Consider the following 132,997-nt stretch of genomic DNA (forward strand, 5'->3'; position numbering starts at 1 on the left):
TGGTTTCTAAAGCAATTCTACTGATAATGAAAATTCATACAAGTGAAGATTAAACATTTGAGATTAGATATACTCTATCTATACTAATTGACATCCGATTTTATTCTGAGATCCAACATTTTAATATGAAAGTAACGACATTTTTCTTTCAATTCATTTTCAGAATAATAGAGCCCTTCTGACTCATCCGTTCTTCACGGGTTTCCCATCCATTCATTCTTGGAATTCTTCTTGTGATAGCAGTATTTTCCATGGATTGATATATTTTATTATCTTCAGACCATTAGACTTTATATCTTCACTGTTTACAGAAATTTCGAATGTCAAATTTGTATAAAAAATTTTATTGATGCAAAATATTAGTATAGTGTATTATAATACTAAACTAGAACCAGTATACTATACTACTAAATATGCTTTTAAACTGTTGTACATTGAAACAAAATTTCATGTTATTAGTGGTTCCAGTTATCAAAATTTTGTACATTTTGCTGGGTGTGGTTTTAGCTTACGATATTTTTATATAACGCTGGTGATATCTTATGTCTCTATTGCATTCCACTCTTACGTGGGAATTTGATTTCTAAAGGACTTCAATTCAACTGGCTATAAAAAGATTAAAATTTTGAAATTATATACGTTCAATCAATACAAATTAACAATCGATTTTGCTCCGAGATCCGACATTTTGGTATGACAGTGACGACATTTTTCTTTTCATTCATTTTCAGAATAATAGAGATCTTCTGACTCATCCTTTGGCTCGATGCTTACTTACTCCACGGATTTTCCGTCTCGTCATTTTAGGAATTCGTCTTATGATATCGGTATTTGCCCTGGATCTCGCTGGTCTTAAATGCTTTTCAAACTCAAAATACCATTAGATCTCATATCTGGGATCTCTATTGCATTCCAGTCTGACTTGGGAATTTAATCATCATTTTTCCAGGAAAATTCATGCAATAGAATGTTAAAGCTTTCCACCTTCCAAAAATCACCTTCAAAGTAAAATTTTATGCCATAGTTTGTGAATATTTATTCATTTCCTTAAAAATAATAGACATGTTGGCTCCGTCTTTGACTTGCTGTTTACATTTTCATAGATTTGTTATCGCTTCATTGTTCTGTTTCATTTTATGACATCGCTGTAAACAACAAGTTTGTTTTTAAGTTTGAGGTGTCCATATTTTAATGCATTTTCATCTGTCAAACATCATTTTCAACCGAGAATCATATTCATTGAATTTTATTTTATTGTAGCTTCATATGTGTATTAAAATTTTCATATTATTAGATGTTTTATGTTGTGTTATTCAAAGCAAATATGCCAATTACAAATGAGCTCTAATTTTTTTGTAAAAAAAATCGGTATAAAAAAGGAGAGCTTAAAGTTTTATTTGTGTACTTAATAATTGCCCTATGTGACTTCTCTTGGTCACATCGACAATATCTAGGTGGTAGTCCAGTTCGGTTTCACATCAGACATTTTGATGCATGTTCTCGACCATTGATGACTGTTTTGCATGAGGCTATTTAAATCTTTTGAAATCACTTTTTGCATCTTCTTTTCAATGAAAAAAGTCGCAGATTCTGGCTGTACACTTTCGAACAATGAACGAAATGAAGGTACGTACAAAGAATGCCTCACATGAGAGTGAAATGGATTGCTACACGAAAGCAATAAGATAGAAACAAAAACATATCTCAATGGGGAAAAAAAAATACAAACAGCAATTTCAAAAAATTTATGAAGCTTCCTGATACTTAAGTCGCGTCAAAATGTTTGGTGTGAAGCCGAACAGGACTATCGTCCAAATTTTGCCAATGTAACCAAGAGAAGTCACATAGAGCAATCATTATGTACATAAACAAAACTTCCTTCTACGTTGTATTGAAACTATTTCTCCCTATCGTATTTATAAAATAATTTTTATTTGCAATCGGTGAAATCGGTGAAAAAAAATACAAACAGCAATTTCAAAAAATTTATGAAGCTTCCTGATACTTAAGTCGCGTCAAAATGTTTGGTGTGAAGCCGAACAGGACTATCGTCCAAATTTTGCCAATGTAACCAAGAGAAGTCACATAGAGCAATCATTATGTACATAAACAAAACTTCCTTCTACGTTGTATTGAAACTATTTCTCCCTATCGTATTTATAAAATAATTTTTATTTGCAATCGGTGAAAAAAAATACAAACAGCAATTTCAAAAAATTTATGAAGCTTCCTCATACGGAAGTCGCGTCAAAATGTTTGGTGTGAAGCCGAACAGGACTATCGTCCAAATTTTGCCAATGTAACCAAGAGAAGTCACATAGAGCAATTATTATGTACATAAACAAAACTTCCTTCTAAGTTGTATTGAAACTATTTCTCCCTATCGTATTTATAAAATAATTTTTATTTGCAATCGGTGAAATCATTTTGAAAAACCCTGAATATTACAGCGTTTTCAATTTCAAAACTTTTCGTTAAAATATATTTTACTAGACGACATGAATGAAAATAAAATAATGTATCCTTTATTCTCGGATTCAAAAGTCTCCGCTCTTTTGTGCTCGCATCAGGATGTGTTAATTTAGTTAAAATAGGGGTGCGAAAAAAGATGAAAGAAAGAAATATTTACATTTAAGAATAAGAGAAATTCTGATTCTTTACTGACTCAGGGAATAAGAACAGTGGTTAGTCCATATATTGTTGGTAAAAGAAACTCAATCACAATAAAATACTTTAGAGCAATTTTTATTTATTGTAAGAGGGCTAAACATTAAATTATGATGAAAGAATTGAAAATTTCTATTTTTAAAATTTGATAATTCCCTTTTTTGTATATAAAATTATAATATTTTTTTTATGCCAACACTTTTTTTTCTATTTGTTTTTGAATTTTTTTTATATCATTTTGAGATTAACAATGGTAGATAATTTCGTTCATAATTAATGATATTACATAAAATATTCTTCATACCACCCCTGAAACCTTTTTTGTCTCTTGAATTAGCCATTTAAGGAATCAATACGCAATTTCGAATTAAAATAAAATAGTACAGTGAGAAACGGCAGGACACTCACATACACGTGAAAAAAATTAAACGTAAAAGTATTTAATGAGGTGGAAAATTATCTAATGAGGTGGAATGAAGTTAACGAGATAGAATCGTCGAAAAGTGGCAATCTCGAGATGTTGAAACGAATAGCAGGTCTGAAAAAAGGAATTTAATCTGATTAAATAAATTTCAATAGTTTGACGTTCTTCTCATAGAAGGAGATACACATTATGCATTTGATTAGGTTAATGAATTCTGTAGAGAATAAACCTTTTTGGAAATAGCTTGTTTTCTTTTACCTAAGTAAAATTTAATTCTACAAGTCTTATTTTTCTCTTTAATTATCAATACCAAAGACCTGCAAAATTTTTTTAGCAGTGTGCAAATTTGATTACATTTTTTTTTCTTTTTATGTATCAGCATTATCTATAGATGAAAACTCAAAATCACATTTCAGAATAGAGGGTATAAAGCTCTCAAATCAAAATTATTTAGGAATTTAATAGAAGACTGGCTACTTAATGTAGATGTTCTGTCTACATCGTAATCAATTTTTTCTTCAAGAGTATTCCTTTTTATGTGTCTGGGAGTTAACGGATCGATATAATATAGGCTACACTTATAAATTACTGGTGTGAATTCGAAAAGGAACCATGTGGATAAATTTTGGTGCAATAAAAATACTAGCACAAAGTATGGGTGTGCCCAATTCCATAATACGAGGATTTCATTTTTTAAGTAGGGCCATCTTAAAAATAAATTGAAATAAGTAAAAAAACAATGACATTTCTTTTCTGATGATACATACGATTCTCAGTTTTTCAAATAATTTTCATGTCGATTTAAAAATTTACCAAAACGAACAACAACTTTTTCGATGTTGCCTGTGAGATAGCTAATGATTCCGCGGCATTTTTACTTCTTCGCCAGTGTCTAAATGCTTGCTACTCAGAAATATCTGCAAATAATGAAGAAATGGTAATCCGTAGGCTCAAGGTCTGGACTGAATGGTGGATGATGGAACACCTTCCAGACAAAAGATCTTACCAGATTTTCAATTTGAGATTAATCAACTTTATATAGTGCAATTACATGGACCTTTTCCTTCTGTATGAACAAGTGTTAAACCTTTACTATTCGCCCCTTTTCTCATTTTTACTGACACTCATTACTCATATTCATCATAACTTTCGCATACCTGGACATGAATATTTACACTTTTCATGTTTCTTGCAGTTAAGAAACGGATGGCTGACCTATGTCACAGTCGGGGGGGGGGGGAGCTTGATTTATTCAAACCATTTAACCTCACACTATGAAGAAGATAGACAGGCATCGTGGAAACAAATGGCGTCGAATTCTACCCAAAGAAGGCTAGGAGACTACGTCGACACTCATTCTCATTTACGTACGAAACTTGAAACAGTATATGAAATGAAACTTACTTAAAAAATAACTCAAGTATATTTAAAATAATAATAAAAATGTTAAAAATTATTGTTAGAGTACAAAAAAGTTGGAAATATTTTTTTATCAAAAATCTAAATTCAAAACAAAATTGTAAAAACATGATGAGATAATAGAAATAGTTTTCCAATGATAATTTACTGTAAGTAAATTGAAATTTAAATCGTAGTTATATAGTTTAAATTTTAATGGTTGTTTAAGAGTTTTGTTTCTTAAATATTTATAGTGATTAAAATTCCTTATAGCATAGTTTTTAGCTTATCATATTGTTAAGAATTTTTTCTGGCTTCCAGATATGTGATAAAAATTTTCTACTTTTTAGCTCGCTAATAAAAGTTCGTATTAAGAACTTCATTTTTTTTTTATTATTATTATTATTTTCTGATTTTTAATCTCTAATATATTTCACAATTTTTTTTATTCTAATCATTACGGAACCTCGTAATCGTTTTTTTTTTCTTAAGCAGAATATCAGATAGCACTTGTCATATTGTATAATTTTTTTTTTTCAGAAAAGGCAGAACTGATATTCAACATATCAGCTGTGCCTTTTCTGAAATAAATGATTCAGTTATCTCTAAATTTATTCAATTGATTAGATTTAAAATTTGGCATGTCAGTTTTGTCCTTTCTAAAATAAACGATCCAATTAGCACTAATTAATGTCTTATATGTTTGACTTATCATTTTTTAAATAAGTGCATTCACGATCGCAAAAGGATTCTTCGTATACTGTTGAAGTGGATAAATTTTTGGCTATCTGTAAAAGTATATCGAGAATAAAAGAATACGTCTGATATAAAGGATAATTAGCACTAATTAATGTTTTAAACGTTTGACTTATCCTTCTTTAAATAGGTGCATTCAGAATCGCAAAAGGATTCTTCGTATATCGATGGGATGGCGAAATTTTTGTCCCACCTGTAAAAATATAGGATTTAGGATAATTAGCACTAATATGTGTTTTATATGTTTGACTTATCCTTCTTTAAACAGGTGCGTTCAAGGTCACAAAAGGATTCTTCCTATATCCACGGGGTAGCGAAATTTTTGGCCCATTTGTAAGATATAAAAGATATTTGATATAAAGGAAAGGATAATTAGCGCTAATTAATGCCTTATATATTTTACATATCCTTCTTTAAATAGGTGCATTCAAGATCGCAAAAGTATTCTTCGTATATCGATGGAGTGGTACAAATTTTGGCCTAGCTTAGAAAAGGTACTACGAACAAACAAAGAAGCCTATCTAATATAAATCAAATATACTTCAATGAGAGAAAATATATCCTTTAATAATAAAAGATATCCATAATAAGATGTTTCTTAGCGTCTTTTCAGTAAATAATAAACACAAATAAAATTCACATCTTTATGATTCATGCATATTATCATGTTGAAACTACATGAATTTAAAAAAAAAAAAAAGGGAATCAAGTAATTAAAATGTCGCATGCTTCTTGAATCTAGGTCTCATCAATTTTTTTTTAATTTTCATTGCGACAATATGAATTAACGCAATTAACAGATAATAATGTAACTATACCAGAAAATGATTTTATAATTTAAAACGCACGTTTACATAAGATCCCGGACCAAAGAATTTTCTACTGCTGAATAGCTTCAATGAATCAGAACTAAGTTTCATTACAGAAGCTGATAAACTGACCCATCAAGATCAATTGGTTCCAAAGACGTTTGCAAATAGACCTAAGTTGACATTAATCACCAAATGCAAATATTAAATCATTAAGTGGCAGTGCACTATAAATGGATCAGTCACCTCGCATTGTCGTCGCATTGAATCTATGATCCTTTTCAATCTTCCTAACTATTGAAATCAAGTGTCTGCAAATCTGTCTAGAATTGCAACTGGCAAAACTCTTAATGCTTTCACTTCAGTGAACAGCGTTGCAATCTATTTGGGAAAACGTCGCTTCTACGGAAAGAATCACTTGTTAATACAGAAATATTTCTGTAATTGGAATTCGTCCCAATGATACATATATTAATATTTGCTCTAGCGTAAAAGTTTCCATCGAGCTGAAATCTAGAACTTATAATTTTAAAAAATTTCTGGATCCATACTGATATAGTTTTCTTTTTGAAATTAAAACATTTTGAAATTTATTCAAAAAGTAATATATTTTCAATTTTTAAATAGAAACTGGCATGTCATTTTAACGTCGGTCTTTAAAATTACGGTGAGAATCCAATAATCTTTTGGTGATCAAATTTAATATACCGGAATTTTCTAATTACCTTTCTTGCTGAAGCAAACCAAACGAATTTCAAATGGAATGAAAGATTCCTTTTTTTAGTTACAATAGTTTTTAAATTACAAATTTGCTTATAATTTTAACACCTTTCTTTGAAATTGTGATAATAATCCAATAATCTTTTGGTGATCAAATTTGATATATCGGAATTTTCTAATTACTCTTCATGTTGAAGCAAACCAAACAAATTTCAAATGGAATGAAAGATTCCTTTTTTTAGTTGCAATAGTTTTTTAATTACAAATTGGCTTGTAATTTTAACTCCGTTCTTTGAAATTATGATAATAATCCAATAATCTTTTGGTGATCAAATTGATATTTTGGAATTTTTTAATTATTTCTCATGTTGGAGCAAACCGAATGAATTTCAAACGGAATGAAAGATTCTTTTTTTAGTGACAATAGTTTTTTAATTACAAACTGGCTTGTAATTTTAATGTCGTTCTTTAAAATTGTGATAAAAATCCAATAATCTTTTGGTGATTAAATTTAATATACCGGTATTTTCTAATTACTTTTCCTGTTGGGAACAAACCGAATGAATTTCAAACGGAATGAAAGATTCCGTTTTTAGTTACGATGTTACGATAGTTTTTTAGTTACAAACTGGCTTGTAATTTTAACGCCGTTCTTTAAAATTGTGATAAGAATCCAATAATCTTGTGGTGATCAAATTGATATTTTGGAATTTATTTAATTACTTTTTGTGTTGGAGCCAACCAAATGAATTTGAAACGGAGAGAAAGATTCCTTTTTTAGTTACGATATTATCTATCACGTTAAATTAATCGTAGACACAACCGGAAAGGTTTAATGTAGGAAGAACAATGCGGTTTTCTAAATATTTTAAACATGCCTCAAATAGAGAAGAGAATTCAGCTTACTTTACACATAAGGAATTTCTGGAAGTCTTTGTTGGAATAGCTAGAAATAATCTAGAAACTTCTAGAATTTAACCTAAGCAGATGCAGAAGCCGAATAGAGAAAATTAATTTGCTATTAACTCGACATCAGAAGAATTTGAACCTGACTCTTCCGCTTTGTAAAATAAAAATTCTACCTCTTTGCTAGAACAGCTTCCTGACTATATGACACTATTTATAGTTTTAAAAAATGAGTTCTCCTGATCCTATCATGAATAAATGAGCATCATTTCTTAATGATTATAAACTACAAAAATCGGGAATCCTTTGTCTTATATTTTGTGTCCACAATCGTTATCTTCCACTGTGTCTAATATTACCACAATATAGTGTGTAAGCGTTTTATTGTTGTATATGATCTTTATAGTATATTTATTGTTGTGTTTTATTTTCTATATGTAAACAGAACGACAGACAGGCTTAATTCCGAAAATATATTTTTAGAACTCATATAGGTCTGAGACGTGGTGAGTATTAAAAATCTCGGGATCGAATTTTTGACAATTACTATATTTTTTATACTTCACATTAGAATTAAATCAGTTGGAATGTTCTACCCTCAACCTTTTCGTATACTTAGACAATAATGAAACATCTTTTCAATTCGTTTTATAATAATCTGCATTCCCTGAATGTATCGCTAGGGCTGAGGAGAGAAGCGACAAACCCTCGAAGTGCGCTTCAAAGTTCGCAAGCGGGGATGTTCCTCTTTCCTTCCCCGACTCATGCATGTACTGGATATTTCCCAAGTATAATTAAAAATCGAGTAAGAATTTTTGACGCCTTCCTTTTTGACCAGTTGGGTCGAAATTTTAATATAGATTTACAATTTTGGCTATAAGACAGCATACCATATTTTATTTGTCTAAGTCGTTGCGTATTTGATTATTATCATCACTTTCATTTGAATGTACAGAGTGAAAAATATCCATTCCGTTGATGAATTTGGTCCAAAATTTAGTATATTTCTAGAATTTTGAAAATAAAATTATCTCTTATTATCGTTTTTTGAATAATCGAGTTCACATGCATTCGGACAGATAGACTTCCTTCAGATGGGTTTCATCCAAAAATTTATAGAAACATCCATTCCGTTGATGAATTCGGTCCAACATTTAGTATATTTCTACAATTTTGAAAATAAGATTATCTCTTATTATCGTTTTTTAAATAATCGAGTTCACATTCACTCGGACAGATAGACTTCCTTCAGATGGGTTTCATCCAAAATTTTATAGAAATATCCATTCCGTTGATGAATTCAGTCCAACATTTAGTATATTTCTTCAATTTTGAACATAAGATTATCTCTTATTATCGTTTTTTAAATAATCGAGTTCACATTCATTCGGACAGATAGACTTCTTTCAGATGGGTTTCATCCAAAAATTTATAGAAATATCTATTCCGTTGATGAATTCAGTCCAAAATTTAGTATATTTCTACAATTTTGATTAGCTTTTATTATCGTTTTTTGAATAATCCAGTTCATATGCACTCGGACAGACAAACTTCCTTCAGATGGGTTTCATCCAAAATTTTACAGAAATCCTCAAATTAGGTATTAAGACCACCTACCAAATTACATCTATCTACCTCAGTCGTTTTTGAATTACCGCACTCACCGATGGATATTCACACTTTTTGGATTTAAGACGATATAAAATGTGGAGATTAATCAAAAACAAGATGTCGAATTTTTTGAAGATTACAATACTTTTTTTTTCGATATTCCCTATGTAAGAAAGTAAAAATTATCCGTTTCATTTTTTGCATGTTAAAAAAATTGTCTCTTTAAAGTAAAATAATTGAAGTTCTAAAATAAAAAGGATACCAGATTTATTTAATCTAAATAAATTTGTGTTTTGGATTTATTTATTAAGTCAGATAGCGTTTAAATGAAGTGCTTCGTTATCTTTTTCCTTATCTCGGGAAGAAAATGTTCTTGTTTATTCTGAACGTTGATTCCGCAATACTTTTTCCCTTCCAGTAAATAGTTTCCGGTCGTCCACAACATATAGCTTTGATAAGTTTTCGAAATAAATCACTGCTTTCTAGTAGATTGCAGTACAGAATTGATTTCTGAATTTTGGGCAGAAAATTCTATCATTGTTTTCATATTGGAATCATTTCATTCTTATATTATCTTCTTGTGCGCCCAAAAATAATTTGTTTGGCGAAACGAAACTCGCCAAACTAAATCAAACTTTGCCAAAATAATAAAATCAATTAAATTAAACAATAAAAAATATTTAAAAAATACATTATTTTTTATTAAAAAATTAATGAAATATTCTAAAATCCCCCAAGCAATCGATAAACAGGTTTTATAATTTTATTTATACTAAAAAAAAAAGAAATTCAGTTTAATAATCTGTAAAGAAATATGAAACCTCAACCCTGCAGGACATAAAATGCTCAAATCTGTCACTGCTCAGGATGTTTTAATCCTGAAGTACTTGTCATAATCTCTGAGCAGCTAAAGCCTTATGGCTGTCAATTATCTCGCCAAATTGGCAACAGGCTCTCACAATAAGCAGATACTGTTGATCATTTGAGTGCTTGTCTAAAGCAATTGACAGTCGATATCAGAAATGAAGTCCAGGAGACAGGAATTTTGGAATCAGGATTAACTTTATAGGAGGTAAGATTATTTTCGATAATTTTCCAAATATTGTGAAACAATAGCTTGATGCATTAACGGAAAAGGAGGTAAATAGGTAATATTCTATAATAGAATCGTTTAAATTGGATAACGTTAAATGATTAACGCATGTCGTTCATGTTATAAAAACTCCGGATTAATAAAAAATAATGGTTAATTACCATTGTTTTGGTTATGTATGTTATAAATTTCTTGTAACTCGATCTACTTCCGAATTTATATGCACTTAAATTAACATAGAAAGTTTATTGACAATGTATTTATTTGTATGCCATGAAAAATGTTAACTCAAACAATCTGATAGATTTGCGCGATTTTCCAGCTTTAAATTTTCATTATCTATATGAAATATTAACAATTATTAAAATTGAAAGGTAAAGAATTGGTTACTTGAATTGAATTTTTGAATTATTATATTATTAATTTTTATTAATTTATTAATTTTTTAATTATTAATTTATTAATTATTTTTGAATTCTCCGCATTTAGTTATTAGTATTATTATTTCTCCGCATTTAGCTGTTAGTAACCACATTGTCTTCTAATAATAAATATATGACAGCACTGCATCTAATATTTTGTAATTGCTCTTTATATAATCGCTTTTGAGACCCACTTTCATTTTCTAGATTAAAGAACAAGTATATTACTTTTGAAATTCCTTACTCAAAAAATGGCACAACAAAAATTATAAAACATTTCTTACGATGCACAAGAACATAATTGCCATTGTTGGTAAGTAAGTACAATAGACTTAAAAAATTAATCAATTGATTGCTAAAACTCGAGTTTTTGAATATTTTTAATGAATCTAAGATATTTTAAATACTCATTGCATTTTCTTTCAGCTCCATGTTTAGAAGGTGTAACTCAAATTCGCAATACAATGAAAACAAATATTATATTTCGCCACCAGAACAATTTGTTTACATATTAATAAATTTTGTTTCTTTCCCAGTTACTGTTGCTATAATATTAGTAAAATATCGGGTTTTCAATATTCTTGTCTCGCCGAAACATGTGTTAAAAATGTGCCCTTTTTTCCTCTGTTCATTTAAATAAAATAAACCAACTTTGAACTTCTTTGAAAGCTCTACATATTGTTTTTATAGCATGTATTTTTTATAATTTATAGTATTATGCGTTCACGTAAAGAATTAAATTATCAGTTTGCATCTATTAATACTTATATTATCATAACATTCGAATTCATAGTTGTATTATTTTGTACATTCACCAAATATTTTGCTGGATATTTCATTTTCTTTCAACTATTTCAAAGTATATTTTCTTTATAAAGATATTCCATTGAAAAGATTAGCTTCTTATGGCTTCTTTTGTTTCTTACTAAAGCAGGAAATTTGAGCAAAATGCTGCTGTCTTTCATCTTCCATGTCAACAAGCTTCTCGAATTTTCAAGAATCTTTCTTTCTTGAAAAATATATTTGTAAACAAGACGGCCCGATTTGTTGAACAGTTTTTTTCTTAGTTTTCAGAAATTCTTTCGGCGAAGTCCAGATTCTTTCTGTTTGAAATTGGCTTTCGTAAAATATTTTCATAAATGGTTTCAGAAGTGAACTTTTGGAGTGTCAAAAAACATTTTCTTTCATAATTTTAACTCGAATCTCTTTCTACTGAGTATACAAATAGTAAAACTGAAGTCAAAAAAGTTGCGTAAACCGCGAGCGTTTCGCGTTAAAGAAAGATAAATATAGACGTAAAGTAAAACTAAATTATTTTCGAAATAGCAAACTGAGCAAAACGAATACTTTGCTCTCTTTTCGAACCGCGTTATTCGTAGAACACAGATTCGTATTTTAAAACTGAAGTGCTCATTTCTTCGTGTTTGCATTTGCCTTTTCATAATAAACGTTACAGTCTGTTCTCAGATAAATTTTTACTATATCGTGTCTCTCTTATTAAATCGACGTGGTTCTAAAATGACAGTAACATTAATTTCGTCTGAAAACAGAATGTTATGAACTACTTGGCCAGGGGCTGAGCGGTGAGACCGTAGCTTGTTTTATTATGAATGAAACACATTTGAAATATTAAGCAATTTTTGCGTATTTGTCGAGTTGAGTGTTTTGACTCTACGCTTGCAGATAGCTACATCTTCAAATCAAATCAAAGCATAATTCTTGTAATAATCGAAAGTGCTAGATTTTTTTTGTTCAGAAAAGATTCGAATTTATCACGGCTAGGGATTGCAATACCGGAACAAAATTTCAATACCGGTATTCGGTATTTTTTGGATCTTAATACCGGGATACCGGTTTTAATACCGGTATTAGAAATTTTAGGAAAAAAAAGAAAACACAGGTGTGTTTTTTTTGTTTTTTTGCCAGTTTTTATTAGAGTATTAATATCACAAAAAAATTTATAAATTATAACAGTATATAAAGAATCACAAAAAAAGTAAAGGAACATCTTATTTATTTAATTCACAAAAAAAAGTGTAAATATCACTATTCAGTCTGTGGTACTATTACAAATTTTTGAAATGTGATCTTAAAAAACATAATGCATCAATTGTACTGTCATTAAGCCTGAAAAGTAATCTTGTACAAAAATTACCAGCTGTCGAAAACGCTCTTTCGGCATCTACGCTAGTCGGTGGTACTGTTAGTAATGCGCGATATATTTTTTTCCAAGTATTTACCTCTAAATTCAAAAATTACATTGTCTTATCTTCATTGTCAATATCACTCGCACTCTTACTCTCTTCAAAGTTTGAATCCGAAGTTTCTATATCCACAGTATTTGGATTCTTCTGTTCTTTATTTTTTTGGTATAATACATCCATTACTCCTAACTGAATTCCATGAGCATAGCACAATTGCTGACTTGCACCAATCAACTTTCCAACTTTGTTCATAACTGTTGCTCCATCAGTCATTATGGATACAATTTCTTCTTTCAGTGATAATCCATGTTTCGCTAATTTAGATTTCAGCAATTAAGCTATTAATTAGCTAATTAATTTCGTCCGTTAGGGAGACATAAAAACAAAAACGTATACTATTTTGCTATGTTGGCGATCCCTGAACATATAGGGGAGGCAATTTTAAAAATTTCTAGTAAATACCGAAAAACCGGTATTTAAACTTGTGAATACCGGTATTACAAAATTGTACAAATGGCTCAAAATACCGGTATTCGGTATACCGGTATTGCAATCCCTAATCACGACTGATTCCCTTTTTTATATAAATTGGATAATATTCACAGGCTTACTGCAAACGATTTTTTGAAATGTGCGATTAAATGCGATTTTGTACAATGATAGCATTGATTCAATTAATGAAATCAAAATTCGTTGAGTTTCGCTCCCCAAGGTCATACTACAATATTCATTTAAAAAGTAATTTGAATTCATCTAAATTTTATCACCATTCCGAAAATTATATTATAATTGCTTACTAATTACAGAAAAGGGCAACAGATAATTAGAATTTAAATAAAAATTACTTGATCTAGAATGAATAAAACATGACTTATCTCATTGGAAGAATGTCTATTAGGTCCGAAAGTAGCCAAAAAAAAAAGTTTATAAACGAATTTCCTTTAAAACATGCAAGAAAAATAAATATCACATTCTAATATTCTACAGTAAACTCTCGAGTATACGTCCTAATGTGGAGGAAGGGCATTGCCAGATGACAAGAAAGCCGGATAGGCCGTAATTCTATTAATCCATCTCTTTGCCCATCAATATCAGAAGACAGTTTTTATACCAAACCTCACTGTTATAATACATATTTTCTCATTTCTTATTGAGTACTAAGCCTTCCATTTATTCCATTCCAAGCCAAGTAGAATGTGAATAAGCAGTTGCCGGTAACGTGTCGAGTTAAAATAGAAGTCTCTGTACTTGTAGTTTATATATGTTAATATACTGCACTGCACGTTTCAAGAATTTATTAGAGACAAAGAGAATTATAAGATATTAATTGTTCACATTTTGACATAAATTCTGTAATGCCTTAATTGCAGGAAACATACAAAACATTAACTTAAATCGTAGGTTTAATTCTTAAGAAAATTAACTCAAACTGATTTAATTTTTCACTGATAAATGATTACACAGATATGAAAAGCTAACCCTAAGATAAGAGTCAAAACTTAGTTTTTGCAAAAGTCATTGACAGATGACAGTGAACAATGAGCAGAACGCTGCTCTTTTCCTGTCAACTTGTATTTTGCACACGACACGTAGGAGTATCGTAGCTGACGCAAGCTTCCAATGCGTTGGCAATGTTGCCAATGCAACGCCTTATCTTCAATTAATTACGATAAAAGAAAACTAAGCCGGATAGTCGAGAACCAGATACTCGGGAGTGTGCTGTATTATGAAGCAATTTTTGCTCATTTTTCAAGATAAGTTGGATGCTTTGACTCTAAGCTTGCAGATAGTTGCATCTTCAAATCAAACCAGTCAAAGCATAGTTGTTTCTTATGGCACTTGCCACGAACAAGCCCGCTGTTCGAAGACAGCCGATTTAAGCCTGAGGGGGAGAGCCTCTTGTTTTTATCGTAGAGCCAACTAGGGCCAAGAGTACGACTTGATTACACACACGTCACAACATTTTTACGGGGCGGACTTCATTCACGCATTTTATTCAAGTCAAAGCATAGCTCTTGTAATTGAAAGCGATAGATTTTTTTTTCCTTCAAAAAAGATTTGAATTTATCACAACTAAGATTCTTTTATATATATAAATTGGATAATATTCACACACTTAACGAAAAATATCTTCTCAAATGTGGATTAAAGCCATTTTTTAGAATAAAATGAATGAATTGATTCATTTAATGAACTCAAAATTTGTTGTTGCTCTTCGCTCTCCAAGATTATATTACAATAGTCATTTAAAAAATAATTTGAATTGCTTCTAAATATTAATACCATTGCGAAAATTTTATTATCCTTACTAATTACAGAAAGCAGCAGCAGACCTTAAGATTGAAAATAAAAGTCAAATTAACTCGGAAATCTAAAATGAGTAAAGAATGGTTTATCTATTGGATCCTAAGTAGCCAAAAACAAAACAAAAAAACGATAATATAAACAAATTTTCTAAAAAACATGCAAGAAAAATAAATATCGTATATTGTAACCTTATTCTAATAATTCGCGTACCAAATTGTATTTTATAAGTTCGTGAAACGATTGTTTTTGACATTTTAACGACTATTTGTGTGGTTGAAATGTTAATTTCATAAAAATAATTAGCTGTTGTTTTTATGCATTCCTTTACTACAATATTTTGTGCGATATTATAAATAGTAAAAAGCTACAAAAATATAAGATGTTTTGCAAGGCTTTTTAAGTTAAGTTCGCACCATGACCACTTTTGTTTCGTTACCCAGGATGAAAATATGCCATTTATTAATAAAAAAATATTACCGTGAAACCTTCACTAAACTTTTCTTTATTTTTCAGAATCTGTGAGAAGAAGTAATAGCAAATACTTATAACAAAAATTAGTTATTTTAAATCAGCTGTTTTCGGCTATGTGTATTAAACGACATATGCGAGGAAGCAAAAAAAAAAAAAAAAAACTTACGAGTATACAAATAAACGCATTTTTCAAACTATATTTAATATAAAAATTTTTAAAAATATTATAATGGAAAAAACTATCTTATCATTCTTTTTTTTGTTGTTGTTGTTGCTGTAATTAAACCTAGAATATCAGTTTTTCTAAATGTTGTTTAAATCTCGCAGTTTTTTAAATAACTTCAAAAGATGCAGTAAAAATGTTTTAAATCTGCCGAAATCTGATTTTCCCACCCAATAAATTATTAAAATTCTTAAGAATGACGAAAAATTTAATTACATTGCGAATGGAACTAGGGAGGTAAATAAAATGATTTAAAATATGCTTTCCTTTAATAGGAATGGAAGCATTGAAGATAAAATAATTTTTTTTTCTAAGTATTTGGTTAGAAATATGGATGTTTAATGTAAAAATTTTACTTTATTTGTCACGTAACTACACTAAACGCTTCTTTCTATCTTATAGTATTTGTGAACGAAATTTGAAAAAAAAATTACCATGCATTTCAATAATATATCCACTATTTTTGAATTTCACTTTTATTTATATAGAATACGCATTATTTATTTCCAATATTTCCTCCAAATTTCAAAGTGGTTTGAATTAATTACTTATTTCAAATTAAGATGCAGTAGAATTTTTCAAAATGAAATTTGGAAAAAAAATTTAATAATAAATTATAATTTAAAAAAATTAATTTAAATTATAATTTGGATATAATTTATTATTTGGAAATTTTTAATTATACCTAAAATTTGGAAATTCGGCATTGACTTTGTCAAAATATTTAAAGCATTTTAAATTATTATTTAAGAATTCAATCGAGGTTTTCAATACAAACTTTGAACTTGAAGTCAGACCTATTTTTAAATCAAATTTTTAGAAATGTGCAAAATTCTCGAATTAAATATCCGTATATGGATATAAGTGCTCCTAATTGCAATTTAAATGCATCATTTTATCTTACTTTCAGTTGACTAAAAATTTCAAATTTATTGCGATTCGCAAATCGTCTTACACAAATATTTTCCCAACAATTTGACGGATTCTCCTGTTTATTAGAAATTCCATCTTATTAATAATTTCTAATTCAATTATCTTTCACATTTGAAGCCGTCCTGTTTGCAGACGGAAAACAAAATCGCATTAACATATTAAAAGCTACTCGTTTAAGAGGAAATCTAACGAAAATTCTGTCTAGCGCATTAAATTTGATTTCAGATATGAATTCTCTCGAAAAGTTTCTGCCGTAAATGTTTTCTTTATCTTTCAAAAGGTTGCCGGTAAATATCGATTATAACATTTTAGATGACATCTGAAACACCGCTTCAGTCTGGAGTCGGTCTACCTTCGTAAATTCTTCTGTCCCAGTGCCAGTCGCGGTAGAAGAGCGTATTGACCCTTTAAAAGGCCATTTTTTTTCTAGTTGTGGTATATTAAATTATTTTTAGAATTGAGATTGGCTTAAGAGAAGAGATTCATTTAACTTATTAGATAAATTTAATTTGATTAGTAATTAGCAAATCAAAACACGGCATTTTGTGTGTGATAAGGAACTGAAGCATTTAAGTTTCTGTCTTATTGAAAAATGCGTCAGAACTTATCCCAATCTATATAATTTCATTCGAAGATTGATAAATTTGGTGGGGAGCATACTTCCCATGGCCCTTGAAATTGTTAATTAGTCACAGTTATGCCATTGAGAACCAAAATTATTTCAAGGATTTCTATTTCACTGGGGCAAATTGCAAATAAGTGTGTCCTTAAGCAAAATTGAATTATTTCCAGCTTGTTGCATATTAGACTATTTCGAATGCAACAGTTGATTGAGATACCCACCATTAGAATTGTTTCGAAAACAACTATATCTGAAAATAGTGATAGTGAATATTTATTAGTGATTTGACACATATCAAATAGTGATTTATTATTAAATTGTCTTTTAGTTTCGCCACTTGTCGTGAAGTTTATGAATTTTTCTTCCTCATCAATTGAGAATCCTTCGGGAGTCTTATGAATCCTTTAATCGGGACGATTAAAGGACGCAGGAAATTAATCAAAATTAAGGTCCGTCTCAAAATAGTTGTCGAGTTGCTTCAAAACGGGATATTGACGACTTTTAGCTGGATATCGATATGAAAATCCTGAATAACCAATGCAACGCCTTTATTTCCTTTCCTACTCGTTTAGAAGGAAAACGGGTTAAACTGATTCTTGCTTCTGTTCTATGCAATTTAATCTAACATTTTAAAATTAATTTTAAAGAATAGAAAATTTTTCTTTCCTTTAAGAATACAGTGGAAATATTAATTCCAAATCCAAACAAGTATTTTGTAAAAATGTTTTGATTGCCCTTTTGATCACCTTGAGAGCAACCACAGTTTCCGTTGGAGAAAACAGAAGATTCTCGAGAGCTTGCGAAACTTTTAGTTCTTTGTATGAATCTTTATCGATTAAACGTTTTATAATTTTTCAAATCAAAGATTCATTTCCATAGACTAAAATTCATCTTCATAAATGAAGGTGGGCACATTTTGAAGTTCAGTGTATTGGATTTTGTCTAATTCTTTACTTTATCACCAAAGACTTTCTTTTCCGAGTAGTAAAAAAAAAAATGTTCGGTATTATATCAGTAAACCGTGCTTATTTGTATTCTAATGTTACACTGTTTTCAAAAAATATTTCAAAATAAGCAAGTTGTTCGATGATGCTGACTCAGTTATCGTGATTCAGTTGCAAGTGGCATATTGGTGACAAAAACGTGTCAAACTGGACGACAGATTCAGATATTGATTACCCAGTACAGTGTTTCCAAACTACTAAAACTCACTGACAACGATGAGGCATGGGATGGATTAGATTGCCAACTAAACGGTTCTTGTGGGATCTTTTGTCCTTATTGCTACAGGTAATTTCCAGTTCAATTAATGTTGAAGGCTGACAAAATGTCCTATGGTTCCTACATGCCAATGCTCAATCGCACAACTTTATCTTTATTTGTTGTTGTTGTTTAATCAGGGGAAAAATCAAATGCCTTTCGAGGACGCGCTTTGATTCACTTGGATTAATTGTTGTCTCGGTACATATGACTACAAAATTCTATATAAAAATAGAAAGAAAATAGTCAAATTTTCCATCTGCAATGTACGCAAATAACCAAAATTAGAATTTTCTTGAAATGTGATTTCTACCTTTATTTCTCCTTGGTTAATTTCTTATGTTTCGCTGTATTTTTATTTAAGATTTTAGAGTTTAATGTTGAATAGCACCTGAAAATGTAATGATTAAAACTTCGATGAAAATAAATTCTTTCCACCCTCGGTATATTGACATTTGATTGCCAAATGTTTGATCAATGTGAAAGATTGTTTATATTACATTCATCGTTCATTCTAACTCATATTTTTGTCTATTGAAATAAGCATATTTCCAACTCTGTTTGAAACCAGAATATCGTTTTTCCATACCAAGTTCTATATTTTGAAATATTTATACAAACTTTTGTATTCAGAAAATTTTAAGTCTTTCTATAAATAGGATTTTTAAAAAATACGCAGAAATATCTGTAATGAATATTACAGATTTTCTGTATACATACAGGTATTGTTATCCTTCCGAGGCTTGTAAGACAGTTCAAGCATGTGATGGTTAATAAATGTTTACCCATTACTGCAAACTGAGTCGACTTAGCCACGTGGGGCAACTTGACTAATCTTTGAAAAAAATATTTGCTTCCCCTACTAAGCTTCTGAACAAGCAATAAAGGTGCCAATGATTTCATCGCACAGAGAAAAGACATTCAACGTATCCTTTTTGCACCTTACAAACTGTTTACAAATTTTAATCGAAGCTTTAGTTTTCATTTTATTGAACAAGCGTTTTTGATAGTCATATTAAATTCTTCGTTCAAACCATCCGAGATAAATAAAAACTATTTGTTTTGCTTAAATCAGCACATAACTCCATTTCAGAATCACATTTATATTTAAACCTTATTTCCGTTTAATAATATAACTAGGCAAAGTTGATCAGACATCAAGGCAAAAATAGGACAACTTTGTTAATCAAAAATTTTATCTATTCCTAAAATTCTTGAATATCGTTTTCAAATCGTGTATTTCCCGCATTTAAATATTTCAGATGCCCATGTCAAGTTGAGAAGCAAGGTCATGGTGGCCTGGTGGTAAGTCTCGTCTTTGGGATCGGAGGGTTCTAGGTTCGAGACCAAATTCCATCGCATAACCGTCGTGTAAGCAGGTCTAATGCACGTTATAAATCCGTCGGGGCGAAATGTCCTTAAGCTGGTGCGGTGCGGAAGTTTGATGAGGGAGGTGCCAGCTCAGATGCCTTCGTCACCTGACCACGATTCAAAATTGCAAGGTCCGTCCAAAAATTGCCCCAGTGTTGCTTTTTGAAACGTTAATATAACTAAACCAAGTTGGGAAGCCGCATATATCGAAATTATGATTATACAATGTAGCAATTTTCTATATCTGCTGTGATTAATAAGGAAACGATCAATGGAAAAGCATTTGAAATTTATAATATCCTTCGAAGAATCATTGAGAATAAGTGAAGTGTTTCCATTCGAAGAAACCAAAATGCTAGACTTTATTGAGCAGTGATGAGGAAGGTGACATCTTGGAACTTGTACAGATTGGAAAATGCCTCTTGACGTTCTTTGTGAAAGAGTTTTTAGATTCATCCGTTAGGCAAACTCCCCAATATTATATTTGGTGGGAAAAGATCAATTCTCCTGAGTATTTCTACAGCAAATTAAATTGGAGTGGGAGTGGCTCATAAATGGAAGAACAATCAGAAAAATGATCATAAAAGCAGAAATGAATATAGATGGGATTTTCTTTCATGGTGAAATGTTGAAGGTCAATACGACTCAGGAGATTTGTTTAGTTCTTCAAAACTAAAGCTTCGAATATTTGTTGAAATAAAGTTCTTGGGATAAGATGATAAACTTCCTCAATTGTATTGAATCGGAGAATTTGAGGTCTTTTCGAACGAATGACAGATGGAAAATCTTTCACTTCTCAAGCTTGTATAATGAAGCTTTACTTTTTGTACAAAATATCGTGTACATAATTTATCCTCTTTACAATGAAAATTTATCTTTACAGAGAAAATTGTAAACTTTGTTAAAATTTGTTTGTTTAAAATTACATTCTAATTTTAAACAAAGTTTTGAATATTTTTTAAAATCTTTCTCTACAATGAAGAACTAATACTAATGTGTACTTTCATAGTTTAACAATTTTTGTTTTAAAGGATTTCGCCTGGTGTTAACACAATTGGCAAAGTTACCCCTTTTCCAAGGTAACTTTGCCAACGTTGTTTATTTTTTTTTTAAATATATAAATGTTTACTTAAACTGTCATGTTTCTATAAAATAAACTAGCGATTAAGGTCAAAGTTTTATAATGGTTTTGAAGTATTTTTATATGTCGCTGGCTTAGAAAACAGTTCAGACGAAAGAAAAAATGTGGCAAAGTTGTCTCAATTTACGGTACATTAAAAAAATGAGTTGCATACTTTCTGCAAGCTTTTAACCTAAAACCTTGCATCAATTTTGAAACGATAAAAATATAATAAGCTTCTATTTTTAATTCAATTATTTTATATTGTCTTTTAAATGGAATGAGTTTAATTTATTGTAGAATGATAATAATCTATGAGGCAAAAAATAAAAATTACGAAGACGTCGCCCGCTATTAAAAGTTTTGTAACAAAATTAAACAATGTATCTTATTTAATATTCTCTTATCAAGTAATAAGAATAAAATGAGAAACGTTCTTTGTTTTCCACAACGAAGATCTAAAAGATTTTAATCCGCCGAAGGAATAAATTTTGTAACAAACTCAGTATTAAGGGGAAATGATTAGTTCCGTGTATTCAAAAACAAAAATTAAAATATGTAACTTCGGTAACACTCCTTTTTAAATATCTCACACTTTTAATTTTTGTTTTATTATTGATTTCTGAAATTGCTTTTATCGTCTTATTAATAAATTTCTCTTTATTAATACTCTTCGTCGAATGTTTTGAAACATTTCATTTTTTGAAATACGTCGTTAAATGAAAAATTAGATCGGTTTTATTTTGCCTTTGGTTAAATTCAATCTATAATTGGCCTCGGATTACCTTAATAGAATATATTTCTCATCTGAATTTTTCAGATTAAATCTTAGTTTAATCCTATAAATTAAGGTTTATTAAACTATAATTCCCTCGCATTAGAACACTATGAATGAAAGTGAATATTCATAAATAGTTAGCACACAATAGAAGGCGAAACTATTCAATAGATTTTCTTCAAACTTTGTTCACACTTAAAGGCTTAAGAAGGATTTTAATGAAGATTTCATGGCGGTTAATTAAGTTTCTTTTTTTTTTTATTTATAGAAAAACTGTTTGCATAGAAGAGGTAATGAGATGTTCATAAGATGACCTCGATGCATTTTTAAATTTTAATTAAATTATTGAAATTTATTGAATACACAGATTTACCCTTTGCAGTCGAGATATGACTCATTGTTACCAATTGAAACTCTAACAAAAGAGTTTACAAGAACTAATATATATAATATTCAATCTTGTAAAGGAAAAGGTAAGATGAGCTTTTCAAACACTTTGTATTTTATACCTCTCAACAATGAAATGAGCTTTTATATTCTGTAAAAAATCATGAATTTAATTACTTTTCCGAGTGTAAAGGATTAAAGAATATTTTCCTTCCCAGCAACGTCCCGTATATTAGTTAAGCGGATGTTCAGCTTTTGGATCAAAAATGTTAAACACGTTTATAATTCTGGGATATTTCCAATTTAAAATAAGTACTAATTATACATAATTGTAAATATGTTCCAATGACAGGAGGTAAAAATAAATCCTAAGTTCAAAGCAAAATACTTACAGAAAAAAACAAAGTCTGAACACATAATTTATTTACTAAAACTTTTCATTATTCCAGACGGTTTTCTTTTAACGAATTAAACTTATATTTTGTCTGAAGCTAGTACAAGTACATTTAAAAGAATGAAGTTTAAAAGAATCTTGCTGAAAAAAGGCTTATCACTATAAATAAATTTATACAACGGTGTGAGAGGGTTCAATAGCCTTTGAAATAAACGGACAAATTATGATGCAAAGCAGACAATGATCAATAAATTCGAGAAAGCACGCAAATATAATACAAATAACAATATACTTAAAAAAATGGAAAAGATTTAGAGAAATGCGAAACGTCTATTTTCTAAGTGTTAATGTCTCTTTTCATAGAAATGCTAACACTAAGGAAAATTTTTGTAATTATTTATCCACTAATTTATTATTTTAACAAGTTTTATTACTAACGGATTGAATTAAAATCTTGCAAAGAGAATATGTATTTAATATTTATAATGCTTTACGAGATGTGTTAATCAAATTCACTGCTAAAAAAAAACGTGAACGATGCCGTTTACAATGTAAAGCTTAAAATAGCAAACGAAATTTATGCTAACTGTATGTATCAATGCTAATCTGACGGTCAGGTTAATCAGACAGTCGGGTTAATAAACGTATAAACCATAATGTGCTAATTTTACTCTAGTTAAATTATAGTGATGGATTTAAATATTCAAATTTAAACCAGAGATATGGTGTTCATTGATTTTAAAGTATGCGCATTTCGTATTAGCAAATATTAGCAGTGAAGATTTTATCGACGGTCGTCTTATTTTTATTCGCAAAGAAATATAATAATTTTATAGTTTAAATAAATATATTTAAATATGAAGATATTTTATAATTTATGATAAATAATTATAAAAAATGGTATAAAGAAATAAAATACTAGATATAATTAATTTCTTAGTACGTATTTGCATAAAGCTGTTACGAAAACTTTAAAATATTTCCAGAATAGAAGTCCTAAGAATATATTTTCACAGGTGTGAATTCCCATATGCAAGTAAAAAAATATCCGAATAGTGATTTTATTAAAATCAATGTTACTAAAAAAATGTTTATTTCTCCCTAAACATTGGGTAAAGATAATTATAACTAATTGACTAATTATAAAGATTTTAACTAATTGAGGATAATTTATCGATTAAAGCTAATTGATTAATTATCGGCTTATTTATAATTTGATTTTTCATAATACTGTTTTCGTTTACAGGATTTTTGAGCATCAAAACACTAGTTTATGATCAAAATATAATTTCGTGAACGCTAAACAACCCAAATGCCACAGTTGTTTTCAAAAAATGCACTTAATTTTGACATCATTTTCATACGGCATCTTTTGTAAATATTTCTGATTTCAATGGCGTAGTTTCAGACTAAAGCTTTTAAATATTTTGATATCGATAAGCAAGTTAATACCGTTGTATTCATTAATAATCGTTTTTCAGTATTTATTCATTTTATTTCACAAATTTTTTTACAAGTAATCATCTTACGTATTTGTTGCAATGAATTAAATCCAATACATACCTTTTTATAATAAGCCTAAAATAATTTTTTTTTCGAAATAGTTCAATATATTTTTTTCCTTTTAAAATTTAATCTTGTTTCATACTGCTTTTTTAAATTTTTTTTTTATATATATATATTAAAGCATTCGAACAAACTCCAGTGATAATGGTCTCCACGAAACTTTCTCGCATACTATCCAATAAAGGTCTTGTCCCTCCCTCATCCCTCCCGCATAAAACTGTGAACCTTGAGTAAGGCCACGAATGCTTTGTATAGCATTGGAGAACATTGGTTCCGAAATATAAATCTTTGGCGTGAATCTAACATTTTTAGTGAATCTATCGAGTGAATTGTATTTTGGGCGTCTGTTTTCCGACCGATTGTAACCAAAATTTGACACTAAACTACAATTGTAGTCACAAGATCACACACCGAATTTATTTAAGTCATTGAGTTATTCCGTTTACATGCATATGAAAGTACAGACCAACAGATGGTCAATTTTTTGACAGATTCGATTCTACTTTTGACAAGAATGTACATTTTTGTGACTAAACATATATATAAGATTTTATCTAGTTCTTTACGTTTCAAAATTACCGAATTCGCGTATATTTGAGCAGAAAGAATTTGTAGCGATTTGTTATAAGCGAGGATCGAACTCGCAATGTTTGGGTTCGTAGCCGAGTAACAAGACCACAAGACAAAAGTAATTACCTGTGTCCCGTAGCTGTTATCTGGCTTTTAAAGCTTCACCACAAATTCCTTCAATTAGATTTCGTTCAAATTTTGGATAGAAATCTACAAAATTGATCTTAAGTCCATATACCAAATTTCATCCGTCTAGTTCAAAGCGTTTTCGAGCTATATTCATAGACAGACATAATGGCAAAAATGTATTTTTCTATTTGAGGGAAGTCTGAAACGTGGAGATTTGTTAAGATATTAAATTCCAGTTTTTTGAAATTGCAATTCCTATTTTATGTTTCGTATACGGAAATGTAAAAAAAAAAAAAAAAATGAAGAAAAAAAAATCACTTAAGACAAGAATAATTTTTCTTTGATTTAAAAGAATTCAGATTTCATACAATAAACACTCGAAGCTATGGACTTAAAAAAGGAAAGATTGTTTACAGAATAGGATAATCGTACATATACCGATTTTTTCTACTTTAATCGGCAATCTCTTACCGCGTTTTGTTTTCTCTGTTAGATATGATCTTAAGCCTTTTATTATGCACATGAAGTTCTCAAACATTTGAAAAATGCACGCATTAGTAATATTGGGTTTATGGAGAAAAGCAGTCTTTCTTAACTTGGCCAATTTTCTAATTATGTGGTCCGAGGTATTATTTTCTTAGTATCGTCTGAACGAAAGGGCTCTAGACAACAATAGACAATTTTTATTTGCTAATTTCAAAGCTGTTAAATCTGGAACCATGGAATTCTTATTGTTTTTAATACAGTGGAGAGTCTTCTTAACTAAGCAAATTCAAGAAACGATAAATATTAGATATGTACAGTCATTAATATTTTTTCAAGTGCTTTAATATATTTCACGCTATATTCTGAGTGTGAAATAATATTAACCCGTTAACTGTTTCGACTTCTTCGGAAAATGCGTATCTAAATTGTGTCGCAAAAATTTGATGTATGCTAGTATATTCGTTTGGAGTATACTCGTCAAACACAGAGTATATGTAATTATGAAATTATCTTGTAATGAAATTACCTTTATTTATTTCATTAATCACATTTATTTACTTAAACTAACATTTTTTGCATATAAACGAAGAGAAACATAAAAAAAATTAATTTATTATTTTAATTTGCTGTTAGAGAATGGTATTGAGCAAAGCATGGTATAACTCATAATAATCTTTTATTTGTTCCTTTGATTTCGACTGGCCTCAATATTTTAAATATCTTGAAATTTACGAATAAGTTTGAGTTTTTACTAAAATTGTAATTCAAACTGCAAATTGTCACTACTTATCACTCCTGACGAATAAACTCGTCATAACGCAAAATGTTGTACTTTTTCCATGGCGATCATACCCGTCAACAACAGTTAATTGGTTAAGACTTAATATATTGAAATCTTTTAAGTACCGGATGGTCCTAAAATAACTTTCCTTTTTTGCGGGTATCTATGCCTAAAATTTATAAACGGAATAAAACCAAGTTTGGTATACAGGATGAGAAGATGAATTCCGAAAAAGAACTAAGTCAATGACTAGAAAGATTTCGGCGCTTTCGGTACGGAAATAATGAAATCAATAATTCCAACGAAGGCACGGAAAACAGATTACGAGAAATTTCATTAATATTGGAGTAGAAAAAAAAGATGCACATACAGAAATTAATGATACATGTCATGTAACTCACAAAAAATATTCTTTTATTAATCATATGCTTTAAATTACATTTCCAGTGCATTGATAGTACTTTTGAGCATAAGATAATCCACGCCGGCGCCCTGGCCTAGGGGTAGCGCGTCTTTCCCGTGATCTGGGCGTCCCGGGTTCGAGTCCTGGTTCGGGCATGGTTGTTCTTTAAACTGTGTTCTATCTGCGAGGTGTGTGAAAGCACCCCCCTGTAAAAAGAGAGATCATGCAGGCGAGTGTGTGTCATCTTCATATGAGCTAAAAGTCAGACTTCTGCCCTCGGGTGCTCTGGGGTCTTTATCCTCAGAAGCTACTGCACCCCTCTTTCCCTTATCTCTTGGATTTGATTTGGATTGGTGTTCATTCCAAGGGGTATTCCAAGACAACAACAACAGATATTTCACGGGCAGCTCAGTTTTAGTTGTAGATGACTCAAAGCAGGAAATATTATTTTGTGATAACCATATATATTAAAACCAGTTTATATACATAAAATGTTAACGTACGTGGCACAGAAATCGCTTATTCCGAATTGACGAATGACAACAGTGAAATGTAAACAAAACACAATACGAACGCTTTAAGATTGCTTCATTAAACATTTTTACAACTGCATTTAATTGAATGCTTCTCTGACTGATAGAGCTGCAAAAGATGATTAAAAATACTCAGGATAAAGTTCACTGAAAAACTCGATTCACTTAGAAGAAAGATGATGTAAAAGAAATCAAGTAATAAGTGTTAAACAAAGCTTAATTTAACTCGAAAAAATGCTTAATCGTTGTTTGATGGGTAACTGCTATGATTACCCATCTCATTGATGGCCATATTTTCGAAAATTATTATCCGACATTTTTTTTTTTTTTTTTTTTGCATTATCTTAACTCAAAATATTACCTTTTTTATGATAATTTTAATGATTTTTATCTATGTACAATTTTTATTTTTAATATTTTTTTAAAATGTAATATAAATTTTTAACAATTAATTTCTATTGTTAAGATGAAATTCAAACTCTTCCTTCAAAATATTCAATCACGTGCTTTTGTCAGTGTTAAAATCCAGCTTAAATAAATGCTTTAAATATTATTTCCATAACATTTTCCCTTTCGCTTTTATTTCGTAGATGCGTACTTTTTAATTTACAAGCGATATAATTTGTTTCGATTTATTTAGTTAAATTCGTGTTTTTTAGTATCAAATAACAAGGTGAATTTTTAAAAAATATATATATTCCATATTAATGTTTAACAATATAAAAAGTCAATCTGGGCGAACAAGCTAGTCTCAAAGGCGGCTAGTATCTTTTTAAAGTTATTGATGCTCCTATCGAATGAAAAAAAAAAAAAAAATAGTTCATTCTTACTTGCTTATAATATTTAAGTAATCGAATATTATTTCAGATAAATTGGCATTTCATAAGAAAGAAAAATCAGAATCGCAGTGTTTGTCGCTAAAATATAATAAGAAACTTCTAATTTCCTGATAATATTCATGTACACAAAGCAAAGACAGCTGCCAGAAAATATTGATCTGCGACAGTTGTTTCAAGATTGAGAGGTGGGGTGACAAGGGGATTATGGATACATACCTCAGGCTCCCCTTTTAAAGGCGCCATGTAGACAAAATATAAGAGTTTTTATATCTTTTTAAAGTCTATTACGACGGCGGGGTGAAAAAAGATTCCCCGGTCGCCATTAACCCTTTTGTTAAGCCAATGATAATATCCGAGAGCAAAAATTCACTCTATGCCTCAGGTTTTGCTTATTTTCTTCGCTCCAATGGCATGTGATAAGCTTTTTACTTTCTCATAGACGAAGTATAGAGAAAGTATTGTAATCGTCAAAAAATGTGAACGAGATTTTGACGCATCTCCTCGTTTTAGACTCCCATGAGATCGAAAAGCACAATTTTGGCATCATGTCTGTCTGTGACAAATTCAGATGTTTTGGACTTAAAGGATGAAATTTGATTTAACGGTCTTTACAACAAATCTGTAGATTTCTAATACATCTTTTGAGCAAAATCCCAAAAGGGGTGGATACTGTCGGCCTGTTCTTTCAGAAGCAAGTCAACTCAAAAACGCAATGACTTAAATGTATCAAATTTGGTATGTGATTTTGTGACTACTCTTGCAATTTTATGCCAAATTTTGGTTTTAATCGGTTGGGAAAAGCATGTCTAAAACACAGATTCGATTTTTGGATTACAGACTGTCAGGAATAAATCGCTCAAAAAGCTGTAAGTATCATGCCATAGATTAAATAAATTTTAAATTCACGCCAAAAGTTAATATTTAATATTTCGTAGTAAATATTAATATAATATTTATTACGAATATTAAGTTAATATTTAATATTCGTAATAAATATAATATTAATTTCGTTAATATTTCGTAACAAGGCATTCTTTGGGATAAACTAATTAGAGAGTATCCATTTTGGAAAGAGCAACCCAGCTGTTTATTTAATAAGATGTTATTTTGATGCTATTTAATTAAAACTTAATGATGATTTCGTAAAACTCAATTTTGTGTTTTACGAACACAAAATTGAGGAAATTGTTGGAATTAGAAAAATCCATAAAAATTACTTAGAATATATTTACCGAAATGGTGACAGGCGTCTTTGATTTATGAGTAAATCAGTTTAATTCTGCGCATGTTAGAAACTGATTCGCATGAACTATTCAATTCTGCGCATTAGTTCTAGACAGCTCTGAAATACCATTATTTTCGCTTATCCATGTTTTTGCTGTTTTATAAAGCATGATATAAAAAAATTTCTTAGAATTCGAAAGTTATTCAGAGGTTATGAATTGATGTCTTCACCAAAACGGTTTAACCCTTTCTAGGGCCATGGGAAGTATGCTTCCCACCAAATTTATCAATCTTTGTATGAAATTATGTAGGTTGGCATAAGTTCTGACAAATGTTTTAGTAAGTCAGAAACTTAGATGCTTCAGTTCTTTATCTCAGACAAAATGATGCGTCTTGATTTGTTACTTAATTATTAATTAACCAAATTAATTAATCAAATAAAATTTATCTAATAAGCTAAATGAATCTCTTTTCTTATTCTAAATTCAAGCCTAAAAATATTTTAACATAATATGACTAGAAAAAAAATGGTCCTTTAAAGGGTTAAGAGACCGTTGGATTGACTTTGTTGTGTCTATTCGACTTTGTCAGAATTCTAGTGCAATCTTTTAATACTTATACCACTTATCACCTAAGAAATGTTCTCGTGAATTTGTACGCAAAATGGTGCAAACAAAACAAATCAAATTCGATGTATTTGGTGTTCTGCCAACTACTATCATTTATCATTTTAAAAATATTCGAAGTAAGGATTTTGGCTATTTTTACATTTTTGTGAAGTTTATCAAGGCATTGTAGGATGCAAACTATACCTGATAAATAAGAAATTTTTTATCAAGTTTCTTGAAGCAGAACATACTAAGGAGAGATTTGTTAATATGCACTTTTTAATATTTGTTTATATAACCATAATGGGATTGCTGTTTAAAACTACTGATTTCAGTTTTTAAAAAATCTCTAAATCCATTTTTGTTGAATTAGACGATCAAGTTTATATTCAAGTGAGATCCTGAGGAAATGGCACAAAGAACTATCAGTTACTTCCTCTACAAAACTGTTAAGTCTGTTAAATTTAAAGGAAATTTTTGATTTAATGATTTTAACGCAAAAGGCAAACGTGCGTGTTTCATGCATTTCTGAAATGGTTCTTCTGTTTCATAGAACAGAATGTAAGCTTATTAAAATTTCGTACAGATGAAATAAATTTTAATATTGCATATAGGGATTGCAATACCGGGATACCGAATGCCGGTATTTTGAGCCATTTGTACAATTTTGTAATACCGGTATTCACAAGTTTACATACCGTTTTTTCGATATTTACTAGAAATTTTTAAAATTGTCTCCACTATATGTTCAGGGATCGCCAACATAGCAAAATAGTATACGTTTTTGTTTTTATGTCTCCCTAATGGGCGAAATTAATGGCTTAATTAATTGCTTAAATCTAAATTAGCGAAACATGGATTATCCCTGAAAGAAGAAATTGTATCCATAATGACTGATGGAGCAACAGTTATGAACAAAGTTGGAAAGTTGATTGGTGCAAGTCAGCAATTGTGCTATGCTCATGGAATTCAGTTAGGAGTAATGGATGTATTATACCAAAAAAATAAAGAACAGAAGAATCCAAATACTGTGGATATAGAAACTTGGGATTCCAACTTTGAAGAGAGTAAGAGTGTGAGTGATATTGACAATGAAGATAATAACAATGTAATTGTTGAAGATATTGCTAATGAGAATGAAATATTAACCCATCACGAATTGCTTCCTTTAATTTATAAAGTTTGAAAAATTGTTACGATATTTAAACGTTCCCCAATAAAAAAAAAATGACATATTACTAAATTATATACTAACTGAAAATAAAACAGAATATATGTTAATATTAGATTCTAAAACACGTTGGAAGAGTTTACTCCTAATGATGGAACGATTTTTGAAACTGAGAAATCCAAACCAAAAAGCAATAATCGACTTAAACCTGTAAATTAATTTTTCAGATAGTGAATTCGACTTAATATTCAGACCTGCATCACCTCTACTTCCAATAAAACTGACTATTGAGGCATTATGTCAGAGAGATTCTAATTTAATCAACAGCTAATGCAACAATAAATTTCATGTTGCAGTCACTGAAAGAATAGCACATATCACTATCTGAAGAATTATATATTACATTGAAAAATCGCACAGAAGAAAGGCATACCGAAATAGAAAATGTCTTACGGTATTTACATAATTATAATGATTTTGAAAATGAAGAAAAGAAAATAACCAATTCAAATCTGTTTTTTATAGTAAATTTTCTTAAAATTTTTTACCCACAAATCTATCCACATTCAGAAGAATTCGATTCAGTTATCGAAGATTATGATGATACTAATGTCGATAGTGAAAAGGAATTCTCTTGAACAAAAATTAGAATTAGCGATAAATAAAAAAAATTTCAACGAATCAAAATACAATACAGAAATCAGCTATATCCAAAACCATCCGACGAGAAATCGATTTATTTGAAGATGAGGGATTTAGAGGTAAATACTTGGAAAAAAATATATCGCGCATTGCTAACAGTACAACCAACTAGCGTTGATGCCGAAAGAGCGTTTTCGACAGCTGGTAATTTTTGCACAAAATTACTTCTCAAGCTTAATGACAGTACAATTGATGCATTATGTTTTTTAAGATCATTTTTCAAAAATTTGTAATAGTACCACAAACTGAATAGTGATATTTACACTTTTTTGTGATTTAAATAAATAAGATGTTCCTTCACTTTTTTGTGATTCTTTATATTCTGTTATAATTATACCCTGTATTTTCTTATATACTGTATAATTATGTACTGTACTTCTTTATATACTGTAATTTATAGGTTATAAATTATTTTTTGTGATATTTACACTCTCTAATAAGATTGGCAAATAAAACAAAGAAACACCTGTGTTTTCTTTCTTTTTCTAAAATTTCTAATACCGGTATTAAGATCTAAAAAATACCGAATACCGGTATTGAAATTTTAGTCCGATATTGCAATCCCTAATTGCATATTCGTCGGTCTTCAAAATAATATGTTGTTGTGTTCTAATGTGCATCATTGTAGCATTTTAGTGAAAGAAATTTATCATATTGCGAAATGAAGTGCGTATTAAGCTTTTAAATATTTACAAATATGGCCTTTAGAAAAAAAAATTATAAAAAACCACAATACAATAAAATTTTCGAGAATTTCTAAGATTCTGTCAACATACCAGCTAAAATCGAACTTGTGTAAATTATGTCACCTTAAACCGACTCTTATATCGAACTTTAGTAAATATATTTTAATTTACATCTCTCAAGTTTTCTAGTATGCTTGTATATCTAATAAGAACAGTGAATGAAATCCTACGAAATATTAGACTAAATAATATTCACATAAAGAGATAATCATTTTCTCTTTTGTGGTCTCTTTTCGGTTGCAAAATTTAAGACTACCTATGGATCATGATTTTTTTTTTTTTTTGTCTCAAAAAGTATGTCTTTATACGCAAGATAAATACAAATAAAGCATTAATGCCGAAAACAAATTTAATTCGCTCTAAAATATATACAAAGAATTAAATCTGTTTAAAAAATAAACAATTGATTATAATTAATATAATAAACAAGAAATCTTAATTTGAAAGATGTTTTCTTTCCCCTCATTGAATGTCGCAGAAGCGTGAGCTGTTAAATGTTGCGGTGACCCCAAGTTTATTGTCCATGACCTCCCCTCCACACACACACACACAAACACACACTTCAAGGCCCGTGAAACCCGCAGTTCAAGAAACCTTAGATAACAGCTTAAATATTTAGTCTGATATCATTAATAGTACAGGTGGTTTTGTTTAGATGCTTCGTATTTTACTTTAAAATCACTTCTCTTTGCGGATATGGATCTTAAACTTTGTGCTTTACGGTAAATGATATTCATCATAACCTTGCCCAAAAACTCGTGTAAAAAGTGAAAAAAAAAATGAGTCAATCCCCGGCGGAAGCTCTTCCAGCTTCCTCAATGGAAAGGAAGCAGCTGTTCTTCCCCATGCTGTACGTTCCTTTTTGCTTTCGACCCGAGACCTTGACTTGCCGCTGCTGCCGACGACTTGCGAACAACAACAAAAATTCACCTCCCTTCAGTTGTAAAATCGTCTGCCCTAAGACTCAGCAACGGAAAGAAACCCGAGTGTCAGCTAAATTGACCAGACGCTTGAAGTATTCCAGAATTTCGACTTTGCTGGATTTGTCCTGAATTCACATCGAATAGTCCTTGAGTGAGAATTTTACTTATCAATGTACAATTGATAACAAAAACTTCTGAAGAATTATCTTTTTCAATTTATTCTATACATGGAATATGGTGATCTCCTAATATGCCCAATCTAGATGAATCAGCATAAAGTAATTTCAAAAAGACTTATATTTCCTTCTTTTTTTTCAAAAGATTTTTTTTTATGTATAATCGTTTTTTTAGTGTTTCTAAACTTGTTTTAGTTTATCCAATACCCTCCTCGCCACAGCTAACCTGTCGTGCTTCAGTTCAAGAAATTTGTTCGTTTTTGCTAATTTAAGTGACCAGATATTCCAAATTTCAATCCCAAATACTCTCTGGGAAGAGAGGAGGCAGTTAGAAGGACTGTGAAAAACAATCCAGAAAGAATGAAAAAGTCATATTGGAAACAGTATAGTTGGTTTTTTGAAATTTCAAAAAATAATTGAAAAAAGGAGCATTTTCATAAAGAGAACCATAAAAAACATTGCTATTTTTTCTCGTGCTGTGTTTTTTATATTTCAAATTTTTCATATGAAGATGACTATGTTATGTATCATAAAAGAAATGTAAGAGATCTTCCGAAATTAAATTTAATAAAAAAAATAGACCAATTAAATATAGTTCTTAAATATGAGCTAGTTACTGGCTAGTATAAAGAGAATTCTGGACATAAAATTTGGATTCTAAAATTGGAAAAATCCCTGCAAAAACTGGGCCTCTGGTCATTTTGATTGAAACTCAAGGAAAATGATTTGAGGATTATAATAGATTGACCTTTAAGGAATTTTATTTTTTGAGAATTATCTGTAATAGTTATAATTCCAATACACCCTTCCTAATTAAGAAGGTTATATTCGAATATGAAATTCTTATACTTACGGGGGAAAAAACCCTGCAGATTTCTGTTAAAGTGTGAAACGATATTTTCTTAGCTATTTACTTCAAAATGCATGTTTTTGAATTTTCATATATTTATGAGACTAAAAGTTGAAATTCCTCCAAATATAAAAACGTATTTCAATGGCCCAAACCAACATTTCATAAATATTACGAACTAATAAGCGTACGAGCTCTGAATTTATGCCTCGCTTTTCTCTTTCTAGCATCAGGCAATTAAAAAAAAAATATTTAGCTATCTGCTCTGTTAATATTTAAGATCTAAAAAAACTTTCATTGGCATCCCTTTTATTTTTATTGAGAAAGAAGTTTTAAAATTCCTATATACAACTCATTATAACATATGTAACAAATTCGGTAGTTTTTAAAAATTATTACAAAATCAAATTGTAGCTCCAATTTTTGTCGACATTTTACGCGAGGACTCCAAATTTCATTTTATCACTTAATACAAAAAGCGTCATTTGTATGTTAATCTTTAGATTATGGGAAAATATCTCGAAATATTTTGTAGCGGTTATAGAAGCATTCTGGCGATTTAACGCGAAAGTGCTTTCATGCATGCTTTTTAATATATTTTAATTAATTCGCTTTAATTAGATTAACATCCGATTTTGATGCTACACGAACCTCGGGCGAATCTCAGCGGAACAAATTTCGTAATTCTGAACCGTAGTAAGATAGCGAAAATAACTTTACACACCCCTCTCCATGCTTTTAAAACCACACCGCTGACCGTTGAGGTTTGCCGTCGATTGATTTAACGTGCTCTAGACCTATGTATACAGTAGATCTTCCCTAGAATCGGGTCTTCATTGGAAGATAAGATCTGTCGCCCTTTCGATTGTCCGTGGAGCAATCTATCTTGTCAGACATCAATAGAAATCTAGCAATCACGTGTGGATACTATTGCATCAATCAATCCTTTCCCCTGATGAAGTTCTAAATCTATGGAATAATTAGATAACGGATAAATTTCGACTAAAATCTTTAAAGGCTATTTGGTACGGGATCTGTACCAGTCGTAAGAAAAGGGTTAAAGTGGTGGTAGTGAACAGAAAACTATAGAGGATAAAAAACTACCAATGCATAAACTAACTAAATACAATCCCTACTTTGTTTATTTAGAGAGATTTTCCCCATTATCAAGCAAGTCATCATTTTTTTTTTTTTTACAGATCAAATTATTTTAAGGAAATAACATACTAAAAAAAGAAATTTTCTACTATGCGATTCGGGAAAAATGCATGCGATGATTAGCATCAGAATACGAGCAAAAAATTCATCTATCATAAATTGAAATAAAATCAGATACAAAAGAAGAGGAAATAAATCTATGTTAGAAATTCAGTTAAAATATTTAAAATATCATTTTTGAAAAAAAAAAAAATCAGAAATATTCAATGTTAGTGGAACATGCTTCTTTGTAATTTACATCGTAAGTAATGCGTTATATATTAAATGAAAAGCACGAAAAATACGTTCAACCAAATAATTCAATATTTGTTTTACATCCTTCGTTTCCGAACGAATGATGTTTCTAATAAATTTCGTTGCACTTCTAAGTATTTGAAAAATATTTTTATCTCAACTGAGACAACTGCAATTTTTATTCTATTTACAATTTTGTAACTGAGAATTGTTTTATTTTATTCTATTTCTCGATTCATTGTAACTCAATTTGTTCCCGTAGGGCTTCCGTGTAAAAATAGATACTATAAATTTTTCTTACTCAAAAGAATTTCAAATGTTAAATTCAAAAAAAAAAAATAACAAATTTATTTATTAACAAAAATTTTTATTAAATATTTCTAGCATGTTAGCTGTAAAAATTCAGCGTGAAATATGCATGTTTAATTTTTAACTATTTTATTTGTAAATTTATATAACAAAATTTATTCTTTGTCATATTTGATCCAATATCTACATGGGAGATATATAAGGGAAACAGTTTTTAAAACTGAGTCAACAGATTTTATGGATTTAAAAAAAAAAAAAAAAAAAACGGAATAAAAACAAATTTACTTTAAAAAAACCGCCGATATTTTTCTCACTAAAAAAATGTTTAAAAAATTATCGTAATTTGTCTGTTTTCATAAAGCAGATTTGTGCTATTATTCATCTGCTATACTAAAAGAGACACTGAGTACCTTTTAATCGATATTAATGAAATTGGGATATTGATTTTCCTGCTCTTACTAGTCCTATAATAAAATCTGCTTCTAAATTAAATTAACTTCAATTCTTTCATTCAATAAAATAATGAACTTAAAAGCTAAAACCTCAGGTGACAATTTGGATAAAAATTTTGGTTTTCTAATGTGGCAAGATTTGGGGGAGAAAACCGGTTTTTAAAGCGAGTAAATCCTTTAATAGTCACCTGTTTTCGGGAAAAAAGTGTTTTTGAATTCGTTGAAATGTACTGTGAATTACATAAGAATTCCATTTTCAACTGTATTTTTTCAGACTATAACCCTATTTTGAAGTGGGGGGGGGGAGCTACACTTTTTAAAGGAACATTTTTAAAGTAATTTCATAATTTGACATCTGTTTAAAATATTTGAATGTATTTTTTCTTATTCGTTAGTCCATCTAAATATGTAAAGCTTCCATTTTTTTTTCTCGCATATATTAAAGAAAAACATGTCATTTTTTTTTTATTTGGGCACAAAATAGCACAGTTCCAGTCTTATAGTTGGAGGTCCACCGCTTATGCAAACGTGATCATTTAACTTTATGGAGCTCAACAATGAAAATTTAAATCATTGTTTTCTTTTTCAATTTTGAACAATTTGATAATTAATAAATTAGTGAAATTTTTGATTTAATGCAACAAAGGTTTTCGATAAAGTCATATTGCATGTTGAGTACAAATGATGGACCCGATTTTAAAAAATCAGTTTCGAAACTACTGCACATATTACAATAAGTGATGCATGAATTTAAAGAGAAATATACCAAGTTTTTTTCAGTTACAAATGTTCGACGTGTGACCCTTTTGTTACACAGTATACGACCAATCTGTAATCCAGTTCTGTCAATGGTTCGGAATGCCGCACAAATGCTTTCTTTAAATTCTGGCAGTTTTTTCAGCATTGCTGGTGCATAAATGTCTTTTCTCAATGATTTCTTTTTGTGAGGTTACGTCATAGACACTGTTTAAGTACCACCAATGCCGAAAACACTGCTAGAATGCATGGGGACAGAATGCATAAGACATAACTGGTAAAAGCAGGAGAGAAGTGTGACGGCCTTTGACATCAGTTAACTGTTATAGTTCAGCAACGGATTGTAAAACCCTCCGCGCTTTTGCGCATGCGTTAGTATGAGTTTAATTCGTCAAAATAGGGGTGAAAAGAAAAATGAAAGGAGGAAATGTTTACATTTACTAGTATCTCCAAAATCAAAGGTCCAAGGAAATCCAAGGTCAAAGAGAATACCGGAAATGACTCATCGTTCCGCGTTTCACCCCTTAATGAGATGGAATCGTCGGAATGCGGTATTCTCAGAATCTGTTGACGAACTATATCTCCGAATTTCCTCCGATGTTTGGGGATAATGCAGAACAAATGTCTCTAATGACTTCTCCGACTTTGCAGTTTCGCGGGAGTCGCGTGCCTTATCTGACTGTTGCCAAAGTACGCTGCTAATTCCTTATTCGAAACATTCGTTAATGATTTATACGAGCGATACAAATGCATGTGAGCTAAAAATTATGAGAAAACCTTCCTGGTTCAGAATTTCAGACAAAATCAGAAGATTGTTTCACAATTCGATTTCATCAAAGGAGCTTGGTGAAGATTAAATCTGACAAGTGTAAAAGACCCTCCTTCCGATGGTGTTTGGAAGGACAAAACCTGTTAAGAAGTCATCTGATCATAGCTCAAAATAACGATATCAGCCTCAAAATAGTCCTCCTCTAGTTGTAAAATGAAACATTAATGTAAACTGAGGCCCATTTGAAATAGATTTTCTTGATTTCAGATACGACGTTTATCATATAAATAAAGAGCAATCCGATTATTTTGAGATTACTTGATTACCGGATGTGATATTAATAGAATCTTTCTCCTTTTGACTTATCTTTTTACAGTTTATAATAAGTCAGTAAAAGGAATTGTAAGTGGATTCCTATAGGAAGATTAATTACTGCAATGGTTCACATGACAAGCCTTAGGGAAAATTTCTTCAGCTCTGCACCGATCATGATCCCTAGAAATCCCAAATCACCCTTCGTTCAAAAGTTATATACGTATAACGCTTTGTACATATTATCTTGTAAAGAGGATAACCAGAGTAATTTTGATTGGATTTTAACTGGCTTGGAATATGTTGTTAGAAATGTAAAAATCTCGGACGAGTTCGTAAATGGCCAGTCTATCTCAAAGGGGGCTGAAATTTTTCGCTATAAATTTCTTAACCATTTAACTGTTTTATTTTCTTTACTATCTAATAAGATGACACCTTCTATTTTGGGAATATTTTCTTATTTTGATTCAAATGGAAATCCATTGAATACTTGACTTATCTACGTATTCGAAGTAATTTTAATATTGGATTATAATCGTTACGAATGGTTTATTTTTCGCTTACAACTATCAAAGTTCGATAAGGCGATACAGGTATGGCACTCTGGCAAAACAGTTAAGCGGTTAATATTGAAGAAAGAAAAATAAACCCATTTAGCCAGATAAACGCCTCCTTAAGGTGACTGCCTACATTCGAGACAATTTTTTTAAAAAAAGGATATTTTTCAAGCTTTAATTGTTTTCTAGTTAAATAGGGTATAAAAAACTATAAACATCTATAAAAAATTTCTGTGATTGTCGCATTTTTTTAAGTGACAAATTTGATGTAAATTTTAGCAAAATTTAACCAAAACGGTTAACACTCTACACAATATTCTAATTCAGTAATTAAAGTTTTCTTTACACATAGCATACATAACATAGTTATCTTCAAAATGAACTAAAATCTAAGATTAATTAAAATTCAAAAATATTATGAAGATTTTTATGTTGCAATGTAGACGTTATTATTTAATATTCAATTATTTTCTAACAAAGGCTATAAATAAAAAAAAGTGTTTATTCTATATCAAATTTTAGTTCATTTCATAGACTAAAGAACATTTCCTGAAAATTTCATTAAAAAATGTTTATTAATGCTGGAGATATGATGTTAATGGTTCACAACTTCTATCGAAAAAATTATTTTGAGAAAAATGAGTTTAAAGTTTACAATTAATGTAAAAAAGCATTTACTCTTCATAAAACAGTCTAAAATTCTCCACATTTATAAGTTAAACCTTCTCTTTCTTCATGCATTGTATAGTTTCGCTGAGCTCTCATTTTTTTTTTCCTGTGAACTTTTGCAGCTGGTAATGAATGCCTTTTTGAACTACAAATACGTTCATAATTAAAAAGCTTTAGTCCTTTATGAGTGTGACTACCAGCTTCTATTTGCAATTGATTTAACATACTTTGTATACCATTGCCACCTTCATTAAACTGAAGGACAGCAATATAAGACCCCAATGATAGTTTGGTGCTTAGCGAAATGTTGTTTCGGGCCTATATTCCAGAGCGAACCATTAAAACTCTCATTAGCGTTTTGTGTCATTCCATGCAAGCATTTCTTTAACAATTTTTGATCACCAAGTTGCATCTATACAAGCTTTATGATGTTTATAAAGTTTTGTGGAAGTCCAATGGATTTCCCAAGAAAGGTTTTCCCCTGTGCTGTAGAAAGACCGCCTTGACCTGGTGGTAAGGTCTCGGCTTCGAAACCGGAGGGTTTCAGGTTCGAACCCGATTCCATCGAAGAACCATTGTGCAACCGGGTCTGGTGCACGTTAAATCCGTCAGGGCCAAACGTCCTCCCGCTGTTGTGGTGCGGTGTGGAGAGGGGGTACCAGCTAAAGTATCGTCCTCGTCATCTGAAAGTGGTTCAAAACTAATGTTTTAAAAGTTAAACGTGATTTACTATCAAAATAAAACGTAGAAAAAAATAGATTTCAGTGAAAAATCGTGAAGAAAAATAAGAATCGAAAAGAGAACTACAATGTACACAGATGCTCAAGAGAGTGAAAATGTTATCAGTTAGCATTAAGAAATTTAAAAAAGTGGATGTTCAAAAGTAATGGCCGTGCGCTGGAAGCATCATAAAATCATTATTTGCGTTACAAAACTAAGAAAAAAGGCAAAAAATATGTTAAAAGTGGCATTTTACAATAACTTCCGGTTGCAGACTGAGACTTCCGGTAAATTTTCAAGTACACTGCATTTTTTTTAATTTGTTATATCTGGGCTTCTAGAAGACATAAGATGAAAAGAAAAACGGTCTTGGAAAAAAAGTTTGAATTAAACTATTTTTGCAAAAACTTTTTTTGACCAAGATGGTCGAAAAATGCCCTTTTCAATGAATCAGTCAGTTACCTTAAGGCGAACAACTTCTGTATTAAAGTCTTTTGATAACTGTAGTATCTTAGAAATTAGGATCTGAAAAGTGATTTTCACTTTCTAATTTTGTCTGCTTCCGACATCAATTTGTTACCTGATAGAAACTTAGATGTAAAGGAATCTACCTTTACCTTTCCGATTGCCGAGAGAAATTTTTTAACAATGCATCAATTTCGCTTTATAAAAATGCTGGTCTTATTCATGAATTTTTTCCTAAGAAATTTATGAATGAAGTCTTCTAATTACCGAACACTTAATTTTACCGTAATTTTCGCAAACTTAGATTACTGTAAACTTACCGTAATATTCAAGCTCAATGTTTTCTCTTTTTATTACTTGTATTTAATGGTAATGGTCTAATTTTTACATTTCTTCCTGACAAGGCCAAACTGTCAAACCCACAAAGAAAGTGAAAAAAAAATTTCAGGCCATCTATGAAATAAAGTTGAGTCAGCAACATAATCCATATATTAAACTTGGTCATTTTATTTTTATTTGGTAACATATATAAAATTTCAATGTATAAAAGTGATTTTATACAAAAGGAAATAAATTTATTTTAATGCATTAATGCTACAAATTCAGCCACGAACAATATTGTTTCTATTTATTCCAGAATAAGTTGCAAAACTAGTAGAAATAAAAAGATCAACATTGTATCGAATAAATATGTTTATTCTTCGATTAAAAACAGATGATGTTGAGAGAATCCTACTGAAATACATCTTATATCTTTTAATTCCGAACAAACCCTGTTGGTGTGATGCAGATGTTTAAAGCAGAAGAGATTGCCAGTCCAGGTATAACCCTAATAATATGACTGTGACTAAAAATCCCTAAATCCTTGCTAAAGTATGGTTTGTCTTGCATTGCCTTGTGTTGAAACTGGAAATTTCGAAACTGGATTTCTCTAAGTTTAATTATATTAATTCAATCCAATTATTAAATAAGAATTTTTCATTTCATTTGAATGCTATGTTCGATATTTTTATTCTTTTCTAAATTGAAAATAATTTATTATTATGCATACATAGTCTGTAAGAAAGATTCGAATTATATATATATATATAAAAAAAAGAGTTCTCAATTATGTAATGTGTCACAATTTTATTAGACTGATGAATGCAGATTTTTCCAATAACTTTGAAGAATAGGAATAGAAAGCATCGCACATTCCCTATTTCGACCCTCCCTGAAGCACAAGATGAATCCGAATGACCAGATTGGCGCGACAGCACGGGCGGAAACTGAGTGAGTTCTAAAGACCCTCACCGGCCACTGTACAACCGTTCCCATAGGAAGCACATCCCATCATCGGTAAGGGATAGTCGACCCCATAGCATTTCTTGCCCACCCGGGTACGGAGAACCAACCACCAGGCCGGAACCTTCTCTCCTCATATCTGAGGTGCCTCCGGTGGGAAGGAATAGAAAGCATAAGGAGGGTGAAAAATATACTGTAAAAGATCAACTTCGTTGATGCTTCTGTTAAAACTGAGTAGCTAAATCAATTGAAATTTTATTTTGACAAGTCGTCTCGAATTACTTTTGACAATCCTCCATTTCGATTGTTTATAGTAAATTTTATTAAGAAGCTGAGAATTATTATTTTAGATTATAAAATGTGGATAATCTTAATTAGATAATTTTAGATAAAAATTTTTACCCTAGCTTTTGCAGTAAATATTAAAGATCGCAATAATGGTAAACATGTTAACCGATAAGTTGCAAATTTTAGTTTCAAATTTTTACCGATTACTCTACCTTTTTTTACTGGCAATTCGATAAATGCCAGTAAATATTACTACTATAGGATAGATTACTATAGTGCACTTTGTGCTTGTTCGCTTAGCCGCAGAAGCAGAGATTTAAAAAATATTGCTGATTTCAAAAATTCCGCAAAAGCAATTCCTTTGACGTCAGCAATTACATTTATTATCCATGGGGAAAAAAACTTCACTAATGAAAGCGAAATACGATATACTTTGTATCTGGTACAAAAAAATGAAATTATTTGTAAGAAATGAATTATTTGGAATATTTCAATTATAAAACTGATTGATTTCGATTATGAAACTGAAATACAATATGCATCTAATTCAGGAGTGGAATATTTTCAACTGTAAAATTAATGAAGTAAATATTTTCGATTATGATTCTTTAATAATTATTAAATCAACAATTAAGGAATCTGGAAGAGCTTTATTTTTAAGGTTAGATTTTGTACAAATCTTAAGTTACAATTAAGAGAATGAAATTATTGTCCAATTATGATTTTTAGCGATTGTTTTTGAAAACATGTTGACAAATTGATCCGATATGTAATCATTTTATTTTTATTTCGAAAAATTATCTTGGTGGTAGTATTATTTTTAATTTGTTATAAAATTGCAGTAGTTTATTATTTATTTTATGAATAAATTTTATTTTCATATGCTTTTATCACAGTGTACAAGAATTAAATAAAATGTCTAATAATAAATTTTTATTTTAAATTCACGTTGTAAAGAGTTCCCATTTAGATACTTTCGAATTTTTTAATCACATTTTTTATGTGGAGGGCGAAGCCATTTTTATTTTCTCTGCATCAGTTATAATAAAACATGTTTTAACAGTTTTGAGATTCAACATACTGAATTTAACCGTTTGTAATAATTATTAAATTTACAATTGGGCATTTAATTTTACATCATTTCATAATCACTGCATCATTATTTTACATTTAACCCTTTCTAAGGCCGTGGGAAGTATGCTTCCCACCAAATTTATCAACCTTTGTATGAAATTATGTAGGTTGGCATTAAGTTCTGACAAATTTTTTTAGTAAGCCAGAAACTTAGATGCTTCAGTTCTTTATCTCAGACAAAATGATGCGCCTTGGTTTGTTACTTAATTATTAACCAAATTAATTAATCAAATTAAATTTATCTAATAAGCTAAATGAATCCCTTTTCTTATTCTAATTTCAAGCCTAAAAATATTTTAACATAATATGACTAGAAAAAAAATGGCCCTTTAAAGGGTTAAATAGTACAGTGATAAAGTATACATTGACGGGCCTCAGCAACTATGGAAAATTGCTAATTAAATCGTCAGTGTGAAGAAGGGAAGGAAACACTCTTTCTGTTCACAGTGTGAACACTTCGATGTTTTGGCACTTGCCCTCTTCTTGAAAGTGCTAATAAATTTGGAAGAAGGAATTCCTCCAAAGCTAAACTAATTGACAGAACCTTATCAGATAGACAAAGTAGGCAGCAGTCTAGAGACCCAGAAAAATTAAGGAGCTCAACCCCTAGATTTCGGGGGTTTTAAAGGATGTTTTAGAATACTCTAGTATTCTGCCTGCCTCTAATTTACAAAGGCCATGCATTCGAACTTTTTCAAATTAAAATCAAGTAATATTTTGCTTCATTTAAAATTCTGCTTAATAATCACTTTGGTTCAACATTTTTCGTAGTTGGTTGAGTATCGTGTTTATACAAAAACCGACTTTTTGAAAAACCGGTTTCCAAATTCGATATCTCCAAAAAAAGTTTTAGCCGGTTTTCGAATTTTTGTCAAAAAAAAAAAAAATGAATACGGAAAAATAAAATATTTTTCGTGACGGGTCGGATTCTGAGACCACATTTCGACAATTCCATTTCATTAAGGGGTGAGACGCGGAACGATGAGCACATTTGACCTTGGATTTCTCGCATTAGATACTTTTTTAGTTCTATTTTTTTTTCACTTGTATGTGAGTGTTATGTCATTTCTGACAGCATTTTATTTTAATTGAATGTTTCGTATTGATATGGCTAGTTCAAGTGGAGTAAAAAAGCTTTCAGGAGTGGTACGAAGAAAATTTTATGATATCATTAAATTCTGTGATGAAGAAGCAGAAAACGGGGAATTATTTTTTCCTTTCACACGTTCTTCGAAACGAGCCAGTCAAATTGCTGACGTTTCAATTAGCACCGACTTCATATCGATAGACAAAACATCCGACGAGAAGCAAGAGATGAACTTTATCAAACTTTTGTTTCACCTAGAAAAAAAAGTGAAAAGGGATGTTCATGAAAAACATAAATTGACGAATTCGAGGTGCAACTGTGCTGTGCACAAGCACTGGCCAACGCAACTTGCAACGTTGAAAAAATGTGTTTTCTGCCTGTTGCCTAGAATGAATAGCAAATCAAATAAGTTCAAAATTAATTTTTACATAATAATATGAATTCTTAAAACCGGTTTTCTTAATTTAAAAACCGGTTTTCGAATGTGACAAATTTACTTTAAAAAACCGGTTTTTTAAAACCGGGTTTGAAAACCGTCAAACCCTAGTTGAGTAGCTCTTAAATTTAGTAAATTAGCATGGTAACTCCCAAAGAAATCTAATTTTAACATTTTATTTAATGAACGAGGTATACTAACTTAATTTCTTGGAAACACGCAATTTAATATTTGTTATTTACAGAGATTCCATTAAAGTTACTTGTACAGAGATTAAATTAAAAGCAACAAAAAAAAATTGGTTTTGAAAGTCGACTAGGGATGAAGACAGAAACTTACATTGCCTAAATGACATTTTAGGGCTTTTTCCGGCCATGCAGATTGGTTGAAATGGTGCGAAAGTCCGTTTGTAAATGCGGCTAATTTAAAATGTCCTTTTCAGAAACTTTTGAAATGGTTTATAGCAGAAACAATGATATTTGCATCGATTAAAAATCTTCAACTGAAGCTGCTAATTTTTCTGGTAGATTTGTTAATATCATCAACAAAGTAATGTAACATTTCATACGAAAATGTTTGATATAAATGCATAGAAAGGTTTCAGACATTTTCTGCAAGTCGGGTTCAGTGAAATTTATTGCAATTTAGTTCTTTAAATATCCCCCCCCCCCGAATTAGAATTTTTCTGATAAGTCGTGAAACTTTCTTTGAAATTCTCTCAGCCGACTTGAAATACTTTGAAAGCTCTTTTTAACGAAAGAAATCTGTCTAGACGGTGAAATGATTTTGATTCCGAATGTGGTTTAGGTCTTTCATAATATTTTACGGTTAAAAAGATTCTTGAAAATTACAAGTTTCATAAAATGAATTCAAACTTTTTGATGCATTGGGACACTGAAGAATCGGCATATAGTTAGGAAATCGGAAATTCGCTTAACATATCTTTTTTTTTTAAGGTTCGACGCTGAAATCCAGCTTATCTATCAAATAATAGTTATCGTGATAAACTTATCCATATAGCTTTCTGTTTTATGGATATAAATATTTTTACTGTTACCATAAATAAAAATGATTACTAACTATAATTATTAAATATTATATTTAAAGTTACTATTAATATATTTTATTACATATTAATACATTAATAATTATAATAAAATATTTAAATACTACAATATAGTGGTGGCCAAAATTGTGAACACTTTTGAAAATTTTTGTTTTCTAACTTTGTATACTCAAAGAAAATGTAACGTTTCACAAAATGCAAACTCTTATATATCATCTTAAAGAAAATTTAATGCTGATTTCAATACAAAAAGCAAAATTGAAATATTTACAATACAAAAAAAGTTGAGCGGCAATAATTATCGAGATACATTAGATGCTGATGACTGCAGTGAGTTATCAGAACTTAGAAGGGTAGCCTTTATTTTTTTATTACAGCTTCACATTGATGTTTTATTGAGCAGACGAGAGTTTTTAAGATCTTCTTTTGATCTTGCATGATACCAGGAAACAATTATAGTCTTAATTATTTTTTATTTGATGAACGCTTCATATATACAAGAGATTTCAAACGGTGCCATAAGTTATCAATAGTTTTGTAGTCAGAACTGTTTCCTGGCGGTGATAACAATTTAATTCTCTTTGTACTAAACCACGCTTTCGATATTTTTGCTGTGTGGCAAGGAACTGAATCCAGCTGTAGAATAAATGATGTGTTTTTGGGAATGAGATCGCTGATAGAAGGTGTAAGTTTTGGCTCTAGAATAGTGTCAATGTATTTGCTTGCATTTAATGTCCCATCGATAATATGAAAGAGACCAATACCATCTACTGACATGCATGGCCAAATCATAACACTGAGTTCTTCATAGTTGCCTGAATGCAGTCAGGATGAACTCTTCGCTTATTCTATGTCTTACATAGTTTCGCTCATCACTACCGAATAACAATATCTTCGCTTCATCACTCCGTATAACTTCTGACCAATGATCCTCTGTCCAATTAATGCGTTCCTTTGCCTACCGTAATCTTTTTATAGGCTGCTGTAAATTGAGATAAGGATTTTTTCATTGAATTCTACTTCTTAATCCAACATTTAATAATCTTCTCCTGATTGTTCTTGAACTGACATAAATGCTAGCATCATGCAATTGACTTCTGATGGTCGCTGATAACAATCTTCTATCTTGGAGACAGTCTTTTTATTTTTCAGTCATCAACAGATGTTATGCACCTTTTTCAGCCATTTCCTGCTTTGTTTTTTATTGAATTTGTCTCTTGATATCGTAAACAAAGCGTTCGGACTTCCGATGTAGTCACTGAACCACCCACTTTCTTGCAATTTCAGCATAGGAAAAACCACAATCATATAACACAATGATATTAGTTCTCATTCTAAGTGTCCAATCTATTCTTTTATTTGATGTCATTGCTTCCTGACTAAATATTATAAATATTTACAAAAATTCCAACTATATATTAAAATGTTTAACAAAATTTCTAACTTCCAATTTGATTACATAAAAAAGTCTTCCTTCTACAGAAAAAAGCACAATAATGACTTTTTCCAACTTTAAACATGATGACAGCTTCTGCTAACAGTTATTAACATTTGATTGGTTCCCAGAACAAGAACAGTGATTCGTCAGGAAAGTTAGAAATTACAACCCACTTCATGACTGTGTTTGTTATTCTGATTAAAGTAAGAATAACTTTTTTATATTGCAAATATTTGAATTTTGCTTTTTGTATTGAAATCTGCATTAAATTCTCTTAAAAAAATGTAAGAGTTTGCATTTTACGAAATGAAACATTTTCTATAAGCATACAAAGTTAAAAAACATAACGATTTTCGAAAGTGTCTACAATTGTGGCCACCACTGTATACTTTAAAAAAGTTCCTTCATGAGTAAGTTATCTTCTAGAAGGTTGCAGTCGTACTTTTGCTTAATATTAAGCTAGATCCATTTGCCGGTGTCCTGGCATAGGGGTAGCGCGTCTTCCCCGTGATCTGGCCGTCCCGGTTCGGACATGGTTGTTCTTCTTCTGTGTTCTACCTGTGAGGTGTGTGAATGTGCCCCCCTGTAAAAAGGGGTTGTACAAGTGAGCGTGAAGTATCCAAGCCGTACTCTTGGCCCTAATTGGCGCTACTGTAAAAACAAGAGAAGCTCACTCGGTTTAAACCACTGACAGATCTGTCAGCGGGCTTGTAAAGTGCTATAAGTATCAACAACAGACTCATATTTTCCGAATTATTTTATCTCGTATGATAATTTTTTTTTTGCATAAATTGTCACGCTGTAATTGTTTTTACTGATTTTCCTCTAAACTATCATTCCATATTTTAACCCTTTGCACTCGGAAAAGTAATTTAATGCAAAATTATTCAGTTAACACAAGGACTTGCTTATTGTTATGAAAAAACAAATATTTATTATAGTGTTTAGTTGTAGATTCATTTTTCGGTAAAATTCATCTTCTTGCCATTCTTTAGATATTTTTTAAAAATCAAAATTTAAAAAAATTGAGACGTTCAAATGATGCACCATCTGGAATGGTGAATGAGAGTCACCATCCTAGTGCAAACTTCTTTGATAGTAATATTTGAAAAACTTAAACTTATTTAATTCCTCTTCCAGTTTTCAATAGTTTGAAGTTCACGATTCTTGATTGCTCTTTTCTATAATCCAAACATCCCAGGGATAGGAATTAAAGGCTGTTTAATTTTTTTTCAAGGATTTAAAAATGGGATTAGATGCGACTTTTTACTTTTTCCTGGTATTACTGCTAGATGTAGGCGAGTAGATAAAGATGTTATTTCTTTATAAATAGACAATAAAAAATATTTCGATTTTATAAAAAATATTTTTTTATATGTTTATATTTTATTTACCGGCCACAGCCATGAAAACTTTACCAAAAGTGTCTGGAATTCTTTCGAAAAATGTTAAGTCCTTAATTTTCCTTTCTTTCATAAATATCTCCTCTTTAAAAATTGCTTAAATACACAAATTCCAAAGAATAGCTCGGTTTTTCTCCGTATTTCAGCTGATAAACGCTTCTCAAATATAATGTTGTACGACCACAAGTCTAGAAATGAAAACTATTTTTATTTTTAGAGAATTCATGTTATTTCCTTTAGTTGGAGCTGAGTAATTAAATGACTTTGTTAAACTAGTAGATTTCATTTTAAAATTAAACAATCTCGCATAGAAATATTTAGAATTCGTGCTTCTTGTTATATATGTTTTTAGAATTACTTTTCAACTAGATTGTAAATCAGTACGCGCTTTATAATCTTACTTATTCTGCATTTACATATGCGCGATTCCGTGCTTTTACAACGTTCTTATATAAAATAAAAAATATTTCTAATTGGCAGAAACAAAATCGTTTGCACTCAACTTGCAAATGCCGTTTTGTAATTAAAAACACACTTTATAATGTCAAAGAATAATTTAAAGATCAAACGAATAATTACTGACAAAATAAAACCATTGTTTTCCAAATGATCGCCTACATACTCTGTTAAGACCTTAAGTTACGGATAGCTTCATTGGAATGGAATTTTAGTAATACAAACGAACTTTTGGAGTTTAACTCAGTGGCCTCTTAGAAAAACAAAATAGCTAGAATTATTTTATATGCGTCCCAAAATTATTTAAATATGTCAACTTGTCATTTTCCCCCTGTTCATTACTTAAGTAACGATTTAAATCTAGAATTTTAGAAGTGTATAAGCTATAAATAACCAGATGGAATTTAATTCATCGAAACTGTTGCTTGCAAAATTCAAATTCAAATTTAGTGCTGAGGATCTTTTAAGAGCAAATTTGAATTTTTTTCCAAACTTATTATTTTTAAAATGTCACGCCTATTAATAAATTTTAATTTCTCTTAAGATTCATTATAACTAGTTTATAAAGCTAAGATTCAAATAATTCGTGAAAAAAAATATTAAAGTTCGTTTTGAATATAAACGAAGTTTCAAAACTTACATTTAGATTTAAATATCAACTCTTAAATTGATTGACTTTATTAATATTTTACCATTCTAATAAAAAAGGTTCGTCTTTGTTATTTTGAGAATTTATCTCCATTCTACAATTATAAAGCATTTCCAAATGCTTCCTATTTCGGGATCTAAACTGTGAGTAAAAATTGAGAAAATGTTTTTTACTTTAAAAAAGGAAAACCCTAGTTTAAAATTATTTCAAATTTACTTAAGTATATTTCCTTCATCATTAATTTATTTGAATTTCACTTTAAATATCTTACTTTATTTCCTTCATCATTAATTTAAAATTCATTTAAATCTTATATTTTGATGAAAGCACTTCTGAATATCATTTTCTCTTAAAGATACTTTCATCGAAACTTTTCATGTTGGAATCGAATTCTGTATTTAATTGTGGCCAGGAATTCATTAAATAAATTCGAAAGTCTATAATTTAGTGTTCTGTTCATTTTAAAAGATTCGATTACTTCCGAAAGTTACGTGGAGTTTGTTTGACGAGGGAAATTTTCTTGACTCTTTGTTTTATCAATTGACTGCCAAAGATATACAGTTACTAAAAGGTAATATGTACTCACTCTCGCCAGAGTTGTTCTATTTGCCCCGAAATTAAATCTTACTCAAGATGAGAGAATGATTTTTGATTCAAGCAGAACATTCATTCATTCTTAATTTAAATTGATTAATTTATATCTTCTTTAAATATTCCCAGTAGAATATTTTAAAATGGTTTGTACGATTCATTTATGTTGAAATAAGAATTCATTTCATTTTTGATTGTTCATAAAAAAAATTTTAAATTGTAGCAACCAAAGTAAATTTTTCCTTATTTTATTCAGGCTTAAACTGAGTTCCCTAAATTATGATTTTCCTAATTGCAGAAGATATAAACCAGATGTAATTTGGATTTGTATTTCTCCCAGTTGCATTTTCCATCGTTATTCAATTATTTCATATTAATTGGGAAGGTATATTTTATAGTTTAAGGAAGATTTACCTCTTCTCTAATTCGTTTAATTAAATACGCTTATTCCTCATTTTAGGTTCAATGTAGGGCAAAAATGTGACACTTATAGCGACCTCAATTCTATAAAATATTTGTCTCGTAATATAAGTAGCTTATTTTGCAATAATGCAAATGTGATTTGTGGAATCTTTTTAAAAGGAGATGTATATCTGTAATTAAAGAGCAACTATTTACTTTTAGATATCGTCAATTAAATATTTTAACAAGATTTAATAATCCTTACGCTGCTTTATTGCAATTAGCAAAATATGGTATTAAGTTTTCAAACAGGAAACCTGTTTGTCTACAATTCACATATTTTTATTATGATGGTTTTAAAAATGATTTTTAAATTTTACAACAAGTTGCTCGGAATAGGACACAAAATAATTGTCTGAATTGATTTGTCAAATCAAAAGGAGTAATAATTCGAACTAGGGAATAGCCCAGAAATCAGTTAAATAACTGATAATCCTTTTAAACTGTAAGTGAATTTATCCAAAGCAAAAAACAAACAAAAAAAATACCAAACGTTGAATTGTAATGAGGGAGGAAAGCAAGAAAAAAATGTTACTTTGCATAGAACACCGCACTTGAATTTATATATTGTATGCTGATGTGAATTTGAGAATCAAAAAATTTTTTTTTCTTTTAATTGCATTTAAAGGAATTGGTGGTAAAATGTATGAAACAAGTGATCCAGTTTATTTAAGTAGACAGATGACACAATTTTAATAAGCAATTTTTTTTTGTCTACATTGAGGTGTTCTCTTAAAAAAATTTTTGAAGATAAAATGCAATACAAAAATTATACTTTTAAAAATTAAAATTACTTTCCTGTCATTGTATATTAAAAAAATGGTAATCCAAAAACAATAACTTTTTATTCGCAATTATCTCCGAAATAATTTTAAAAAATAACTCTGGCATATTTTTTCATAAATTTTCATTTTTTGTGATATTTTAGCTGCAACTTTAACGTAATGGTATAAATATACTCTGGCAAACTGCTCAGAGAATTCTGCTTTTTTCAATTTACTTTGATTGAAATTGACAACTTAAAATAAGTTCGCATGATGATTGTTTTGACTCAAAAATCAAATGGGCTTAATTGGCTTATTGTTAACCCCTTAATTGTCTCATTTCCTTTACTATCTAATAAGATATACACCTTCTATTTTGAGAATATTTTCTTATTTTGATTCAAATGGAAATCCATTGAATACTTGACTTATCTATGTATTCGAAGTAATTTTAATATTGAATTATAATCGTTATGAATGGTTTATTTTTTGCTTACAACTATCAAAATTCGATAAGTCGACACATGTATGACACTCGGGCAAAAACAGTTAAGCGGTTAAGACATGTTGCTTTGGGAATAGTCTTCAATTCTGTTAAATGTTTTTAATTGTCTTCCTTACTTTTGGATATTTCAATGAATTTAAGCAGCTTTTTTAAAAAAAGGATTTCAAAAGAAGGAGTGAAAAGACATGCAAATACAGCTAAGCAGAGCACATTCAACAGTATTTCCAATACTCGTTCAAAATACCGAAAACTGAAATCGTGCATTTCTTTGTGTAGGCATCAACAGCGATGGAAGTAGGATATGTTTTCTAGGATCAGATAGGCGATTTGGTATAGGCAGCATATAAGCAGTTTCGTCGAATGTTTTTTATGATCAAACTGCCAGAACACTCCCAATACTTTAACATTGATAAACCAGAGGTGCCAATCTCGTGGCATTCGTAAGATAATTTTGACGCTTATCCTATGTAAATTTAAAACTGCCAGGAAAAGGTCAAATTATTCGAGAATATGTGATCAAGTTAAACATTCAAATTTTAATTGCTCTTGTTGAAAAAGCAGCTAAAAAGTGAAGATTCAGGGCATGTTTCGACAAGTAACATGTGCATATCAAATTTATGGGATAATATTTAGTATCAAAAATACACGGAAAAAAGTTTAGTACTAGAACTAAATATCCTGTCGATACTGCTACTTTCAGTGGTGGCGGGGTGGTCGGCTGTACGCAAGAAAAAGAAGTACTAGAACTAAATTTAAAACACGATTTAAAGTTTTTAAATCCTTGGAAAAAAATTTTCTTCGATTTCTTTTTCCATGGAAATAGAATCCGTATCTAACCATATGTGAATGAAATGAAAATAATCGCTATCTAATACTGTTTTTTGAAATTGTGATGTCTGAATTTTACAAATATTTGTCAGGCGGATTTGGAAACACTGAAAAATTGCAATATGGAATTATTTTCACCTTTCACAAAAACTTGTAGATGAGGGGAATTATCACTTATAAAAGAAATAAAGCCTCCTGTCAGATCCAGAATTACTGAAATCCAACTTGAACCAGTTTTTGAAATTAATCAGTGACTTCAAGATTTCTCTCGTAATTTGAAAGCTGATAATTGCAGAGAAGATGCCTTCTCATTTAATTCTCATTAGAAGATTTAATCCCCTTTATACTGCGCTTTCGAAATCCAAGTATTGTAAAAAGTGTTTTTCCTCGCACTTAAGCGCAGTCTGTTGGGCTCGTGCTGCATTTGAGCCTAATCAGTTTTGTTTCAAATCATTTCAATAGCAATCGTCAATCATCAGGAATTACATGCTTTATAACCAAAAAGCTCTTCTTTAGAAAGCAAAATTTGCATGTAAAGTGCATATACAGTCTGTCAAAAAAGTATTAGGACACACTACACACATTTTATCATAATATTTTAAATATACAAATGAAATCAAAAGAAAGAAGTAAATATTATTTTGATATATACCAATCATAATAATTCAAACAAAACTCTCATATTAATGCAATCATTGCTATAACTAAAAATAAAAAAAATCAAGTAAAAGTAAGGTCTCAAAAAAGTATTGGGACACTTCCCAATAAATCGAAAAATAATAATAATGCAAACTTAAGTTAATATCTTGTTGGGTCACCCTTGCTTTTTATGACCTCTCGTAGTCTATTTGACATGGATTGGACCAATTTTTTTGCAAAATGATCCATCGATTTTGGCCCCCTCTTCTACCAAATGTTTTTAATCCTGCTTGTTAGAAATTTGATATTCTTACAGTTTTTGCTGCAAATAATCCCAAACATACTCGATGGGATTAAGGTCTGGGCTTTTTGCAGAAGTCTTAATAACACTTGGACAGTGGTAGAGGATCCATAACTTGTTAATATCAGCATTACTTATATGTTTTGGGGCATTACCTTGGTTTATCTTAGGTTGTCTTTAGATTCCCAGCTTGCTTGCACTCTGCTCTAAATTTCGCTTGAGAATGTCAAGTTAGGTATATTTATTCATTGTTCCATCAATAAAATGTAAGCACCTGGCAACAGTGCTTCCCATACGACCCTAGACTATTTGATTGTCACCTCTATATTTGACAGTAGGCCATAAATTTTTGGCATGCATTGCAGTATTTGGTTTCCGCCAAACTTTTTACTTGCTGTCCGTTCCAAAAGTATTTTATTTGCTTTCATGAACAAAAATTACAATTTCCCAAAATTTTTCTGGCTACTTTACACACATTTTAGAAAATACCAGCCTAGCTTGTCGAATAGCTTTGTTGTAGATGTAGGGCTTTCTTAGAGGTACTCTGCCATGATATTTGTTTTCTTAAAACATTTCCGACAGTTTCAGAATTTACAGATTTTCCGAACTTTTACATTGCAGAGTCATTTTTACTACACTTGTTTTTGGATTAAAGAGAACTTGTTTCTCAATTCTCTTCTCCTCACGTTACTTAAATATCCTTGGAAGCACTGATCTTTGCTTGTTTTCAACACTATTTGTTTTCTTGAACCTTGAATAATGTTAGAAACAATACTTACTCAATTTCAAGATATGTACTACACAACGAACTAATTTTCCATTTTTTCCGATGACTTATTACAAGATTTCCCATATCAACCGATATATGTTTGTTTCTCCTCTTTTTCTATAAGTAATCTTATTTGTTGAAACTTTTAAGTTTAAAATTATAGTCTAAAAAATTCAATTTTATGGATGTGCTAAATAGTTGTTGAGTTTCTCATTTCAAAAGTGTCCCAATACTTTTTTGACTCCTATATGCTTTTGAAATATATTTGAAAAGCTATATCAAATTTTAATTCTAAAATACCAATTAAATTTTCCTTACAAACTGTACACCAAATATTAAGATATTTCTTGATTCTCTGTTTTTATTTTAATGTGATAAATGGTTTTATAAAGATCTTTGCAGTTATTCACGCCAAGTGTCCCAATACTTTTTTGTGACTGTACATGCTGTGATTTGTACTTTAAAAAAGAAGGGAAAAAACAACTTTCCTTATTTAGAGCTTCATACGATTTGACGGTAAAAAGAAATTTGAAATAAACCCAGTTTCACGAAGAAAAAAAAAGCATAACTCAGTACGCGGTGAAGTCAACGAAATATTAGTTAAAAGAAGGAATTTTGAAAAACCATTTGGACTTCATTTGAAACACAGAAAAGCAAGTTCTCAAAGATTTTTACTTTTTCTCTTATAAAATAATCTTTAGTACGCTCATCTTTTTAATCCCCTCTAATGAATGAAAAAGGCTTTAAAAAAAAGACAAAGGTATTTAAAGCAAAACTAAAGTAATTTGATAGGTTTAATTCCAGATTTAAAAAAAATATCACACGTTCATAAATAATTGCCATTTATTGCATTCTTCGAAACAATTCGGTACTGCATTTATTAAACTTTTCACTCTTTAATTAAGTCATTAGCACATTAGCTGCAGCGTGATTTACATGCGATTCTCACCTATTTAATTAGATGGCATTTTTTCTGCTAGAATTAAAAAATGGGAGTGAACATGCCAATACTCCATAGATGAGAATTTACAGTTATTAAATTTTACCAGAGATTTGTAATTAAAATCATAAGCTAAAATTGGTTATTTTTAAACTTTTCAGCCTCAAAGTATTCAACACTTTGAGAAGGCTTAATAAACAGAGTTGGAAAGTTTTTTTTTTTTTTTTTTTTTTTTTGTCCGAAACCAAATTGCCAGAACATTTTCTTTATTGTCTTATTTAACACTTAGAAGAATTTTATTAATGGAATAGATTTGCATTTTCTTCTAGCATATCATTAATGGTGATAGAGTACTTTATAAGACCAGAAGGAATAGTAAGCTGCTTTGAGAAAATTATCCGATAATTGAAATTTCGTACGCAAAATATCTAAAATGTAATTGATAATTAATATAAAAAATGAGTTGGGCCGTTTTGATTAGACATATTTTGTCCGTGAAATAAATGCACTTTCAGAAGCTAAACTTCCAATTAGTTTTAATTATATTTTCCTGTCACAGCTGTATTTTTTTATTAATAAAATTTTTATCAAAGCAATCATTTTAAATTGTTTTCTAAAAGTTGAACTATTAAACAACATGTCGCTGTATTGCATAACAGTTGAATGATTCAGCAATTTAAGAATAATAGAAATAAGACATGGATATTTTCGATTTCATTCAAGAAAAAGTAAACAAATTTCAAGGCCGGAAGAAGGATGAACATATTACTCATTTTGAATTTGTTTCGGTATTTAATACTTCTTTTTTCTTTTCTTTTAATATTCTGAGTGTGCCAAAACTAAAATGGCTTAGAATATCAACAGAAAACCAAGCAGACTCTGCTGTAACTTCTCTAGAAAGATTAAATATAATTGAAAGCAAATGCGCTGTGAATTTGGTATAAACGGAATTTCATTCACTGAGGCTCAGGAAGCGCCATTTAGAACCGATTCCACACAATTGAGTGCAAGTGTCCCGAGACTGGCTATTCTCAGAATTCCGCTCGTGGTGTCCCCCCACTGCATGGCCCAAAAGGAGTTACGACTCGGGATACTTCTTTATTTGATAGTAAGGTCTCTATGGCAGTCCAAGTCAGCGATGTTTTGGCGAAATTCGAAGACCAGTTTTGTTTAATGTACTTTTTAGTATTCTTGCTTCTCTTATTGTTTAACTAGGAAGAAATTATCTTCACAAAGAACCGTCATTTTTACCGTCATTGTGGTTTTATATTGGTAAGGTAGGTCACCAAATCTGTCTTATTTGATGATGTGAGGAAGTTTTATAATTTTCCCCTGTAAAGTCCTAAATTAAAAATTTCTTAAGAAAATGGAAAATATCCTAATAATCATATTAATCCAGTTTAGTTTAGTCTTTGTATTAGTTCTTTAGTTTGGATAGCTTTTTGCAGCCTAAAACAACACAAAAGTGCTATACGCTATTCTAACCAAATATCATATAGTATTGTTAAAATCATTTCCTTTCGAATATATTATTTTCCTTATTAATTCGAGTTTCATTATCTTCCAGTGGCATAAATGAAGTACATTTTATGCCACTGGAGTAACTTTCTCAAGGAGTTACCTATTTTCTAAATACAATGCACATGATAAAATTTTAGAATACATGCAGTTTTAAAATATTTTCCCTCTAATCAACAGACGTTTTGATTTGTTTGATTTTCAGTTTAACCATTTTCCCTATTTAGAAGACCTTCAAATGTATAATTCTCAAAATGTCTGCAGTAATTGAAAAAAAAAATAGATTAGTCGTCTGCCCTTTCTCGATGAATTACTAATGACGTAAGGAAAAGCAAGTAGGTAATATTTCAAAAAATAAATTTCAGTTACCGATTCTTAGTAGTAAAATTCTGTAATTTTATCAAACTTCAAGTAAGACTTAATGTAGCTGTAAGGTTGACGACTATGTCACCATGGATCTTTGAGATTTCGTGGTAAAGTTTCGTCTTATGGGACGAATAGTTACTTTTTCGTGAATTACGCTGAAGTTCTCCTGTGCACAATAAATATGACATTAAAGGACTGCTGCTCTCCCTTCGGTGTGGCGTGGGAATTTAGAGAGCAGTGTGCTGATTAAAGCGAAGAACTCATCAAAATACAGTTTAAAAGCAAAAGATCTGAACTAAAATTGCACTCGTGTTGCTTTAAAATGAAATTTGAATCTAATTATTCTAAACACAATGATACTCTTTCTAAAAAAAAGAGAAAAAAAAAAAACACATTTCAAAGTTCGAGACAAACAAATACCGAACACATTTCAATGAAAACAGATAATTGTAGAATATCAAAACTAAACTACAAATAGAAAATTATCACGAATTCAAATTTTCAGTTTAAATTTGAATTCACTATTTTAAAAGGATGAATTATAAATTTAGCAGAAAAAGCTTCTATTTCTTTAGATTATTACAATACTGGACTATAATCGGTTTTACATTATTTTAAAAAAATAGTCGTCTATTTAGTTTAGCTTTTTTTTTATTCACAAATATTTCTATAATGCGATTGCTCTGCAACTTAATTTAGTATCTTTGAATCAAAATGGTTTAATTTTTTCAATTTAATAAAAACAGTCAATGAGAAATTTAAACAGGATTCAATCTGAAGATTGCCTCTGTTAGATATGACTATTTTTAGGATTTTGTAATTAATTGTTTAGGAATTGTCAGAATAGTGTTTAAATGGAAAGTTCAGACATTAAAAAAAATTAAGGATACGAAATCTTGCATTAAAAAAAAATCTAAATCTTCATTGCAACATAATTATTTGGTTTAAAAAGAAGAATATAACATTAGACAAATTAAATTAGCAGTAAGCATCTGCATTCTAGTTGGAGTAAATTTTAATCATAACATTCACGAATTTTAACATTATGCCGTCCGCCGACACCATGTTGGTGTCCCACAATGTCGTCCGCCACACCACGTTGGTGTCCCACGAAAACTATTTATTCTAATAATAACTAAAGTTATCTGAGCCAGTCCTACCAACGCCAAACAAAATATCCCAATTAGATGTGTGGACAATTTTTATAAATAACAATGATTTATAAACTTTTATTTTTAAAAATACGTTATTTATACAACTTTTATTTACACATTTTATAAACTGTTTTGTTATAAATGAAAATACGAATAATTATATCTATTTAAAATGAATTTCAGTTCACGATCCGATAAAATTTTCAATCAGAATAAAAGTGTATTCGATTCTCGCTTAAATTTTCTAATATGAAAAAAAGTACCCTAAACAATTATAATGGAAGGGCAGTTATTTTTTAATCATTGTAATTTAAAATTTCGAGTCACGAATTATTATTGATTTAAGATGTAGACTTTCGATCATAAAATTCTTTACCATTAGGCTTACGCAAATTTTCAAAATCACGCATCATTGAAATTAATCAATCTCTATCGAGAGAAATTACAAATACAACATTTCTTACAGATACAAACATTTTGGAATATCAATATGATATCGAGACATGGTAGTCGAAGCCGTCAAAAACTTTCAATTTTTTTTTAAAGGAAAAAGTGTAAGATCCCGATTCGCAGAGAAGGGAACACCGGAAGCAAACCTGGAAAGACGAAGACGGACGCATACCTAAATCTACTGCTGAGAGTGAACTTACAGGCTTTTGCAAAATCCTGTCAAAAGTAGTATGGTGGATTAGTTTTCACGCCCACTTGGAAGTGAATGCTTTTCTCTATCCTGCAATACATCATATAGTAGGACGTGAAAACGCTTTTGTTTTTCACAAAAACGATATCTGGCATTAAAAAAAAAAATGGTATATCACTGTTAGAAATTCTTCATGCCTGTATAGATAGAAACACTTTTGTCTTTTGTAAGATTTTAGCTTTTAAGAAAGATTTGGGATTTTTCATAGGATTTCGCTTTTATAGGATTTCAAAATAAAGGAATATTAGAAATATCCCTTTAGTTTGAAGCCGCTGGGGCTGAAATGTTAATCTCTCTGCATAAATCCAGATAACCCAACATTTTAGTCACGGTATTTCTATTTTTGTAAATTTTGTTCGTTTGTTTATTGTTGCTTAAAGTTTCAATCTCTTTATTAGAGCGTCTGTTTATTACTCCAGGAAGGATTTGAAGGAATGGTAAATGCATTTACGGTAAACCGACACTTTAAATCCTTTTTTAAACTAGTGAAATAGAAAATATGGAAATTGTAATTTCAAGAGCGATCCGACTGTTGACGAGATGACATAAAATCAGCCAGCTATGTTTTCGTTAGTCTTTAAGATTCTTAATTTATTGACCAAAATGTTCAGAGCTTGCCAGTAACAATTTAATTTCACTAGAATTATTTTCATTAGCCATTCCTATTTTTTTTATTCTTTACTTTAATCTATTTTTAGTTTTATTTCGGGCTTTTTACTTTTCCAAGTTGGAATTGCCTATAGACAGAGTAAAACTATGTGACGCTCACACCTTTCCATTGGTTACAAATTCGCCTTTAGTTTTGTCTTATTATAAATAAACCATATGAACGTGTATTAATTATTTTGAAGTAGAAATTTCGAGATATGTGAAAAGTTTATATAAATTCGACATCGTTTATGAGAATCCCAGTTTTTTTTCATGAAAAACCAAAGAAAAACACATTTTACTGAAATATTTCGTAAAAAGTTCAGAGAAATAATAGCCGAGACAGTCTGCCTTTTCCCATTCTCGGAACCAGAGTTAAATTGGGTAATCATAGCTAGTAACCAATAACTATAAATTCATTTCTTTTTTCATATGCGTGATGTGATGGAAAAATAAGGCACATACTGAAACAGTTTGATATTTCAAAGAAGTCGATGTAACGTACACGTTATTCAGCGTATTGTTGATGAGTCGCATATATACTTCAATGGGATACTTCCCAAAAAATGACAACTCGAACATAATCTCATGCATAATTTTTTCACGCTTTCGTAACTCAAGCTCTGCTCTCGAAATAAGACCCAGATGAAACTGTTAACCAAATGAGGGTAATTAGTATGTTGGCTGCAATGAGTGGATCTACTGAACTATTAAAAACGCTGATATATAAATAATATCAATAATTAAAATTAAGTATCAACAATATTAAATTTTATTAACGTACAAGTGAAATGAGGGAAAAGATATTTTCGGAAAATAGGCTCTCATTCGTCTTTTAGATCAAAAGTTTTAATAAAGCTATTTTATTTTTGGGAGTTTAGGTTATTAAACGATTGTCATACAAATTAAATTTGGAATATTCAATTTCCAGTCCTGTCTATTTGAAAATTTAAATTTTTTTCCAACCTCTCAACTTAAAAAAACTCTTAAATTTTATCGGCTTTGTGAAACTTTGCGAATTGATAAACTCTCGTAGTGAAAGAGCACACGTCTGGGAATCATGGGGAAAAGATGAGCATGAGTAAGAAGAGAGCGTGATGAGCCGTGGGGTGGGTAAAAAAATTATTTGGCGAGCTTATTTGGCGAGAAAATGCATTGGGTAACCCTGGCTCTTTGTGTGACAGGAGAGGCTGGCGGCCGGCGTTTCGTCCAAACAAAGGAAATATCCGGAAGGTGACCGTCGTATAAAGTGTGACGCTCCGTACCGAAGTTAGAAACGGTTGCGACTCGGCTCCGCGGTTTTCTCTTACTTCTTTAACCACCTACTACTAGTGACGAACATTGCAATTTGGTCCTCATGGCTTATCGTATCAGACACTGGATACCAGGTAATTATTATAATAATTTATATATGCCTGTTAAATAAATTATCTTTTATTCAAAATAAAAACTGAAACTTTCCCTTTTTTCTGGAATTAATGACCGGTGTTGTATTTAAGCAATAATCTTTCTTCTTTTGAATGATTCATTATTTTGTTAACTGAAAATATTAAATTATATTATCTTTAGTCCGCGGGAAGATAAAAATTTGACTGACACGTTGATTTTAAAAAGTTTTGCTTGTTTATAAACAAATGTCTCTCTGTTAAAGAGGGTTATCTTTTCTATGTTGGTTGTATAGCGTTATCTTCTGTAAGAGAGATTCTGGCTTGATTGTATTGTTTACAAGAATTCTCGCAGCATTGCAGCAATTTTATTTGTTGTTATAATAACACTGCGCCAATTGATATAGACAGAATGCTGTCATTCAATTTATTGAACATGTTTTTGAATTATTTGATAATCATTTCTTCTCTCGTTTCTGTACGGGAAAAAGTCTTTACTTGCTATTTTGATTATTTTAATTCACTCGTTAAATTGAATCTTCGCATTAATATTTTCTATGATGAAGTGAGCATTGACAGTGAATTTTTTTAAAACTACTTGGCAAGCTTTTTCGGTATAATGAATACACTATTTTTATTCTTGATAATTTCATTTCGGAAAACATAAAAGAAAATACTATATATTATATACGGTTGTTTGTATAATCTCGAGCGCACAAGAAATTTATTTTTATTAATGTTCAATTTCTTATTGCAAAAATGACAATCCAAATATTATAATTAGTTAATGACAGTTTATTTCCTCACTTCTAGACAGTGAATTTGCATGCTCAGTTTCTTCAGATATTTTATATCGTGTTCCTCAAAATTTTATTGTTGCTGTAAGAGCACAGAATAATATATAATAGTTATGTATCTTAAAGAATTAGTGATTCTTCTGTTCAAAATTTTACATACTTTTATTCAGTGCAAATTATTAGATGTTATATAATATGAGTTCATAGATATGTTATTAGCGTTTAAACGATTCTCTATGGATTGGTTACGAATATTTGAAACATAAACTATTTTCTCATATCCTGATTTCATTATTCTTCAGTCAGGAAAAATAGGAGAGTTAATTAAGAAATGCTCCAACGCATTATGATCTAGATAGCATTAACGTATTACGTTAATGGAAGTTTACTGCATCGAATATTTGCTGCGAGATATTTTCATCGCAAAAAGAACAAAACATCTCTACCTCCACCTCTTGCACTCCCTTATTAAATAATAATAATAAATGAAATGTAAAGAAATCCTTTATGATGAGAGTATGAAAAAAAAAAAAAATTATGACGTAAAGAATTTTAAGTTTTTATTTTGAAATTTAAGTTGATCTCTGCTATGTACACAAGAGTATTAAAAAATGGGCTGCTCTAAAAAAAAAGTTTTTTTGAAGATATTTGTAATTTATGTAATGTTGCAGAACAACAACAAAAAAAAAGTTTCAAAAACTTCTTTTGCTGTGAGTCAAATTTTAAATTAAACTTTTTGACATCATTTTCGGTTTCATTAGAACATTCGAAAATTTTCTGTGTACTATAATCGTTGTATTAAAAACAGTTTTCGTTAATTCATTTCGAAATATTTGTTAAACTTTTCGTTTTCAATAATCAGTTGATTTTTATTATCTAATTTGATTTCTGATTTGCATCATAATCAATTTCTTTAATTTTTTCTATTAATTTAAATGCTGATACTTCTTGATCTCAATTTAGTAAATAATTTTATCATTAATTATATTTACATTACCTCCTGGTTGTCCTGAGGGAGCTGATCAAAGTAAGTAGTCTTTTCTTTAAAAAAATTTTTGGGCATTGGATTTTATCATTTAATTCTGGTAAGTTCCGCTTTTTTTTTTTTTTTTTTTTTTCCTCTCGAGTCCATTGAATTGAAAATGATTTCTGTTCCCTTCCATTATTTGAATGAGATGTCACTGCGTGATACATTTAAAATAAAATAGTGGATAGTTTTGACACTTAACATATATTATTCTTCTGCGATGGTTACGAACTAGACGCGTCGAGTCGACAGTTTATTTCCGCGTTATAAATAACATTATTTTTCTGTTTGCATGGAATATATTTTGTCAAATAAAAACTATTAGTAAAATGTGTTAATGCATTTATTTCCTATATTCTAGAGAGGAAAGACGAATTTTAAATTTTTATTTGTTTGGAACTTAGGAATTGGGTTATAAATTACTACTTGTAATATGGAACACCAGTGTAGACATATTTTTAATTAAAATTTTGCTCTCACGTGTAAAAAAAAAAAAAAAAAAAAAAAAAAAACTTTTTGAATCGTTTGCAAACTATTTTCTAGTCTCATAATTTAAGAAGAAAAAGGATATAAATATTTTTATTTTATTATCCGATAAAAATTCATTGAGTAAGTTACAATTTTTAATTTTGTCATAGTTAAAAAAAAAAGTTTGGATAAAGTTAATCATTTAGTTAAAGTTGAGTGATCTTTAGCACAATCTTGTCAAATCAAAAGCTAATAACTAGGTTCAAATTTACATGAACCGCACCAAACAAATATGAAGCTTAAATTTTTATGGAAAAGTGGGTTTATTTTCAAAAACATATATTATGTAAAAGAAAAAAAAACATTAAAATGGTTTGCTGTTTGTCACATGATATACTTTTTCGATCTATAGCCAAGATTTTCAAATTGGCCAAAGCTAATTAATTTACTAAATCTTTTTTTTTTGTAAGGGTTAATAACTGTTTTTTTTTAAATAGGCATTTTCAAATGTAGAAATTTTTTTGTTAATTTTTGAAACTTTCCAAATTTGACTACAAATTTCAACACTCCAACTAGAGTGAATTTGCTTTCAAATTGGAATTCCGCAAAGTTTCGATTATTTTCAATTCCATATATATATTAGCTGTTTATCTAGAAACTTATAGAAAATCGACTTATATTCCAAAATTTAAAAAATTGCAAGCCTTTCTTTCACTTTCGCTCGAAAGACTTCAAACTTTTTCATATACTTATGTTACGAAATTGTTTACAACTATTTATAGTAACTGTAAACTGTGAATTAATTTGATAAGCTTGCCTTGAAAGCTCTCACTTTATTTTTATTTACATGCGCAGGCATATGGTTTTACATTTGACTTATTTTTTTTTTACCTGTTATGTTTTAATTTGAAGCTTGCCTTTGTCCTGAATTTTAGTGTGTAATCCAACGATTGAGTTTTGAATTTTCGTCAAATGAACAGAGCGTAGTTTCATAACCTTAAGTTTCTTTATTAATTTGTCCGCGTTTTATTTTAATCAAATATTGACTTCTTTGTTTCTTTTTTACTTTTATCTTTTTATACTTTAAATGGGAAAATTTCTGCACCTATTTGTTTGATTTTAAAAAGCATCTTATATTCAACACTCGCGTTTTGCATTTATGAGATATTTTGATAAAATGCTTTACATGTGTGAAGTTGTCTTTGTTATGGTAATCCTGTTTCTTTTGAGATTCGAAGAATATGCAGAAAAGATTAAATTTATTGGATATCGCTTCAATTATGCCGAATTCTTGGTAAACTATTGCATTATAAATTGAAAAATAGTGCCATTCTTTGGCATAAGCTGGCTTGGCGTAATCGGATTTTGTGAAAGCGTTTAGAAATGTTTTTTATTGTTGCATATTTCTTCCGGCAGCTTTGTCGATTGGATTAAAGGCTATTTAAAGGAATTCCCTGGAGTTATTAACTTTCCAACTCTCTATTTAAAACTTTTTAAAACTGTTTTAAATGACTCATTTGTTGTATGAAGCTATATATTTTTCTTGTATGCATTTAGATTGCTTTGTAAACATAAACATGCAATATTAGGATAAAAGGGAAAATTTTGAAATTCTAGGAACTTTATTAAATTTCCATTTAATCTAAATTTTTGCTAAAAGCATTTTTTTTTTATCTTATTGCATCAATTAAGATACTTATAACATTTTGCTATTTTCAAGCTTTTGAATTCAATTCTCGTGTTTACGCTTATCTTTGTTTGTCAATTTAAAGGTGCCTTTAAGAAATTTTTTTCTGGATGTATTTCGACTTTTTAATTTGATCGAAGCTAAGACTAATAAACGAAAAAAAAAAAAATGCGCGTTAATAAAAGCTGGTATGTTATTGCCACATCAGTTTCATTGTGTATCAGATGAAGTATAAGTTAGATTTTTTGAGATAATAAAAATTTCTATGGGAGTGTCTTCCTTGGGTTAGATTTTTTGAGATAATAAAAATTTCTATGGGAGTGTCTTCCTTGGGTTTTCAACTATAAAAATATATAGCTACAAGGCGGGAAAATTGGGAACTGTGGCGAATGGTAAATTTAAAACTTGCAGCGGAAATTCAGTACTTTGTAACTGAAATAACTAGTTAAGTTGTGTGACTGAAATAACTAGTTCATGTTTCTTTAGGGAAAGTGGTAGAAACTTTGTGGTTTAATATAATCTCCAGACTACTTGAGAAGTGGGCATTTCATTATTGTGACAGAATCACTTATTAAACAAATCATTGATTTCAAATCTTTCTGCTGAAATATTGCTGTTTTTTAATTCGATAAAATGTTTAGTTCGGCATGAAATTTGCACTCTCTTTAATGTTCTGCGGTGTTTTCATTAAATATCCATTATCAGAAAGGGTAATATACAATAATTTCTACAAATTACTCTTTAAATTGTATCATTTCATTCATTCAATTGGCATGCTATATATTCGTGATCTGATCTTTATTTTCAATTAAAACTAACTTGATTAGCAGTTTTCAGGTTAGCTGTCTTGAAATTTATAAGATACGAGAGCATTTTAAGATTTCATTGGCCCTTTGTTTTTTTAGAAAATGATAAATATCCTTTCTCTTAAGTAGAGATGTAAACTTGATTTAAAGAAACATCTTTCCGCTAGACAAAACTATCAGCGCTTGTTTCTTTCAACCCACTGCAGAATTCCTGGGTTGATAGACAAAGTAAGATATTCGTTAACTAAGAGCAGCGTCTATCTGATCATCTGTTAGCTGAATATTTTTCGAGTGATATTTCTTAGCTTTAAGGGGTTGTTGCATTCTCTGTTTCCGGAACGTTGCGTCTTATTTACTACTCAGATCTTACGTAATTAGTGCTGGATAAACAATCTAGTCGTACTACTCGGTGATATATCGGATGCCTTCAGTATGTTTGTTTAGACAGAACATTCTGATGCCTGTTTTTAGATTCAAATTCGGAATAACTGTTTTTAAATTTTATGGAAAAATAAAGTGATGTATTTAATGATAAAATTTTAAGTTTCCGTTAATTGTTGAATATGAGATTAGAAAATTCTATGTTGGAGAGATGTTGGTTAATTTCAGAATTTTAGCTGGTAATTTAGTTCTTTAAAATAGCGTTTTTTAAGATGTTTCTTTAAAAAATTTTGTGCAATGAAATAAAAATTAATAAAATGTGCTAATTAAATATATTTGTGCGATGCGATTCAAACATCTAATTTTTTTTGTTAAATTTTGTGGCTTTTTTTTTTTTTTTTTTCTCACTCTATGTAGAATTATTAAAATCGGAAACCTGGGAATACTAAGAATAAAAACAAATTAAAAATTCAAATCTTCAAAAATTTGTCCATGATAAAGAATAAGAGGGGGGAAATATTCGAAAAGGAAAAGATTTTTAAAATCTAATAATTCTAATATTCAGTGCTTATTGTTTGAGAGCGATTCCGTTAATTCAGAAATTTTATTTGAAGGATATAACTGTGTAAGAAATGTATTTAAATACATTTTTTTTTTTTTAAAGAAAACGGGTTAGTACAGTTTTCACATGTTTAATGTAAAGTTACAGTTGAATTTGTATTTGAATAGTTTTTCTATGCAAATTTTAAAAATCTAATTCCTTGTATCATTTTTGCTTTGATTATTCTCAGAATAATTTTTAAACTCTCGAAAAAATAAACAATTCTTTTTTCTTTTTCAAAATTCGTTTGTTATTGTTTATGTATCTTCCATAAGAAAAAGTCTTAATGATGTAAGATTGTGGTCCTACGTAGACAGTGGACAAACACCTTTCCCCCTTATGTTACTCGTTATTTGAAAATTCAGTTGCATAAAGAAAACTAAATAACAGAGAACGAATTTGGAAGCTTCCAACCATTTTCTTAACAAAGTCAAAAAAAAAAAAAAAAAAAAAAAAAACAATTGGCATGTTTTAAAAAAAAGTTTAACCCACCCTTTTAAAAAAAAATTTCTGAAAAATGAGTAGCAAAATTAAAAGCGTAAAAGTTATATTTGAAAATTTTAATATTAACATTACATAATATTTACATAATTTTAATATTAACATTAACTCAAAATAGTATGTCTTCAAAGTATAAAAATTCAGACATCCAGATTCTTTTGAGTTTCAGAAAGCGATAATCTCAAAGTTTTAATAAATATTTTTATTATTAATTGTGAAAATTTTAATTCAATCGAATTTGAATGCAACGCTTAACGAACTGTAAAGGTATGAAACCGTAATAGCAAGAAAATGAAGGAAGAAGAGAAAAAAAAAAAAAAAGAAAAACTAATTAAAACTATACATTAGGGTGCGTATCTGTTCGATAAAGTTATTCATTGCACAATACTTCCACATTATAATGATTTTTAATCAAAAAGTTGATGTTTTTTTTTATTTAAGTTTTTGTGTTTAACGAAGTTTTATCGAGTCATGTTAAACTTTTGAATGTATTTTTCTAATAAATCAACTATGCAAAAAATATATTGCTAAGAACATAATATACTATTTTTCCGATAATGCTAAAGCTGTAAATATTAGCATCAATAGAAATCTAACAAAACTATTCGAATGAATTCAGTTTTTGATTAAGCAAACGATTCAACCTTTATTTCGTTATAAGCAGCCAATTAAAAATTTTTTATTTTAAATGCCTTACCAAAACAATTGTCTTCTTTTAACACATCATTAATTGAAAGTGATGTAGATAAAAATGTTTAGCCGGCGTAATTTAATCTATCATAAAACTTAGCATGTGTATTGTACGAAAAAATATTTAAATTACATTGAAAGGAACAAAAACACTCTGTAGAATGGCATCGGATGTACAATTTTGTTATTAGCTTTTAAAAATGAGAAGTTAAATGTTCTTTTATTTCAGAAATAATGAGGAAAAATAATGAGAATCCGATTTCAATAAACATCGGTACAACTAGTCTTATTAATAATAATAGCGTATCAGTTAACGAAGGAAAAACAGGTGAAAGGCTAAACAAGGGTAGTGAGACAGACCCGTACGGACGTATTTGGCGGGGAAATGTATTGGCACTTTTAACTAAATTTTGATGCTTAAACAAAAGGGAAAAAGCTTATGTTTGTTACAGTGTGTATGTGCTGACTCTGTACAAACCAGACCACCTGACTTATGCCTATCAAATTTGGCAAATATGTACTTTAGAGGGCAGAAAAGTGATTTTCGGAGCGATTTTCAAAAAATTATCTTTTTAATGATGCCAAATATTTTACCGTATAATTTTTCTTTCTATATTTAATAAGTTTTTTTGAAATATTTTAAACATATTTTGCAACGATATATTTCATTGTTGAAAAGAAACTGAAAACCGATCGCACGAATAATTCATCTTTTGTCTTGTTGTTAAGAATATTTCATTTTTTTTCTATTGTTGCGACTAGAATAGAAGATTAGGTATATTTTTCCATGATGAGTAGGTTTCAATGTTAGGTTTGATTGTAATAATTTTTTTGATATTTTTTGTACTTATTTTGTACTTCAGAATGAAGTAATGTTGGACATTTTTTTTTAATGCCTCCATTTTAAAATATTGCCGATATTTATCTGTGATATAATTGAAAAAATAAATATTATGTGCATAAAATATAAATAGAAAAATAGAAAATTGGGCAAGGACAAAGCACAATGAAGATAAAAACATTGTAAGGCTATTTCTCAAGTATATATTATGTAAATTAAAAGTGGCTAATATACCATATATTTCATGAACTATCAATATTAAATAAAAAGTTATATTATAAGGAGTACATTAAATACTAAAGAATCTTGACATGTAATTGTTACTACATGTGCTACAAACTGGGTTTATTTTGCTTTACTTCATTTTGTATCCCTTATCTTCAAATTATATTTTTTGTTGTTGTTGTTGTCTGCATTAGGAGAAAATGGGAAGCATTTATTTACGTAAATGATATTTAATATTAGTAATATACGAATTTCATAATAAATTAATGCTAAACAATGGTAGGAATATTTTTATATTATAAAGTATTTTGAACATTCCTTGTGAGAGACTACTTTGACAGTAATTTTAAAATATAAATGTGATCTAAGAAATAATTTAAATATTTTTTGTGGATTATAGAATTAACGTTCTGTTAAATATTCTTTCAAATTTAATACAAAATCGCCAAAATTTTAGCCTATTTTGAAAAAAAAAAAAAAAAAATTGCAGCTATTACAATAGTATTATAATGCAATTTTTGATTTAGCTATATATTAATAGAAACTGATTCATTTCATTTTAATAACAATATATTAATAGAAACTGATTCATTTCATTTTAATAAATTTAATACTATTTACTACATTTATTACGATTACAAATTTCTATAACAAAAATATACCGAATATTTAATCATAGGCTGCATGTATTATGGTTAAAAGTAAATTACAGAAATAAAAGTGAATGTTCACTCATATAATTATGAATAAATAAAGCATCTCTTTAAAAACTTCTTTAATGTTACAGCAAGAGTTTCTCCTGCCATGCAATAACAGAAGTCTGACTTTATTTCTTTTAATAAAGAAACGAATGTTCTAAATTCATTTGCTCTTAAAATCTTATATTGATCTCGACTGGACTTCTGCAAACTATGGGCTTATTGTGAGATAACCAGACTTTTTTTCATAGCAAAATGTCTGCAACATCATTGTTTTCACGCGAAAAAAATATTGCTTAAGAATGACCGAGTCGATGGGTACATACAAGCGTGTTCTTAAAGTCATTTTTAATAAATATAATTAAATTCCCAAGAGATTTGAATCTATAATACGGCAGTTATTTCAACAGTCCAAAGAGATTATTTAAATAATTCTAATCAAGGGGGGAAGAAGGGCAGGATTATTAAATAGACAAAGTTGGCAACTGCCTAAGAGCCCTCAGCTCTTGAAAATGTTTAGCAGTTTTAGAAGGTTTAGTTTTATACTTCATTTAATGACAGAGCCCATGCAATCAAATTTATTCAAGTCAAAATCAAATATTCATTAAATTAACTTCGAAACTTTATTCTAGTAATATTCCTAATTACAATTTACAAGATATTCATTATGCTATTTTATAATTTAAAAAAATTTCGAGCTTTTCAGTTTAAAAAAAAAATGTTCGCTCCTTTTACAATATTATTTAGAGTGTATTAAAGAAAGTTCTTTTGTTTTTTAATATTTTGCTTAAAGTTAATTTTACATTTTAACTGCACTTTTTTTTTTATACTTGAAATATTGAAATGGACTTTTTAGAAAGGGACTTGTAACTGCAGTTTTTCAAAATTTGCTACTTAAAACTGCTGAATAAAAAAAATCAATCTATAAAAAAAATTTGGAAGAAAAAAGGGCTTTGAGATTTACATTACCTCAGGACCCCTAAAAGGTTTTAAACGGCCCGGAATTATTTTGAAATTGGAAATAATTACATTGTTTGAAATATGAAAGAAAAGCATAGTTAATCAGTAAAAATTTATAATAAAAGTATCCATGAGTATAACAGTATGATATTGAAGAGTGTATTACCAGAACTTCATTCGTCACGATAGTTAATGACTTATTTTACATACAAGAACGATATTAAAAAAATTAAAGTTCTTGAATAATATATACTACATATATTAATGTAAAAATCATTTTTTTTAAATTCTGTTTTATTTTTCAGCAGTAGATTTGGGTTATGGTTTAAAAAATAGTGCAACTAGAAGAAATTAAATTTGAATTAAGCTAATATCTCCTACAAATTTTCGCAGATACAAATGATCAGTTAGCAAAATATTAATATACTTCTGTTTTAGTAAGCTGTGTATTTTATGCACTGTGTACTTACAATATTTCGTATACAAAATGAAAGGTTATATAATGAACAAATAATTTATCTTTATCAGACTACAGATTTTTTTAAAAAATGCAACAACGATGGTAAACAGAAAAGTTTGCATTTGTAATGATGCTTCTACTCCGGAAACTGATTTTTCTTAATGTAACCAGGAAACTTAACATTCGCGGTTGGAAGCTTTTCTTACTACTTACTTCATTTCAACAATTGCTTTTGCAACTTTTCGCTCCATACAAATCATTCCAATACCACTAACCTCATTTAATTGTACTTTAAACTTAAGAAACAACATTTTTAAGTGTCAAGAATCAAGAAGAAATAAAGTAAAAACAAATGAAACCAAAACACTTTCATTTAATGCAAATCGTTATATTTATGTAAAGTAATGAATTAAGTATCTAAAATCTACAAGAAATGATTGTTTCGAAGTTGATATAGTATTTACATGAGAAGAAATATCCTTCGTCATTGATTTTTTTATCATATATTTTTGAATAAATTCATTGAAATATCAATTCATCTTTCAGAAAAGGCAAAGTGGAAAGTATTCAGATTGTATTAAAACGCATGAAATTGTATTAAAATATGCATTAAGTATTCAAAATTGAGTTAAACATCATGTTCACTTTCGCCAAATCTGACACTTTTAGATAAGTTTAAAATGTTATAGCCTCATCTAGAACTGATTCTTATCAGTAAAACACAACCACCTTGTAAACGAGACCATTGATTGACAGTCTTATGACTGGTACGGAAAAGTCATACAACAGCTTATATCGAAAGTAAACTTGAAAATAATAATTATAATTGACTAATCGATTTTCAAATCAAAAAGTTTAATAAGCAATTTGAATTTCGTTTTTAATTAATCAGTGTTTAAATTTTCCTTTATTGAACGTCTTTCTGATTTTGTGAATACGTTCCTTTTAAATAAAAATTGGTTTCTTGTATTTTAAACATTTAAAAAAAAAACAACAAAGGTATTGCTTTTTGTATAATTTATTGTAACCTATGATTTAACCTGTGCATTCATATTCTAATTTTTATCAAATTTAACAACAAATATGACGAACTACATATTTGTTATGCGCTATTTTTCTTGATAATATTCATTGACGATTCGTAAGTTTCACGCACACACACACACGCGCACACAAAATCAATTTACCTCTAAAAAACATATTCCTTCCCACCTCTAAGAGCCATTCATCTTTCTAAGCTTTTTCATTTACCAATTCTCTTATTGCAAATTTCTATCTCAAATCAATGCTAGCTGAAAATCAATTATTTTATATAGCTATTTTTATTTAAAAGGCAAATTGAGAAAATAAACTATTTGTAACTTCCACTGATCAACAGTTGAAAACAAAATTGCAAATGAATGACTTTTGAATGCAATATCTTCATTAGGAAATAAACTCTCATAGAGTAATCTTAGTTATTGAAACTTTGAATGTTTTCATAAAATGATATAAAAGACAACTGTACTGCTCTTAATTATAAAATTTTGGTAACTTTTTGGCATCATGGTTTTAATATTCACTTAATATTGCTCATTTTGATGATTTTTGCTTGCTGGAAGTCTTGGTTCTAAGCTCACAAATGAATGTAGTTTACGTTCATTTTCTCATTCTCTTTTAAAGTAAACTATTATTAGAAATGAAACTTTTAAAAATGATTCATTGCTAACCTAATAATGAAATATTAACTCTTGTAAAAATGCATCATTAAATCGAACATAGGAAAAAAAACTTAATTTGTTATTCATTTCTAAATATAAAAACCTATTTTTGCATCGATGGAATATTTGTAAAACAAACTGTCTTTCGACTAAAGAATCTAAGTACAAAATGTTCCGCTATTTTCCACTCAATGACTCAAATAAAATTCCAAAAATGTATTTTAAACAATCGATTTTGTTTTCCTTCTGATAACTAGGTCTTGGAAAATCCCTATGTCGAATGAATCACTCTACCCCACAGCTCAGTTATACGGCGTCGTACGGCGTCGCTCTCTATTTCGACCACAGGTTCTCGGCGCGACTTTCTGGCGGTTGTCATATGAAGGTAAAACCGTTGTGAGGGGGCGTATTAAATTGTTTTCTCCAATAAAAGCTAAGAGGCAAACCATTATTCCCTTTTCTTCTTCTTTTCCCCTCCTTTGGGAATTCTCTCGGATGGTTTAGGGATAAAATTTGGTTGAACTTTAGTTGTAACTTATTAAATCTTCCTACTGAATTACAAATCAACGAAGGATTGAATTTCTCCAAACATTTTAAGCTTAGATGTGGGTAATTTTTAGAATCTGTTGCTTTATGGCATGCTTTGTTCATCTGCCAATTAAAAACGCCACATCGCCTAAAATCTTCAATTTATGGCGCATTATTTGCTTTTAGGGTGATAAACGCCGGAAGAGCGCTCACAGAATAGGCGAAAGACTCGAACGTTTGCGTTTCCTGTTTCGTCTACCATTTAAAAAGCGATAGTTCCAAGTAGGGAAGGGCATTGACTGAACGCTGCTTTTTATTATTACTAGATTTCTTCTTCTTGTTGGAAGATAACGTGGTCTTCTGGAATCTTCTGTCTGTGAAATTGTCTTTTTCTCGCCTCGATTTTTACATTTTTTTTGAAAATAGATTAAATTTTTTGCAGTTTTAGTGAGGTATTTAGTTTCCGTTTTAACGTCACTGAAAATGATTTTAACCGTTACTGATTAGGTTTAAATTTAAAGTTATGTCCTGGAACCTTTTATCTAAGAAATTGAAATAAACCCCTTGGTAAATCAATGCTTATCTCAGTAAAGATTAATGCTGGCTATTAACAAGTCTAGACTTAAGAATTTGCCAAAATATCGAATGAGGCTAGTGAAAGAGATCAACTTCTCAGACAAAGTTTTGTATATCGAATTTAATATGGTATGGCATCTATACATCAATCTAAAAATTTAATCCTAGACCATTATAAAGGAACATGTCCTGGATTTAAAATCTCTACTTGGATGATTTACAAAAAGATTATTGAATGAAAAGCCACTCGCATAGTGGTTGAAACGTTTGAAATTGGAATCGATTTTTTAACACGTCATGCATTGATAAAAGATGGTCTACTATTTAGTGGTGAGTTTGTGGGGTTTACTCTGCTGTTGATATATCTGAAAACATCGAATTTCTTTTAATCAAAAAGAAATATTAAAAGTTTTTGGGAATTCAAGACTTTTTTTTCCTTGATTGTTCTCGTATGATTCAATGATTAACAAATATTTTAAAAATTAATTTCATGTTTTTAAGGATTTAATTGATAAACGGCACCAAGTTTCCCAATAAAAAAAATGTTGTCCTGTACCTATCTACTTCTTTTAATGGCATTTTAATTATAAGAATATGTTGCCTTGGTTTATTACTACTGAATATGGAGCAGAATGTGAGAGATCCCAATATCTCCGTAGTATCAGCGTTACTTTTGAGCGGTTTATAAAATCAGAAATTTAAGCTCTATTCTGGTATAATATTGATCTTTCAATACAACGAAATCAGTTTTATTTTCATTGCCTCAAATTTCTACGACATTTGTTATTTTAATTATGACATGTAGACAATTTTTTTAGCCAATTATAACAAGTTGCCAGTAATTTTTTAATTGTAAAATGTCATAATAAGCCAAATGGCAGAGCACTTATTATAGAAATGAAGCAGTTTATACCATTTTAAAAATCATTTCTAAATTTCTTTCTGATTGTAGAAGTTTTTATTGTTTAAAAGAGTAAACCTTGGCTATGACTGGATGAAAATATTTTTTGGAACTTTTCACAAACAAATCATGATTTTTAAATGCAATTGCTGATAATCTTGGTTCGTTTTTCATATATTAAATCACTTTGGGAAGAAAAATTCGGAGCATCGTTGGAATCGGGATCAAATGTTCAGTTCTGGGTGTTGAACTTGACCGCGGAAACCTCTTCACGCTCTCCTTGTGATCTCCGATGCGAGACTCATCTTCAGGTTGAAGAAAAATGCGATTAGGTATTATGGCATTTCTTGAATGATATTTACGCTTTTTCCGCGCGCTGCTTTCTGTGCTTCGGTTTCTTTCAAAAGTCAAACAAAAGTTCGTTTTTGCCTAAACGATTAGACACCAACTATTGTATTTTTGCTGAGCGTTTGTACAATTTTTTGCACGCATTATTTCTTTTTCACAAAGTCTGTGTTATGTGTGTGAATTTAAAGACTAAATCATTGTATCCCAGCTCTTTCTGAATTAAACCTTTCAGTTTTTTTTTAACTATTTTGATTTGATAGTAGTTTTTTTTTGGGAAAGACAGAAATCGAAGTGTTTAGAAGATCATAATGTCTGGAAAGAGAATTGGTTAGAATTTATTGTGAAGTTTAATATCCATAAGACTCCAAAAATTTCATTTCCGAAATACTGAGATTTGTCTCTTATAACTTTAGATATGTTTTATTGGGGGCATGTTTTAATTACAAATGAAATGAAATTTTATTTCTGCTTGTCGAATACAATACAAATTTTTAGTTATATACTGTGCTTCAAATAGAGTATACAACTCTATTGTATGATCTTTGCAATATATTTTATTACAGTAATCAGACTTAGTGTCTTTAGAACTGTAAAATTTTTAATACATTTACATTTGAGATTTTTTGTAAATGAAGGGGGAGGAGGTAACATCCAGCTATAAAAACTCTTTTTCGTGCTTAAAGTAACTTTAAATTTCTAGATATCAGCAATACAAATTTTATTTCATGTATAATAATACATAATTCTTGATGTATTTCAGTGTGTAATTGTTTTATCGTACTTCTATTATAATGTTTACTGTTTTGCTGTCTTATATATAACGTTTTATTTTATCTAAAGTGTATTGTAGCGTGCAGATGACTACGTCTGTAACTATATCGGCAATATAGATGAATTATATAATTCTACTAGATCAAATTAATTTATAGATAGCTGTTGTGCAGTAAAATTCACACAATCAGTCAATCATATAGATTTATTTTTCCTTTATTTCAGAATTCAGTTTTGTATTTCTTTATGAAAAATTAAAATTCGGACTTTCTATTCTTGTTTTTGAATTCTTTAGAAGGGAGAAATCAATTTCACAGAAAAAAGAGAGAAGTCAAAATCTAAATTCTTACAAATAGTTTAGGTTTTTTCTTCGAAATTTCGGTTGAAATTCTCTTTAAATAATTATTCCGGAATAAATCTTTTTTCATTCCGACCTCTAAATGGGTCTGAGGAAATAGTTTTTTAATTCTCGACACTCCGCGACATTTCCATTAATTCTAGTCTGTAGGTTTCATTCTAAGCTTTTTAACTAAACTGCGTATCTTGGCTATTTTAATCAAATGTTGCTTTGAAGCACATTTAAAAACCACAATAGCAGATGGTAATTTTATTAAATTTATACTTTCGTCGGTGTTGAAAGGAATTCGACATCTTTCCTTCTTGTCTGTTGATTCGAAAGTCTGGTTTCGAAGAAATCAACTTTAGACAGCGTCTGGCTAAGTTGCACCAGCTTCTTTTCAGACGACTTTTTTTTGTGTGCGATTTCAAATTAAATGGATATCGTTCGTTTTGAATGCGTTAAAAAGAGGTGAAAAGACGTTGAACTCTAAAAATTTTAGACTTTATGTTTGCGATTAATTACTTATAAAAACTTGTAGAATAAACTTGCTTAATTTTTATGCAATACTTGTTTATCTGGGAAAGTAAAATTAAATTTCACTTCAATGCTGATTCATTATTCCGACAGCAAGATTTTTTTTTTTCTTTTTCCAAAACGTAAATCAAAATTAAATCTTTTTCAACTTGTTCTTTAATGTAAGGATAAATTAAACTTTTTCTTTTATTGTTACTCTTCATATCCGTTACTATTCATTAAGTATAACAACTTATCTGCTCTTTTTTTCTATTATCTCAAAATTTGCAATTGTTCCGATTGAACTTAAAGTACTTAGTCATGATATGTCTTTGAATTTTACGTAATTTTTATTTTACACAATCGATGTATAGTTACTTTCAGCTTAGAAGTTGAAAAATACGGTTACTCGACACTTTTAAACGAATTGGGAATATTTATACATTAAAAAAAATTTGATTTTTCAATTTAAGTTTAATTAAACAGGGGGTATTTCAGTTACAAAAATGTATAGGCATGAAAAAAATTGAAAGTTAAAATATTTCCTTTAACAATGAATCTAGCAGGAACTCCTATGATAGATTTTTTTGGCTTTTTCTCAACACGTTTTCTTCAAATTTTGGTACTCATAGAACGCATTCTATTCGTTATAATTGCAGGAAATTTTATACAATATTTACAAACATTGTGCATCTATTAAACATTTTTATTTTTTCTGCGCAATAGTATTAATCTTTAAAGGCTATTTATCATGCAAAATATCGCATTTTTTAGATTTTCAAGCCACACTACATTAGTTATTTCGAAATTTTTATTATTAGTATATGAATAAAAATAAATGAAATGAAAATATGAATGAATAAATGAAATGAAAATATGAATGAATAAATGAAATGAAAATATGAATGAATAAATGAAATGAAAATATGAATGAATAAATGAAATGAAAATATGAATGAATAAATGAAATGAAAATATGAATGAATAAATGAAATGAAAATATGAATGAATGGATAAATGAAATGAAAATAAGTTTGCTGTCATTATTAAATATATGCTTATATATATTATGCTAATTTTGGATGATTTTACTCAATGATTTTTTCTGATTTGGGATTATGAACTTGAAAATATCACTACACATATTCGATTTGCCAATAAAGAAGGATAATTTAACACATTTTTTTTTTTTTACTGTTTTATAATTAATCTAAATCATTCTGTGTGTCCTAAATTTCTATCAGATACTAAATTTTACTTTACAAAAAAAAAATCCCCTTCAGTTGCAATTGAAATTTCAGCAATTTTCATTATCGAGCCCTTCCTAGATCCCAAACGTATTCTATGTTGTGCCTAGTTTCACTTCCTATATGAGCATGGATAAATGAATTGTGTTTAAGGAATATTAGAAGATGCACGTGAAAGTAAACATACTCATTAAACTACTCGTAAAAAAAATTTGAATAGCAAAGCATATATAACTTTGCAGTAAATATAAAGCACAGTTCAGCTTGTCTTGTAAATAAAAACTGGACATCTGATGTCCAGTTTCGAAATCGTGAAACATCGAAAAACAGATTTAAATGAAAAATATAATCTATTAACTTTGTGTAAAATTCGTTTGATCTACTTGGATATTCTTTTGAAAACGTGCAAAATTTTACATCTACAATCCCAGAATTTTGAAAACTTTTCTTTATAAAGGTACCATGAAAAATGTTCGTCTTACTTTTATGAATGTATGACATTCTAGTACAAGATTCATGCGCATGTGTTCGGATATCTAATTGTTCCCCCACATTTCATAGTTTCTTTATCCTAATTTTAGCTATTTAATCAACAGAGAAACGCAAGATGAGCTTAGAGATTTTGTCCGCCGAAACAATGGCAGATTATGACAATGAGATCATAGTCTGACAATAATCTTAAAACATCTTTTGGTTGTTAAAACAATGTTTCTTACGTATGATTTTCAATGAGTTAAAACACAAGCACGCACGCACACCGATTTTTAAATTCACTGCAATTTCAATAAATCAATGCATTTTTTCTTTTTATGAAATAAAATTTAAAAAAACTATTTAGAAGTGAATGGCTCGTAAAAATGCAATTTAATTACAAAGTTTTCAGTTGTATTCTGAAATAATTCTATTAATTAAACTAATTATTTTATATTATAAATCCTACATTTTATTTTTTGCTCAGTTAGTAATTCATCTTTTCCAATGCATTATTCGTAAAGATCAGACATATTTAATTTTTTGTTGATATTGATATTTCTATCTTAGTTAAAATAATTACTGTTTTTTATGGTGTCTTCTATTAAAAAATATTAGCTTTGTTTAATTTAAAATTCGATTTAATATGGAATTTAGAAGAAAATTACTATCGTAATAATATTAATATTGATATTAAGAGATTACATATTTGTAATCTTTATATCATAAATTAGTATACGAATAAACGTTATTTCAGTAGTTTTCCAAGATATGCTCCTGCGTATTATTTCTTTTTATCGATCAAATAAATTGTGCTATTCTTAAGAATTCCTTTACGAAATTGCATCAAAATGAAAATTTCAAGTGGCATTAAAGTATCAGATTTATTTCTTAATGAACAGTTCTTTCACCAAATTATTACCGTTGAAATTGATTATAATTTTATGAAAAATGCATAAGATATTTGTTGGTTTATTCTGTAAACTATATATCTTCTAATTAAAAATACTTCGTTTTTTTTTAAAGGACATTTCTTATCTAATATTTCGTGGTTGTATGAAAATAATTCTTTTCAGTTTAACATCGATTATAATTTGTATTAATTTTAATATTTTTAACAAGATTTGTCAAAACATAAGCAAATTAAGAACGAAACTGGCGATTGAAATCTTATGTTCATTTTTAAATTAGATATGGTGATATTTATATGATCAATATTTTGAAAATGTCATTGGAATCATTTTTAAAGAATGTACGTCGTTTGCTATCAAAGATATAAAAAAAACGAAATGCAGTAAAACATTTTAATCCTATATCAGTAGCTCAACAAAGAAAAACGAATATTGTATTCATTCTACGACTAAATAAAATTTTAATATTTTTAATAATTATATTTTCAAACCACAAGAAACAATGTAGAAAACGAGAAATATGATGGATTGTAAGATATATTATAAAGCTTAATCCTAATAAAAACATCCGAAATATTTAAAAATATAAAAGTTTTTGCTTCAACGGCTGAATTGCAATTTTTGAACGAACTGGGAATTGTTCCAAATGAGGGTGTTGGTTACAGTATTCTATACATTTTAATAAGTAAAGGAATATTAGCATTTATATTGTTATGTGAAAGTTTTCCCTAAGCTTGAATTAAAATTATCGCTATGTAAAGTCAACTTCAATACAATAATTTTGTGATTACACATTGTTTGACATTTTCATCTCAAGAGACAACAAAACAGATGCTGCGTTTTGTAAATGAAAAATGTTATGTTTTAACCTAATAATTATTGAATAATCCATCAGTGGGATTTAGCATTGATATTGAATGCGAAATCTTTCTAACTTTTTCACCTTACAAATATAAATCTGAAATAAAACTCGGGATTTTTTTTTTTTTTTTTTTTTTTTTACTTTCAGTCCATTATATTGTCCAACTAATAAGGAAATGGCTATATCCTTGGAAAGTTAAATTAAAAGGAGATGGGTTTTTTTTAGCATCATCCAAGCTACCGGAGACAGAGATGCTTCTTGGAATGTAGAAAATTACTTTTTTACTAAAAGAAACAATTCCTACATTTTTATGTGTGTTACACGTACAATCTGATTGACCGCCTTAAAAAAAATCCCCCCCAAAAACTACTTTACGTTCTTAGAAGCTCTTATATCTTTGCTTCCACTTCTTGGAATAAAATGTGGAACAGAATGCCCTAAAGGGATGCAATACACTTGTGCAGCCCCTCACAATATATATATATATTTTTGTTATCATTTATTTTGAAAAAAAAAGGGTGAATTTTTTTGTGACGCTGATTGCTACCTTGTCCCATTAGCAATATCCTAAATTATCCGTATCGCTCATTTGTGAAACACTGCAATGTATCAAATAACTTTTGAGGCCTCCGAGTCTCGAATCATGAGGTGAGCGCCTCTAACGCATATGCTAGAAATTTTCACTGAAAAGAGATTTTCTGACTCGGATGAACATCATCTTGAAAAACAATTTAAATTTGTTTTACGCTTTATTTGTAAAGTTTAAAACTTAACCAGATTTGACTGTTTTTCAGGGTCCTTAAATTGTATTCAGCATTCATATGTTCTTTTCGGACTTTTGCATTAATGTCATTTAATAATATTATCCATTATTCATGGGTTTTGCAATATATGCTACATTAAAATAAATTATTGGGCAGATTTTTTAATGGCTGTATATTATTGATCAATTATTTGAGTTGGAAAAATTTTCAATATTTCAAGCCAAAAATAAGTCATAAATGGGCCTAACAAGGAAATATGGGTAATGCGAGCAAAGAAATCCAAATTATTTTCCCAGATATGTTTTCGTACTCGATGGTTGTTTCATAAAATATTCTTGGATCGTAAAAAAGGAATTCTTGGATTTTTTTTAATGCTTTGGAAAATTCATATTGAATTTTCTATACAACACAAAAGCAATTTTTTTTTTTTTTTAAATCCTTGATCATAAACCAGTGGCAATACTAACGAATTATCATTTATATAAAAATATTGCATGAAATATATTAAAAATAATCAACCAAGTATGGAAACTCATTGAGTTGAAAAGAAATAGAATTCCAAATAATATTTTTTAGTCTTTTTTTTCTTTTTTTCTTGTCAATTTTAATTTTGGACTTAACGGCATCTTTTATAATTAAAAATTTGTTAATGAATTATTTATTTAAGCTTCAGAATAAATTCTTTTTGTCAAAATTCCCGATGTTTTTAGAAAGAAAAAAAAAAGGGATCAATAAAGAGACAAAAATGTTTTTCAAGAACCCTCGTTTCATTCAATCAATTTCACGTCACTACATATAGCTGTAGGTGACGCCACAAGCCCTAAAATGAAAAACACAATGACTGCAGCTTCTCCTAGCAAAAGAACCGGTATTGCCCAGAAAGCATAAAATAAAGAGAAATAATTTCTTAATTTTGGGCTTCAAACTCGCCAAAACTTCGTCCCACTAAATTGGAGCAAGAATTTGACATGGGGGAGGGAAATGCATTCGCTCCTTCTACTAAATTAGAATTACAATAATAATAATAAAAAAAGACGTCGATTGCTTGTGGTGAGAATGAAGTCTGTAAAGTAGACGCCGTCTGGCTTTTCCCCCGACTCTGCACATAAAAATGCGAATATATCCCTGCTACGTAACTCATTTTGAATTGTTTGGCAAAAAAATTTCGATAAATTGACAGATTTTGCTTAAATGAGAAACGCTGTGGGTAAATTGGAGAAATCTTTGGTGGTTATTTTGCTCATAGTGACATTTAAGCTACGTGAGATTATTGATTGACTTTCAGAGTCAAGTCTCGCATTTCTGACGAATATTACATCTTTTTTTTTTTTTCCTGCCTGCATTCGACGAAAGGGTTCATTGACTACATATTCATACATACTCGTGCATTGATGCATAGCCTCTTGTTTTCGTAGGGGTCATTTAAGTAACTTGTATTATCTTTCGATGATGGGCAGTAGTTAAAAGAAAAAAAAATTCACGCGCTGTCGAAAACCACCTGTTTGTATAAATTCTCAATCGGTGATAAAATCGTTGAAGCAAATTCGAGTTTTTTGAACATTTTCTGTAACAATTCATGCAGAAAAGTGAGAAATTTATCTTCATTGTGTATTTCAATGTATGTAATAAGCAATGAATTAACCCTTAAATGCATGATTATTTGTTTTGAATTTAAAAAAATCGTTTATTATAGAGAAAATATTCATAGGTTACGTAAGAAATTTAAAAAAAAATCCAGTTAATAATATGGTATATTTATTTAGAAAAAAAGTTTTCTTTAGACTTTTAGCAACATACAGTATTTCCCAAAAATCTGGCTTGTATCTAATGTAATTTTCAAATACAACATCAAACATTAATAACTTACCTGATAACAGACGAGTAATAATTTTTTGTGACAATTCGATACATTACTCCTTTATAGGGAATTCGGCAGTAGAAAGTATCTCTTGTGGTAACATACCGAACTTCATCACCCACCACATTCAAATTTTAAAAAAACGAATTAACTTACGTGCTGAAAGTAATGTCAATTTTTTTTCTTTCACACATGATTTATTGTCTATGGTTATCAACGTGCGTTCGGAAGCGGACACACTGTGGTTTTTGAATAAAATTAAGTAGAACTGGATGTAGACAGTTGGCAACAATATGAATGTAAGAATTAAACAATTTTGTATATTTATTATTTTTAAATTCCTTGTAAGTACCAACTATATATTCCATATTCTTTTCTTTGTTTATTAAGATGCTTCATACAATAAATGTTCAACACTGAATCGCAAACAAAACTTGCGATTCAGTGTTGAAGTTTTTATCTTTCCACTACTTATGTGTTAGTTCTTCTACTTATTATGTTATTCTACTTATTATTAGTTCCACTACTTATGTATTATGTTATTCTACTTATTATTGGTTCCACTACTTATGTATTATGTTATTCTACTTATTATTAGTTCCACTACTTATGTATTATGGTATTCTATTTATTATTAGTTCCACTACTTATGTATTATGTTATTTCATGTATTAGTTCGTACCATATCTAATACCTTCAAAACTAATCGTTTCGTAAAATGCCATGATCCCCTCCCCCAGAATTACAAATTCTTTTTTCTAAATAGGTAAGACAATTGCACCGATTCAAACGGTCTATTTTTTATATGTCGCATCTTGTAATGTTTTTAGTTATAGCCTCTTAGTGGAAAATTCTTCACATTCTTATGAAGAAATGTTGCAATAATTTTTTTTTCGTGTTAAAATCTTGGAAAGTAATTAGAACATGTATTCTAAACGGGGAAGAAAAAAAAAACATCTGGCAGCATTTACAGTAATAATTCAACTTTCATCCGAAATTATTTTCTATTATTCTTAACTGCACTCCGAATATCGTCGTCTTTTTTATGTCCGTTTCGTATGTTATCTTATGCATTACGAAAGGCTTTTGGATGTCTTTTTTGCCGCATTTGATAACGCTAAGAGTACATGAATTTCTCGTAGAAGAAATCTACGTGGTGAATCCGAATCTAGTCTCGAGCTATTCTAAGAATGAAATACAGCTTAAGACGATAAAGGCATGCAATGTCCGCACCCCAACTCTATTTTCGTCTACTGGAGATTCTCCCTAATCCCTTAGCTTTACTTTCATGATTGGATCAAAACGATTGTTGGAGGAGCTTTCCTATTCCTGCACCAGGCTTGAAGTGTTCTCGAGCTTGTCTGCAATATATAATCATGGTATGGAACACTCGGCAATCGCAGCATTTTAAGTGACATTTAAGAATGAAATATTTTTATATAAAAATGGGAAACTGAAAATTCGTTATTTTATTGTTAAAATTTCAATATAACTGTAAACGAATCCCCTTTAATTTGTAATCCACCCATCATTATAAACTGTATCAAAACATTTTGTTTGAAATAAAAACAAAGAATGCTAAATTTTAAAAAACTATCCAGTGGACTGTAATATAGCACTGTGCAATTCCACAAACATAAAAAAAAGTTCTTTTATTAACTGAATACAGTTCTTATAAATAAATTCGCGTAAAGATACACCTTGCAGATCTTTGCTTTTCACTGAGATGGATAGTATGTAAATAGGCAATGGTACATATTTGTTTCTTTTTAAAATGTTCTTTCATTGTGTTTGAACGGAACATCTTTTTAATCCTTACCATTTAAATAAAAATTTAATCTTAATTCCTTTTAAACGCTTATGATTGTCAAAGCATTAAATTTCTTTGCCAGTTGAGGATATTCAATGTAAACATTCTTGCTTAATTGTCGGTTGATAATTGATATCGTAGCGTTTTGTATTCAAATGTTCATTTCTTTCTCTGTGAAGATGTTTTTCTGCCTGAAATAAATTTTTCTCCGTTGTTACTTCACAGGCAAGAAGTATGTGTTGTTTAATTGACTAGACAAAATGTTCAGAATGGTTATTTTTCGAGTAAGGATAACTTTAAAATAGGGAACGTTTCTGAGTTGTTTTCACTTTCAGCGAAAACTAGAGGGGATATTCATCGGTAGCGCGAGGGCTTTGTACCTGAGCAGGATGTTTGTGCCGGAAGTTCCAATACGGTACCCTGTTTCCTGGAAGGAAGCAGCGAAGATTTTTTTTTTTTTTTTCGTCTTTTGTTATAGAAGAAATTTCTTGAAAATATCAGTGTTTAGAAGTCAGGGGAAGGAGGGGGGGGGGCAGGTGAGACTTTATTATTTTCTCCCCTATTTTAATACAAGTCTTCACATTGACAAAAACTGATTTAAATATTACCTCAAAATTAATGAAGTGGAATTTAGTATTAATACAAAGTTATTTTTGGAAAAGTATGAAAATTCGGAAATAATAAAATCTAAATTTTTAATTTCATATGACTGTTTTAAATAGTCTGTATTTATCATTTTTTTAAAAAATCCTAAATCTGGATGATTCCGCCTTTGCAAGAATTTTATCTGATAGCGCCACGATGCTTATCAGAGAAATATTTAAGAAGTGAGGTTAGATTCGAACGAAAGATTAGATTAAGTTACGATTTGATAAGCTTTTCAATGGCTTAAGATAAATTCCTTGTAAACGAAGATTACTCATATTTATAACTTAGAGCATCAGCTTATCTCCCTTTCCTATATTTTATAATAAACACTTATTTTAAAAAAAGTATAATATGGCGCATGCGAAGCTCGGGATTTTTGTTGTTCCTCTATTATTTATTTTGTTGTAATAATTCGATGTTTCCTTTTTAAATACAGGAAGAAGCGTACAACCGATAAAATAGTCAATAGTTCCGCTATGCGTATAAACAATGAGAGTAATTGGCGTAAATAGCCAATTATTTTCGTGTATATTAATGTGACGTAGATGAAGTGAGATCTTTGTATTCCGCAATTTTGCAACTGTGTTAAAATTTAAGAATCAACCATTAAATAAAATTTTGTTCGTTAACGCATTCACTGACATGAGTCGCGGCTGCGATTTGGACCATCTTGGATGACTTTCTTTGCTATCTCTTAACTACAGTCGAAACGGGTCATCTGTTTAGATAGTAGTTATGAATCACTGGTGATTCACGCGAGAGCCAACGTATTTAAAATTTTATTCTATCATTATTGTAAAATTTTTGCACTGATTTCTGTCATTTCTGATATTTTTTCAGTTTGTTTATCAAATCAAGCATCTGTTGTGAAGTACAACCTTGCATTTTCGCAGAGCGAATAATGATATTTGCAGAAGTGTAGTTTTTTTCCAAGTTGAATTGTTTGTACTATGAACCATCTTGCATGCGAAAACATCCTTTCCGGATTTTAAAAGAAATCTGCCATCCTTTAAGTCATACGAAAGATTAAAATATCTTACGCCGACCATTTAAGTTAATATTCATAAAAATTTTGGATGTTTGCATTAAATACTGCAGTGTCATAGCACCAGCGAATTGTTGCGTTACGTTGTCATTCTTTTGCCAAATAATTAACTTCCTGGTTGGTTTCGAAACCTTTTTTTGATAGGGCAATTAGAATTCATCGCTTCTTAATGTCAGTCGGATACATTTGCAATCATGTAGTTTTATATAAAAAAAATTCGCTAGAAAAAAGCAATTCTAGGAAAAGTGATATAAATTCCAGAATTTAATTCTGATTGTCATTTCCAGTACTTTTTATATTCGTTGAATCGTTAAACCGAGGCTACATTTTAATTCAGTATTGTTTTACTCCCTCAAAACCAGTAAGAAACAAGCATTCCCCAAAATAAAAGAATTGTATAAATTCCTCTACGAAAAGTTTGGGAAAAACCGTTGGAGAGAATGACTGTACAAGAGCAACATACTACGAATCTTTCTGCGCATGGTTGTACCTTTCCGGCCCCGCCATTCGTCGACGTTATCCAATCCTGGCTTTTGACGCAACTCTGAATTCAGCATCTAAATCGGGGAACATGGATGACGTAAGCATTACATAAATGAAAGTAATTAAATCCGTATTTTAATTACGATTTGCTAAATTTATTCTGGTACAAAGATTTTAAAATTCATTTTCAGATGTAAATGTTAAATTGTTATGGAACTTATTCAGAATCAAAAATCACATAGCAAAGGGGCTGGGCCAAGCATGGTATACCATCTGGAGCAACTCTTATCGATCGTGCTTTGGCACGTGTTTATTGATCCTTAGGTTGCTTCCAAGGGGGGGCACGTGCTGAATTTTGTGTTCAGGGTGACTTAGTAAGAGTCCCCTTTGAACGAAATGATTTCCACCCCCCTTCCAAACATTTTTCGGGGGAAAGAAAATTTCAGATTTTCCTGCATTTTCGAGGACTTCGTGCATTATTGCTTTGGTAGAACAATGGTATCATGATCGATTTTTGCAAAGTTAGGTACACAGACCTCAATATTAATGGAAATCTCCTGGAAATAACACGAATAATTCGATCAGTACACAATAAATATGAATTGCTCTATGTCAATCAATTTTGTTGCAAACGATACTAAATAATGCATGGTATATTTTGTCGATAGTTTGATGGGATTTTCAAGAATGTTTTCGGAATAGAATGCGTGCACGCTTTATTACTTCTAGCATGGTTGTTTTTAAGTAAATATTAATATAAAATTTCAATTTTGATGATAAATTAAATCGACATAATGCCACGACCGACCACCAGTAGTTTCATCTCACTTTAAGGTTAAGAATTTGTGCTTTTATTCACACTTCTAACTAATCATTAGTTTAATACAAATATGCTAATAAATTTGTATTTGTACGTATACAAATTTTTATTTAAATTCAGTTAGCATAAAAATATTATACCTATCGTTTCTCAATTTATCCTTTCACTTTCTAATTTAGAGCAGATTTTGAAGCTGTACTGTCTTCCATTTTATCTTTTTTTTTAAACCGACAAATTGACTTAGTTATATAATCTCTTCCTAATATTTTTACGAAATAACTTCAGTATCATTTTTTGTAGGACGGTCGCACAATGTCCTTAAACAAATCTGACAGTAATTGTATTTAACTAATTACGTTGTACTTAAACTGCTGAATAATAACGGCAAAATGTCAAGCATATATTCTTTGCAAATATATAATAACAATGTTAAATTCTCATTTGAAACAAAAAAAAATTATTTTTTATGCTATTGGTAAAAGTCCAACGCAAAGTCGATTGTCATTTTTTTGAACAAAATATATCCGATGCATAACTTACCGTAATACTATAGTAAAGTAAGCGAAATTACTTATACTTGTCATGAATAGAGGATCTACTTCAATGTGAACTTCAATAGTTACAATCGATTTAACAAACTTGTTCCGCGAATTTTATTTGAAATAACATTTTATGACTTTTTTTCATCTTAACTGATTAAACCCTTGATACTTTTTAATATCTATCAAATTCCTTTTTCTTCAAAAATGCTTCTTATTAAACCATTTTCTAAACGCCTGAAGGAATGAAAGCTGTGATTTTTATCTCTGATTCTTGGCGCAGTCTGTCTATTTACCATCCATTCTACAAAATTCTTCGACGCCATTTCATTGGTTATCTTGATATGCATTACAAAGACCCTATTGGTGGTCTTCAGAGATAAAGAAATCCGTAAATAATCTGAAATGTATAAGATTCCTGTCCTACGGGTTTGTCCCAAAACTTTTGTCGAATCTGTACTGATAGCTATGTTCGGAAATACTGCATACTCTTCAAAACTGCTATGTCTGCCGTCAGTTTGCATTTTTCTACATTGTGTTCCTGAAGCATAAAGATTCATAAATTATCCAATTCAAATCAACGCTGGTATCCCCATAAGTAAGTTTTTATGTATACATTGAAATATATTTTAGTATTATAAGTTTTATTAAACCTAAATTGGCGTCTAAAAATTTCGTTTATTACCTTAACTCCATCTTGGATCCGTATGCTAATTTTAAAGTCTTCACTTCATTTAAAAATTTCTCATTTACGAATACAATGTTTTTTGTACGATAATAATTAAGCATATAAAATGGCTTATGTTCTTTTGAGTTAGTAAATTCAAAACCAAATGTAAGTTAAACTAAACTAATTTAGAGTTAGCAAAAATTTGAATCATTTCGTGCGACATCCCTCTAAAATTTGGAAAGCGGCTTTTGAAAAGTAAGTTTAACCGATACATGAAACCGAAAGTTAAAGTAACATAAACCGATAAACGTACTTAAAAAAAATTATTATAAACTTATAAGTTCTCTATAAAAATTATAAGTTTTCTCAGTATAGATCTCAAAACTTAGCTTTTAAATGAAAATCTATTTAGTTATCTATTTCATACAACGTTTCTAAATAGTTTTAGTGAAAACATAGGGCTTTGCTCTCAAAAAATGTATTTAAAAAAAATGACATTTTTCACTTTTTAATGTGTTTCTTTTCTTAAAAATATAATTTCTTGCCTCTATTACCAGCGAGTTTCCCAGAAAAAACCTCAAAGCAAGGAATGTAATATTTGAAGAATAAGGCATTTTTAACAACAAAGCTAAATAAAATATTTACTAGATTTTGAAGAAACTTTCTATACCCTTAAAATTATTTTCTTAAGGGTTATGGAAACCTCAGATCAGTTCTTTGAGAAATTCTTCTTTTGACTTCGTCTTTTTCTTTAATCTGCTGATAAATTCCAAGATTATTTTTTTAATGCTTTTCTGTATTTTCAACATCTGTCGAATTCGGTTTTTGAACGCTTCTCTAAATCTTATCATATTATTTCTAACAATTTTTGCTCGGATATTTATCAACTTGAAACAATTCGGTCATGGTCAGATTTCGTTTCTGAAGATTATTTTATGTACTCTCATTCTTTTATAATTGAAAATTTGTGTTTTCACAGTGAAATTAGATTCTATTAAAATATTAATTATTCCTTTTTTAAAATCACTTTAATTACCTACCCGAAAATTCATTATTTTTCATTTTGATAGTTTTTATAATTTAAATATCGCAATAATACATATGTATTTCCATCGATTTCTACTCTCCTTAATTGTATGATTCACTAATCTATTTCATTGATTTCCATATGTAATGCATTTATTTCTAGTCTCTTACATACTGTCTAATTCAGATCTTTTAAAAATTAAATTTATGTAACAATGTGTTGCTCATGTGTTGCTCACGTGGATAATTTTTGGCGACAGTTAGAAGTAATCTCGGTTCTTGGCAAGAATATCGTGAGTTAGAATCCCTCTTCTATGAAAAGATAATCATGTATGCGAGTGGTACGTTTTATCTTTTCATTGCTTGGACATCCTCATGCTGGTGTTATGCAATTTCGGAGAGTGCGCTTTCAGGTCAAATGTCACCCTCTTCATTTTTCTGCAGATCGTAATTGCAGGATCCGTCCTCATGTAATTTCATAGTAGGGCATTGAACTAGCGAATCAAATTTAGAAAATCACTATAAAGGTTGCCATACATTATGTTGCATGTCCAAGGGACAGTACACCCACTTTCATGAACCCCCCATTTCGAATTCTAGCGTTATTAAACATTTATTCAACTAGTAGTTTTTTTGGTATGGTAGAAAATAAATGTACTTCTTATGAGCGCATTATTTCAATTGCTTTGAATCTTATCTATAAGATATTGGATCTGAAGTAAATATCGCTAACTAAACCACTCCTGAAAAATTTTGGCATTATTAACTTGTTTTTGTTTACCAACTGTACGGATTCAAGCGGCGATCTGAACCGTAAAACGCCCGATCTCGCCGAAGTTTATTTTAGCTTACACAACTGTTAAGCGAGATCTGAACTCAAATAAACGAGCTTTTGTGTTTCATTAGTTAGCTGTCCCACGCTTACCCCGTTTCAACAGAGAAAAGAGGCCCTTTTCTTTTGGTTGTTGAAAAGAACCATTATTTCCTTTCAGTACAACCGTGAAAATGGGCTCATTGCAATGCGTTGAGGTATCAAGAGTCTATACGTTAAGAAATGTACAGGATTGTAACTTGATCTCTTTCATGACGATGTTTGGTCGTTTTCGTAATACGATACTGATTCTAGATATCTTTTTTTTTGTATCACAATTGAGGGTCACACTGCACAATCCTCTGTTGACATGTATTTGAACTAACTATTGTTAAATTATCATTAGTTAAATGATTTAAATGTTATTTTCATTTCCTTGTAGATATCGAATACTCATGGTGATGTTAAAATGCCATTCTTTTTAAATGTTAAAATTTCTGCAACTTTCTATATTGTTTATCAAGTAATTCTGTAAAGTTGGCTGGAATTTCAACACTTTGTGAGCGTAAATGTAAATGTTGTCATGTTTTTTTAAATCTGTCTTCAGAATCTCGAACGATTTTTTTTTAAAATTACGAAATAGAGGAATTTAAGATGGTGCATTAATTTGAAATTAAATGTTTTGTAAATTTCATATGTGAATTTTAAAAAATATCATTGTTGTGCTGGCGAATATTTTTAAAACTTTAATAATAATGTCTAATTTTGTTCTACTTGGGTGGAAAATTTTCCCCAGTTGGTATTTTTAAATATAAAAATGTTTTTTCCTTATTGATTTAATCAATGCATCGCATCACAGTTTGAGGTCAGTCATATCTAACAATTTTATTCCGCCTTTTATTCATACAAGTTTAGCGGATAAAAAAAATATTGACCCTTTTGAATTATACCTTACTATACTTTATTGTATTTATATTTACATATATATTTAGCTAGAATTTTATGAGAGATTAAAGTTACTAATCCAAAAAGTCCGGTGCTTCTCGTTCTTATTTGTTTGCAACTTTGTTGATTTAGTATATTGATATTGTTTTATGCTCCCGTTTGAGTAATTTTTTTTTATATTTATGTAACTTTCTAGATTTTATTACGAGTATCAAATGCTTAAATTTTCTTTTAATTGGTCTCTAATCATTAATGTTTTTATTTACCTAGTTTAAGTAAAGTCGATTATGTTGTTGCTCCTTAAAACCCACAATAAACAAACAATAGGACTTGAGATAGTATAGAAATTGCTGTTACCGTGGTTAAATGGTGAAATACAGGATTGGCATAATGACTAGATATTAAACATTCATATTTTCAAAACTATTACTCATAATATAATTAGTGACACGTAAAAATACCCCTCGCCCTTTTTTTCCTGTTACAAATGTCAGAACCTTTCATAATACGCAAAACATCTAACCTGTAGTCAATTTCGTTCCACGCATTTTGAAGTTTTACACTGTCATTGGTGCTTGATACAACACTGATGCTTCATTAATTAAAGTTCAGTAATTGTTTTCGGTTATAGGCGCTTCTAAACAAGGTCTTTGGTGTAACCTCATAAAAAGAAATTAAATTAGATAAAATCCCGTGATCTTGATGGTCATAGGAGGAAAGCTAAATCAATGTTACTTGCACATCCAATCCAGCATTGGGGTGCATTCTCATTTAGATAGACTACGAATAGCTAAACTCCAATGGGATGGGGCCCCATCTTACTAAGAATAAAATTCGTTCTTTCTTCACATAATTATGGAAATAACCATATTTCCTACTTGCCGTAATAACTGATACATGTTAAGCAAAAACCAAATTTGGGACGGTTTTTTTTACATTTGGGACATTTTCCATTTTAAAAATCCGGCAGCATTGGGCATTTTCTGAATGACATTGCAACTGCAAATTCATTTGCACATTCGTTAATGTCTATTTCTATGAAATTGCTATCATTTAAAGGCAAAAAATCCGAATGATTTCTTGGTCAACACACTACATGTGCAAAAATGTGCTGATATACCATTCCAACGAGAGGCTGTGACATTATGTAAATTTTATAAATAACAATGACATGCAAATTATTTAAGTGAACCTCATTTTCACTTGTAGCTCATTAGGGAAAGGAAACTGGTTGGTGTGCTAACATCATGTAATGCATTTTCTTGACGCTCATGATCAGAAAATCCATTTTCATTGTTTGTATCGAATTAAAAATAATATTTGAATGAATACAAAACATCAAGTTTTTAATTAGATTTTAAAATGGTACTAAGCTCTTTAATGGTTTTTCTCACCTGATTGGCGTTCTATGATTTTTTTAAGTTAAATTTTTTATTTTAAATGACGGAATACTGCTCTCATCCATTTATTTTCAAAACTCAAAGAAACAAAAGGGAACAATTTTTGCTTTGCTGGAACTTAAATGTGCCATCTTTTATTTTTTTGAGAAATTTTGATAACAGAAACGAAGCGGCAGTAAAGAAATATAAAACTTGACCTTCTAAAGATAATGCTTCTTTTAATTTTGAATTTTCGAATCTTTTGTCGTATTAAACGCGTGTCAGAATCCGTTCAGAATCTCATACAAATTTAGCTTTTTAACTTCATGTTAGTGAGCTATTTTTTAAATAATATGCTCTAAAACGATTCTATTATACTAACATGTAGTGCCGGTGTTCTTTTCCCTGTCTGTCTTTGAAGCTATTTCATTTCCTGAGGGGCGAAGAGGGGGGAAGAGCCACCCCTAAGAAAGAGCAAAGGGCTCACATTTGTGGAGTGGAAGTCTTATTTCCGCTGATCGGCCGCTGCGTTCGCAGATGTTCTGCGTTTCCTGTAGAATGCCCATTTATTCAGAGGATGTCCTGTGTGCGCCGCTCAAAAGAGGACTTTGCCCTACCTTCAACTATTGGATTTTACGTCGTCTGGCATCTGCCGGCCTTTCTCGCTCCAGAAAAGATGCGCCAGAAGATTTGCAAATGAATCTATAGAAAGAAATAAGTTTTAAATTATTTTATTAATTTAAATTTTACTATTTTTAAAACCAAGAATTTTTTTTTCTCTTGCTTCAAATGTTTTTTTTATCACAGTTTTTTTTTATAACATTTAAATAAAAGTGAGTAGTGATCAGTGTTCTTTTTAGAAATATATATGTAGTATATGCAAGGCAAAGCTTAACGTGTTTTTTTTTTTTCTTAATAAAGATATAGGAGTTAATCGTATTTCAGTTCTTTATTATTAAAAAATGCCGTGTCACACAACTTTTCAGCTCAAAATTTGGGTTTTAAAATATCAAAGTTTTTTCTTTTTCTTAAATTAAGTGTAGAAAGGAAAAAAAAAAAATGTTTCAAAAATATAATGTTCATCGTTCATTTAACTTTTTAAACAGATGATTTTATTTTTATTTTTTTAACGACTTTTTTATTAACTGACACTATCTATTGATATTTTATAAAATATAAAAGGTTTTTATCGATTTCTATCTTGAAAAGTTACGGAATTTCTTTGTTAGCATTCGCATCCATATTTTAAAAAATTACATCAGAGTGATGGATGCTGTAAGAGTATCTAAGATAAGAAATAATGTATAAGCTTACTTTTTAAAGCTTGCTTTTTTTTCCCTTCAATATTATCACTACAGAGTATGAATGCCTGGAAAAAATGCATATAGTTTATGCTCACCATGGTGAACCTTTTAAAGCTTAGTTAAATTATCGAGGTGTTAAGGTTGACTATATTTTATGATTTGCTGTTAAAAAATCCAAATTCCTTTTTTATTGATTCAAATTATAATTTAAAAATAAACACACAGTGCTATTTACCATAATTTTTATTGCTTAAAATAAATCGAAGCCACTCAAAATTAAATTAGCCATTGAAAAATCGTGTATCCTGTTGCATCTTAGATTTTTGCATTCGGCAATGTCAAGTATTCTATTTTGATGGTAGTAATTATGTTGCTAAAATAGCTTCATAATTATCATTATTGGCCGTTAACATTGTATAATTGCATAATCGTGCATTGTTTTTGCGCATAATTTATTAACTATGGGCTTGGTTTGAACCTGCAAATCTATGATTAATATATAAATATCTATACATAAAGAGTCGTGTTTTTTCTTTTTATATAATATAAATACTTTTCTGTTTGGTAGTGGGCTGCTATGAATCGCATTAAATAACAAGAAAAAGAGTTCATTCATAACATTTTCCCGTAGCTTTTTCAAACGCAATTAACTCTTTGTTGATGGATCACGAATTAGATGCAAGCTCAGAAAGATAATTGCTTTCGACGGAACATTGATCAGCAAGAAGTGAATATAAATGAGTCATCTCTTCATTTGAATTTTACCCAAACTAGTTTTCAAAACAAATTCTCGACGAACTCCAAACATTGGATAATTTGAAAAAGACAAGTTACCCGTTTCTAGTCAACAAAATCGATAGATTTTGATGTGAGTTTCTACTAATACCTAAAGTATTTGCATACATTGAATGCTTTGATTAACATGTTTGTCCTTTTTTTTTTCTATATGAAGAACTAACACATTCTGTTTGAAAACATCGCCACCTGACCAAAGCCGATGATTCTTCCCGAAGTCTTTGACCAGTAGAATCCTTTGAACACTCCAGTGCACTTCGATGTGCAACATTTACTTATCCCGACGGTGCATTTACCTCTGTTTTGAATACAGGTAGTTTGGGGTCACGGCCACACAATCAAGGTCGTCAACTCCCCGGCTCTTCCTCCCAGTATAGAACCAGCGCCTTGCCTTCGAAAAGAAACTCTTATCTTTTGAACACGAGTGCACTCGGGATATATTTCCTCCTGTTGCGCATCAACCGTAGCGCACGTTCACCCTTTGCTTTTTCCTTTAAATTGTAAAATAGAGCAAACCGTGGTTTGGCGCACTATCTTTGCTATGATGCATAGCCGAATGCACGTTAGGATTGACGCATTTTTTAGTATAGCGTCACCAAGACTTTTATGAAATTGGTGTAATGATAATTATTAATTTTCATTCTACCTAAATTCATCCCATCAACTTAGATATCTGCATATTATTATTGAAATTGTTTACGAAGTTTCAAAACTTCTAAATAGTTATACACGAGTTATTTTCAAATTTGTCTAAACAATTTTGTCTCATTGATCAGCATTTATTAATGATCTTTGCCGCTCGTGAATCCGATACTGTGTCTAGTGAAATTTAGTCAATTTTGTTTTGGAAAATCTTGAATGGGTTTATTCTATTATTTGGAAATATGGTGCTTGTTGTCTTTATTTTTCGGAACTATTTTTGCTACGGTAATGGGATAGTAATTTAGAATTTACTTAATTTTTTATTGTAGTTAAAGGACCGCATTTCTTGTCGATCAGCTCCTTAATAGAATATTCTTTTTGTAGGTTCAAATATTAACCAGAATTTTGAAAACAGTCGCTGTTGATTGTTTGAATTGTATAATTTTACAGCTTAATAACTAATGATGGATTTTAATTTCGAATCAACTACTAAACAAATTCACTTCAATAGCAACCTAATGGTATAAAGACTATAGAAACAAATGCTTATTCTGAAAAAGAGTCAGATACTTGTTTGATTTTTCTGCCTTAATTTTTTGAAAATACTTTTTGAACTCGATTGTCAAGCAGCTAAATGGATTTGTAGAATTTTCTATTGTATGTTGAATGCTGAGGACTAACTTATTTAGTGAAAATTATCAATTTCATATCTGAGATTTAAAATAGATTTGGCTTCAGAAACAATTTTTGGAGCACTGTGTATTGGATTTATGCTTTTTAAAAATCATTTACATACGGTTTAAAATTTCTTTCTAAAATAACCTAATGATTTTTAATTGAATTCTTGCTTGCAAGTGAACTCCAACCCTAATTTAATGTTTTGTGCTCTATCAATTATGTAAATAACTGTAGTTTTTGTTTACTCATGGTTATGGTATGAAAAACTTGCCAAGCATATTGTGGAACGATAAACATTTTCTTTTCGAATTTGAATTGCTATACTATTATAGCAATTCAGTGTTCAGTGCAGCTCAACCTCTAATCTTGCTTTATATTTTATTATTATTTACAACTGATGCCGTCCCATTCGCCTTTAGGATTTAAAGCAGTGGGATAGTATTCCTTCACAATCTTTTCTTTATTATTTTCCGATGAATTTTTGCTAGTATATAACGAGAAATATAGTTAAATTCACGACCAAAATACGCACAAAAGCATGTTGAAATTCGGCCAAGAAATTGATCTTGTCGAAGTAATTTTAGTCGCATTTTTTGTTCTGCAGCTCTTATGTTAAAATGAAAATAATAGAAGCCAAAATTTCTATTGCTGTGAACGATTCTCAGCACAGCCGTCCAAAATCTTTTGCGTTTTATCCAAATACGCTTTTAGTTTTATGAAAAGAATATTTTGGCTTGCATTCGTCATTTTTTAAAAGTGTTTTAAACTAACGAAAGTTATTCTGTTTAATTTTCGAATAAAAAGTTTCCATCGTAATTTTTTTTTCCACGGGCTATTTCCTTTAATTAGCGTTTCTCAATATCAACTATTTTCCCTGCTTTTATCACTCATTTTATTTTAAAATGAAGATTTTATGTATGCAAAATAACATCCGTGTATTAGAACTTAATTTTTAAATGCATTGTAAGTTTTTGTATTAAAGTACTGTTATTATACAAATGTTCATTTAGAAAATTAACATTGATTTACATGATTTTAAATATGAAAACTAAAATAAGAATCTTAAGGAAATAATCACTTGTTCAGTATTACTCCTGAAGTGTTAACATTAAACCTATTTTGAAATTTTTAATAAATGCTATTATCTTAATATGCAAACAGCAGAATAAACCCTGCTGACCGTAATATTTTTTATTAAAAACGACCCTCAGCCATTAATAGCTGTCTACCCTCTATAACTTCGCAATAGAAGATTCTTTGGGTGATTGAATCTCTGAAACAAGATTATTTCCGTCATCTTTTTTCATGAAATGTTTATTTGAGACGCACAGTGAAAGCAACTAATGTAATAATTCGATTTACGTGTGAGGAAAAAGTTCTGAAAACTTTCATATAAGGATTTTGCATTCCCTTAATGCATCAAGTTACTAAGCAGAAGAAATACTTTTTCCAGCGTGGAAGACCAAATTATTAGAATGAAAAATAATTTTCTTTGGCATTAAATTTTACTTTTATAGAAAATTTCCTGTAGGTTGGGCAAATTTTTCTCTCTAAATAAATGTACCATAATCAAACGTGGTTTAAATCGCCATAAACCTAAATTTAATGAAACCAAAATTTTTCAATCTTTTAAATATACATTTGCATTTGGAAAATTCTTTACTATAGGGATAATTTGTGAATTGTATTCTTAGTAAAATATATTTTCGTTGACATATATATTTTTAGAAATATCGTTTGAAATGCCGAAGAATTACTTTTGCGTGCAAAGCTAGTAAGTGGTATTTATAATTGAAAGTTTTTTTTAAATTCAAAAACACATCTGTACAGTTTAGAAGCAAGTCCAAAACGCACACTTTGAAAGCTGCAGTCGCATTACTCTCCCCTCCCCTCCCCCCAAAAAAGAAGAAAAATTCATACAATAATTGATTTTTGAAAGATGGTATTCTTTTTTGAAACGGATTGGTGTTTGCTCAAATTTTACATGCCATTACTTTGAAGTACAATTTTCAACAAAATACTCATTTTGCTAAATAATTATTCGTTCCTAAATGTATAAATGCGTCCAATTAAACCTCTTCATGAATTTTATTTTTCTTGATTAAAACTGCAAGAAGAGAAAAAGAGCGAACCTTGTCATCCTAATCTTGCAACTTTAAAATTTTATCGCACCTTAATTTAAAAAAAAAAAAAGCGCCCAATATTCTATAGGATTTTCTGCTTTATCCCGACTACGGTTAAATTCATAAGAAACAATTCTCTCTATGCATTTGGATATTTAAGAAAATCCGCTAAAATATTCTCCACGTTGTTTAAAAGTTCCTGATAATTGTTTCCAACTCTGAATTCAATGATGCTTGCTCTCTTTCTTGCGTGAATTTCATTGATGACAGAACCTTTTATGAATGCGATCACGTTAAACGAACTCAGACTTTGGCGCGAGTGAAGGCAAACGCCAAGAAGCAACCCTGTTTTATTGATAAGAAGAAAAATCCGGTAGCTGGCGTCGGAGCTTTGCCACTTCATTTTCGAAAGATGGCGGGCTAGCACCTTCAGTGATCCGGTCGGGCCAGCGACTGGCGATTCTTTCCAAAGGTAGGTCCATTCCGAATGTTACCGTAGTAGGAATATTTTTTTTCCTGTGGACGAAGATGAGTAAATCCGGAGAATTTCTTTACATTTTAGTGATGTTTTTCATCATTAATTTATGGGGTTTTTTTTTAAATGAATGTGGCATTATAAATTTGAGGAAAATAATTTTTTATTCTGAAATTTTCTTTAAAAGCTTATTTTTTTTATACAGAATGAAAACTAAACTAAATTAACTTTTGAATAAGACCGCTGTCACTGCTTTTTTTTTAAAATTATAATTTTATCAGCTTTTGCAACAGTTTTCCTGACTTTTTTTCAGAAACTGTTGATTCAGACGTTACCCAGGAAATAGAAATGTATATCTGTAACTTTTGAGAGCTGTCCTATTAATGACAATTACTGTACGACTGTTATATAAGATCTTACCTTGCCTTGTCTCGAATTTGAAATGAAACTAAAAAAAATATAAATGTTAAAAAGTTTTTCGTGTTTTTCTAACTTGACTGCAATATTAAAAAAAGTAAAAACTTTTACTTATATTTTCGTAAGAAATCTTGGAATTCTGCAATATAAATCCTTTAAATCTGTTGACGTCCTTGGGAGGAATGTCATTCCGGAGTAAGTTTTGTTTACAGTACGGAAGCACGTGTAATGTTGTGAAAACAACGTGGCGCTCGGTAAGGTAAGTCAGTAATTACGATATTTTTGTTTCAGGTTTTAAAAATAAAATTGATTAAACTGCGATTGTTAACTACACTCAAAACTATTAAATTTCAATAAAAATCTTAAATTCCGATTCCTAATTTCAACATTTATATTCTTGAATTCAGTGCGTTATTTGACATTTGAAATGTTTTTTGATTTAAATGTCATAAATTTCATTGTGTTGAAAGACTTTCGATTTCATGTAGGAATCTTTGTTTGAATTTTAATTTTTTGATAACCTGAATTATTATATTGAAAATTGCTTGACTAGTTAAAGAAAAGTTATCAAATCATTTTCTTATTTCTAGAAGCGGAAATATCCGTTTGCAGAACTTTTTCCATCCTAAGTAGAAAAAAAAATTATTTGGTCTTTAAAACTTTTCAATGAAACAATAGCATTTTTATGCAAGAACTGATGAATGAAAAATCAAAGATATGTCTTTTGAAGTTATGCTGTTGTTTAATTTTTTTATGAATTATTATATTTATTTAAAATGAAATTTTTAAACTTGTTTCTCTATTATTCTTTATTATTTGGGCAATGTCATTGTTAATTTGAACCATGTGATAGTATATTTATATTATTCATAAAGTGTTTACCGTTTATATATTTAAGTTAAAATTTCGTTTTTGTCTAAAATTTTAATTTGTTTTTTCTTTCACTAGTTTTTGACACAATTTTTAAGGTAGCATTCAAACTGAAACATTCGAATCTTTTTTAAAATTATGACTTCAAATATATGAAATATGTCTTCATTTTCTTCCAAATTAATGCGAAATATGAAATTAAATAAGTAGCTGTCATTTTTATATGTGTAATGTGTTAATAATCTAAAAAGCAATGTTTCTGTAATTTAAAATGGCCGATTTAATCTAACTTTGCAGTTGGTTAGACACTTATGATGCAACTTCTTTTTAAAGTTGCGTTTTGCAAACTTATGTGCCTTATACTTAATTTTTGCATAACAAATTTATCCAATGAAATGGATTTATCTATTAAATGATGTTTTGATTCTGTTACGAAACATTACTTACGTAGATTTTTGAATGGAATTGCCTAAATTTAAACATAATATCGAATGTAGAAATACGTAAATTATGTATGAAGTTGAACGTTAACTACCGTAAAAATAAATTTAAAACCGTGAGTAATTAATTATATTAATTAATGAAATGTTTTAAATCGAAACGGGTTTTTTTCTGCATTCCAATCAATGTCACTTTTTTAAAATAACAGGTCTATTCAATTATGGATTAATAGATTTAATTATTACTCTTAAATATTACCAAATAAACAAAGAAACCGAATATATAAACGTTGCATTTTTATGCATAACAATTCAGCTTATCAGTGCATAACGTTCCTTTCTTAATTTTATACCTCTCCATTGTTTTCTACTAAGCGACCTGACCTTACGGTTTTTCTGTTTCATCGTTTCTATTCTTGTTCTTTTCCCATTAGACTCGCGTATTTTTTCCGACATTATCAGTCTTGTTCTATTTTTTTTTATGTGTATTCTGAGCTTCTAGGTTAAATTTATATTTGACGCAAAATTTTGTTTAACACGTGGCTGGTGTTTTAAAAATTGTCCTTCAGTAGCTTAAAATTTCTTACTTACCTTCTTGCTGAATCTAATCATGATTGAAGCCGTATCGCATCATTTGCCGCGGTTTGTTGCGCGATACCGGAGACTGTCGCTGGATTTGTTGAATCCAGATCTATTAAGTTTGATGTAATTATTTCCTGTTATTTACCAAACCAAAATGTTATTTCGAAAATAAATAAATAAATAAAATAAAATAAACACAGATTGTAAAAGAATGTAAGCGGGGATAAATAAACAAACCCTCTAAATATTTTACCAATTTTATGTTTCAAAGAAAAAAGAAACCTAAATATTTTATCAATTTTTTTCAAAGAAATTATTTTTTGAATTATTCTTGACTTTGTTTCATTCTGAAAATATGGGGAAAATGAATCCTACATACATGTCCCTTTACTGCAAAAAAAAAAAAAAAAAAAAAAAAAAAAAAAAAAAAAATTGATCATTTATATTTACCAGACCGCTGCTTTACTTAAAGTGCTTAAAATGATGAAGTTTTACAAAAGAGGAAAAAAGAATGAAGTAAAATAGTGAAACACCGTATGTATGTATCCATTTATAAGTCATTTTTAACTCGGTCTCTATTCATTCGTAAACATTATAATGGTTAAGTATTTCGTTTATATGACATAAAGCTTCGGCTATACTGTTTTCATTGTTAAAAATTGGATTCTTCGTAGACCATAAATAATTTTTCGAGGGGTATATGAAATGCGATGCCGATATCATAACTTAGGAATTTCCAGTTGATGAATTAACACATAAAAATTTTGTGGTGCTAATTTTAACGATGATGAAGAATATGAACTTATTGTTTTGTATATTTTCTTCCCTCATGTATTGACAATGAAATTCATTCGATTCGTAATGCTGTATTTAATAATAACTCAGCACGCCAGATGGCGAATAAAGATTTTTTTTTTAAATCAAGCACTTGCATGCATGCACCGAAGTTACATAAAATAAGAAATATATAATTTGTATTCGAGATATGCAATAAAGATAGGTTTTTCTTTCTTTTTAAATAAATTTTTGATTTTAAAACTTAATTGTTTTCATTACAATGCGGTAATATATTAGAATTATCTTTTTAAAATTAATTTCTGAGCGAATTTGCTTTATTAGCAAAAAATCAAAGTTAAAATTTTGGCTATACGTCATTTCATTTATATATTGTTATACGTTAGTTTCTCGAAGGATAATCATTGGCTTTACTGTATCTTTTATTACTATAATTAAATCGTTAATATTCGAGTTTCGGTGATTCAGATTAAAAAGTTTTGAAGTTTCCGAATTCTTATCAAATGTCTGTGTTCACATCATGCTATCGTTCTTCCTTAAATTGTTTTATTGGTGTGTTTTTGGAAACATTAAATGAAAATAATGCTTCCGATTCAATTCGAATTTATACTGACAATAATAATGAACCTGAGACAAGAGAGATAAACATAATACTTTAAATCGCTTACTTGCCTTTGTTTTCTCATATGAATGGAAACAATACATTCTGAACACGAAATGTGACAATTAGTAATTATAAAGAGAACGAAAACTTCTCATTTCCTGATTAAGATGGGCCTCGATTATCCAAACTGATTGGGACTATAATCACCTCAGATAATCAAAAACTGAGTTACGAGATTAAATTTTAAATTGATTTTTTTCCCAAAAATTTTTCATAATTGTTTATTTGAAATTATACTAATAAATTTGCTAAAACTGTGAGTTATTAACGCTTTACTTGTCATAAATATTCTTCAGTTTTTGAATCCTTAATTTAATTTTCATGCATTTTTTAAGCTTTTGATTGAGGATCCGCGAATACTGATTTTTCCTTTCTCCTTTACTCTTTCCCACTGGTTATTTAAGGTTGTTCTAAAAAGAATATTTTTCTCCTTTCAACGCCGCGGTACCTTCCGGCGCACTTACAGTGCCATTTCCTTCGTGAAAATTCACGGATTTTTCTCGCATTACTATAGTAGTGCTTAACGAATAACTTCTTGGCTTATAAAAGAATCTCCTGATAACGAGTTTTGTAAGCCATCCCGAAATTCAACTGCTATACAAACTTTAATACCCATTTCAGGAAATTTCGGCAACTTCATTACAAATTTAAAAACACAGCTCTGTTTTCGGTTATCGCCTCGGTTTTTTGTGGCAGCATTTGATAGAGCCTGGATAATGTTAATCTTTCTTTATAAGTTACTGGAGGGAGGGTATAGAATAGCACTAATATTCCCTGAATTATTTCTGGTAAAATTTTAATTATATAATTATTGGATACAAGACTCAGCAGCAAAATCAATTTCCGTTACTCTTTTAAGTAGGCATGGAATGGCGTGTTGCTAAATGCGACTTCGATTTGATGCGGGGAACACGAGTTGATTCGGATGACTTATCAAGGCTCATCATGATCCTCAAATCTCACAAAGCCAATGCTAGTAATATTTTCGTACAAATTGCTTTTGTATAAAATTCGTTTCCAAAGCTAAACCTGCTTGTTCTGATAGCTCATATGCTTTTGTACTATGTGGAGAAAACATCAGTACAAATATCGCACTGTGAAAATAATTTTTAAAGTGAATTTCCTTTGATTTTTGTATATTGAAGAACTGTGCATTTTATAATCTGTCTTTTGCAAATGTTTATTATTTAAAGGTAGTTTTAATACATTAGATAATATTGCAAAAAGTGTATGCATTTAGGGAAGGATGTAATGCATTATTCTTTAAGACTTCTGAAGACTGGTCATTATATCCTTGTATTTTTAATAATGCTATCAGCCATGTCAGATAGCATTTATGCTTATTATAAATACAAAATTAAAATAACGATAGATATGTACTTATAAATTCACTTCTTTCTCCCGAAAAGAGACAACGTAGGAAAACTGCGGAATTTGCCGTTGTGAACCTCCCTCCCCCCATCCGGGTTCTGCAGTTTCAATTTCACAAAAGGTTCTTAAGGCTTTTTTCTTTCTTATTTTTCGTCTTACAGTGTTCTCTGTAATCTACTTAACAGAAATTTTGTGCAATGCTTTAAACAGTTTCCATTGAGTCGCCTTTTTAAGGCCCTTTGCTTCCTGTAAATTATTAATCTAGTCAGAAAAGAGTGAGGGGGAAAAAAAAAAAAGATGGAATGATCTTTTGGATGCAAGAGAATTTTAATTTTTAAGAAACTCTATTTAAAATTGCAGCGTTTAAATTTGTTAATTTCTATATTAAATATTCCTTTCTTGTCTTTTCAGATTGGTTCATCCATAATCTGAGGCATCTCTTATAATGGCATCACCTACTCCATCTTTACCAGATTCTTCACTATTTGGATCTCCTCAGTTAGGCTCCTTTGGGGACCAATCATCTCAACCAGAAAGTTTGGGTACCGAGTGCGGCCTTTGCCACGAGACTTACACTGTCCCCAAAGTATTGCCTTGCTTGCACACTTTTTGTCAACCTTGTCTTGAAAAGGTCCAGGAGAACCATGATAAAATAACATGCCCAAAGTGTGAACAAGATTGCATTCTTCCTGCTCAAGGTATAGCTGGACTACTTTCTGATTACGCCATCAACAACGTACTTGAGACATCTTCGATAGACGGCTCTCCTCTTTCTTGCACTGGTTGTAAAACCAAAGATACGCACGCAGTAGCTCGGTGTTTTGACTGTGCCAATTATTTGTGTGGAAATTGCGTCATGGCTCACCAATATATGCATTGCTTTGAAGGGCATCACGTCGTCAATCTTAAAGATCAAACAAACAAAGAGGACTTTAAAACTGAAAAACTGTTATGTTGTCCTCGACATAAAGCCGAAACTCTGCGTTTCTTTTGTAGGACATGTAACATACCAATATGTAAAGAGTGCACTACTTCTGAGCATCTGAAAGGGCTGCATGATTATGATCACATATCAGAAATAGGTACAAGGCAGGTGGAAATTCTGGCAGATCTTGTTGAGCAAAGCAAGGCTAAGACCAACGATTTAAGAAATGCTGCCAAATCTGTCGAGCATTTATCATCCCGTCTTCAAATGCAGTATCACAAAGCACAAGCAGAAATCAATGATACTTTTAATTTTTACTGTTCAGTATTGGAAGAACGCAAGGAGGAATTAATGAAAGAACTTGAGGATCTTTATAATACTAAAATGGTTTCCTTGAGTTTAGTTGGAAACAAAGTTCAGGAAATGGTAGAAAATGCAAATAATCTTTCTTCCTATTTTGATCGAATTACAAAATTTTCTAGCACTACTGAAATTCTAGTATTTAAACAGCTTCTTGATTCTAAATTGCATTGTGTTATATCTTATAACCCCGAAGTAAATATGCAGTCCATGGATCTTGAGTTCCTGTCCAATTACCAAGCCATCCAGGTTGGAGTAAGGAATACATTTGGTTACATCCGCCATAGTTCTGAGGCTGCTCCAACTACGAAACCACAACCTATTGCCAGACCAAATGGCGTCGTTAATTCGGATCGCACTAACACATACCAAAACGGACATGGTTACGAATCGAATATCATATCTAAAAGATTTGGATCTGCTAATAGCCTTGGGCCTTTTTCTACTAGCTTAAGTGATATAAGCCCTTATGAAAAATGGTCCAGTGGCCCTACAGATGTATTCCAAAATGGTACAAATGATACGTTTCATCTAGGTGTGGATCCTGTTATTGATCTGACATCCAAGTTCATTTCTGCTACGATGTATCCTCTGAAATCACAAATAAAAAGACAAAAAATGATCTATCACTGTAAATTCGGAGAGTTTGGTGTCATGGAAGGACAGTTTACTGAACCAAGTGGAGTGGCTGTTAATGCGCAAAATGACATTATAGTTGCAGATACCAATAATCACAGGATTCAAATCTTTGATAAGGAAGGAAGATTCAAATTTCAGTTTGGGGAATGTGGTAAACGTGATGGACAACTTTTATATCCTAACAGAGTTGCTGTTGTTAAAACTTCTGGTGACATCATTGTTACCGAAAGAAGTCCAACACATCAAATACAAATATATAATCAATATGGACAATTTGTAAGAAAATTCGGGGCGAACATACTTCAACATCCTCGTGGAGTGACTGTAGACATTAAAGGTCGTATAATTGTAGTTGAATGCAAAGTAATGAGAGTTATAATATTTGATCAACTTGGAAATGTCTTGCAGAAATTTGGATGTTCTAAGCATTTAGAATTTCCTAATGGCGTCGTGGTGAATGATAAGCAGGAAATTTTCATCAGTGATAATAGAGCTCACTGCGTGAAGGTTTTCAATTATGACGGTGTATTCCTTCGTCAAATCGGAGGTGAAGGTTTAACCAACTACCCCATTGGAGTTTGCATTAATCAGAATGGAGAAATTTTAGTGGCCGACAATCACAACAACTTTAATATCACCATATTCACTCAAGATGGACAGTTAGTTAATGCTTCTGAGAGTAAGGTCAAGCATGCCCAATGCTTCGATGTAGCTTTGATGGATGATGGTTCAGTTGTCCTTGCTAGTAAAGATTATCGCCTGTATATCTACCGTTACATGCAGATCCCAAGTCTTGGAATATAAAATGAAAAGCATCTTTATGAGTTGTTGTATATGAAATGTTACCCAATTATTGCCTTTTTGGAACTGTGGCAGCTGTTACGAATGAAAGATGAAATAAGGGAATAATGAAAATTTAATGGAAGAAAAAAAATATTTGGTAAGGTTGGTGTTTTAAAAGCATTTTCTGCAGTATTGAAACTTAAATGTAGTTTTGCTTCATATAACCGAATTTAACACATTGGAATGTCTTGTGTAGAAACGAACAATGTTTTTAAACATGCATTTCAGAACTGTTCTCTCTTCCTTAAATTATCAAGTTTTCTTTCTTTCATACACATTTGAATTCATAAAGCAGCTGTCACTTGTTAGCGAAAGGGCACGTCAAACTAAAGTAATTTTTTAAAAGTGTCCTCTAACTCTACAAGAATTGTTATGTTGGATATGAGATTAAAATAGTTACTTTGAAAGAAATACCATATTTTTTTGCAGTTATCGAATGGTATTACTGGCCCTAGTCATAATAGTCAGCAGCTATTGAAGCTTCTTCCATTGCTTGTTCCCACAAATTTTTGTGCTATGTTAAAAATATAACAGTGTTTTTAACTTATTTATTAAAGAGTAAACTTAACTTTTTACGAAAACTAGAAGCCAAAGATGCATTGTAATTTTTCCTGTGATCTCTTTGAAGATTGGGGCCACTTGTTGAAAACAGTTGTTGAACACTCTGCCAGCCTGAAATTTCTGCCTTACTAAAATGCTTGGACTACAGCATCTACCTTTGCCTTCGTGACCTGTTTGACGCACCAGGTCTGTTTTCTTCCAATACTGTGCAGGCACTATTTCTCCTGTACTGTCGGTTTAGATGAACTTCCAGGTTTTATGAGTTATGTTTAACATGGGTGCCAATTTTCCCTGTTAATTTTAGTGTTTATTAAATTTTGTGTTGACTTATTTATATTCACTACTCGTTCGTATTACCTTCCAAATAGATTTTTAATTATAGTAGATGGAAGTGTTGAAGCCCGTTATATCAAGATCTGATAGTTGTATCTCGAGTCATGCAAACGTCTGCTTCGGCAAACTCAGTCTCTGTTATATTCCAAATATTTAAGCATTTAACTTTTAACTGGTTAAACTATGAGCATTGAAAAACAAGTTACCGTTGTGAATTTGATAGAATTAGTTTTGTTTATTGTTTAAAGTTTGTAAGCTGAGGATCGCACTAATTAATTGATGGACCAAGTTAATGAATTAAACTGATCCTTTAAATAGCCACCTGTAAAAACATTGTAGTGCCGCATGTGGTTTGTATATGTACTTTAGTTGTAATGTGTCTTGCCTTTTATACTATACAATCATATATTAAAATGGATGTTTACTCGTGTGTTACTCTTAAAGTGAAAATAGAAATTTGTATTTTTACACTGGTCTTTATAAGAACTGTTTAAGCATTGGCCAGTATGCCAGAAAATGCACTCTTTCTTTTCACCAAAGATACTCGTTTTTAGCACTGTTAGTGCAGAAAAAATGTTTGCAATACGATGTTTTAAATTTGTGCACGTTTTGTGTTAGTATTTATTAAGATGCTTATATTGTGGCAGCAGACTTAAATTTTTTCTTTTACTTATGGTTGTGTATCTGGCAGTTGATTTATTTGTTTGTTGTTTGTTTTTCACTAAAAGAGTTAATATATTCGCTCTTCACTAGATGTTTTTAGAAAATTCTACCTCGATGAATGAGTTTTGCAATAACTTGATTTTATGCTATCATTCCTTTTTGTTACCGCCTTTTTGGAGGTGTTTTAATTACTGGTTTTGCATGCTTGTTAGTACTTTTCATCTTTTGTCTTATATATTGCTTTAAAATGAAATGATCTCACATTACTTTGATAATTTATATATTATAAGTAATTGTAATTTTATTACTATATTAAACTTATGTTTTAATGTTCGAATTGTTTATCGTAGTTTACTGTTTTTAACACTTTATTTTTTTGACCATTTATTCGTTAAGAATGGTCTTAGATCTATGCATATGTAGCACTTAGAGAAACTGTGAATATGTTCATAATTCTCAAAATAGCATTTTTGCATTGTAATGTAGCATTTGTAGTGCGCTATGTCACTATTTGTTTTTAGAATTTCGGTTGATCAGTGTGTAAGCTTCGTAGCGCTCAATTCTGTGGAACAAGTTAACAGTGCTTTTTACACCATGTTTGAGCTATTTTCGGATAACAGTAATTTTTGTACAAGTCTTTTTATAGCAGTGATGTTGTAATAATTAAACAAAATCAGTTACATTGGTATTAAAGATTTTGGTGTTTTTAAATAATAGCCTTTTTAAACTGTTGTGCAGTATCTGTTTACACTCGTGTATTTCATTTTTTGCAGTAAAGGTTGCAAAAGACCCTTTGGCACTGTTAAGAACTGCTGTCCGCAGTTTTGTGCCAAGAGAAGCACTGTGTATTTTTAAAGTTTTGATTTTGAGAGTATAATTTTATTTTATTTTATTTGCATATGGCTGACAAATTAACATAATTTTTTCAAAAAAATTAAATGCTGCTTGCACAATGTTAGAAGTTATTTTTGTATACTATCAAGACTATTTTTTCTACATGTTTCTGGCCTCAGTTTTGTATTCATTTTCAGAACATGACGGCCTTTTCTTTGTCAGCCACATGTTTAAGCTCAATTTTCATTGTTCTGAAATTTGACAGATTTTTTTTTTTTTGTGTTAAGTTAGTGGTTATGCTGTTTTGTTACTTTTATTAAATTTTTCATGTGTTGAAATCTTAAATGTTAAACCTAATATATATTTCATCATTAATCGACATATCTTATAAAAGTAGTAGTGTTTGTATTATATATATATATATAAGTGTGTAGACAAATTATATACCCTAGATGTTTAGTCATGTCAGCAAAAATGGCCAGGTTTTTTCCACTATGCAATGCTTCTTTTACTTTTCTATTTTATTTCTAGCCTTCAGAAAGAACAAATGTATTTTGCCTTGGCCGATTTTTGATAATCGTGTTGAATATACAGATCTGTTAATTCTCATGGTGGCTACTTTTTAAGCTGCAGTCTGTGTTACATGGAAAAACCTTTCCCATAAAACACGTAGTTAAATATCCTTATAAATATATTTGTACTGAACTCACCCCCCAAAAGAAGTAAATGAAGCTTAATATTTTAAAATTGCATGTTATAAATCATTGTGCATGTATTGTGATTGGATATATCTTTATAGTGGTACAAGAGCTTATTACACATTTTTAGTGTACATTCCATTTTTTTAACTTTGTGAAATACAGTATTACCTGTGAATTCTGCCATCACAAGTAATTTGAGCAAATCCTTAATTTTTTTTTGTTTTTCTTTGCAAGTGTATATATAGGCTTCCAATCCAAAATCCCATATACGGTGCTCACTTTTTGTTGCCCGATTTTCTGGTGCTTAGTAGAAGTGTCACATTAAAATAATAATAATAATAAAAACTATAATCGTAGTAAAATATTTTCGTAAGCACACGTCAAAAGTTTGAATATTTAACTGCTTAGACATTGAAACTGAATCACTGTGTTTTTAATGTTTTTATCTTACTTAATCCTATTCTCTACCTATTCAAATGTTTTTTTTTCGTACTTTTTTTTTTATTACAAATTGTGAAAATTTGAAACTGGCCGGAAACTGAAAGAATGGCCTTGCTTTCTTATAACTAGTCAATAAAGTTATTAATTCTGTTAAATTCCTACTCAGGAGTGACTTGTTTTGTTGTTAAAACCGCTGTTGATGTAATTTGTCTATTTAATATCGTCTTGCCACAACTCTTTGAAAAATAAGATTATAAGACTTATGCACATTCAAAGATCAACTCTAAGTGCCGTGGTAAGTGTTCTACCACATCCTTTTTCAGAATAAGTCATTTTTTATTCATTTGTTTGTTTTAACTTATAACATTTGAATTTTCATAAAGTATGTTTTATTGTCTTTCATATATTTGTTATTGTACTACTACTGCATTAAATAAAGTATTTTTTTTGTTTTGCTGAAAAGTTGACAGTGTCTTTAACACTGGACTACTTTTTTAATATTTTTTTCTACAGTTTTAGCTTTGCAGCACTATTAATAAAATGTGAAATTAAATTGGTTTTTCGTCCTTTTATTTTTTGCAATCTTACAAAACCATATTTTAAAATGTATATCAAGATGGAAATACAGTAGTACACTTCCGAGTATCCGGCCTAATGACTGACCGGTTAACAAAACCGGAAGGACTGACCGGTTAACAAAAAAGCCGGAATTTTATGAATTCATTTGTTTGCATACCAATACCAGAAAACAAAGATTTTATAGCAAAACTCACTGTTATAATACTTATTGAGTGACTTTCTTACTTATTGAGTTTTAGGCTCTCCATTTATCTCAAGCCACGTAGAATGTGAACGCGGCCCAGCAAATCATTGTAGCCGTTGCCGGTAACGCATCGAGTTAAAACAGAAAGTTCTGTACAGGTAGTTTATATATTGCCCTGCAAGTTTCAAGAATTAGAGAAAAAGTAAGTTAAAGCATATAAACTGTTCATATTTTATTATAAATTCTGTAATGCGCAACTAAACATGAAAAAAACTAACGTGTAATTCATATGCTTAATTTTCGAGAAAATTGGCTCAAACTGATTTTATTACATAGATATGAGAAGGGAAACCCTAAAATAAGAATCAAAACAAGAATTAGGTTTCGAAAAAGACCTTAATAGATGACAGTAGACATTCTTAATAGGCGCTTTGTCTTCCTCATTTAATTACGATAAAGGAAAACTAGGCCGGATACTCGGGAGGGTACTGTATTATTTCAGTGGTTTACAGCAAATCTCCCCCCCCCCTCCAGAAGTTAAATTACCTGCTTATTTATATAAAAATGAATATTTCTGCATACATTGCATGCATTTTTAAGTGCTCGAACAAACCTATATTCTCAATAAACCAATATATTCTCGATCATTTAATAATAAAATTATAAATTTTTGACTTATAGAAATAAAAAGTAGCCTTAAAAACAATTTATTTGGTATCAGTAAACAAATTATTTTTCACAAAAGTAGAAAATGAAAGCATAATGCAGTCGTCTACTTCAAAGCCTTTTAAACTGAAAAGTGCATAGAACGATATTAGGGTACAGAAAACTTTCACAAAGTGATCTTTTTGATTCTTTAATATTTATAGATAAAAGTAGTTCAGAATACCTGGAATAAAAAAATTTTTTTTTTATCAATTTGCTGAATAACTATTGGAAGTTGAACTTTGTTTTATTTATCATTAATCAAAGCTTAAAGTGAATCCCTATTGGAAAATTTAAGAAACCCTGATATATTCATCGCATATTTCTAAATTGGCTATTTAAAATCGCGATGAATTACTAAAAACGATTATAATAAATACTTCAGAAAAACGATATTTTTTTTCTTTATTGTATACAAATAATTGTTAATGTTCAATGTTTTTATTGTATATGTTAAATATTTAAGATTTTTCCGTGTGGAATAGTAACAGAAAAAAAAAATTCTGTATGTGCAGGTTAAAAATGTGTAAACAGCAATAAAAAAAATTTAGTGAATCCCACCTTATGTATTTTTTCTATACTCTTAAATATCACATAAATTCACAAAGTTTTAAACTACGGAGTGTTTCTTCGGCTTTGTTACTTGTGCAACGGAACTGCCTCGTGAATTGTAATCATTAGCGCAACTTTCGAAGGAGAGCTAGGGCTTGGTAAAATTCTGACAGAACAATCATTGAAACATTTCATCAGTGAAGCAGCTTGACCAAATATGGCTCTTACGCCATAAAATACTACACAACGAATGAAGCTATATTTCATCATTTTTTCCCCCGTTAGTTTTTCGTTATTATTGTAAGCTAACTGAAAATGAATAATACTAGGATCATAAATGGGAATTTTTTTTCTTTGAACGAACGTTTTACGAAACGTTTGTTAGAGTAGCTGGAATATTTCTTCCCTCCCCAAGCTTTCCGGTCCGGCATTTAAGCTAACTACATTGCCCTTGAAGTACGCTTGTATCAACAGACAAGGCAATGGGGCGGACCAGACAAATACTTTGTTTACTATCGAATAAAACTTTGTCATAAGCACGCCATTTATTCTGAGCAATTCCAGCTGTTCCTATTTCACGTTTGCTGAAAGATATTTAAGTCAGTATAAAAAATATTGTAGATCAACAGACATCCCCCTCCCCTCCACTTTGTAACAGCTTAACAAGTAGCATAAAAGTTGCTTTTCAGCTCTTCCTGCGGCATCATAATTTACATATTTTAGAAAATAGGCTTTTTTTAATTGGCTGCCGAGTGTTATTGCTGACAAACGTATTAACCCAACTAGTGGAATGAAATTGTACTTAGTCCAGCTTTTCCTATTCTTATCCCCAATGATAAATATTTGCTATTTTGTTTAAGAAAGGAGAAACTTAACCTAATTTAAATTATGAAGAGAACTAACATTCATTAGGAACAATTTTTGAGTAAAATCGGGCACTCTTTCTTGGAAATAGGATCATCAACCCAATTAGAGTTGTCTTTCGGAACACCGTGATGCACGTGCAAATCCTTTTGACACAAATATTACATTAGTAAAATGTAACGAAAAGAATATCGAACTCAGAATTTCACTCGTTTGGTTTTTTACTAGGAAGAACAATGCAGTTTAGTTATTTTACCAAAAGCGACGATAACTATTATTTATTTTACCAAATATCTTTTTTTCGGTACTGATTCCCAATACAGCATATCTACCAATTTCTGATTTAAAGTAAAAATCGAATACAACTCTTCTGGCATTCAATACAGTAATTTGGAGGGGTAGACGTGTTTCTTTTTTGTAGATAGTGATACTCAAAAAAATAAGGGAAACTTTTAGAAGACTGATTTTCAGAATATAGAATCAAGGACTCCACATGCAATATTTTCCACTGCATTCAATTCAAAACTAGTAACCTTTGGTGAGTAGTTAGTTCGCTGAAATATTAAAAATAAATAATTCAGTTAAAACCGTCGAGATTTAAAACTTAGTCGATTATCAAAGTATTTATTAGTTATTTTAAAAGTATTGAACTTACCGAAGGGAAGAAAATTTTAAAAGTTTTAAGTGCACCAACACACAATGTAGTCAAACGCCATTTCCATGAAAAAGAATACAAGATTCAGAAAAGACAGTCAAAATTCCTCAGGAAAATAAGCGAAATTTCTTAATAACATAATTCATAATTAGTCAGTTATTAATTGCGTTGAAGTTGATTTAATTTATCTGACCTTACTCGTTCTCAAATATTGGTGCTCGTATTCCAAGCACCATAGTAGCAACAACTTAAAATCAGTTTTTATCTGCTATGTTTTAACAATATCGTTATAATAACATCCTAAACTGGCGGGATGTTTAGATGAAAATGTCAAATGCAAAAAGTTTAAAAATATTACATCAAAGAATTAAACTTTTTCGAGTAACAAAAGTATTTTTAATAACTCTACTTTTCAGTTTTCAGTGTTTTAATCAAGCCTGTCAGGAATTTGATTCAATTTGTAATTTTCGATATCTGTATTGTATTACTGGAAGTGAATGAACCTACCGAATAAATTTTTATAAATGTTACAGTTGGTCCAAATTATTATGATTAGAAAGATATTTTCCACCATCTTAAAATGCAGAAAAATAATCTTCATTATTGAAAAATTGTAAAATGTAACAATTTTTTTAATTGTCTAGGCTTTCGAAAAAATGACATGTATTCATTTCAAAGAACCCATTTTGATACAGGTATATTTTGAAGTTTATTTGTCTGTTCAGTAACTTACTACCGAACAAACAAATAAACGCATATATGCATCTTTCTTGGTTATACAGTCTGTGAAAATGGATTGGGACACACTATAAGTTCACAGATTTTTATCATAATATTTTACTTAAATGTGCAAATGAAACCAAAAGAAAGAAATGAACATTATTTTGATATATACTAATCATAATAATTCAAACAAAATTATCATACAATGAAATTACGGTTATAATTGAAATTAAAAGAAATCAATTAAAAATAACGTGCTCAAAAAAGTATTGTTACACTTAAAATAAGTAAAACAATGCTAATATCTATAATAATATAATAAAAGCTAATATCTTTTTAGGCCACCCTTGCTTATTATGACCTCTAATAGTCTATTTGAGCATGGATTGAACACATTTTTTTGCAAAATGATTCGTCGACTTTGGCCCACTCTTTACCAATTGTTTTCTTAAATCCTGCTTGTTAGAAATTTGATATTCTTACAGTTTTTGCTGCAAATAATTCCACGTATGCTCAGTGTGATTAAAGTCTGGACTTTGCGCGGGAATATTAATACCACTAGGATAGTGGTAAAAGACCCATAACTTGCAAATATCAGCAGAAGTTTTCGGGTCATTATCTTGGTACAGTTTAAAATGACTTGAGATTCCCAGCTTGTTCGCACTTAGCTTTAAATTTCGCTTGAGAATGTCAAGATAGACATTTATTCATTATATCATCAATAAAATACAAGTTCCGGACACCAGTGCTTACCATAAAATCCCAGACTATTTGATTGCCACCTCCATATTTGATGGTAGGCCGTGCATTTTTGACATGCATTGCTGTATTTGGTTTCCGCCAAAAGTTTTTCTTGCCATCCGATCCAAAACTGTTATATTTGCTTTCAACAACAAATATTACATAGCATATCACTGGAAAAAACATTGGCAGTTGTTCCAATATGATTTTTTTTACCAAATCTTAGAATTCACTCAACATTTCAAAGGCAATTTCGATACAGTTTAAAATACGAGGTAAGCCTGAAAGCATCTAAATGTATTAGCTTAATGTACTATCTTTATTTTTTTCATCTTATCATCTAAATTCCTTGATCATACCTGAAAAATATATACGAGATCCAAGTTTAAACGCTAATGGAATTAATTCAATTCCTGCTATACGTATTGCTAGATGATGTATATACCCGGGATTGAAATTCTTTCATGCGCGATTTCTTGAACGTAAAATCTATTCTTCTATAAATATTATAATCTGTTTATCGTCTACAGTCCTGTATTTTTGCAGTACTAATATAACAAAATTCTTTTATACTCTTAAATGTTTTTTTTAATTAAGATTAAAATATCAATTAAAGCAAACGATTTTAAAAACCGCGATAACTGATTTTCACCATAAGTTTGAAATATTTGTTATATTAGTTCTACAAATTTTGTTCACAAGTGCTGAAATATAAGAACAGTAAAAGATAATTTTGAGAGAAAATTAATTAAATAGTAAATTATTCATTAATAAAAAAAGTTGAAAATAAATCAAATCAAAAGTTTTCTTGATACAAATTGTTAATCCTCTCTACATCTGAAGTTTTCTCTCAGAATTTTTACTTATGGGTTTTGACAACAGTTTTTCATACGTATTCTTGTTATCAACATAAAAAAAAAAAAAAAAAAAAAAAATTAATTTGCTCACGAAAGGTATACTTTCCAGGCCTCCGTCTGATTTATGTTTTATTGCAGTCATCGTTAAATCACTACTTTAAAACAAACAAAAACCGCCGTCAACAAATATGTTATCATAAGAGAAAAAAAAAAATAATAGAGAAGTTCAAATTCGTAATGTTGCTTAGCAAAGGAGTGCCTATAAATATATTTATTTCAAAATCGTTTGACTAAATTAATATATATATATATATAATCGATTGAAAAAGTTGCACAGAAATGAAATTGATTTTGTTGAAAAGGTAAAATTTTGAATTTTAAAAATAGTGTAAAAATATTTTTCTAAGATAATTTTTTCCCGAGTTACAACAGAAAAGAGGCAAAATATGGGTTAATTTCTCACAGCTTGAAACATCTGCTTCAAGTTCAGCGAACATCTGTTTTATTTGCTTGCAAAAGCTTTATTGTTCCTATCTCCATTTGAGCGATTGACCTTTGTTTGCTTTTAGAAAAGTTAAATTATTATTTCAATGCCATAAAAAATAATACGAATAAAACAAAAGAAAAATTTAAAAAAAAAATGGTGGTAGAATAATTTAGTCTTAACATTGCTTAGCAAAGGAATATCTGCAAATCTCCTTATTTCCATGATCATCAGTGTTACATTTTTTAAAGAATTAACAAGAAATGGAAGAACAACTGTACAAAAATGAAATTGGTATTGTTAAAAAACCAGCATTTTTAATATCTTGATGGTGTAATTTTTTTCGGACAGTTTTCTCTGAAGTTATATAAAAAAAAATGCAAAATATGGGTTGATTTCTGAAGTCTGATTCCTTGAGTCTGAAGCGGCTGCTGTTGGCGTATATCTATCAGTCTCATTTGCTTCACTTTCTTTAGTTATTTCTCCCAATTTTCGAGATAAAAGTTTCTAACTTCCGAAATGTGCAGATAAGGACGGTGTAGTCAGTTTTGGATATTAGTATATAGCCACTTTATTAAATGAAGATTTATTTGCAGCTAGGAGCGGGGCAATTAGTTTTGGATAATATATAGCCACATTATTAAATGAACATTATGTCCACAACACTAATTTTCTTCGTTCGATCATAATTTCGCTATATAAGGATATAACTATACACCTTGCATTTGTATTTAGCTGAATTTCTACACCTATAGTCATTATTGATAGGTAATTAATCGTATTACTCTAAAGCTTAATATCAACAACTCTGTCTTTGCAAATTTTTATTTTAATGTTACGTAACTCAATATATAATTTAAAAATTTTTTCTAAAAATAATTAATAGACAATTTACGCAAAGTAAATACATACTACATATCTACCAAGAAATTATAAAATATATTTATTACTGTTAAATTGTATACTAAAATTTTAATAGAAATATATTTTATAAACAATACTTCATATGTAGTCATATAAATTTATCTCTTTATGCGACTCTTTGCGATGAACTGTCCATCTATTTTTCTTACATCTTTGTTGAATCAAATGAACACAGACTCTACATATCTCGCAATATCATCTTAAATTTCCTCTCCTATTTAAGTAAGAAACTTACATATCTGAATTGCAAAGTAAACAGATAAAAAGATTATCGTAATCTCCAAATACTGATTGTCGCCCCTAGCAGACTGATGGTAGAATATTGCCTTTTCAATACTCCACTTGTAAGTTCTAGCCTAGATTTCACTAAAAATGCCTGTGTGCGTGTTGAGATCTGTCATGACTCATATATCCTGTTATTTCTGTAATGTAGAAGTCGGAAAAACGCCATTGTAGTTAAAAATGCCAAACAACTCATAGATCAATTTCAGATCAAAATATTAATCCCTTAATTATTTTGTTTTCTAAACTATCTAAACAGATGAAATCTTTGTTTTGGGGAATGTGTTTGTATTGATTCATTTAAGAGTTCATAGAATGTCTGAGAAGTTTCATGGATTCTACGAAAGACTTAATTTGGGCTTATATTTTTAAAATAGGATAATTCGACACAGGATGGTTAAAGGGTTAATATTAATGGTTAATATTAAACTATATACTCAATTTTATTACCTCAATTAGTTATTAGAAAGATTGTTCTGCAACTTTTTGTGATAAGAAGAAGAAAATTGAAATTATGATGTAAACAGACAGAACACAAGATTTTGTAACATTTTAATTAAAAATGACAATCATTAAAAAATAAATTTAATTCAAAATATTTAATAAATAACGCACAGTCTTGAAATAATAGCTAGGGAGTAATAACAATAGGTCAACAAAATTAAATTATACAGTTAGCCAGGAATTATTCTTCTTCTTAGTACTAAAAAAAATCAAAAACTTTTGAACAATTTTATGAATTTAGAGTTCCAGAAGTGAATTCAGTTAAATATAAGGAAGTGCGCGTTCACGTACTTTAAAGGCATCGAAAAAGTAGAATTTAGGTCTTAATAATTAACAAGGACTGTGATGCGAATCTTATCAAAGAATGAATTTTCTCTATTTCTACCCTCCTTCTATCTTCAATTCAAACTTAACGTCAACTATTTATAGTAAATGCGATGAAGCAACAGAAGTTTTCTCAAACAGAATTCATGCAGCATTAAAAAAATTTTATTTTCCAGCTTTGGATTTCCGAAATATTTTTCTCAAGTAGGCTGGATTATTATAACTATACAGTAAATTTGTGTCGTCATCGAACTGAATATGCCAGATACTTTTAACAAATGCATGCTATCTTTACTGAAGTTCTTATTTCATGTTATAAAATAAAAATTCCAATCTCCAATATGATATTCGATGTCTTATTGAGATTGAAAGCCATAGCATTAAGTTCACCATAAGTGTAGATTAACTCCAAAATTTAAGGTTCATAAAATGAGAAGTTCAATGCAATGATCTTTAACTCCTGTACAGTTGCAAAATATCTTTAGCTCATCTAAGCAACAGGTCAGTTTGTATTTTTCCTGTGAAGATTTAAACTCTAGTTCGAAAAGAAGAAAAAATTGTTTGAACGATCATTTAAAAATTATTTGAATAATTAAATTAGAGTTCAGTGCTCGTATTATTATTATAGAAATAGGTAACAAACTTTTATGTCATTTTTGATGGAAATGATTTTCAACATTGAATTCCTATATGTTACTAAATTGATAATCTGTCTTTTAACTTTGAGAAACTATAACCATCAAATTATATCATACTCAAACATTAATAAAAAATAAATTTTGGGAAGTTTAATCCTTCACGACCAGACAGTGGTTTGAATCCAGCATGTGATTCCATGGTGATTTTTCAATTCAGAACTATCCGCGCAAGCAAGAAATACATCAACGTAATACGTACAGCACAAAGTGAAGTTAATCTGACAGTTCACTTCTTCTTATTATTATTATTTATTTGTTAAAGCTGTAGGATATCAAAATAAAAATGAATAAAATATTACTCTACGGAGAGGAAAAAGAGCTTTCATAGTATACGAAAAGTTAATGTTTTAAGATTAAATCTTTATAAAACATCCTTTTTTTTCCTTTTCTTTTTCCTTCAAAATGCATTGCTATTATATTAAAGATCATTTTTTATGAATAAGATTTATGTTGTAAAGAAATATAAAGGAAAAAAAGAGAGATGTAGTTTACTACAGACGAGATCTTTGTATCGAAAGTTTATTAAGATATTTTGAATATAACCCAAAATTTTCTAATAAATGGACATATTTTGCCATACTCTGATATATAAATATATACTAAAGAAAAATTTATTTAATAGTGGAGTAAATATTAAAATAAAAGTTCGAATTGGTTATAACGAAGAAATTTTTTTTAAGAAGATAAAAATACAGTTTGAAAATCTAATTTTTGCTTTAAAGGTGAATTAAATTATACCAGGTGTCTATAAGTTTCTTTATTTGTTTTTATCTATTTATTTATTGGCATCATCTTAATTTATATAATCTTGTGTACCATCATAGATCAAACTGTACGAAGTGGTTATGCTGAATTTCCAACTAGCGAGATTGCAATGCAAATTACCACTAATTGTATATACAACTACATGCTAATTACTACTTTTAATGAATAGCTTATTAAATTGTTATTAATGGCCTATAAGAAAAGTAATTCTTTATCAAAAAAATAATAACAGATATAAAAATCAGATTTCACGAGTTGCACCAGTTCTAAGGAAATAAGTGTTATTGGGCTGGAAACGGTTGTTTTATGTCGTTCTAGATAAAATACATTTTGTAAATTTATATCTTTGTAATTATATTTTCATACTTCTGGAATTTTTGATACTTTAGCACCAACATTGGTCTAATTTCTTCAGAAGTTCATATCATTCAACCTCATATCGAAATAAGATAGAAATGATTAATAATAGAACAGATCAACTATAGACGTCTACTCTCTCATCCGCGCCTTTTTCCTTTAAAATAAAAAGCATAATTTGGACTCATCAATAACAATTATTCTAAAATTCAAAAGGCAATTCTGACCCAACCCCCTTTTCAAATAACGTTTCACATTGATTTTTCTGCAAGCATTTGTTTATTGGTTTATGTTATTTTATTTTTCATCTTATTCTATAAGAATTGCACTCATTTAGCAGATACAATGTTAATTTAAATGTAGTTAATATGTAAGAAAGATATTTCAGCCAATTATTGATTTTAATTAATTAATTCAAGATTTTGAATCATAGCTGTTTACCCCTTATGTTCATTTTGTATAGTATACCATACATACAACTTTATAAAAATATACTACCACTATAAAATAATTTTTAACTTAGTTCAATAATTTTTATATACATTTTTTTATATACATTAATAATAATAATTAATAATGTATACAAAATAATTTTTATATACATTTTTTTTTTTTTTGCTTTTCTTCAAAAAAGCAATCTTGCCACGATAAGGGTTAACAGACAAAAATATCATTTAAAAAATACATAACTGCTCTTGTTATCCGAATAAACTGTAAAGTTCATAGCATAAAAATTGTAATACGGAAGGTTTTACATCATTCTGAAAAAATGAAATCGACCAATGAAAGACTTGCATCGATCAATAAAAGAGATTGTATCTAACCTGTTTGTTTGCGTCTGATTCCAATAGATAAGAGATCAACATTCGCGAACAGATCACGTAATCCTCATTCCTAAATCTAAAAAAAAAAAAAAAAAAAAGATAAAATTATTTAAGGCCGGATTACTCTCTGTAGAAGCCCTTAGGCAATACCAGTTTAGTTTAGTTATATTAACGTCCCGTTTTAAAGCAACACTAAGGCTATTTTGGGCCGAACCTCGTAATTTTGAACCGTGGTCAGATGACGAGACCGACACCTGAGCTGGCACCCCCTCTACAACCTTCCACACCACACCAGCGGGAGAACGTCCTGTCTCGGCGGATTTAACGTTCACCAGACCCACTTACACGACGTTCTTCGGTGGAATCGGGTCTCAAACCTGAAACCCTCCGCTTCTGAAGTCGTGACCTTACCACCAGGCCACCACGGCCCTTAAGTAATACTAGATTCGGTGGCCCGTTTTCTCATCCAAACTTCAAAAATTTTGAAATATTTATATTAATAATTTTAAAATGACACATATTGTAATGAATTGAAATAATAAGACATTTAATTACGGGTGCTTTTCAATGAGCATTAGTTTCAGTATCTTGCATATAAAACAATCAAATTATTTTTTTAGATTTAAATTAATTATTAAAATAAACTTTCGAGTTTTTTTTTTTTTGAAACTCATTCTAAATATTTAAATGCAAAGCTAACAGTTTTAGTTTTAATTATATTAATGTCCCGTTTTAAAGTAACACTGGAGCTATTTTAGGACGGACCTCGCCATTTTTAACCGTGGTCAGACGACGAGAACAACTGAGCTGGCACCTCCCTCTCCACACCACACCACATCAGCGGGAGGACGTTTGACCCTGACGGATTTAACACGCAACAGACCCCCTTACGTTCTTTGGTGGAATCGAGTCTCCAACCTGAAACCCTAAGGCTCACAAGCCGAGACCTTACCACCAGGCCACCGCGGCCCGCAAAGTTAACAGAGCTTTCAACTTGCGAATCATTCAGCGAAATGGGGGAAAAAATCCCAAGAATAATGTTTGGAAATTTTAATAATATATTATCTTATTATGATCGTATACTTAAACATATTCAAATTAAGTCACACGAAAATACGAAATTTAAAAGCGCTGAAACTAATGTCTTCCAAAATTATGGGTCCCCTAACCAGTTGCTGATTTTGCTTATTTGATAATGTATAAAGCAACCCTAAATTCAAAGTTTTGACATTGGCAAATGCAGAGAGCGCTTACAAATATCTTTATTGAGTGTTATTGTCCATTTTATAGGCTGCCTAACATAAAACATCTCAAACTTCCAGCCACGTTGAAATAAACAAACCGAACGTGAAAATGGAGTATTAATTTTAAATCAAAATAAAGTTTAATGCAAATGTGATATAAAATAGCGAATTTAATAGATCGAAATGGATTCAGTATTAGCGGAAAATAAGAAAACAATTTTATATGGTATTAGCATGTTTTCTTCTGTTCCGAATGCAACAAAATTTAAGTTGCAGATCATTCAATAGTGTTCTAGTCATTTATTAAATAAGTAAATCTGTTCAAAAATTAATCGAAAGTTGACACTATAGAGCAATAAGTTAACAGCACAATGCGCTATATTCAGTTTCGTCAACATTTATTGTAATGTGTACGAGATTTTGTAATCTGTGAACTGTAACAACGTAGATAGTAACATAGACATCACTTTTACATATGATGATACCTTAGTCATAATGCTTGTTCAATGAAAAAAGTATTTATACGACATTTACAGCTGCATAGAGGATCGAATGTTATTTCACAATAGCTTGGCCTCCTATCTCTCTTGATCCATCTCATGCGATTTCTGTTAATACCTTTTTTTTTTTTTTTTTTTATAAAAAACAATGTTTACCGTGCCTGCCTTAAATATTTGCAGCTACGAAAAGTGGAATTCATTGCCATATTTTGGGTATCTAGGTACACTCTGCGAAAGAAAATAATGGCTTTGGCTATTGGCACTTTAGTCTCTCAAATGGAAGAGATGGCGGCACTTTAAAGAAGTATATTAAACATTTATATGCTGTCATATTAAGCAGCGCTGGGTATAAATCTATTGAATAATTATTTGGGAGAACAGTACCACAACAATCTTTTTTGATAAATTTTTGCACTGAAACTTTTATTCAACAAATGACAAGCACATCATTTTAAAGATATATAATTTAAATCTTATTTCTTTGGGATGGAAAAAATAGAATAACATTCAGTAGAACTGAAATGAATTACTGATTTTTAGGAAAACGGTTAAATATTTTTGATTATTAATAATACGCAAAAACTTAATTATGCTGCTTGACAATTCCAAGATTAATACATTTGACCACGCGTGGTTGGAACACACAATTTTACCTTTTGTTTTATATTGAATTAATTTCACAGTAACTTTTAAATTGCAGTTTTCCATTATTAGAAAACTTTTGGGGTAGAATATACGCAGAAAAGAGCAAAATACTTTTTGTTTAGTTAATTCAATTAAGATATAAAATAATTTAATTTTTAACTTCAGCTATCATCTACTGGCTGCTACCGGAACTACATTCATCTTGTCCTTGTAAATGTTATCAGGGAAAATATTGTTAGGAAATTATAAACATTTGATTAATGCGGTACTTTCAAGTACTGCCATAATATAAAAGGCTAATAAACATTTCTACGAATTCCTACTAAATATACTTGAACTCGTACTTAGATAAAAATGTGAAAATATCTATAAATAATAGTAAGTGCCTTACTATTTCAGGTGGCACAGACATATGTAAGGTTCACTATTATTGTGAAACTTTTTAACATTAGTCTTTCGCAACGAACTGATTTGCTATCAGCAAAGACGTTACTAAAAGCATACATGTAGTATCAAGAAAGTATAATTAATACCAAATATATATTTACGATAATTATATATTTGTTACGAAAAAATAAACTAGATTAGATGATTTAAAAAATAACAGTGCAATGTTATTTTTTATGCTGCTTTCATAAAGAGTCAAATAATGGAATAAATTTCTTTACTGATGGAAAAAGATTTTTCATTCTTTCCTTTTAGGATGCTTTTACAAAACTTCCCCAGGAAGTGCACAGATTTTTTCTTCTTTCTATTTTAAAATTCTCTTAAGCTTAGAATCAGAATGGGAGAAGGAAAAAAAGAAAAAGAAAGTCCATAGTTAAAAATTTTCGCTATTAAAACATAACGATTCTGATATACATGAAAGATTTTTTTTTTAATGAACGGGTTTTCACTTTTTTTGCATTTACAGCGTGATTATATTATCACTATCTTCATTACATTATGAAAAGAATAGTTATTGGTTTGGGAAGCTTTATATCCTTTTACTTAAAGTCTCTTAGTCTGAAACTATTAACAATTTTTATAGTGATTTAAAAATTTTGCGTCATTTAATGGAGAGAAAGTAATTGCTCAATAAAATCCGAGATCTTATTAAGACTCAAAGAAAAGCCATAAAAGTCGTAGAAGAAATAATTTTTTTCTTTGATTTTTCCTTAAAAAGATCTTCTATAATAAAAGGCTTACTTTCAAGTTGATAACTTGTATCTTTAAGTAATATGAATTATAACAGCGGTTCTTAACCTATGGGTCCCGAAGCCTATTTCTTGGGTCGCGCTGAGTCGAACCAAAAAAGTTAGTAATACACCAAATTTCAGACATTTTAGAAATGACGACTTGAATAAATATCAACAATCGAAAATGAATGTGATTAACAAGATCAAAAAATATCCAAAAAATATAAGATCCCTTTGCAGCAACATATATGTGCGAGGCTGGTTTTTCGGCTCTGTGTGTAATCAAAAACAATTACCGGAACAAGTTAAATACTGAAATAGATATAAGGTGCTCCTTGACAAGCATTCAACCGAGGTTTAAAGATCTTTCAAAATGTATTCAAGCACAAGGTTCTCATTAAAACTGTATGACTTGCATTTAAAATTTATAAGACTTAACATATGTATTGATATTTCTTTTTTTTTTAGGAATAAGTTAAAATGTCAATTATTTTCAAAAAGTTATAAATATATTCTAATTTGGTCAATAAAAATTATTAAAAACACTTGATTATTAATTCAATTTTCCTTGGATCGAAAAGTACTTTTGTTTATCTTTATTATTAAAAAAATAAATAAAAAATTTGTAAGTTAAAAAAAATCATCATCGTAGGATTGAAGATTTTTTAAAAATACGATCTAAAATAAAGCAATGAAAAAAATTTGACTTTTTTTTTGGGTCGCGACATGAACATATTTCTCAAATTTGGGTCGTGGCTTAAAAAGGTTAAGAACCACTGAATTATAAGATCAACTAAATAATTCTCATAGGATAAAAAGAAGCCGTGATAGCTACTTGGCGGATCCTCTTTCCGATTACCAAAGACTTTTTTAAAAAATTAATTTTAATCTTTAAAAACGGAGTTTTAAACAGTACATTTTGACAAACTAAAAAAAAAAAAAAAAAAAAAAAACATTTATTTTAGGTTATTTTGAAGAAAGATAGTCTGAGTATCTCGCCTATAAAAAAAGTAATTTAGAAAACAAAAAACAAAACTTTTTTTAAAAAAAATACTATTAAATTAAATACTAATTATTTAAATAATTTTTTAATATACCACATTCTTAAAACGGTTTTAAAAGAATAAAATATTTCTCCAAGCCCCATATAGATTTATAACCTCACGCAGATTCGTAATTCTCTTACAGATTGTCCTGAAAGTTTGTGATTGTGAATTTTTAAATGTGTGACTATGAATTAAAAAACGATTCCCTATCAGCAACACCCGATGAAAAAATTTGTACCGAACAGACAAGAAAAAGAGTTAATATCATATTGTCATCCAGTTCTGAGCTATGTTTAAAGTCTCTAACTCATCGGGAAATTAGTTTAAAATCGATTGCAAAATTTGTACTGAACAGACAAACAGGCAGACAAGAAAGCGAGAACAGACAGATGAAGGTGTTAAAACACACTCATCTGGTACCGATGAGTGCTAAAGCCATATAATTAACTGATAATCCACTGATTAGAGATCTGCACGAAACAGATTGGAGAAGAAGCTCAAACATCATGTATTCAGAAAACATTTGTTGAATTCAATAAGGCTATTGGGCCGAATAGGAGGATGGAAATACTTCCATTTCAATAAAATAATGAATTAGTTTAGATTATAAGAAGAATTACAGACCTGTCATTTTTCAAGTGCTAATTAACGCAAATGGAAGATTATAGTAATTTCCATGATTCATTCCCATTTTCATTTCTTCAATCTGTTCAGAAAGGTCTACAAATATGCTTAAAGTCAATAATTTTGGTTTGTAATTTAATATCTCGAGTCGGATAAGTTAACGATTAACACGTTGAGTGAGCTGACACAAGCTGAATTTCTTACAGTGTAATTTATATGGACTCACTGGTGACCGCGATGGCAGCCAACGTGTTAAAATATGTCGGATTTGTGAAGGAATAGTTTCAAAATTCACACTTATATAATCCTATAATTCGATTAGTACAGCATGATCATTAGAGGAGAACGAAAATAATTTTTTTCTTTTTTTTAGATTTTAGTTTAGTAATAGTACGGAAAAGCTGCCTTTTAGGTTCAAAAACAATTTTAAAAATTTGGTTAAAATATTGCATTATCTTGAGGTGCCTCAAAGAACTTGAAATTCGTAAAAAAATGGACATTTTTAAAATGGGTCTTTAAAATTTTTTCTCATATTTTAGTTTAGTAATAGTGAGCAAAAGTTGTCTTTTAGGTTCAAAAACAATTTTTAAAAATTTGATTGCCATATTATATTATCTTAAGGTAAAGCAAAGAGCCTAAAATTAGAAAAAAAAAAAAAAAAAAAATTGAAAATTTTTAAAATGTGCCTTTAAATTTTTTTCTTATAGTTTGATAATAGTGGAAAAAAGTTAGCTTTTAGATTCAAAAAGAATAAAATAAAATTTGGTTGCAATACAACAATATCTCGAGGTGTCGCAAAAAGCTTAAAGTTTGTAAGAAAATTGAAAAATTATAAATTTTGATAAAATATTTTTATGAATTTTTCGTTCATAGAATGCTACAAAAGATGATTTTAAATACATATATAAGCATTAAAACTGGAAAAATTATTAATTACAAAATACAATAATAAGAAAAATATTTTTATGTCAAATTTTGCATTTCTTACTTCTGTATCCTTAATTATCACAAATGTTACAGTTGCAAAATGTTTTTTTTTTCTACTTCATAGCCACATTAAACTGTTTCTTTTTTAAATAAATTTGGAATAATCAAACGTGAGTCAATTTTTGCTCTTATGTATCCTTCTCTTGCGATTGAACCACAGACATTTTGAGCCGATTCGGCCACCAGTTCCACAGATCTTTCCACTGCTTGCATGAGACAAGGAAGCCGGGGAAAGTCGATAACCGAGTCCCTTATATATTTTTGGTTCAGTTTCAGATGCCTTCCGTATAAAGTCTTTCAGAGAGTCACTGAAAACATGTTTTAACAAGGGTGGTTCAGTTACGTCTTTTTCAAGCCATATGACCATGTCGATGTAATGCTTTGAATCGAAGTTTATCTTTGGAGAATTAAACTTCCAGACTCTGTCTTTACTTTCTGTTCTTGCTTTTAAAACACGTCGTAAACCATGTTCTCTTTGAATTTTGCATTCGCCAGTTAGCATGGACAAAAGGATATTTTCTGAAACAGTAAAGTACCCAATTCTTTGAATATTTGGACGTTCTTGAGATCGTCAGAGAGATTGCTTGAATATGAGATAAGGTTAAAAAGATGTTTGGAACTACAAGAATATGAAGGTTTTAATATTAAACTACACAGGCACTTGGTAGTTTTATATCGTCTTGTCTATTTGATGGATCAAGTTGGTTTGCCTCTTTTTGTAAAGAACACTTGTTCTTCCGCGTTGCCAATGTCGCCAGTAATCGTTTCTGATACACAAGTATTTTTTGTCACTTTTTGATTAAACTTAATTAGTCTCTGTAATTCTTTGCTTTTTCTTGCTTGTTTCTTCCTCAAAGCGCTTGTGGTAGCAATATCAATATAACCTATAACCATTTTTCATTTAGAGCGTTGATCGTTTAGAAACGTTTGTTCCATAACTGGCTCTTTTTTTCTTTTTATACAAGTCAGCAATATCAAATAAATGTTTAGCTTCTCTAAATTCTGTGGGGTTGGAATCAAACTTATATGAACATTTTCTGCTTTTAGACTTTAATAAATTCCTGTACTTAGCATGATAACCTTTTATCATTTGTGAAATTCTTTTGCTAGAAGCAACGGAAATAGAAGCTCTTGACCATATTTGTTTTATTATGGGAACTAAAGTGTCACATATTTCACTTATAGAAGAATCCTTCTCTGAAGTAATTTTGAGGTTACGCCTTATATAAAAGTAATACTTCATAACAGATTCGTAAGTAGGGAGTTCAACTTCGAGCAAATCACTAAATTTCCCAAAAATATAGCGCTCCGACATTTATCTTGTTTTCACTAATTTAGACTGAGCCAATTTTACTCACAGCAAAGCACACAGCGCACAAACTAATAAATCAGTTGCGTTAATCAGTTACACAATAGACGGAGCGGAGACACAAACTCAACAAAACTCGGCAAAGCCAGGATTCTCGGATTTGAAACCAGGCCTGTCCTGATCACCACACGCAGACAAATCTCCACCTTACCTCAATAACAACCACTCCGGCGACGACTCATTGTCATACCAATGCAATTGTAAAACTGTTTTTATATTTCTATTCATATGACAACGCCTATTTAGAGCTTTTTATTTCATAATCGAGGCACGCAAAAATCCTTAAAAAGTTGCAAAAAATGAGTTTTTATAAAACTTTAACGTTCTTGCGACACCTCCAAAATGTACTCCAATATTTTTTTATTTATCTTATTTATACCAAAAGGTAACTTTTCCGCGATATTACAAATTAAAAATCAAAAGTTGATTGTTTTGTAATAAACTTTAAAATGTATCAAAAATTTCAATTTTTTGAAATTTTAACCTCCTTGCGGCATTTTAAGACCTACTCTAATATTTTTCATATTTATAATTTATTTTATCTACACCAAAAGGCAACTTTTCCACACTATTACAAATTAAAAATCAAAAGTTGGTTTTTTCGTTCCACCCTAATGATCATATCTAACTTTTGTATCCTTAAACCCAAACTACCACTACCTCAGACTATATAACTCTACCATTAAATTCTGCGATTTCTGCATTCAAAGGAAGCAACTGAACATCTACAATTCTTTCAATTAATAGAATTTTCTTCTTTTTTCGTATTAATCGCATCCTGGTGATAATTTTGCTTACTATCCTTTACTCAAATAAATATTAATGTAGTCTTAATGAGTAGCAATAGCGACAATCGTAATTTGGAATACAGCGTTAAATTAAATGAATAATTAAACTGAATCGATAGTGAATGCTGCTCTGTCGACTCAAAAAGTTTTCGAATGTTTCTCCTAATTCGGTTCTAAATTACTAACAACAACAACAAAAAGAAAAAATCTACGATAGGGTGTTATGAGATTACAACCCTCCCCCCAAAGTTAAGCTAAAATTCTCAATTTTTTTTTAAGTCAGTGTACCTGTTCGTGCTTATTATCCTTTAAAAAAAAGCATGTGGCAACACTTTTTCCCGGTTTCAGAGGCTCCAAATTTCAGCTGCTTTTTAAGTCATACCTCTCCTATTTATACATAAAGCCGAAAACATTTTTTGGCTAGTTATTTCATTGTGTTTGTATCAAATAATAGGAATAATATCTTTGTAAAACTAGTATAAACAGCTACTCTAGAGAGGAACTATAATACCTTAAGAAGATTGAAGACATATTTCAGGAATGTAACATAGGATAATAAACTACCACGCGGCACCGCGATGGCACTTATATAATATAGATATAAATATTAATGGAGCGCTTAATAAATTAGGTTAAATGAATTCATCAAATCGTGTGAATATTATGCTATCATTTTCTAACTTTTTCACTTTAATGTTAATGTATTTTGCTAACATTTAATAATAAATAGAAAGAGATGCTATTTTCTATATCATCATCGGCAGATCTTCAAATTAAGACATAGATTCCCCCCCCCAATCTACTCACACTCCTGATTATTAAGAATTTAAGATAATAGATTAAGAAGACACCTTCGCTCACTCCATTAAAAGTTGAAGATGTCATGGCGATACAAAATATTTTGACTTCATCCCCTCCGTCAATCAAAATCTTGGATTCGCCATCGTTTAAGATAGACTGTTGGCATTTTTGGGTTAATAAAAGCAAATGGATTAAAATGGATATAAATGTGTGATAATTTCAATTTATCCACGTTCTAAAAATAATTATTTTCTAAACTCTTGGACTCGGATATTTGTTTAAATTCTCAGTTGCGCGTGTTTTCGGTTCCCACATTCTTTAATCTGCGCGCTCATAAATTGAATGCGAATTTTGCTAGAATTCAAGTGAAATACCCTTTGAAAGTTATATAAGCTCACAATACGTCTCCGCACTATTTTTTCCCCCTACTTCTTGCCTTCCTCTTCAACACTGGTCATGTTCTTACAAAAAAAAAAAACTAATATATAAAAATTGGATAAAGAATAAGAATTGGATAAGAATATTGTTAAAGAACTCCTCGCCTGCTTCTCCCTAAGAAAAAAAAAAAGTCATACAAACTCAAACAAATTCTTGAGAAATTTTGTTGCACCTAAACCATTTTCAGAATTGATAAAAAGGCAATGGATATTATGTATTTCGTTGAATTAGAAGATATAAAAGCATCTTCAAAAACTGCTAATTCTGAAAAATTTGCATTGATTTGAAAGAAAGCGAGAGAGAAAAAGAAAGAGACAGAAAGAAAGAGAAAAAGAAAGAGAAAAAGAGAAACAGACAGATAGAAAGAAAGGAAGAAAGAAAGAAAAACAGACAGACCGAAAGAGAGACAGGTAAAAAAGAAAGAGAGAAAAGAAAGAGAAAATAGAAAGAAAAAAAGGAGAAGAATAAAGATAGAGAAAAAAAAGAGAATAAAGAAAGACAGAGAAAAATACAAAGAAAGAAAACACAAACAAACAAAGTCCATAATGACATACTCAAGAAGTTTCCGATTAAAGCGAAAAGAAATAAACAAAAAAAGACAGGAAGAAAGAGATGAAGAAGAAATAGAGAAAGAAGGAGTGAAAGAAAGAAAGAAAAAAAGAAACAGAGACAGAAAGATAAAAAGAAAGAAAGAGAGAAGGAAGAGAAAAAGACAAACAGCAAGAAAGAGAGAGGAAGAAAAAAGACGAAAAGAAGGAGAGAGGGAGACAGAAAGGGTGAAAGAAACAAATAAAGAAAGACAGACAAACAGAAAGAAAGACAAAAAAGAAAGAGAGCAAGAAAAAAAGACTAAAGAAAGAATGAAAGACAGCGAGAAAGAAAGATAGAGAATGAAACAGAGAGAGAGAGAGAGATTAAGAAAGAATTAAAGAAAGA

At 29.9% G+C, this 132,997-nt stretch overlaps 1 protein-coding gene across 3 annotated transcripts; it reads left to right on the top strand.

The window, feature by feature from the left end:
• Positions 1–10,308: 10,308 nt before the first annotated feature.
• LOC129958308 (brain tumor protein-like) lies at positions 10,309–110,987 on the top strand. Of its 3 annotated transcripts, none has more exons than XM_056070704.1 (2): positions 10,309–10,363; positions 105,531–110,987. In XM_056070704.1, exon 2 carries the CDS (start codon positions 105,565–105,567, stop codon positions 107,845–107,847), a length of 2,283 nt encoding a protein of 760 aa, XP_055926679.1. In that variant the 5' UTR covers positions 10,309–10,363; positions 105,531–105,564; the 3' UTR covers positions 107,848–110,987. The 3 variants fall into 3 exon arrangements, with proteins under 3 accessions (XP_055926679.1, XP_055926676.1, XP_055926678.1); XM_056070701.1 differs by lacking the exon at positions 10,309–10,363 and adding an exon at positions 61,701–61,858; XM_056070703.1 differs by lacking the exon at positions 10,309–10,363 and adding an exon at positions 99,903–99,977.
• Positions 110,988–132,997: the final 22,010 nt, after the last annotated feature.

The sequence above is a fragment of the Argiope bruennichi genome, chromosome X1 (assembly GCF_947563725.1).
Source record: "Argiope bruennichi chromosome X1, qqArgBrue1.1, whole genome shotgun sequence".
In the NCBI taxonomy this organism is placed as follows: Eukaryota; Metazoa; Arthropoda; class Arachnida; order Araneae; family Araneidae; genus Argiope; species Argiope bruennichi.

Excerpts from the sequence above, each read along its gene's own strand:
- LOC129958308 (XM_056070704.1), top strand. The coding sequence starts at position 105,565 with ATGGCATCACCTACTCCATCTTTACCAGATTCTTCACTATTTGGATCT.